Source organism: Phaethon aethereus (genome assembly GCF_964289735.1).
Source record: "Phaethon aethereus genome assembly, chromosome: 2".
Classification (NCBI taxonomy): Eukaryota; Metazoa; Chordata; class Aves; order Phaethontiformes; family Phaethontidae; genus Phaethon; species Phaethon aethereus.
The window spans coordinates 43,964,336-44,108,514 of record NC_138582.1 but is presented as its reverse complement, the minus strand read 5'-3'; the positions used below and the strand labels follow the sequence as shown (position 1 = coordinate 44,108,514).

General features: G+C 41.3%; 5 protein-coding genes across 7 annotated transcripts; 1 reads left to right on the top strand and 4 right to left on the bottom strand.

The window, feature by feature from the left end:
• Window positions 1-40,450: 40,450 nt before the first annotated feature.
• Window positions 40,451-74,035, top strand: LYN (LYN proto-oncogene, Src family tyrosine kinase; the record flags this gene model as incomplete). 3 transcript variants are annotated; one of them, XM_081996274.1, is made up of 12 exons in its annotated part: window positions 40,451-40,519; window positions 41,784-41,832; window positions 41,925-42,030; window positions 42,381-42,479; window positions 42,586-42,689; window positions 44,175-44,324; window positions 45,604-45,756; window positions 54,621-54,803; window positions 55,748-55,824; window positions 66,607-66,760; window positions 68,534-68,665; window positions 73,833-74,035. In XM_081996274.1, the coding sequence occupies 12 exons, from the start codon at window positions 40,451-40,453 to the stop codon at window positions 74,033-74,035; spliced, it is 1,479 nt and encodes a 492-aa protein (XP_081852400.1). The 3 variants fall into 3 exon arrangements, with proteins under 3 accessions (XP_081852400.1, XP_081852398.1, XP_081852399.1); XM_081996272.1 differs by having other exon boundaries at window positions 40,451-40,582; XM_081996273.1 differs by having other exon boundaries at window positions 40,451-40,586; window positions 41,794-41,832.
• Window positions 74,036-77,481: 3,446 nt separating this feature from the next.
• On the bottom strand, window positions 77,482-103,415 carry LOC309417135 (kinesin-like protein KIF20A; the record flags this gene model as incomplete). Its single annotated transcript, XM_082014580.1, has 18 exons — window positions 102,794-103,415; window positions 101,620-101,694; window positions 98,826-98,945; window positions 97,744-97,882; window positions 97,461-97,645; window positions 93,927-94,023; window positions 93,249-93,446; window positions 93,056-93,167; window positions 91,553-91,624; window positions 89,385-89,531; window positions 88,608-88,773; window positions 84,796-84,966; window positions 83,997-84,136; window positions 82,606-82,771; window positions 80,873-80,990; window positions 80,722-80,789; window positions 78,951-79,070; window positions 77,482-77,757 (listed from the first exon to the last, which is right to left on the bottom strand). The coding sequence occupies exons 1-18, from the start codon at window positions 102,968-102,970 to the stop codon at window positions 77,482-77,484; spliced, it is 2,547 nt and encodes an 848-aa protein (XP_081870706.1). The 5' UTR covers window positions 102,971-103,415.
• A 2,531-nt stretch (window positions 103,416-105,946) lies between these two features.
• RPS20 (ribosomal protein S20) lies at window positions 105,947-109,506 on the bottom strand. Its single transcript, XM_082014845.1, has 4 exons — window positions 108,644-109,506; window positions 107,424-107,523; window positions 106,590-106,663; window positions 105,947-106,170 (listed from the first exon to the last, which is right to left on the bottom strand). The coding sequence occupies exons 1-4, from the start codon at window positions 108,644-108,646 to the stop codon at window positions 105,988-105,990; spliced, it is 360 nt and encodes a 119-aa protein (XP_081870971.1). The 5' UTR covers window positions 108,647-109,506; the 3' UTR covers window positions 105,947-105,987.
• Window positions 109,507-126,449: 16,943 nt separating this feature from the next.
• Window positions 126,450-128,202, bottom strand: MOS (MOS proto-oncogene, serine/threonine kinase). Its single transcript, XM_081996892.1, has one exon. It carries the CDS (start codon window positions 127,519-127,521, stop codon window positions 126,472-126,474), a length of 1,050 nt encoding a protein of 349 aa, XP_081853018.1. The 5' UTR covers window positions 127,522-128,202; the 3' UTR covers window positions 126,450-126,471.
• A 12,434-nt stretch (window positions 128,203-140,636) lies between these two features.
• PLAG1 (PLAG1 zinc finger) lies at window positions 140,637-143,314 on the bottom strand. Its single transcript, XM_082014510.1, has 2 exons — window positions 142,828-143,314; window positions 140,637-142,237 (listed from the first exon to the last, which is right to left on the bottom strand). The coding sequence occupies exons 1-2, from the start codon at window positions 143,067-143,069 to the stop codon at window positions 140,974-140,976; spliced, it is 1,506 nt and encodes a 501-aa protein (XP_081870636.1). The 5' UTR covers window positions 143,070-143,314; the 3' UTR covers window positions 140,637-140,973.
• Window positions 143,315-144,179: the final 865 nt, after the last annotated feature.

Below are 144,179 nucleotides of genomic sequence, written 5' to 3'. Positions count from 1 at the left end.
AGGGTGGTGAAACACTGGCACAGGTTGCCCAGAGAAGTGGTAGATGCCCCATCCCTGGAAACATTCCAGGTCAGGTTGGACGGGGCTCTGAGCAACCTGATCTAGTTGAAGCTGTCTCTGCTCATTATGGGGGGGGTTGGACTAGATGATCTTTAAAGGACCTTTCCAACCTAAACTATTCTATGATTCTATGAAAACCATCTGGTGGTTGTTCAGACCCTTTATTCACTTCTCCTGGGTTAACATGCCTAAAGTCTCTTGGCTGCTTCTTAGATGTGACCACACAAAAAAATGGTTCCTAGTGAAATAACCCTTGACAGTCTTTGCTCTTAACACGAATCAGACACCTTTATATTTTTTTTTCTCTTTACAGGTGCAAAAGTGTCTGCTGATAATGAGCCTACAGCAATGTGTGTTGGATGTTCTCACAGTTTACACATGGCTTGTTCTGTCTGCACCTTCAATAAAGGGCTCGTAGGTTCTTCTCGCAGACTTCCTACATGGCTTTGGGAAAGTCACCATAACAGATACTCCATTTTTTCTGTGTGAAATGAGGATAATCGTATTTCCTTTCCTGGTCTGTTTCGGACTGCAGACTCTTTGGACAGATAATTTCTTAGCACGGGTATGTACAGTGCCATGCACAACCAGGCTTTATATCTTTGCCTTCTTTGTAGGGCCCTTGGAGCAGGGACTGGGATTCAGGTTTCCCCCCTCCCAGGTTGGTCCAGAGGAGATGTGACAAAGGGAGGAAGCAGGCACCAAGCATCCCCACAGCTGTGCACCGGCCACATGCCAGTGATTTACAGCCTGGACATTCATAGGTGGGTAACCTCACATTTGGGTTCCATAAAACACAAAATGGGAACAGTTTAAGGTTGTTAATGCTGGTGTGAATTGTGGCTAGCATGACTAACCATTCATGAACATCTCTTTATTTTAAAAAAATATCAGGATAATAAATTCAGTATATTGAATGGCAACGAATATGCTCTGCGCAGGATTTTTTCTAGTGATCTGGATGATACCGCTTGCTTTCTTGTAACACAGCTTTCAGAGATGGGCAGACACATTTTTGTCACATGATTTTTTCTGGACTATGATAAGCTTTCAAAGACAAACTCAGTTTCCTTATTCTTTCCTTGAATCGAAATAGCTTTAAGATGTCGCCTTTAACCATGTTTCAGAGTTTGAATGCTTGATATTTTCAGGAAGAAATGTGAGAAAGAAAGAAAAACATACTAGTTTCCGATCATCAAATATTTTGGGTGAGTCATTCGCCTGCATCGCTAGATAAATGCAACAGGACATCCTGTAACCGTTGTGCAGTTTCTTTAATTTCTACTTTTTTTTCCCTACAACATAAATAGTGAAGTAGGGAAGAAAGTGGCAGCGGAGTCCTGTCCAGGCACTCCTCTGCGCTTGGATCCTCACCCGCATCAGGAGAGGGAAATCACAAGTCACCTCTTGGGGTGACTACCCGCCTCAGTACCAAGATACACAGACAGATTGTGATCTCCTCCTGGCCAGCAGCAGGGCATTCAACGGCAAAGCCTCCTGAGGGAGCTTAGAGAAGCTGATGTTATTTTTCTGAGCCTTTTGCCTCATGGAGGAGTTTCAGGAGTCACTAGCATCAGAGGGAGAGCGTAGCTATGAGTCTTCACCGGAGCTGTCCTGCGAAAGACCTGGAAGGGGGGTTTCTGTGCCAGCAGTCCTTTCTCTCACCCAGAGTTTAGAGACTACTCTCCCCCAACCATTTTTTTTAGCTCTTGCGTGACAGTAGATGAATTTCTAAGAGATTTCTCTTCTTTCTTTTGGGTGCTGATAAAGGGATACAGCTGACCAAAATACCAGTAAGAGTGGCATAACTGAAGTCAAACAAATCCTGCTCTTAACAAAAGAAAACAATAAGTCAGAACACAATCATTCTGTTCATAGCATATTTAAAGGTAACAGAGAAAGAAGGAAAAGTTGAAAAACTGGCAAAAAAAATGCTTTCCTCTTTCTACTGTATCTGCAAGAACAAACAGAGTTTTGAACCTTATATCTATCAAAAGTCAATCTGATCTTACCCAAAGGCCTTGGAAGAAAATATCTGACAGCAGGTAGATTAACTTCTAGTCAGAAATCTTAGAGTAAGCCTGAGAGACAGTTTGTGCCTCTGTATACATACATAATCATCAAAAATTAAATGGACAGCTTTATGATGACAGACCGAGTGAAAGGGAATTAGTGGAGAGATAACAAATGAATAAAGTATAACTTTCAGTAATAATTCCTGACAGAATTTTGGAGGCATGACTTCACATAAAATAACAGGAATCTCTTGAAATTCATCTTCATCCTCAAAATCCCTTTTCAAGACTTGTCCCTACTATGACACTCAGAAGCAGTTAGCCGATGAAACTTGAATGGTCATGTGTTACTGAGGTACAGAGGATGTTATTTCATTTTTCATTGCCACTTATTATTATTATTATTATTATTATTATTATTATTATTATTATTATTATTACCCTTTACTTAGTGTCAGGAAATGCCTTTCTGTGTTTACACAGTATGTAGCACAGTGGTCTTCAGTTGTGGTGGTGGTTTCAATAAACCCCATTAATAATTACCAGGAACCAAATCTGTCAATAAATAAGTATCATAACTTCATGATCTGACAGTGAAATGAGGAAAAGTCAGTGTCTAACTGCTGTCATGCATGTTTAATTCTGGCACTGTTCTTCCTCTCTCTCCTGTGCACACACAGACTTAGGAGGCAGGACAAAAAAGGTGATGCTCCTTGGTTTTGTTTGCTATTTGCATCAACATTTTCTCCAGGGTGAGAAGCTCCCGGCAGTTCTTTTACACACCTCTCATTTGCACTTCTCCCACTCCCTCATTCTTTGAGTCTTTTCCTGATCTGGTCACAGGTGTATTAGCAGCAGGCATTTTTTTCTTTCTATTGGCAAACTTTTTTTTCTACTTTTCAATCACTGATTCTCCTGTCCTCTTTCAGTGCCATCTATTTCACAACTGTTTTTGTCAACAAAAAGTCTCCCACTCCCTATCTGCTTTCCACATCAGGATTCATGCCTTAAGTCTAGACTGGGAAGTCTCTGGGGCAGGAACTGTCTTTGGGTTGACATGTATGCATGTTTACTTATCCTCAAAAAGCCCCAGCTCCAAACCTATTACAGTAACTAATGCTGATGTGGGTGAAAAAATCTTTAACCTCTTAATTCCAGGAACCACTACTTTCTAGCCTTGACCAAAAGGTAAAGGTTACTATCAATTTCCTCATGGCCCTCCTCAGCCCTTGAGCTCTTTGTTCATGCAGCTTCAGGCTCTGCAGCCTCTGCTGAGGCTGTTCAACACTATTAGTGTAGAGCCTTTTTCTCCCTTTTAATTGCTATAGCCTTCCTGAATAACTTGGTTATTCCCTGCTTTTCTTCAAATATTACCTGAACCTTATCTTCCTCTCCTAATTGTTCTCACACAATTGCTTTCTAAAACCTTTGATGTAGTTGCCTTAGTAAAACATGCTCTGAAAAATGACACAGGAAAGAAAGTGGTGCTTTGTTCCAGATGGAGTTTTTATTTCTGTAATTTCTGGGAACTCTCGTAGTTTACCCACTAACGTGCTTTCACTGTTTGTTGTTGGTGATTGCAGTATCAATTTTCTATTATGTTCTCATCACCTAGTATGGTGTAATCACTGTAATCCTTTCCTTCTCTTTGTACATCAGAGCATGCCTAATACACCAGTTTAGGGTTGTACTTGTTTCCCTTGATGACTGACACAGTTGAGCCAGTTCACAAAATTAGTGAGTATTTTCAGAGTAGTTAATTGAAAAGCTTTTTTAAATTGTCACAGAAGATAAATGGTGAAGTGGGGAACACAAAGAGAGTTTGTGTTATGCTGCTGTTAGTTTTTACATTCATCATTGCATTTGTTTATTTTTGTAAAGTCTGTTTCAACGTAACCCATGTACTGGATAAGGTCAAGAAGTGTAATACTCACCAAGCCTACGCAGCAGCATGTTCAGAAGCGGCATGCTGGTTTTTGCGTGGGAGAGTGCGTAATTCTCCACCCGCTGTCCATACCTAAGCCTACTTCAGCCCAGCCAAAATGCATCACTGTCAGAGAACCTGCGGCTGGCTTGTATGGAGGTCACCACTGTCCCCTTCTTTAAATACAGCACAAACCATCCTCAGGGTTCACATCATTGTTTACAGGCTAAGTAGGAGAATGATAAGGTAACGAAGGAAATTGTCCTTTCGTGGCTTGGGTTCACCCCAGTCTCCTGGGGTTGGACAGTCCCGGTGAGGGAGCCTGGAGCTGCAGAGCAGTCGTATTTAGGGAGGTGGTACGGTGTTGCCTCCCAGCAGCCATGACCCGTGCTTGCAGTTGCACAAGGCTCTGGCAGACGCTGCACGACTGACTCCTCTGCACAGGATTTTGATCCTGGCTGATGCGCTCAGCCTGATGCTCAGGCTGCAGGCAGCTGCTGGCAGAGGTAGGTGCACACTGTGGCTGTCCTCTGCAGATGCTTCCTGACCGCCTGGGAGCTGAGGCCAGGTCGAACACCCCTCCTCTGCATAGCCTTTCCTTCACCCGCACAGCTGGCTGAGCGATAATCGCCTGGCTGTCCCACAGGCGGCTGCGAGCCTCACGACCATCTGCCTCCGCCTGCCTTTGCCTTCACATCCTGCCACAGCACAGTGTGGCAGACATACTGCCCCTCATGAGTGTGACACCCAGAAAAGCGGTCCTGGGAACCTGGCTGAAGCTTCCCCCCACAGCTGAGAGCTCTGGCTTCTCCCCAGATCTCATCACATTCACATGCTCCCATGCACATTGGGAGCTCCTTGTCAGCTCCTTCCTGGCACGTGCCTCCAAAGTGTGGCTGCCTGCTGGAGGAGGGCTCTACATCAGAGTCCCTCTTTTCTCCAGCTGTCTCATTCAACCAGAGAGTTTCTTTGAGCAGTAGGAGTCCCATGGGACTCCTTCACAGAGATTTTTGGTGTTTCTCTTTTAAAGAAGCAGCCCATAGTCCATGCTGGTTCCTGTTTATCTTCATTCATATTCTCTACATAGATGAGGGGGAAGCCACGAGGTCAAAAGTAAATGGGCTACTTAGTCCTTGAAGACTTTATCTGCCATGTCCAAGGGAATCTGTCTGGCCAATGACATTTCTAAGTGCTAGAATCTAGTATTTTTATTATTCTAAGCACTTTCTATTCTGGGTTAATTCTTTCAGGAAGCATCAGTTTGTTAGGTTTTTCCTTGTGCCTACAATTAGCAAGTAGCCTTAACTTTGCCTTGTGTGCCATAATAGCAAGTTAATATCGTTGCTGTTAGTCAAAACCAGACTCTTGCCAAAACTGCTATTCAACTCACCTTTCAAGAAACAACTTACTGCTGACTGCAGCTGCCATGCAGTTGTCAGAGACTTGCTACCTCAATTTTTAAATGCCATTCAGTCTGTAAGTGGAGCACAAAAGTTTTGCTTTGGCAGGCAAGGTTAAACCTATACAGTGAATAGTCCTTTTTTTCATACGCTTTGCCTTAGCAATATACTTGGATGAGAACAAATGTGTCTTAATATTTTTGTTACGTTTTTATGTTTTTTCATGATGATTTTGCTGTTCTTGTCGTTATACTAAACTGGATGTTGACTCCTATTTCTAAAGCTGGCTTTCAAATATCAAGCAGTGAAATAGCTGCACACAGTGTAAGACAGTGCTGTCCTAATCAAACACTGGATACAGCATCTGGATGCAACCACGATGGGTGGGCTCAACCTCGTATGCAACAAGCTGGATGTGACTCTCAGGTTTTTTATTGTTCAATAGATTTCTTCCAGCTGCTACCTGCAGAGCAGCTAAGAGCTAAAGTATCTTTTACCAGTCCAAAGACAACCGAGTATGGGAGAACATGATGAAAAATTGCAGAGAGGAAAGTGTGCACATGAATCAAAAGCATGGTCTCACTTTGGGGTCAGTGTTGCTGATGGCTGACCAGGTAGAGAAGAAGGCTTGAGTGGTATGGATTAAAGGGAAGCTTATTTGAGAAGGCCATAAGAAAATAAGTTTGGCAGACCAAAGAGATTTGACGATAGAATCACAGAATGGTTTATGTTGGAGTTCAACTTCCCACTCAAATAGGGGCTAGCTTCAAAATTAGATCAGGTTGCCGAGGGCCTGTCTAGTAGTTCTGAGTATCTCCAAGCATGGAGATCCTACAGGCTCTCTAGGCACCTGTTGCAGGTTTAACCACTCTCAAGGAGAAAATATTTTTCCTTAGATCCCTCTGGAATTTTTATTGCTGTAACTCTGGCCATTGCCTCTTGTCATTTCACCCTACACCTCCAAGAATCTGTCACCTTCTTCTCTATAACACATCTTTAAGTAGCTGAAGACTACGATTAGACCTTCACTGAACAACCTCTTCTCCATGATGAACACAAGTCTCTGTTTCTCCTCATACATCATGCAATCCAGTTCTCTCATCATCTTTGTGGCCCTCTGCTGAACCTGCTCCAGTTTGCAAATTAATCGCTGATGAGAAAGAGGTAAAAGATAATAGGATAGGAGAAAAGGTAGGAGACAAAAGAGAACCTTGTGGAGGAAAACCTTCAAAAAGCAAAGCCCAGAGCAATTAGGACACTGTATCCAAAAGAAAATGGAAGATGGGAGGGCAAAAAAATATCACGTGGAAAGTGGCCACATAGTTAGAGCTGTGCCCTGGAGTAGCTGTTACTAGAACATCTCAGGAATTTAGCCCAAAAAGCTTTTATCTGAAGCAGCTGTTGTTTCACTGATTCATTTTAAAGGTTAGCGTTGACATGGATTTCTTTCAAAAATGTCTTACTAAAATCTAATTAATTTTGCAGTAGTGTGTATAAATTATGGAGACTACGAAATGGGAGGTTATTCACATAAGATGGTTACCAAGAAAAGTGAGTGATACTAGGTTTTGCATTAGACTTATTCTCCCATGAACACAGATGTCTAAGACAGACAACTCTGAGACAGAGATGCGGGGGTGGCCGATAGTGATGCTCAGGCTCTGATTCCTTGATTTTCTTTATTGCAGCAGGTGTGGCCAAGAGCTTGCTGTGCAGCCACATCACCACTTGTTTTGAAGCATCCTCATCTTTTACAAGCCGCTGTCCAGCTTGGTGGCGTAAGAGCCACTTGGCAGTTTTTGCTCAAAATGGTCATCAGGTAGAAATGTCTTCTACTGCTTTGGGACTGCTGTGAACCGTTCCTCTGATCATAAGCTTGACAGATGTACTGGCTGTTGCTCAATGACCCCATCACCATAGCTGCCAGACATTGATTTGACACATCAGGGCAGGCAGCTACTTTGGAGGCCTGGTAACGTCAGTCCCTGACAATGCATGACATTCGTCCAGAGATGATGGCAAAGCAGAGCAGCATTTTGAGTAATGACACCAAGCAATGGGACGACAGCTACCATGTTTTAAAATGTGTGCATATTATTCATTCTAAAAAAGTACATTTGGCTTTTTAGAGAAAACATTTTTGTAATTATCTACAAATCTAATCTGGTATAGGGTTTTAGGGATTGTCTGATAGTTTTTTTCTCATTTAGTGTATTACCTGGTCAAGTAGATATTTTATCTTTTCAGTTATGCCTTCAAATTATGAAACATATACCCATCTTTGCTGTGGGTGGGGTTTTTTTTCACTTTAAAAATCTTTTTTATGACTAATCAATCTGCTTAGTCATCTAAATAAATGTCATTTGTTGTTCAAAACTGTGAGTTATACTGAAATAATAATGTTATCAATAAAAACTTTAGAAAATTTACAGAAAGAGCTAAAATCTTCATGGCTCTATATACTCTAAATGCCAAATTGAAGAGGAAATCAGAAGTCAGAGAAGTAGGAGAACATGCAGAGTCAGATGTGGTCAGCTGTGTCCCATCTGAGTCCATTTAAGAGCCTGAAAGAGATGGAATCCAGCTGAGCTCTTTTGGTGATGATACCCAAGGTGCTGGGAGTCCCTTAGTTCCAGATGGTTCTGATACCCTCTGCTCTCCTTGTAGCTCCCTATTTGGTGGCCTTCCTGGGAGGTGAAAGACTTGGAAAAGATGTATCATCCTTTTTATTTCTCAGACACAAAATAATATTTTTTTCTATCTACTTTCACCATCTTTATTTAGCACAAATAGTAAGGTTGGAAAAACTGTCTCTAGGGTAATTTAGGTAGTAGATTACAATTAGATTAGAATCTACACTGCATCACATATTTTAATTAAGAGTGTTAAAGATTGGGTTCGTTCAGTTTATCTCTGAGCTTGCACATTTCACAAGCACCCTCACAGCTGGACCTGAAGAAATGCTGATATATACACACAAATAGCAAACTAGCCACACTTACCATTAGGCAATTTGCATGCCTAATGTCATGTATGCATTTCTATCCATTGGGGGACTACAGAGTGCACCTGTTTCTTTTTGTGAGCAAACTTGATATAATTTGGAGTACCACGTTGCTTAAATTTAACCCTTTATGTGCAAGAGGGCTGCCTTAGTGACAGCAGTGTGTGCACAAGAGTGGATTCTAGTTGCAGGTTGCACTAATAACCTCGTGTTAGTAGTGTGAACTGTTTGACTTGTTCATGGAAGCTGTTTAATAAAATTTTATGTGACAGTACAGACCACAGAAAAAAAATGTCCATACGCTTGCCATTTTACTTCATACAGATGAAAATTAACTTAGATAATCAGACATCTCTTAATGTGCATGCCGTCTACAAGATTAGGCTAATCCCCCCAGAGCTCAGTCTTAAATCGCTTTTGACATTTGAGTTGTATTTATACTGCCATATTTGCCTCTAAGGCTGTGGTTCAATACAACAGTAAACCTCATTTTAAATACTACTGGACCAAAATTGCAGTGGCCATCTAATACAAAGCATTGCCCTGATACATATAGTAGAAAATTTTGATGGATTAAATTTGTATCTATGAATTTTAAGCTGGCTTTGCTGTGGTATAAATGCAGTGGCTCTCTCACAGCTAGTACCATCTCAAGAGCCTGCCTCAATGCCCTCTTGTCTCTGCTCTGCTCATTCTGTTCAAAGCTAATGATCCTTGGATGTCACCTGCAAGCTTGCAGTCTTACATGTGTTGGCCATGTCTAATGGACACTCACCAGTCAGGCTGCTTTGTCATAGATCTTGTCCTAGATTGCTGCCTTGCATCAGATCTCTTCATCAGATCTTTTCCTTAACCCTTGCCTTTGCCTCAGTGTTTGCACACACCGGCTGCCAATACAGCACCATCACTGACTCACAGCCAGGCTAACTGAAGTCAAGCCATAAATCTGTGCAAGCCATAAATATAGCTGATGTTCCTCAGAAACCACCCCTTATGCTGCACAATGCTGCAGATCTTTGTGGGCAATACAAATCAAGATACAGTTCACCATTTCCCACAGATGCTTTAGTGGGGACATCAAAGGGTCGTGGGAAAGTTCAGGGCAAAAGACATGACTCAAGTTCTGCAAGGTGGTTAGGTGGTTAGGGGCAACAGTGGAAAGGAAAGGACGGGTGAGATGGTGGTGACACATTTACCGATGTTACAGTGACACATTTACTGATGTTACAGTGGTGGACCACATACTTTCACAGGCCAAAGGGAACTGCATGGCAAAGAAATCTAGGGTTTCCCTTTGTTATAGTAGAGGTCACTTTGTGTAAGGCAGAGGACAAGTCTAAGCACAAAAACCTGCCCACATGGAAAAGACAGCCAAGGAGAAATTAAATACTCTTTGTAGCCAAAAGCGCTGTCTATCCCAAATGCTCCAAGAAGGCTTTTTTTAAAGTATCCTAGAACATCCAAAAAGTGGAGCCAGGTGACAAACACAGCTGCTGTTGAGTTCACAGTTGCTAGCAGAGACTCAGAGGAGGTTGGTACTGACCATAATGAGCATCAGTAATTCCTACTCCCTCAGAAGCTCTGGTACCTCAGACTTAGCCTTCCTGATCACTTCATGTCCTATCCTAAACACCTCCACACTAGATAACCTACCCAAGGTTCAGCAGCTGCTAAGGAACAACTCCTAATAGAGCAGGCGTTGCCTGCAGGAGACACTGTACAAGACTCTTGCTACAACCTGATCCCAGACAAGAACTTGGGCAGTGTCCATCTTCCACACTTCAAGAATGTCTGGAAATAGCTGCTGTGTCCAGTTTTATTCAAGATGTGTTTTTTCTTTTTGCCTTTGTTTCTCAATTACTTGCTACTTCTCATTTGTTTCCAGCTGAGAGCATTATTTGGGGGGCTTTCACAGCAGGGCTGGATGGCATCAGAGATGTTAAGGGCTGAAATTTCACACACTTCAAAGCCTGGGGCAAAGAGCTACAACGGATGGGCCGGCACAGCTGGGATTTCAAAGCCTGTAGGGCCTGGGTCCAAGAATGGGATACAAAGGGCTTCAGGGGGAAACAGCAACTGGGAACAGGAAAGTCAGAGAAAAGCTGATTTACTGCTCATGTCCAGCATATGCGTGATTTCAAGTTACAGCAAACAGCTGTCAACCACTCAGCAGAAAACAATTAGTTAGGTTGTCCCCAAAAATGTGACCCTCCCAGTTTTCACAGGAAATGAGCAAGCTGCAGCTGGTGGAGGGACTGGCTGTAGTTCCACTTGTCACACTCCTACCCTGCCACCATCTGCTCTTCTGGCTCTCCGAGTTTTTGTGAAGGACACAGCATGCAAACAGGAGCCTGGCTCAGAAGGGCAGGTCAGTAGCCCTCCAGCATCCTTTTAGGCAGATTGCCATTCTGAAGCCCTGCCTGAGGTGGTAATGCAAGAGGTTCTAGCAACAGCTAGGTTGCTGCTAAATGCAAGAAGAGGTCATAGAGGTAGGATGATTCAACAGCTCCATTGCTCCAGATGGGCTCACCAGCAGGTTTGTACTTGGCATGGCTGCACAGCATCAGATGGGCAGGAGATATGAAAGGTGTGAGTGCCATATGCCATGCCAGACCAGCCAGCCTGAGCTGACAGAAGTAAAGTATCTGTAATGGTCCACAATGGCTCCTTTCAGCGTTCCTGCTGATAGAAAATTTTGCCAGGTCAGGAGGCAGGGAATAAAGAGATCTCCCTACCATGTTGCCATTACAGGTAGCACAGCCTTCCAACATGTCCTCCATATCAACAGAGGGTGCAGGCTAAGAACTTTATGGGTGGCAGGTGTCACCTCCTAACTCACACAGGTAGCTGTCACCTTCCCAAGCCCACGCTGATGGGTAGCACACCAGCAAAAGTTAAGTGTTTCCAGATTTCACATAACCAAGCCAACCTTCTTCTTGATGCTCAGTGGCACCCTGGTGATAACTATCTTCTCTCACAGATAAGAGTTACTTCTCACAAACCCTGTGCAACAAGGGGAGGGGGTTGATAACTTTAATTAGTACCAAATATTTCCATCAATGCTAACAGCTCTGACTTCATCAACTCAATGTCCACATATGTCCACAACAACCCCATGCAATGCTACAGGCTTGGGGAGGAGTGGCTGGAGAGCAGCCCGGCGGAAGGGGACCTGGGGGTGCTGGTTGACGGCCGGCTGAATGTGAGCCGGCAGTGTGCCCAGGTGGCCAAGAAGGCCAACAGCGTCCTGGCCTGTATCAGGAATAGTGTGGCCAGCAGGAGCAGGGAAGTGATTGTGCCCCTGTACTCGGCACTGGTGAGGCCGCACCTTGAATACTGTGTTCAGTTTTGGGCCCCTCACTACAAGAAGGATGTTGAGGTGCTGGAGCGTGTCCAGAGAAGGGCAACGAAGCTGGTGAGGGGTCTGGAGCACATGTCATATGAGGAGCGGCTGAGGGAACTGGGGTTGTTTAGTCTGGAGAAGAGGAGGCTGAGGGGAGACCTTATCGCTCTCTACAACTACCTGAAAGGGGGTTGTGGCGATGAGGGTGTTGGTCTCTTCTCCCAAGTAACTAGTGATAGGACAAGAGGAAATGGCCTCAAGTTGCGCCAGGGGAGGTTTAGATTGGATATTAGGAAAAATTTCTTCACTGAGAGGGTGGTCAGGCATTGGAACAGGCTGCCCAGGGAGGTGGTGGAGTCGCCATCCCTGGAAGTGTTCAAAAAACGTGTGGATGTGGCGCTTCAGGACATGGTTTAGGGGACATGGTGGTTCTGGATTAATGGTTGGACTTGATGATCTTAAAGGTCCTTTCCAACCTAGTGATTCTGTGATTCTGTGATTCTGTGATATGTTGCCTGATGCTCTGTGCTGTCCCAGAGGAAAATGAAAGCTGCACTTGGTGTTGCTGTACAGCTGTGACCAGGAACAGGGCTGCCTTCCTATTGCTACAGCTGCTCAAGAGCAGCTTGAGCACTGCGTTGCTCTTGCACAGTGGAGATGCTAATGATGGTCTAGTGCCTCTCCGTGAGGAAATTTTCCGCAGCGGCTGGCTGATCTTGGAAAGGGAAAGCTACACCTCTGCAGCAGCTCACACTGGAAGCTGCCTCCAGAAACACCACATTGCTTCTGAACTAATGACTGCTGGACGTGACACCCAGGCTGGTGACACTAGGCGTAATGCCCAGAGCACAAGGCAGCAAATGAACAAACAAAACTATCACCACTGTGTAACCTTGCTAACTTGAGATGATCATACACCTGCTCCTGAATTAGCTCAAATCTGTTCTTTCAGGCAATTAAATATTAGTGATCACAGAGCATAAATTAAACACATTCTTTAATAGTGTGGGCAGACTCTTCAGACCAATAAGAATATCTGCAAATGGCCACAAATCTTTGAAAGCAAAGGGCTCCTGGAACCACTTGTTGTCAGCTTACCCTTACTACTGCCTACCTGAATGAGCTGTGAAAAGCCCATCGGTCCAGCTGCTTATCTTGGCTCTGTGAGTAAGATGATATTCATGAGAACCAAGGCGACCCTTTATTTGAGTTGTCATTTCTACAGAAAGGCAGTCGGGATGTTCTGTAGAGCACATGTAGGCCATTTGCGATCTCCATCAGGATACACACCAGTGCTGTGCCACCAAGGCAACCTAGCTCATTGCAACCGGTTCTCACACTGTCTTCCAGTGTTGGACACGTTTTGATTCGCTAACTAACAATTTTTCTGCTCACAGCCATGAAACAAGTGGAAACAAAATGGGAAGGATTCCTGTGTATACAAACAGATAATGGCAGGTGAATAAAATACTTAAAATCAACAAAGACACAGAAGCAGCAGCTTTTTCTTAACTTTCAGAATTATAGTATCTCAAGGCAAACACTTTTTCTAAGCGCTGTATTATTGTGCTTATTCATGGGAATTAGAATTAACAAGATGAAATAAAAAAGGGTGAATTTAGGATTTATGGCCAGCAAATATCAGTGTAATAAAATATAAGCAACTGTGCATTAGGCAGACCAGTGTCTACAGGAAAGATGCCAGCTCTTCCTCATTTAACCTACTGAGTATGTGTAGTGTTAGTCTAAATGACAGGTCAAATGCAAGTCGAGTCAATATAGGGATCTGTGCATTATCCCCCAAAGTGTTTTTAAATAATTTCCAAAATTTTAGCCATAAAATTAGTCAAGACTGTAAATTAATGTGTGATACATTGCAAATAATCCCAATGGAACTACAATTAACAATTAAGATTTTTTTGTTTTCATTTCTCTTTAGTGTTGCAAAACTTATTTTCCCAGGCTCCAAACTGCAAACAAGAACAGGAATTGATCAATATCCACACATAAGAGTGCATTAACTTGTTCCTTCATACTTTAAAGTAACATTTCTTTCCTATAGTTGCTTTCTTTGAACAAACAAAAGCAAACCATCTTTATCACATGAAAAGCACATTTCTTAAAATAACATTCGTAAATATTCTTCTTACATAGGTCAATATGGCTTTCTCTAAAATCGTAGGTTACAATAAGAAAGGAAGTGATGCAATATGAATGCCAAAACATACTGCTTTTATTTTCTGGGGGCTTGGGTGGTTTTTTTTTTCTCCAAGAACATTGTATGAAGAACAAGCATATGACTTGGATATCTTTTTTTTTACAATCTACCCTTCACTGCTTATTTAAAAATCGCTACATTATTACAAAGCAGGTTAACAATTTGGACTTTAACTACCTAATGATAATCCCTAGAGGAAGAAATAAAATACAGAAGAACAGTGCAAGCAGTGACCATGTAAATGTCTTCTAGAGAAGAGACATTTTACTGTGTCAACAAATTGAGAACGAGTTTCCAAAACACTGGCTCATTCAAAAAAGCCAGATGTCTTAATGTTTTACATGTATCTTTGCTCCCTCTTTCCCTGTTCTTCTATGAAGATTTTAAATCCTTGTAAACCTATTTTGAACAAAGTGATCTTTTCCCTGCTTTTTTTTTGTTTTTAATTGAATGAACCCAAGTGTTCCTTGGGATCTCTCTCAAATTACTGCTTTGGCTGTGCCACTTAACGTTTTCATGACTGACTAGTGTCCTTCTATTACTGCTCTGCTTTTGGGTTCAAGCATACTGCAGAAAGTGCTCAGCAGCGATGAGATTAAAGAATATATGAAAACACAGAGTGAAGTCTGCTGCCCGTTTCCATTGCCCGTGACAAAGTTTGATTAACTGCCCAGAGCCGCTGTCCCTTGCAGTTCGTGCCACTTCATACTCCCCGGACGCAATCCAGTGATCAGCAGCTATCTACACGGCTGCGTAGCTGCATTGCTCTGGAGTCTATAGGGTTACGTATAGGCCAGTAATTAATAGTGCCCAAGGAAACTTTCCTGGACATTCCTCTGAGTTTACTGACAAATTGCTGGATTGATCCCAGGCCCAGGCCACTTACCATTCTCCAAAAATTTTCAGAGCTGATCTGGAAGTTAACCTGGGTCAGGGACTACCCACACACCGGTTTGGTGCAGTCCCCGTATTCTGGACGCCAAGAGAATTTAGCAGCACAGACGTGGACTCTTACAGCAGCGGTCAGCCTTAGTACCGGAGCACTGTCTTGCAGCCGTACTTAATTCAGAAGTAGAGACATCGTCTGGGAGCCAAGCTGGCCCAAAGTGGAAAATCAGTTGCTGAGCATGAACACTAGCTGGCTAACGTGGCTCGCAGTCCTTCGTACATGGATTTCCACTTCAGTGGCAGGCTTGAAGCTTCTTTCTTGATCTGTACACAAAGACATTTAAAACGTGACTACCGGTAGATCTAGTGACATAGGGAGGCCAGAATCATCTTTTTTTTTCCTTCTTGGTGAATACATGAAAGAGAGTTCCTTTCCTGCTTACACTTACTAGGGTAGATTTTGTACGTAATCCTTTTATCAGTGGGAATGAGGATGCATAAAACTGACTTATTTCAAATGATACTAACAACCTGTATTTGTTTTTTCTTTTTATAAAGCACAGTGTATTTATTCTACTCCAACTCTTCTTCATATTAGTTCTTTTGGGGCAGACCTGATGAGTTTCTGCTATGCCTGCTCAATTTAATATTGCACAATAGCCTATTAAGCATAATTCAGCACTATTTTTATTTTTCCAAATTATTTACATTATAGGCAAGATTGTATTTTACTAGACTGCTAGACTCTATTATGCATTTATAAAACTAAATTTTGGGTTATTTACACTAATGCTTTGATACGAGAAGGTGAATTTTAAACCCAGGGGAATACTTGATAATGGAAAGAAGAAACAGGGAGGAAAGGAGGGAGGCCAGGACAGATGTGGGATTGGTCTGCTGTTTCTCCTCTCCAAGAAGGAAAATATAAGATGGAGGTACTTATCTCATAGAGGAAAGTGGAAACATGAGGCATCACCAGTACATTCTCTTGACCCTCTGTGATAGCACTTCCAAAGAGAAATAGCTCATTTTGCACAAACTTTTGTAATCCAAACTTCCAACAACAAAAAAAAAAAATCCCCAAACACAAAGACAGTGTAAATTAAAGCAGATGTTTCATTTTTGTATACACTTTTCATAGGGGAAAATGTTGTTTTGTGGGGGTTTTTCTTTCTTTTTAAACACCTTTAAATAAATTGGGGGAAGGGAGGAAACATTTATCAAATTTTATTAATAGAACTTGAAGGAATTCCTTACTGTCTCACCTTACAATATTTTGAGAGACTGGTCTTATACTGGGCATCTACAAGACATTATCTGAATCATCGATGATATAATTCAAGGAAGAATTTAGACTAGATATTAGGAAAAATTTCTTTATGGAGAGAGTGGTCAAACATTGCAACAGTCTGCCCAGGGAGGTGGTGGAGTCACCATCGCAGGAAGTGTTCAAAAAACGTGTGGACGTGGCACTTCAGGACATGGTTTAGTGGGCGTGGTGGTGTTGGGTTGATGGTTGGACTTGATGATCTTAAAGGTCTTTTCCAACTTTAATGATTCTGTGATTCTGTGAAGACAAGCAACTATTGCCCTCTGCTTTTCGGAGCTCTACAGATGCCCAGGGACATCTAGGACTGATTTAGAAGCGTGGCAGATTATGGTCTGGCTGCTCCTACAGACTGAGTGTGCTGCAGGATCAAGGCAGTGGCCTGTGTGTTGGAGTCACAGCCTCGAGACAGGACTGCTGCTCACACTACAGTGACGTGATTGTGCCAGCTGCTCGTGACCATGTGTGGCAGGCCTTCACCTTGGTGCCAAAGATCTGGAAGTCCTACTGACATGAATCAGGTTCTTCTGTTAAACCCATAGGGTGTAAGCTGCATTAAGCATTTCCAGCTATTTGGATGGTCTGCTGGAACTCCTCGCCAGCTCCTCAGCCTGCTGCAGCTCAGAGTTTGTTAGGCCTTGTTGGTGGACTTCAAGAAAGGGTACAGAGGTACCCTTGAACATCTTGTACCACTCTGACTGTTCCCCAAACTTGTTCCACTGTCTTCAACAACTTATGTGGAAAGCTTAAATGTACTTTTTTTTTTAACTCTGCCTTTGAAATCTCCATGACCCGAACTCTTCCAGGCGGCCTGGCAGTACAACACACACCTGTGACGACACTTTGACACCGGTTCTCGTAGAGCTTTTCAGCTGCATCCTCTGGGTGTTATGTCCACACATTCACATTTCCTGTTTTGCTGACCTGTGAGATCTTATCTCACTTTTCAACAGGCTAGTAAAAAACTCCTTAAAAAAAAAACACAAAGAAAAGATAAGCTTACTTGTTCTTTGTTCTCTTCCCACCTAGCCTCCAATGGACCTTAGAAGCTGCTATAGCTGCGCTTTGGAGAGGCTCATGAGGGTTTTTAAGACTGTTGGTGGCACAACACAGCCTTTTCTATTTCGCCTCTTAGACTAACACGGGTTTATTTAGCCCTAACTTTCAATGGAGGCTAGCTCGCCCCACCAAGTTTTCTCTAGGGCGCAGGGGCACTCCCGTCCCGAGCGCAGCAGCCCCGAGGCAGCCGGACAGCGGCATCGCCCCCTTGCCCTTACACGCCCTTCCACAGCTCCTGCCCCACCTCGCCCCTCTCTCGCAGCCTCCCACCGCTCAGCGCTGCCCGGCTCAGCCGGCGAGGCTGCGCCCTGCCCCCGTCCCTCGCCCCGCTCTCTCCGCTCGCCGCCCGGCCCGCAGCTCGAACCCGGCACCAGGAAGTAGCGCCGGGCGCGCCGAGCCAACCGCCGCCGGCCGCGGCCAGGTTCCTCCGCCGGCTGACCCCCCCCCTCCGCGGGCCGGCGGGGCGGCAGCGCCGCGCCCCGCACGCACAACCGAGGCCGGCCCCGCCGCCGCCGCCCCCCCACCCTCCCCGGGACACCCCTCTCGGCTCCCCGGCGGTAAACGTGGAGTTCGCTCGCTGCCGTTCAACTTTCGCACCCGGGAAAGTAAGTGCATTCGCCCCGCCGGGAGCGGCCGGCGGCGGGAGGCAGCCCCAGCTCTCCCGGCTTCTCCCGCGGGGGCTGCCCGGCCGCGCTGCCTCCGTGCCCCCGGTACGGCAGGGCGGGTACAAGGTGCTTTCCCGGGCGACTTGCCTTCGCTTCTACCTCCCGGAGGAGGTGCTGCTGCCGCCTGACCTTCCCGGTAGGACTGGATGGGGTCTTAAAGGAAATACGGCGTTGGGGGGGGGGGGGGGGGCGTTGAGGGGTGGCGGAATCATAGTTATCTTCAAAAGCATGATTTACCTCTCGCCGCTTTGCCCGGCTTCTGCTGTGATCTTGAGGGCTCGGGTGCCTTTCGTGCCGGAAAGTGTGTGCAATTAGCTGATCAAAGTCTGCAGTGGGTGTTTGAAGCCAAGGCGATAGCCTTGACTGAGGAGGGGGGGTCTGGCCGCCGGGTATTCCTTCTCAGGCGGCTTTTTTCTAGGAGCGTAGTCCCTGGAGCGTTTTGCAAGTTCAAGCTGCTTCCCCTTAACTGGATGTTCAAATGTGCTTTAGCTTAAAAGAAAGACGAGAAAGTGGTATTGTGATGTTTGGTGCTTGGTGGTTCTTGCCGACTTGCTATGGTAACGGTACTCTGTGCCTGGGGAGTGGTCTTGAGGGGCTTTCTCCTTCCAGTTTTAATTAAAGATCTGAAAGTCAAGCTAGATCTCCCAAGTTGCTGCCGTACCTTCAGTAGAGCAGTTAAGAGTTTCTGCTGAAATTGCCTATTTTATGTGTTTGCAGTGAATGGGTTTGCAAGAACTCACCTTGCTGCTTCGCTCCCCGCTGTTGGCACTAAAGATCACACAGATTAACACTTAAAACTTGTTTAGCCAGATCATGTTACTGTGGTTATACATAGGGAGCACAAAGGTTCAGTTAGTATTCTGTTGTTTCATCTGAAACCCCGAGTCAGTATCCCATATCTTGCCTTTCATTCCCACCTTTGAAAAAAAGAAACAGTCTGACCAATCTTAACGTATATTATTAGCACATCGTAATACAAATTGGAAATTACCTCTTTTAGCTTGGCCCCATAAAGTACCTGGAAGACTTTTGTCATTCAGAAACTTCATTGTTGGTTGCAAGTATCTGTAAAGTATGAGTGCCAGGTAGATAAGTTTGCACTCCCGGTAGTATCATATCACTAAGGAGTTATTTAAAAAAAAAAAAATTGTTGGGAAATTGCAAAGCTATGTTGGGAAAACGTAGCTCAGTTTTACCGAAGTGATAGTCAAATTGTGTGTGAATTGTTTCCAACGCGGTATTGAATGCAGAGTAGGTGTTGCTTATCTTTTATGTGTTGGGACTTCGTATCTTTATAACAGGTACCGTCAACAGCACTGAAAGCATGGTGAGAAAAAATCAAATAGTTTTCTCTGAAATAGTAGCGACAGGCTAGAAATCAGTTAGATACTGTTAATAGGACGTTACGAAATCTCAGGCAAGGATTAAAATTAATGAACTCTGAGATCAACAGAAGTCTCAGTCTATGGATCTCTTCTGAGATTTATAGCTTTTTTCTTTCTCCATTTCAGTTTTCTGAGCTACGTACTAGTTAGAAAACAATTCTTGATTTAGTAACATAAAGGTCTGTTTTAATTTTGTGCTGTTAGATATGTATTTTTTAACCATGATGATGTAGAACAATCATCTTTCTTTGTACAGTATCTGGCTGACTTGAAGTTATTCTGCTTTTGTCCTGTAGTTTTTTTGAGTAAATAAGGGTGGGTTTTTTCCTATAGAAATATACGGAGGATAAGGTAAGGCTTAGGCCTTTCCTTATAAGTTCCTTGGCCAGTAGAGTTGCACAATGACTTTTCCTGACAATGCAGTGAATTACGAAACTTTTGCATGTGAAGTTAAACCCCATTGCCTTTAAGATGTTTAATATTCTGGTTTTTAATGTTACCCTTTCAGAAGAGTTTCCATAAATGTGAAATTCTTTCTTGCATGTGTTTATGAATATATAAGTATTTATGAATGTATAAGTAACTCTTTCGTAATACTTTTCCCCACCATTTTATCTATGTAATTGAGGTGAGCTGTCTTCCTATGGCCTTGTCGGCTCTTGTAAGATAAACGGTATTACAGAACAGCAAGTGTTGCGGGAAGCAGTTCCTAAAACGGGCAATGAAAAAGGTCCAAGGTCCTCCTGGCTCAGCTTAGTAGCTGATCTTCAGTGGGGTGGCTCACAAGACCAGAGACCCTACATCTGACCCTTCTTGTGCTGCACATCAGAGAGCAGAGTTTGACCTCTCTATACGTATTAAGAAAAGTTTAAGAACTGTGGTATTTAATCTCAGATGTGATTCCGTTTCTGTCACAAAAAGGAGATGTTTTCCCATCTGTACTTAGCATGTTATTTGGAATCTTAATGGGCACCTTTGAGGCTTTTGCATGGAAACATGTTGACCGTGAAGCAACTTTTATTTTTTCCAAAGGGCTAGGTGACCTGGGGAGGGGTGGGGTCTTTCCTCCTTCCAATATATGCGTATTTGGAGTGACTGGGTGACTTTATTTCTTGTGTCCAGGGAACTGTAGGGCCGGTTTTACTCTTGGGGTTTAGGGAGTGCTTTGCAAAACTGAAAGCGAGCAGATGAGGAATAAATAAATAAATAGATAAAGGCATGGGGTGGGCATTAGGTGTAGACTAGGATTCTTAGCACTCTGCTCTATTAGCATGGCTGTACACAGGTGTATTTCTGCAGCACCAGTGATCCCTGAAGGATGTGAGCTGTCACGTGCTAATGCAAGGGATGGGAGGAGAATCTGTTGGCTGGCGATCCTGAAGGTTGTGTGAGCGTTGTGTGCAGTAGGTGATACTTCCTTCTGAAGCTATGGAGCTGAGCGTGTAAAGAATTGCACCAAAACACGAGATTCTGTTAAGTAGTATTTATTGTTATTTTACCCCGTAGTATTTACATCTATATGAAGAACAGCTTGATTCTGTAGAAGAACCAGTTGCCCAGCGGAGAATTAGCATTTTTCTCCTGCTGGTCATATTCCTACTTCCTATTTCTGCCATTATTTGCGTTCCCTCTTTCATGAGAGTGCTAGAGATGGTAGAGAGAGAAAGGCTTCCAAACTTGCCAAGCCATGCCACAGGAAACTATGTAGATAAAAAATGTAATTTTACAGTTGTATGAAAACAGTCTTTAGTGAAGCATACAAGGAGAAGGAGACTGCCATACTGTAAACAGCAATGACACCTTCTCAGAGAAATCAGCTTCTATTAATAAAAGGCAAATACAATGTAACTGTCCTTAGTGTGACTGTTGCCAGTTTAAACTTAATTGTCCTTCAGGGAGGGATGGAAAGGTCTGTTATATATTTATTTTTTGCCTGATTCAAATACGTTTCCTGTTGACATTGTCATTAAATGCTGTAATTTCCGAGGCTGAATCGTTCACAGTCGTGTTCGGCATCTTTCCTGAAAATGTGGGTTCATGGAACAAAATGCAAAGGCAGAGTTTGTCTTGTGTTGGAAGCATTTCCTCCAAATATTTATGAGATACTTGTGTTTCTTGTGTGCCCTAAAGAACTTCTCATAGAGGTAAATAGATTAGTTATTTTTGTCAGCTGAACGTCAGAAGACAGGCGGTATTTTGACGGTAACGCTTTGCTGGGGAGAGAAGGAGGAGGAGACCAGAGAAGGGTGAAGGGGGAAATGGGTAGATCTCATTTCTCTGGGGGAAAAAGGGTAGACTAGCACCATTCAGGCCAGTATTTGCTATCCCTTAGGTCAGCATTGTCTATCTTTTTTGAACTGCTGGCATCTTAAGTATCTACAATTGGTTCCTGTGTTTGCGCAGCAAACTATCTTACTTCTTCAGTTCAAAGGACTCAAACGATAAACAGTCTGAACAATGTGTCCTTCTTCTTCTATGGTCTCTGTTCCGTGTAGCGTGAGGCTACTTCTTCCTGTCTAAATTGTGGTTGATATGTGGTAGAATTTGCTACTTTAATTTGCAAAAGCCTGCTTTTTACTGTGCATGTTCTTGTGATCAAGCCATTTCTTGAAAGTTCCTGTGATAGCCAATTGTGTGATCTTAAACTGGAAAATGTGATAGCTCACCACAGGGGTTGAAGTATGGGATGCAGCTACTCTTCTGGAATGGCGTTTTCTGCAGTTTTCTCTATTTTAGAGGGCTACTGGAAGTCTAGACATGATAAACGTCTGGAGGGAATGGACTCCCTCTGGGATGTGTTCTTAACTACTCTTTTGTTGGTTTAACAGAAAGCCATTTCGGGAATTTCGTCAACAAAAACATAGTCTGTTAAGTGGCCTTTCTGATGTGGCATCTATAGTACATTGCTTTACTTTTCATGTTTCCATCATTAGTTTGTACAGATAGGTGTATACAAACCTGTTTGATCAATTTTTTGATGAAATCTTACTCAAGCTTTTTCTTGGGCATAAAGTGACACAATATGGTATTGCAGGAGTTAGTGCATGAAGTATGCTGGGCTGCTAAACAGGTTTGTTCTTTCCATGTATGATTGTAGTAGGATCTTAGAACAAAATTAATACTAAAAGGTGAAGAGTATGTTTGAGTGAATTCCTACATAATAAGAACGTATTTATAAATCAGTAGGTCTGACCTGTGACTAAGTTTTACTCTATTCAGACAAAGAAAATATGTCCCAGTAGTATCAACTGAGTAGGAAAAGATCTGGATATTAGTGCATCTGTTGCATTTATTGAAATTGCCTGCTTGAGTATCCCTTGCCAGTATCATGAGACTTACATTCATTAGATCTAGTGGACAGAAAATGGTTTTCTCCAGGGCAATCCCAGCCTTACTGTGTGCCTTGACGGGATTTCTGAAACCCATGCAGTAAGTGCTGCATGCCCGAGGGTAGCTGTGATTCAGGTGTGAGCAGACGGGAGCTGGAGAACAGGGTTAAGCGAGTGCCAGAGCTGGTGTCAGTGCCACTGAGGAAGTGAAAGTTTTTGGTAAACACACAGGAAGGGGATGGGCAGGAGAAAGAGGAAATCCTATGTTGGATGTTCTGGGTTCAACTTGTTCAAAATACACTGCAAGAGTCATTTGAATGTGCCGTTATGGCGTGGCAGAGCATGCAAATAGGATTCAAAGGACATTTTTGTAACTACAGACCTCCCATTGCAAAAGATCTGCTAATCTACGCAAAGGCGAGAGAGAAGCATTGCAGCCTGTGAGGGGTGTAGGAAAACTTGCCTTTTAAGCAACTTTCGCGCTGTATTGCTGGCGTGGCACTTTGTCTTCCCTTTTCTGTCTTGCGAGGTCTTTGCTCCGTCACCGATTTCCAGCTGTACTTGCGCTGGCTGCGAGAGGTTGAGGCAGCTCTCCCGGCACCAGTGGAGCAGCAGCGGGCCGTGCTGAGGTGAATGCAAAGCCAGTTTCTCTTGGGATGTAGATGGCCTGATGGATGGTTTCTGCTAGGCAGGTGGTGGACAGCAGTACTGCCGCTAGGCCTGCCCAGGAGAGCTTGCCTCTCCTGAAAATCTCCCACTAAATTTCCTTGGTAGCAGTTCCCATCCCTCTGCCGTGATGCTTACCAGTGTGTCTGAAAAAGTCTTAGAGCCGCACTGCTTCAAATGTCTTTGTTAGTAATAATGTGCTGTTTGTTTGGGGCTTTTTCTCCCCATTTTCCTGGAAAAAGCCATGTTCCAGTCTTTATCATGCTGTAGCAGTACTCCCTTCCTACTGCTGTTTTCTTTTTCCTTCTCCCATCGTTCTTTTATTTCCCCAGCATCATTCTGTTGTTTCTTTCTCTCCAGCTTTGCCTTCAGGACTGTCAGTGGTATAAGCTGTTTATTTAATCTCCTGATTTAGATCTCTGCACAGCAACTTTTCTTTTTCTCCTTCCAGAAAAATGAGTCTCAGCACCTTTCATAATCTAATCATCGTTTGTAATCTACTTGTGCTGCCTTATCAGGGAATATGTGCCCAGAAATGTACCCCTAGCCTCTTGAAGACCTGTGAAGTCCAATGGAGCAACAACTTGGCAGTACTGACATGGTCTTCGCAGTGTTTTAAGAAGCCTGTGCCTCCTTAAAGGGCAGCTTTGTGCTTCCATAGATGGCCAGCAAGATTCTTCTAACTGGAGCATGTGTTATAAGTAGGTGTGATCTATCTTTAGAGGAACCTACCAATGTTTACCACATCTGATTTGAAATGACCTCAACCTGACTTGAAACAAGCTAGTTTCTATCTTGAATATGGTCAGTGTGGATTGTCTGCTGTGCTGCGATGGTGCTTTGAACTTTTCTGGTCAAGTTTCAGTTCTGTTGTATGCAGGAGGTTTTTCCTGTGCTGTGTAGTGGCACATATGAAAAGTTTTTGAGCCGGTGTTGACTCTTCTTGTAAATCCACCTGGTTCAGGGAAGCAGAGCGTGGATTTATTGGCACGTGTGCTGGCCTGTGAAGAAGGAACCAAGGCTTGGTATTGTGGGGGTGTGGTGCTAAGGCAACAGCTCTTGTTCCAGGATTTCCATGTTGTGCTCCTTGATGTCGACATGCCCCATATGCTCTTTCCCCACACAAAATGAAACTTAAGACTTTAAAGTCTTAAAGTTAAAAGACTTAAGGACTTAAAGTCTTAAAAAAACTTCGCTTTAGGAAAGCAGTGCAAATTTTGAAGAACCAATTTCAGCAGACCCGGCATCATCAGAAAGGAGATTTGGCTGGTTGAGTGAACAAGTGGGAAAAAGGTGCTTCAGGTGAGATGTTTCTGCTCTCGATGGAGCATTTGAACAAGTCTGAGGGCATTGGATACAAGGGTCAGAAAATGCAAAATTCAGCATTAGAATAGCTTATTTGAATCAGAGATCAGCACAGTATTCTCTTCTGTATTGTATTTGACTATGTGCAATGGCAGTCTTCTCCTGCTAGGTTTAGACAGGTAAAAAACCCTTTTCCTTGCTCCTGCCATTAAAGCAAAAATATCAAGATGCTTGGTATGGTATGATACAGGAAGGTAATTTCTTCTTTGAGCACAGAATACAGTGATGTGACTATACTATGTTTATTACATGTTCTGTATCTTGTCATACTTACTGAGATTATGTGCTTTCCTAGGGAATTGTCTCTACCCCATTAATTATCATCCTTTGCATTCTTATTTGATTGTTTTTTCTCCTTTATCTCTCTGCTCCTGCAGTCTTCCCTCTTCATTTATTTCTCAGCATCAATCCCAATTCTGACTTCTCAGGGATTTCAGCCTCCTCTCCTATACCTCTTCTCAGATGGTTGTCCTGAGAACTTCCCGTGCATGCCTAACAGTGAAACAGTCTCACTGGGTTTTAAAGCATCTTCTTTGCACAACACTTAATGGAATTCAGATGTAAGTTCATTGTGGACTCATTACAGCTCTCCTGAAACAAACTCAGGTAGCCATTGTGAACACTGATTTATTCTTACTTCTTGCTTGGAAAGTTATCTGCACAGGCCGTGAGTGCTGAAGTCGCATATAAACAATGGGACTTGCACACAGTCTTAAGATCTCCTTGTTGTGTGTAATCACGTGGCCTGACTGTGAGCTATATATTTGATATTTGAAGTTACAAACATTATAAACTTTAATGAGTGGCCAGTATGGTCGTAATAAGAATGCTGTAAAATTCTTGCAGTCTGCAGTATGAATGTGAAAATAATTCTTGTCATGGACCTCCAGTTGACCGTCAGTCTAAATCTACCAAAATTATCATGCATGCTGTCCTACTCATTAAGCTCTGTGTCCTGCACTTTACTTAGAAAGTCCTGGCCTGAGTCTCCCAAAGTTTGTAGAGTTCCTTTAAGTTGTGTGCAGTCACTTACAGGATCAGAGCCTGGTTCAGTGGAACTGGCTATGGTTGTAACTGCTAGGTCTTCATCTGCTATCAATTACAAGGCTCTTGACCACTAAGCAGGACAAGAAACAACAGAAAATACTAAATGCTGTGCAATCCAGTAATGATATGTTGTGAATACAGCAATGTCGGTTGTTTTCAGAGAGAGAAAACAAGAAATGTCAAGGCAAAGTCAAAATAGTAGCAGCAAAGTATTAATCGGTTTCTGAAAATGAAATTAATTAGCATGCTGAACGAATACAACATGTTTCTTCAAGTCAGTCCTCCACTCAGAACTTCTATTTAGAACTTCTCTCAAATATAAAAGAGCTTTAATCAAGTTACTATTCCTGCATAGCTGCTGTCCCGGTGATTTGGGAAACTGTGTTCGTTCTTGCCCTTGAGAAAGGTATCTGCAAAGACCTATATGTGTTTAAAATCCAAGGTCTCCAATTCTTCCTTGGAATATTTGAAGCAGGAGCAATTAAATGAACTGTCACACCAGTGATTCATAACCTTCCTTCAAAGGAGAGTTTCCAGATTCCCACTCAAAGTCCTCTATGAAAATGGAAAGAATGTAAAATATTTTTAATTTTGGTTAACTTTAGAGAAACTTCTTATTCATGCTCATGTATTCAACAAATGTGAAAAGCATGCTTAGAAACTTGAATGTGAATTCTTACTGCATGTTCAGTCAGTGACCTCTTTCCTTTTATACTCTTACTGTCACCCCAGCTTGAGCATGGAGTTTCACAAGACTTTGGTTAAAGTGTGCTTCTGTCTTTACATGGCAGGCTTTTAGACCTGAATCAGTGGCAATTTGCAGTCCTTCAGGATATGTTTGGTAGGCTCATGCAGTGTGTACTTGTATCTATTAAAAAACCCCCTCATCTCAAAGACTTAATCAAAAAACCTCCAAAAATTGTTCATGGTATAGCTCTTTTAGTTCCATTTATCATATTTGCAGAAAACTGTTGGTTCAGACAATATCCTTTGGTGCACCTGCATGTATCCCAAATTGCATTAATTGCTTAGAACAGTTTACTGAATTGGGCAAGAAATCAACTGGCACATGCCTATTTTAGATTCATGCCCTTAAAGGAATATAATTATCGCAGAGTTTAAAAGTAAGTAAAATAAACGAGTTATAAATAGACCTCTGTGAAGTGCCAGAACCTGGAGTACAATCTTACACCCTTGAAGTTAAGGGAGGTTGTGCTACTTACATCAGTGAGAACAAGATGAGGTGGTTCCTCACAGGAATACTTACAGTTAGTGCTGAATGTTTTTCTAGCATCCCTGTAAAGATTAAATAGCATAAAACTTCATTTCTGCTAGTGGAATTTACTGACACCGGATTTGACACTGTCTGATTTTTTTCGAGAACTCTTGCAACTTCCTCTTGCGACTTAAGAAAACTTGTCCAAGGTTTGCAAACTTCCAGGAGGAACTGGACTCTGAGTAAGAGTGTTAGCCCACATCAGCATGAATGATTTAACCCCAAATTTTCATCTAAGCTTAGAGTTCATTCTTAAATACGTACTACATACCCCAATACAATGGCCTGTGTTTTAGGAAGGTTCCTCTGTGTATAGAGGTTCCTCCTCTAATTCCCTATGACTAATAAAACAGTCTGCTGGGGAAGTGACTTTTTTTTTTTGCAAGTAGACTATATGCTGGTGTTTGAAGAGGGTGAAAAAATAATTTGTTTTTCTTTTGTGAAGTTCAGTGCTTTAGACAAGTGCCCAAGGCATAATATGATGTTACTATAACAAGAAAGCTATGTTTAAGTTGCAAATTTGGTCATGAGTACATGTCAGCATTTACATGTGGAGGTGACAGCAGATGAAGAAGCCCTCTGACCAATGGAGCAGGATGGTAAATGCAGCTTGGTGCAATGTAAAGAGAGTTACAAAATGACCAGGCTAGTACAGAGTTAGGATCCATTGACACAGAAATCATTCTGCACTAATTTAGTCATATCTGTCTTAATGCATGTTGAAAGCAGATTATAGAATGCATAAAACCAGGTAATGTTTATAATAATTGATTTATTCTATGGGGTAGGGTTACCTGAATTTGAGAGGACAAAAGCTAATATGCACTAATGATCTGCTCTCCCTTCCCCCCTTTTATTAAACACACTGAAAACAGAAGATAAACCCAAAGGAGAAGTGGTATACTTTCTATGAGGTCACCCTCAAAACCTTCATCAAGGGCTTGCTGGCTGTGAATTTGCTGTCCTCCATCGTGTTTTCATTGACGTGTTGTGCTAATGTCATGATCTTGGAGTTCTGTTTACAGTATAGCAATGGGTTTGAATTACAGGCACATCTCAAAGCAAGAGATCACGTCTGCAAAAGACTCTTTATTGCCAACTTCTTTAACTAGTTGAAGGCCATGTTTGTAAACAACCATCTTCTCCTCTTAGTCATAGGAGCTGTTAATGATTCTCCTTAACAAATGTCCTGTCAATACATTCATCCAGGCATGTGGAGGTTGAGCATTAGGCTTCCTTACTTGAATGAGGTGAAGGTTTCAGGTACCAGCTGCTACCTGCAAATATACCTTCCCATGTGCCTTCTGGAGGGGGCGGACAGAGTGACAAATTTCAGATGAAGAGCTAGTTGGGGTACGGCCTGGTGATGACATTAAAGAGACACCTTTGTTTTCCCCAAACTCACTAAATGTTAGCAAGCTGCCCACTTCATCCCATGTTGTCTTCTGAGGCTCAATGAAACAGGGAGAAGCTAACTCTTATTTCTCTTTCATGTATTCTGTACTAAATGCAGACACTGGGTACTGCACAGTAGCTCGTGCAGGGCCACTTGTTGCTGTGTCACTTGTTTGTGTGGCTGTGCCTTTGGTTTCAAGTACATTGATGGGTCTGTTGAAATCAACACCCGAGTAAAGCCACCATATGTATGAATTAGGCCTTTTGCACTAACATAGAAACCCTTGTTGTGTGCCTCTCAACTGCACCTTGTTTTGGAAGGCAAAGCATATGCGTGTGAAGGCAAAGGGGACAGCGAGGAGCTAGGTAAGTACTGTTGGGAGTGAGGAAGGATAGGTCCCAGATCTGTGTTCCTAAAATAAACTGTGTGAAGCTTGTCCTTCTGCCCTTCTGTCATGTTACTTGTTATGAGGATGATGACATTTGGGCTACTCCTGGACCTCACTCCAACACCTTGTTGGGTTTTTTGGGTAGTTTCTCATTTTCCTATGCCACAGTGATTGCTCTAGTCATTAAAAGGAGAGGGGAGAAGGATCCTTGTACTACTGGTAGACATGGACATCTATAAAGCTCAGGGCCAACATTAGACTACTGAAAGTTTAGCACACTGCCTTTATTGGCCAAACTCATCAATTTCAAGCTGAAAAAATTGTATGTGAATCATAGATACACTGAGCTTGAAATGTAGACGTAGTCCTTGGGATTTGCTAGCTGGAGTGGGACACTTTCTAATACTTAGGAAAAATGTCGATCCTCATCAGTGTAGTGGTTTGGCCAAATTTTCATCTGGAAATGGAGATTTGGTTATATGGAGCTGCTGTTTGTCATTACTGAGGTTTTTTTACCAGTAAAGGAAATGACATTTTTACTTATAGTTTGCATGACACTTTTAAGTCTGTGAAGTACTTTGAGAACCTTCCCTTTAATGTTAACACATTGGTATAGTTTTTCTCCGTTCCATTTCATATGATCCTTTTGAAGAATTTGATAGAAGTATTTATTCTGTTTTGACAAATTAAGATGTTATTTGACTTCTTCTCTTATCTTCAAAAGATATAGTACAGTGGAAAAAAGTTGAGGAAATGGAAGATGTGGTTGCCTGAGGGCTGGCAAAGTGAATTAATTCATTGTTGATAATGATTCAAAATTCTGGAGGATGCAGTTGAGGCAAATGATTGTAATAAAGTGAAGCGAGTGTTATAAGGTCAGAAAACAGATGTTAGCTTCATGTAATACTTAGTTTAAAATTAGTGCCAAAAACACTGACTACATGAGTCTGGAACATTTTCATAATATATAAAGTCTGTTATGCAATGTTAACAAAATTACAATCTTGTGTGGATTAACTTTCTTGTGTTTGGTATTTTTCTTCAGTTGAATAAACAAGGATCAGTAGTTTGTATAAATTATATTCCACTTAATTTCAATGTAATGTTTTGTTTCAGAATTTTACTTTCAGCCTTTTGCAAGCAATATAACATTATTATACTACCATGATGACATTAGTTATTTTCAGTGTTTCTTTTTGAATTTTTTTTTTTTTTTTTTTTTTTTACCACTGCCAAAATTCCTGCATGAAACCAAGGCAAAAACTGTGGTGGATTTATAGAAAAACAGAAGACACTTCCTTCTTGGTCAAGGCACCCTCCCCCCACCCCCCACCCCAACCCCCCCCTTAGAGCTACCTTTCATGTCATCAATGATGATGATATTCATTATATATGTTATGCTATCATTTATGAGTTCCAACAAAGGTCGTGTATCATTTAGCACTGAGTAAACTTATCCTCTCCCCAGAGACTTAAAGGCAAGAAAGGCAAAGGTTGGATTGGAGATTAGTATAATTTGAAAATATAGAAAACTGATTACCTGAACTGATACAATTAGTTTTACCAAAGCACTCCTATTTCAAAGGCAGTGGAGGGTGGTACATAATTCTCAAACCTCGCCTGACCACACCTGATTTCTATATAACTGTATTGGATCACTTCATACTTGGAAGTTCGAGATGTGGTAACTTAATCACTTATTTGCCATTTAGTATAGCAATGTGTTAATTAATGTTGGTTATTGCATACCTAAAATGCCTGGCCTAGTAAGTAAAAAAAAAAAAAGGAAATTAAAAAATGAGGGCAGTATAGGAGAAAAAGTTTCTCCTCATATGGTGCAATTGTGCTGCTCAGAACAGGTCTGCCTTTCCCAGAAACACATCAATACAGCATCAGTACAGCAACTCCAGGTATTTTATCTCACCACAAGTTTCCTGTTCTTATGTCAGCTGTTGGGGGATTTTTGCTGTATGATGTAATACGCAGTCCACTTCTACTGTAGTCAGATGGCAGCACACCTTTTTTTCCTGTTCTAATTTGAATTTTGATCTAAAAAATGTTTAAATTAGGAAGTGGGCTTGAGTTATGAATGTTGCAGAGCCCTACCCCTGATTTCAACATGCAGGCCCATGTGCGAAAGGAAAACAGGACACCAAAGGGTAGAAGAATGGGTGTCGAGAATGTCTGTGAGAACAGTAGTCACCCTGGTAATTAGTTCAAGAAAGGTTTCTGCCAACCCAGATTGGTGTAGTTGAACTGAGATATTTGTGCGCTGACATCGGGAATCTGGGCTCTGAGGAGGAAGAGCAGAAATGCTGGTGCAGGGCTTAAAACTGAATGTTGCAGAGGAAGTAGAAATGTGACGGGTTTATAACTGTAGTAGGAATGCAAGTGCTGGAGAGCATTAAGGTGACAGGGTGGTACTTTCTGTAACTGATACAGGAAAACCGTAAAAAATAATCTGAGATAGCATGAATAAAGTAGAATTTGTCTTGGTTGCAATTGCTAAGGAAGGAATTGTGAAAGAAGCTGAACAGGGTAGTGGTGCCTGTCTGCTGCGCTTCCCCAAACTCTTGGCAAGACCACTCTCTGTTGCCTAATGTTACATTAGCATTACATTGAGACTTTTTTTTTTTTTTTTTTTAATGCTTTCATTTGCAATGACCAAATAGGAGTCCCCTTGTGATATTAGGAGGCATTAGAAGCACCATGTGGCTGAGAATATCTTGCAGAAAGAATGGTCTGACAAAATAATGGGGAGAAATTTAATATCAGGGTGTAAGGTCATGCCACTGGAGATATGAAAATCTGCTGTGACAACGGTTTGTCATTATGAAAAATGAAACAAACTTCGATGTCTTAACGGATCGCAAGATCATTTTAAAAGGCTAGTGTGATTTCAGTGTGAAAATAATAAATTAATTTCTGGAATTTATTGGGCGACATATTTCTGTAGATGGAAGAAATATTAATACTATTTGCTGCAAGGCATTGCTGAAAGTCATCTTGCAACACCTGACCAACTCTAGCCTCCTGTCCTTAAGAGGGATGAGTTCAAACTGAGACAGATGTGGAGAAGGGCTCCTAGGATGACCAGTGGAAATGGAAAAGACCAAGAGGGCTTGGTCTTTAAAACCTAGAAAAGAGGCTGAAAGAGATGTGACTTCTTCCTAATCTCCAGAGAGGATGAAGAGCTAAGTGCCATTACTCCAAAAGGTGCTTAAGACTGGGAATTAGGAGACTGCCTCTAAGCCAAGTGGACTGAGGTTCTGAAGCCTTTCAGCAGTAATATTTTGTTCTTCCCCACCACCACCCATTAATGTCTCTGAAAATGGAGCGTGGCAAGCTGGCTTCTGAGCTTGTACAGTGTGATTCTGCTGCTCAGAATGGGTCTGCCTTTCCCAGAAAGTAACTTCTAGTCCTCCGCTCTAATCATGGGTGATAAACTAGATAGCTCTGTTATCTTGCTCTGATAGAAGTACAACCGGGGAAAATTTGAGGGTTTGACTTAAATGGGAATAAGTTTGAGGAAATCTCACAGTAACGTGCTTGTTGCATACTTTTCCACTACAGTAATATTTGGGTTTTGATGGTTACACTGGGGATTAACTTGCTTCTCTTCTTTGCTTGTTTATATAGACATGTATGTCAAAATACTATTTCAGCTTTGTCTCACCTTTCCCCCCCCCAAAAAAGATTTAGGAAATTCTTTAGCTTCTTCCATTTTCTCCTTTTTTAAAAATGCTGGCAGCTGGACTACTGCTTCTCACATCACAGGAACAACAGGAGTCTACACTGGGCAAGTCTATAACAGTTAAACACTGAGTAGATTTAGGCTATCCATGCTCCTTTTTATATGCAGTACAGGGAGCACATGGTGGTTTTTGCCCCTGTGAGTGTGTGTATATATATATATACACACACGCCCATGTATATGTGTATCATATAAGGGATAAATTCAGTTCGGGGGGGCATAGAGATTATGTAATCTGGACCTGTAGAAATAAACTAAATTAAAAAAGAGATTAAAATACATGAGGTGTGGAGTGACTGAGACATACGTAACCATTGCATCAGAAAGGCAAGGGAAGAACAAGCTGCTTAAGTTCCCCTAGTTGGTCTCCAGTGCAAAAACAAGATGTAGGAAGTGAAACAAGCCCAAGATGAAAGCTGACCCAGGATTTCTGTGTTTGCAGGAGTCCAGTTTGATGAAAGTTACCAGGCAGTCAGGACTTACTGTCTGTAGTAATATAATATAATATACATACATATTTTATATCTTTTATAGATATGTGTGATTAATTGCAGGTGTAGGAACAAGGCTCAATAAAACCAAAACTGACCATTTTTGAGACAGGCAAGGAATAGGAATTCACTTCAGTTGCTCTCTAGTTTAGTTCTTTCTCATTACTCCCAACCACAGATCATTTATTTTTGTCACTTATTCTCACTGTGGTGTAGTAGCACATCTTCACTGGCACAAATATGTATACAGCAGTACTGAAAAGGCTTTGCTGAGCATAACCACCTCAAATTAAACTCCCCCTCTGTGTTCCTTGGAGGTTGCTTTGCCATTCTGCACCATGCGATGATGGGTCAGAAATGAACCCACGTTTCCCAGGCCCCTCAGAGATGGTCCTCCTCATAGTCCCAATAACAGAGGTGTAGAAGATCGTTGCAACACTCAGGTACCACAGATGATGTGGAAGCAGATCAACATAGAGTAGAAGTCAGCAATAAAGGTTAAGATAACTTAGTTCTTTAAATTTAAGATTTTTCCTATTTTTTTCATGGAATGGGAAACTTGAGCAGTTGATTGAAGTGATGTACAAAGTTGGATGGGGTACTGAGAAAACAGGTGTTTGTGTCCTTGGGCAGAGTGGGCTTATGATTCTTTTTCCCCAGCAGCTTTAGATCTAAGTTGATCACTGTGAGTTTGTTTGTTTTTGGAGATGCTTCTGCCTTGGCCTTGAGGGTAATGCAGAGAAGTCTCACGTTCTCAATTATTCAGGAGATCTGGTTAAGGCATCAGTGTGTTACCTCTGGCTTTATAACTTGTGAGGTAGCAGCAAACCAGCCGGCATTAAAGGCCAGAATGAAATGTCTAAAACAGAGGAAGGAAAAGATACTCATTTCAATTTTTGAACGAGGTGTTAAAAAATAAATATTTTTATCTCTCTGCTCTCTAAGCTACTTTAAAGCTCCAGGTTTAAAACCAATTGGTTTTCTTTATATATAGGTATAAAAAATTGCTTCCTGTTCTTTGATTTGGAAACTTAAGTATAGAGCAATGTTCAAGACTCAGAATAATTTGGGGGTCTTGATTTTTTTAAACTTTTTTTTTCTTTATATTTCTTAATGCATTGTCTCTCTTTTATTTGTACTGCTAAGGAACATCTCATATATATGCATAAGATGTTTTGTGGCTTAAATGAAAAGTTTATATATAAACCTTGTAAATGAATACAACTTTATTTTATTTATGTATCTGTTAAAATACATATGTATATAACTGATAAAAGCCTAAGCCACGTACAGAATTGGTGTTTATATACATGATTACTGACTTTTTGAACAGCAGATCTATTTGATAAAATAGAGTTGCTTGTATGCTCAATATTCTAAGTTCTAATCCTTCAAAAAGTTACTTGATTATTGGAAAAAACAAAGTATAATCTATTTTGGTTGGTTTTTAAAAGTTGCAAAGATTAAGATGAAGCCATTCTAAACTCTTGAAAAGTCTGTGAGGATTTGAGAATCATTTTCCTGCAGACATGACTTCGATCAAGAAAAGCCCAGACATGTCGGGTGGATTTTTAGGAAACAGTACCTAATGTGCACTGTAACTACTGTATGTAACAGAGTCACAAGGAGAAGAAGAGTTGTGACCAGGAGCAAAAGAAAAAATGAGATTGACTTTGTAGATAATGCAAAGGATAAGTGCTGGGAGGAAATGAAACCTCAAATGCTGCTGATGGTGGATGGATAGGATAGGCGATGGTCACATGAACCTTGACTGCGTAGGAGCCTTGAGAGTAGGAGTTATTGTGGCTTTAGAGACATTACTCTGCTGGTAATATCAAAGAATGGTTTGGGTCTGAAGGGACCTTAAAGATCATCTAGTTCCAACTCCCCTGCCATGGGCAAGGATACCTTCCACTGGACCAGGTTGCTCAAAGCCCCATCCAGCCTGGCCTTGAACACTTCCAGGGATGGCATGTCCACAACTTCTCTGTTCCAGTGCCTCACCACCCTCATAGTGAAGAATTTCTTCCTTATATCTAATCTAAACCTACCCTCTTTCAGTTTAAAGCCATTACCCCTTGTCCTATCACTACATGCACTTGTAAAAAGTCCCTCTCCAGCATTTTTGTAGGCCCCCTTCAGGTACTGGAAGGATGCTATAAGGTCTCCCCGGAGCTGCCTCTTCTCCAGGCTGAACAACCCCAACTCTCTCAGCCTGTCTTCATAGGAGAGATGTTCCATGATCCCACTGATCATTTTTGTGGCCCTCCTCTGGACCCTCTTCAACAAGTCCATGTCTTTCCTGTGCTGAGGGCTCCAGAGCTGGACGCAGGACTCCAGGTGGGGTCTCGCCAGAGCAGAGGAGAGGGGCAGGATCATCTCCCTTGACCTGCTGGCCACGCTGCTTTGGATGCAGCCCAGGATGTGAGCACACATTGCCGGCTCATGTCCAGCTTTTCACCCACCAGGACTCCCAAGTCCTTTGCGGCAGGGCTGCTCTCAATCCATTCTCCACCCAGCTGGTATTTGTGCTTGGGATTTCCCCAAGCCATGTGCAGGACCCTGCATTTGGCCTTGTTGAACCTCGTGAGGTTCACACGGGCCCATTCCACGAGCTTGTCCAGGTCCCTCTGGATGGCATCCCATCCCTCAGGCGTGTCAACTCACCACACAGCTTGGTGTGATCGGCAAACTTGCTGAGGGTGCACTCGATCCCACTGTCTGTGTCACCGACAAAGATGTTAAATATAAAAAAAAGCAGGTAAAGCAACAGTGTTTTGGGGATAGACAGCAGCTTTTAACCCTGGAAACATGTTGCACTAGCCCCCATAATCTGTTTTGAAATTAAGACCCAAGTGCTGCTGTAGCAAGAGAAATGGAGGATTCAGAGGGAAAATTCAAGTCAAATGCCTCTAGACATCGAAATTGGTGTCTGTGGAACAACCTCCTCCTCCTGCAGAGGCTCTGTGGGATTGTTCTTATGGATACTCCTGTGGCTTTTCGAAGGGTGCCTGAACTTAGATTCCTGTCACCGCGCTGCAGGTGTGGTGCCTGTCTTTACCTTTTAGCCATGAAATACAATATGCTCTTTGTTAAAAGAGAAGCTGATGCTTTTTTAGATGCCTGCTTATAAGAGTCAGCAGCAATATATAGAGTTTCTTTTATTTAAGTGTTTATCTTTCATGTCTAGAGGTGTGGACAGGACAAGAAATGAAAAGCATGGATGAAAAGTAGTGTCTCCTCTATTGTAAATCTGTTGGCATGGGAAACGTCTGAGGGGAGACTGGCAGCATCTCCTCTAATGTCTGAATTATTTTTATCTCTGACGAACAATAACATAGTTTCATTTGTAACAATGCTGCACTCTCTGGGTTGCTCTTTGCTTACCATATTCTCTTTCTCTTAATATCTGCACAAAACGCTTCCTTGATGCTCCTTGCGATACGGCAACAGAGCACTATGCAAATAAACATTTTACACCGAGTGAAATATTTTATTTATGCATGAATGAACTTCCCCCCCTTCAGATTTTCCTTATGACTACTGTATAAACTAAGAAAGAGTACACTGAATAGACATTTTGTATTTCAAAGCTTCTTTTTTGTATGGGTGATTTGCTAGGGTCGAATGTTTGTGAAGTGAACTTTGGTAATGATACGGCATTTTGTATTTTGAAATCCATTACAATGTGTGTTGACTGAAACTCTCCTGTCAGTGCCTGCTGTTTATCCTAGTCCTGTGAATCACAGAATCGTTAAGGTTGGAAAAGACCTTTAAGAACATCAAGTCCAACCATCAACCCAACACCACCATGCCCAATAAACCATGTCCCCAAGTGCCACATTTTTGGAACACTTCCAGTGATGGTGACTCCACCACCTCCCTGGGCAGCCTGTGCCAATGCTTGACCGCTCTCTCAGTAAAGACATTTTTCCTAATATCTAGTCTAAAATCTTTAGTTTGATACTACTCTCAAAACCTTGGGAAAGACCCAGATCAGATTTCAGTTAAAATGTATAATACTATGCTGGAAACAAATACATCTGGCATTGCAGATGAACTGAGCAGTCACTGAGCAGAAGCTTTTGAAACCAAGACTGTTATATTTCCGTTGGGAATAGGACTGATCTTATGGAATTTTAAATGTGCAGTCTGGAACCCAGTGCACACAGCTACACAGAGAGCTGGCACGTACAGAAATATAAGATCTTGTGGCCTTTCAAGGGTTCAAAAATCTTTCGTTTCGCAGTATCAAAAGAGCATGTGCTCATTGATCCAGTTTCTACTGGATAGAAAAATAGAAAAAAAACTATTTTTCTACCTTTTTTAATGCTTTATCTCCATTGTCAACCTATAATTGTTTAGAAATAACACAAGGTCAGAAAATTAACTATTAAATTATATATCATATACTTAACTATAATGGTATAGATAAAGTGCTAAATGTTTACGTTATTGTATATTTTTCATATGTTTCTTTCGCAAGATTTAAGAGGCTTGCTTTATAAAGAAGCTAAAAGTCTCAGGATGTGTCTACATTAGTATTTTAGTTAGATTGGGGTCCCACTCCTGAAGCAGTTGCCCCCACTTGCTAGGCTGTAGATTGTGTTGTGGACCAGAGTTGGAGTGCAAGAACGTGACTGCTTTGGGAAGATGCAGTGCAGGGCTTACCTTTAGGTAAGGGCTTACCCTTGCTATGGTCTTGCTCCTACTGAATGTTTAGTCTTTGGGGCTATACTGGAGTGAATGGGGCAATAACCTCCCTTGAAGCAGGTATGGGCTTCAGCACCAACTGTTGGGGCTTTTTGCTAATGTCAACTCAGCTAAGTCCTGTGAGGACCATGGGCTTTCATCCCCATGAGGAAAAAAACAAAAACCCGTGCTTCATGATGAGGCTCAGGATCTTCTCTTTGTTTGGTGCGATCACATGCGTGTTATCTCACATTCTGTATTTGTGTGATTTCACACAACATCGAGTAGACTTCTGTGGGATTACGGAGCACCTGCACACTGTCATTACTGATCCGTTGTTGTTACTGTCACAAACAAATCCTCACAGCAGGCTTAACTTAGAGCTGTTCACGTGCTTTTAGCTGCAGAAAAAATCTGAGTAAAAATGCTTTTTGCTGAGTTTACACCAGCACTGGGCAAGCTGCAGTCTCTAAAGATACCTTCAATTTTCTTACAGCAATAGGGAAAGGGATTTTTGGCTGACGATTTAGATCAAATTACCTTATGTCCTCCACTTTAGCTGTTTGTTCTGCTTCTGCAGAACTATTCAAGAGCAAAAAGGTTAACACTTAGGTGGCTAAATACCTGATCTTGCAGATACAGCAGGTAATTAAACACTGGGCTTCCTGATGTCTGGGGTGAGCGTGCAAACACCAGCCTGCCTGTGGGTGTACAGAAATTGGCTATGAACCATTAACTACAAAGTAAGTGTCATCTATATATCCACAATTATAAATAATTTTTTAAAAATCATTCTTAGTATTTCAAAACAACTAGTGTGTAGCCCATGTAGTGCTGAGAATTTGTAAGAATCTCCCAATGGGTGTTCTGACAAACTAAAATTAATCATTAAAGGTGTTTGCTTCTAAGTGAAGGTTCTGGCTGAAGGTGTCTCCCAGGGCCTTCACACGAGTATGGGAACACTGAAACGTTGACACACAAGAAGAGGAAACCGTATTCTCTGCCTCTGTGGGATAATGATGCCTGGTCAGTGCCTATTGATTTTCTGTATGATTCCTTTTATTTTTATTTCAAGAGAAGATGAGAAGGGGAGCAATGAGTTCTCATGCTGTTTTTGAACCAGTATCAGAGTTTACTGCATCACTGCTGAAACCTTACGGACAGCCAAGATTTGTTGGCAATAGGTGACAGATAATTTGCAGAAAAGGTAGGAGAGGAGGTACCCTCCTCTCATGTTTAGAAGAAAACATTCAGCCTGTGGATAGGACAGTGCATCTGGCATTATGTGGTGCTTCCTTGATGGCGGGATGGGAGATTAAATGAAGGTGCTGTGGGAAGTTGAGACCTCCCACCTGGGAGTGCTTGTGGCCTTGGTTTGTTGTTATTGTCAGTCAGGATTATGATTATTATCAGCATTGTTACAAGTGTACAAGTCTTAATATGGACCCAGACCAAACTGGCTAGTTCTCCTACTTACGGAGGTAGGGCGTGTAAGGCCCCATTGCGTTGAAACGGTTGCGTCTGCAAGTGGAGACCTCTACTACTTCAGCTATTTACTTTGAGGACCTTTTCGATCCTAGAGGTGAGGGTAAAAGTGAGGTGTAGTGTAGGCTGTTAACAATCTGCTTTAGCTTCTCCAGCTGTGCTTTACCCAGTGCTGTTTTACTTGAGCCCGTATATGCACTGAGCTCTTATTTTAGGTTTTACATTATTCTTCAAAGAACTGCCTTTAAAGATTAATTAGGGCAGGGAGGAAGTGAGAGTGTGTGTGCCTGCAAGGGAAAATGTGAGTGTGATCCTAGCATTAGAGCACTGACCTGAAAGGAGGGAGAGAGGAAGAAAGGAGAGGTTTGAGAAGCATTCATAGTGGATTCTTTGAAGAGTAAGTATAATTCCTCTGAGAGAGGAATACAGATACAATGTTGTATATGTGCCTGCTGAAGTACTGTGTAATTACATCATGGGATTAGCAGTCAGGTTCCAGTCATGTAGATGCTAACAGCTGTATCTCATCTGATTTAGCATGGATGCACATCCTGAGCCTTATAAATTGTATTGAAGAAGAAGTACTTGTGTGGTGATTTGTCATCACCGATACATGCATCGGCTATTTTAGACTGCTGTAACAGGCCTGTTTGAACGAGGAGATTCATTACTGAAGGTCATGGTAGCACCATATCTGCCATGGAGCTGGGGCTGCACCAGTCATCAGCCTCATGTGAGACAGGGATTTGAATCAAACTGAGCTCCCTGTTAGACTGGCATATGCAAGATGAAGTGGGGAGATACAGGCTTTGCTAAATCTAGCTGCAGTTCTCATCATTTGGACTGGAATTTATTCCTACAACTTCCAGAGCAGCCTTTTCTCTAAAACATACAGAAATAAGTTGTCACTACAGTAATTATATTTTTTCTTATATCTATTCTGAAGCTCACAGAGGTATCAGAAAGATGTAAGGGATTTGAGGGGTGGCAGATTGGGGAGAAAAGATGATAAATCCGAAAATGTTGAAATGGTAAATAACTATTTTGAAGTATTTTCTTCATGTGTGGATTGAGACAAGAAGTAATTTCTTTCCTTTGCAAGCAGAAAAGAGCTTTCAGCATGTGTTCCTAACCTTCAGTTGTTCTCCACGTGAACTATTGTGTATGAAAAGGAAGCACGTTTTTGCTGCGTAGCCCAGATGATTGCATGGGAAACAGCTTGGTTTATGGCCTAATGTTCTTGTGTAATACCTTTTTTATTCCAACAGGAAATATGGGATGTATAAAATCAAAAAGGAAAGAGAATCTGCATGGAGATGGGCTAGATTTGAAGAATCAACCAGTACGTAAAACTGAACGAACTATTTATGTGAGGGATCCAACGTCCAATAAACAGCAAAGGCCAGTAAGTAGATAGTCTCAGGGGAGAATTCCAGTAGCAAGATCAAAGCATGACTGGCATAACTTAAATTTCAATCCAAAGCGCATGCATGAAGAAATTCAAATGATCATTAGTCCACAAATGGTCTTCTAGTGTTGTGCAGTTCACCCTCAACGAATAATTACTTAAAGAAATAAAAAATAAAAATTGGCGGTTTGTTACTTAATTGCTTTATGTTTGTCGTAGTTTTCTGCATGAAAACAGTAATGCTCGGCAAGGCGTGACCTAGATATAGCTACGCCTGCAGAAGAATGCTAGGCGACTTCAGAAAACCTGAAGTAGTTTAGAACCATTTTTAATAGCTATGGGATCCAGGTGTCGATTATTCTATTTAAAACGGCTGAAGTAGTCATGGGCGATTCCTTACCAGCTCTAGTCAACTTCCCTTTTACGCGCTGAAGGCCCCCACTCGACCTTGCACCAGGTGCGTCGGTACGGGCGGGAGGGGAGCGGCGGGTGAAGGGAGCCGCGCCGTGCCGTGCCGCGCCGCAGGAGGAGCAACCTAATGGCGGTTCCTGCGGTGGAGCACGAGGCGAGTCCTGCCCGGCATTAGAAAGGAAGGGTGCTGGGCGGGGGAATCCCGTCGCGTACCAGGTGGGTTTGCTCTTTTGCAGATCGACTGGTACCTTTTTCCCCCGCCACCCCCCGCGCTGTGCTGAGGAAGCCGTATTTCCTGACTGCCCTAGCCCGGGGCCGTGCTCTCTGCGGGTGTGAATGACACCCTTGCCCCCCCGCTCACCAGCGGACTCTGCGTGCTCGCCGTCAACATACACACGTCACAAACTGCCATTATTTTCATTTTAATTACTCTCTTTTTTCCCTTGCACACTCTTGGCAACATAACCCTGCTTGTTGTTCTTTAGCGTGACAGCTACGTGTTAATAACTGTCCCGTTAAAGAGCCCTGCCTAAAGCCTCTTCAGGAGAAGTCACAAAGCTGTGACATTCCTCCCCACAGCCTGTGTCATACCTTCCCTGAGGCTCAGTTGAAGCTGCTCAATTCGAAATCTAGCGGGGACTTACTATTGAAGAGCGGTGGGAAAAGGTTGGAGCATTTCCTTTTAACTTACGACATATAAGATGATACCAAAGCAACTGAATAATACGTAATGTAAGATTGTCACAAAGATCTAAAACTGCTTAATTAAGGACATATTTTGTTGTAGGCAAATCCAGAAGCACAGCTCTTACCAGGACAGAGGTTTGTCAGCGAAGGTACGTTCTCATAGGAATCTCACTACTGTGTGCTATGCTCACGTCAGCCTGTGAAATAACGCAAACGTGCCTTTGGCTTTCTACCTTTGTAGACACAGAGGAGCATGGAGTCATTGTGGTAGCTTTGTATCCCTATGATGGCATTCATGAAGATGACTTGTCCTTCAAAAAAGGAGAAAAATTGAAAGTTATTGAGGAGTAAGTATGACAATACTGATCGTGTTGGAGTTTTTCTTTAGACTCATCTAATTCCCTTTATAATTTTTTGAAATCCTACTCATAACATGAGCGTATTAATGGTGAGACAGCTCCCTTATATGCAAAAATACAAATGTATGTGGAGCTGTTGGTAGGACTTGGCAGCTGCCCTTGGTAACAGCGACCAAACATTGATCCAGTGGAGCCAGTGGTTTCTCAGGGGGCCTGAGTTCAGAGAAGAGATGATGCTTCTCTCACCAGCATGGGCAAATCTCTCAGCACAGTAGAACCCAAGTAACACTTTATAATTTTCCTTTCCTGTGGGTACTACTGTTGTTCCTGTTTTTCAGGCTGGGAGAATGGTGGAGAGCAAAATCTCTCACAACAAGGAAGGAAGGCTTCATTCCCAGCAACTACGTAGCAAAAGTAAACACCTTGGAAACAGAAGAGTAAGTTCTCCCAGGCTCTAAGTTCTGGAAAACTTCTTCACTCTGGTCGTGTATCCTTTGTGGGTGGGGGAGAGAAAGGGTTCTAACTCTTTGAAGTATTTTTCAGATGGTTCTTCAAAGACATAACCCGAAAAGATGCCGAAAGACAACTCCTGGCTCCTGGAAATAGCCCTGGAGCTTTCCTTATCAGGGAAAGTGAAACATTAAAAGGTAGGCTTTGGGGCAGGTTACTTTGGAATTGATAGTAGAGTTAAAAACATACAGTCTGTCTTCACAAAAGTTGGCACCAGGTGGCACTGGGTGTGGAATAGTCCTAGTGTGTCCTATTGTGTGGATTTTCTGCAGTTCTGCAGGAGTGAGAAGGATGAGAAAATCACCAGAAAAAGAGAGAAGAGAGTTACAGATTAACACCCAAAGTTGAGACAGGAAAAAAAATGTGTGTGTGATTACACTGACAAGAAGCAGGAATGAATGGAGAGATCTTTTCCCTGCCTAACATTTGCAATTCCTTTACTGAAGGACACTTTTCATTGTAAACAGTAGATGCTGCATTTTATAGTCTTCCATTATGGGGTCTGTATCCATTGCTACAAGTTTTAAAATATAGTTAGTGCATAATGAGGGTTTACACTTCTGCACTGTAGTGTGATTTTTTTTTTTTTTTCCCCAAAAAAAGCTTTTTGTAAAGGTTTCTGCTGTAGACAGAGCTCTTTTGTGTTGAAAAGCTTAGTGAAGTCTCCAGGGTCTTTGGCTGGGACCTTCAGAAAATCATAGGAGGTTCTGCCCCAGCATCTGGACACTGACAGCAGCCTGAATTGGATTCTCCACCTGGATACTTTAACATTGCATCCTCCGGAGGAAGGTGCATGAATCTCTTCAGTGGATTGTATGTCTATCCTCTCCTTGGGGGTACTTTTCCTGGCCCTAAGACTGCAGATTCTTGATTAGGTAGCTCACTGTAATGGGCCCATATCGCTGTTTCTGTGCTCTGCAATGAAGAGAGAGATCTAAATTCAACATAGGCTGCTGGCAGTAAGGCAAAGTACCCCCAAAATCTTTCTGTCATTGCATCTGTGTGTGAGGACAGAGAAGGGGCTGGGGTGGTTTCTTAGCCTTGAAAATGGACAACAAGAGTTGCCTAAGTGGAAGAATTGGAAAGCTCTGTAGCTTAGTATAGATACTCTGCTGCCCCATCTTAAATCCCAGCTGGTGTTAGGCTCCCCAGGACTACCAGATCTCCCCTCCCTCCCGTGTGCCTGAAGCCATCTCCAAGCTATCCTTTTGCTAGTTGGCCTGTGACATCCAGCGTGTTCCTTTTCCGAAATGCTGATCTCTGAATTTCAGCTTCTGCCCGTGGGATGTGACAGCCCTGGCCCTGCTTTCCCAGCCGGTCCCACTCCAGCCGGGGGGACTTTCTGCAGAAGTGGGTGTTGGACATGGGCTGTCTGGCTTACGGAACTCCTAACTTTGTTGAGTAAGATTGAAAAAGAAAGTGTGACTGTAAGCATTTTGGTGACCAGTTCAGGACCAGCTATTGGCTAACTTCCTCATGTTGATTGCAAAATACTTTTTGAGGAAATAAGGGAGCAAAGAGAAGAACAGACAAAAAAGGTGATTTTGTTAGGCTCAACTATGTATGCTTGGACACTGTAGACTTTTGCTGTCTGTTAATGACCATTCTTTCTTTATCCACAGGCAGCTATTCTCTCTCCATAAGAGACTATGACCCACAGCATGGCGATGTTATTAAGCACTACAAAATTAGGAGTCTAGACAATGGAGGATTTTACATCTCTCCAAGAATAACTTTTCCCAACATCAATGATATGATCAAACATTATCAAAGTAAGTTAAATCAGTTAGTGGATTACTTAATAGAATACAGCCATTATTTCCTGTGAAGGAAAATAAATGCTTTCTTGTTTTGTTTCAAACCTTTTCATCTTTTTTTTTTTTCTTCCCCTAAATAACCCAGGCATGCATGTTATCAAAGATAAAGTAAAACTGGTTGGAACTCAAGTAATGTTGTTATCAAACTCAGACCTAATGCTGCTTGCTCTGTGGCATACCATTGTGAAATAAAGAATAGCTTTATAAAACACCACATCAAAGTTATGGTCATGTGAAACTACAGTAAAGATTGACTGCATTGTAAATAAATAAATGCTGTATTTGAGAATAAATTTGTATTCACAATTAGCAGAAATATGTATAGACTTGTGAATGTCATCCTGAGGTGTTGAGTGTGGGGTTTTTTCCCCTTTAAAATAATTTGTTTGTTTGTTTTTTTGTTTACCGTGAATGGCATTTTGAAGGAAGTAAAAGTCCATTGACTTCAAAGAAAGAAAATTGCACCCACATGGAATGTATACAGTTATTATTAAAAAAAAAAAAATGGGGGGAATGGACAAGTTTCTACCTATGTTTTAGCTACAAAGTGACTTTTCATTCTTCAAAACCTCCTGGTCAAAATATGTGGGTTTTGGTCTCGTAACTGGGAAGACAAAGAAGATGAAAAATGTAGGACAGAAAATCACATTGTGATTTTTCAAAGCCACACTCAGGATTTGGCCATGAGATTTCTCTGGGTTGTTAGACATGTATGGTAATTCTTTGACACAGCTGGAAAACCTGAAAATTATTTTACATTTTTATTAAAATTGTAGCTGGTCAGTGTCTGGAGAAAAGAAATAATGGTGACCTACTTATGCTTGCATGCACATGTATCTGAAACAATCCTACAAGAAAATTTAATGACAAATTCCAGAATACAGGTTCCAAGCCCAACTCCTGTGTGCATTTTCATCAACATACTGTCAGTAAGCGGATCTTATATTATATTTAGGTGGTATGAATTGTACTAAAAAAACTTAATAATCTGATGGTAACTAGATGCATGTGACACTTCTTTATTAAATTTGTATCTGAATACCCAGTTTTAGTTCAGAGGTGCTTAAAGTTACATGAAAACACCAGAAAGGTTAATTTTCATAAAAACACCTGATTATTTTGAAAAGTATTTTGAGCTGGTTAGTGCACACCTGTAATTGAGTAATGTTTGTCTCAAGTCGTGAGGCACAGAAGTGTAATGGATTTTGTATTTTGTTTTTCCTTTGAAAACCAGAGCAATCAGATGGCTTATGCAGAAAGTTGGAAAAAGCTTGTATTAGTCCCAAGCCTCAAAAACCATGGGATAAAGATGCATGGGAAATTCCACGGGAATCAATTAAATTAGTGAAGAAACTTGGAGCTGGTCAGTTTGGAGAAGTCTGGATGGGTAAGTTTATTCCTTTGGAAAGTGTGTTTACATCTGCTGAAAGAAATGTCATTTCAGGGTCATTCAGAATAATAGTGGACATGAACCTGATCCAATATACTTGTAAAACAGCACAGTCAGGCCCAGAATATACCTTCTTGTGAGGAGAGAGGATTTGCAAGGGGGAAGATATCAGATAACATGGAATAAATCCTTTGGTGTCTTTTAACGGAAAAAAAAAAAAGTAGTGAGTAAGCACTGTAATTTAGAGGATTGAAGACAATAAGGGGTTTTTTTGATCATGTTTTGTGGGGGAAGTAGAAGCTTATACGAAGATGTGACTCTTGGTCCTCAAAATCAGTGAGCATCTCAGAAGTTTGCTTCGAATGAGCAAGTGGTAAAGAACCTGAAATAGAAAGAAATCGTGTCTTTTAGTGAATTATGTATAGAGTTTTCATTGTCTCTTGGTAAAGAAACTGCAATATAATGCATGGGACTGCCTTACAGGGTGAAAATCAGGGACACTTAATCCAAGATTGTTGCCTGCTGCTGAGAAAGTAGGTGACTTATGTAGTAAGATTAGAGATTGATCACCCCCTACCTTGAACTATTGTGCAGGTCCCCAGTAATGAAAGTGTCATAAGACTTACAAGTTGTAAATGTTAATATATACCCAGAAAAAAATGATAGTATTCAGTATTATAACCATAATTAGCTTTGTTTGCTTGTAAACAATCTTATTTTCTCAGCCGCAGTGACTTCCTGTGGTGAGGGGCTATGACCACTATCTAATCACATTCTGCAAAAATATTTAATGCTCTTGCTTTTGAAATGCTGTCTATTCAGGGATCTGAGTATTCTTTTGGGCTACATATTGCATGTTCTGTGTGCTGTCCATTACTTATTAAAAACAAATAAGTTTTTACTTATGTGAGGTAAACTATACCTTTTTCCCAAAGTCTTCATTACAGTGTTTTTTCAGGCCAGATCATTATCTAAACCATTCCCTGAATCTCCTTTTTGGTTGTTTTTATATAGTTATATTTAAATAGTAATATATTTAGGTTATATTTGTATTTAATAGTTATAAAATTATTATAATAATAGAACATTGGGAGTTTTGTTTGTTGTTCTTTTTTTTAACAAGATTCTATATGCAGGGCATTTCTGAGCAACTTAAAAGTGTATGCCAAAACTTATTAGAAGACACAAAGCTATGAAGGGGTCTCTGATGACTCACGGGAGCGTGGCAGGCTAAGGGGAATGTCATTGCTTTGAAGAGATGCTCTTATTTGGAAAGTAAAGCACAGAGTGGTGCTGTGTGAGGGGCAAATTCCACACACAACTACAGTCTCAATCAGAAAGCTCTAATTCAGCCATAGGTGCAATCTTTTGATGTAAATCGTGTAAAAAAAAAAAAAAAAATGCAAGCAACGCATCTCTATAATATAATATGGCCAAATCCAGCCTTTCACAGGTCTTCACGAGAAAAGGCTTAAGAAACCCTCTAACTATGATATGTGTGAGTGACAATTTACATTCTAGTTAAGGCAAACGTCAGCCATTGTGCAGGTTTTTTTTGTCTAATAAACCAGGGCAAGAAATGTTTAACTGACACTGAAACGCTATGAGAGACTTTGTGGCAGAAGGTCATCACCTGCTTGAAAATGTAGATCATTTTGGGAAGCGACTACTTCTGCACACAGACACACAAAGGCATAAAACTTTAAAAGGGTGTTTCTGGTTCAAGAGGTTTCCTCTTGTTTGTGTCATTATTTTAACATCTAAATTGGGTCTAAGCCCTGCATCTGAATTGCTGCACTGTGAGAAAAATTAACGTACTGTGAAAGCGCTCGCTGCGTTTCCTCTTCTGCGCTTCCTTTCTGAAGAGAAGCTGATTTGCATGGGGTAGGTCCTCTCGAATCAGGAGCGTGGTTAAGCTTAGAACCAAGGAAGCTCAGGCTGGAAAAGACGTATTAGGTCAGCCGTGCAGCGCGGGATATCAACAAACACCGTGCGTTGTAATGATCAACCAGGGGCATCAGGAGTTATGTAGAGGTGCTGAGAAATAACCTAGTTGTTACGCTTTCCTGATTAGAGAGCTAGTTGTTACGCTCTGTCCTTGTCTAGAACAAAATTATTTTTCAGCCATAGTGTGAATTAGAGAGAAATATTGTTCCACGGTTTAATTACTAAATAAGTTTCTTCTTGATAAAGGGTACTCAGAATTGTGGTTTCAGAGGGAACAGTGTCCCACTCAGAGGAACTGGGCTCCCCAGTAAGCAGAGATACAGAGCTACTGGAGAGAGTCCAGCGAAGGGCCACAAAGATGATTAAGGGACTGGAGCATCTCTCCTGTGAGGGCAGGCTGAGAGAGCTGGGACGGGGGATCTCGTCAACGTATGTAAATACCTGAAGGGAGGGTGCAAAGAGGACAGAGCCAGGTGCTTCCCGGTGGTGCCTAGTGACAGGACCAGAGGCAATGGGCGCACACTGAAACACAGGAGGTTCCCTCTGAACATCAGGAAACTCTCTTTCACTCTGTGAGTGACCGAGCACTGGCACAGGTTGCCCAGAGAGGTTTTGGAGTCTTCATCCTTGGAGATATTCAAAAGCCAACTGGATACAGTCCTGGACAACTGGCTCTAGGTGGCCCTGCTTGATCAAGGGGGTTGGACCAGATACCCTCCAGAGGTCACTTCCAACCTCAACCCTTCTGTCGTTCTGTGCTATATGGGAAGATAGAGATAATCCTGTTGCTGCAATGTGAAGATATGCCAGCGTATCTTTTATAGTATTTTCTTTTTAGTTTGTCCATTAAGTACTCTTTGGGCTTCCAAGTTGACATCTTCCTCTTGCACATTTTTGAGGGAGTTAGCTTATGTTAGGGGAGGACTAAGAAAACCCTAAGAACAAAAAGCAGACCCCCATATCCCCTTGGCTGTGGGGGTTTGCTTTTTGTGCAGACCCCCATATCCCACACTTGGCTGTGCTCATGTGTGACCTGTGCAGAATTTCTTTGTCACTTATGAAGCTGGCAGGTGAATCTTCTCCAACTCTGAAGAGTTTCTTTTACACGGAGAAAACTTGCTATAAAGGACCATCAATTTCCCAGTTTTGTCTATCACTGCAAGTGCATTTAATTTCTTTCTTCATTGCTGGGTCTCAGGGAAAAGAGGAGAGTTTATCACCTTTGGAAGAAAGGGAAGGCAACTAAAGAAGAGTACAAGGATCTTGTTAGGTCAACCAGAGATAAAATTAGAAAGGCAAAAGCCCAGCTAGAACTCAATTTGGCCACGGTCATAAAGGATAACAAAAAATGCTTTTACAAATATATTAACAACAAAAAGAGAGGCAAGGAGAATCTCCATCCCTTACTGGATATGAGGGGGAACATTGTCACCAAGGGTGAGGACAAGGCTGAGGTACTCAATGCCTTCTTTGCCTCAGTCTTTAATAGCCAGACCAGCTATCCTCAGGGTCTTCAGCCCCCTGAGCTGGAAGACGGTGATGGAGAGCACAATAAACTTCCCATAATCCAGTTATGCAGTTAAGGACCTGCTAAGCCACCTTGATACCCACAGATCTATGGGGCCACATAGGATCCACCCAAGAGTACTGAGGGAGCTGGCGGAGGAGCTTGCCAAGCCACTCTCCATCATTTATCAGCAGTCCTCGTTAACAGGGGAGGTCCCAGGTGGCTGGAGGCTTGCCAATGTGACACCCATCTACAGGAAGGGCCGGAAGGAGGATCCCGGGAGCTACAGGCCTGCCAGCCTGACATCCGTGCCGGGAAAGATCATGGACCGATTCATCTTGAGGGCACTCACATGGCATGTGCAGGACAACCAAGGGATTAGACCCAGCCAGCATGGGTTCATGAAGGTCCTGCTTGACCAACCTGATCTCCTTCTATGATCAGGTGACGTGCCTAGTGGATGAGGGAAAGGCTGTGGACGTTGTCTACCTGGACTTCAGTAAAGCCTTTGACAGCGTCTCCCACAGCATTCTCCTGGAGAAACCAGCGGCTCGTGGCTTAGACAGGTTTACTCTTCTTTGGGTAAAGACCTGGCTGGATGGCCGAGCCCAGAGAGTTGTGGTGAATGGCGTTAAATCCAGCTGGCAGCCGGTCACAAGTGGTGTTCCCCAGGGCTTGGTTCTGGGGCCGGTCTTGTTCAATATCTTTATCGATGACCTGGATGAGGGGATCGAGAGCTCCTTCAGTAAATTTGCAGATGACACCAAGCTGGGTGGGAGTGTTGATCTGCTGGAGGGTAGGAGGGCTCTGCAGAGGGATCAGGACAGGCTGGATCGATGGGCTGAGGTCAACTGTATGAGGTTTAATAAGGCCAAGTGCCGGGTCCTGCGCTTGGGTCACAACAACCCCATGCAACGCTACAGGCTTGGGGAGGAGTGGCTGGAGAGCAGCCCAGCGGAAAGGGACCTGGGGGTGCTGGTTGACAGCCGGCTGAATATGAGCCAGCAGTGTGCCCAGGTGGCCAAGAAGGCCAACAGCGTCCTGGCCTGTATCAGGAATAGTGTGGCCAGCAGGAGTAGGGAAGTGATAGTGGCCCTGTACTTGGCACTGGTGAGTCCGCAGCTTGAATCCTGTGTTCAGTTTTGGGCCCCTTGTTACAAGAAGGACGTTGAGGTGCCTTGAGCATGTCCAAAGAAGGGCAACGAAGATGATGAGGGGTCTGGAGAATAAGTCTTACGAGGAGTGGCTGAGGGAGCTGGGGTTGTTCAGTCTGGAGAAGAGGAGGCTGGGGAGGACCTTATCACTCTCTGCAACTACCTGAAAGGGGGTTGTGGTGAGGTGGATGTTGGTCTCTTCTCCCAAGTAACTAGTGATAGGACGAGAAGAAATGGCCTTGAGTTGCACCAAAGGAGGTTTAGATTAGATATTAGGAAAAATTTCTTCATCCAGAGAGTGGTCAAGCATTGGCACAGGCTGCCCAGGGAGGTGGTGGAGTCGTCATCACTGGAAGCGTTCAAATAACATGTAGACGTGGCACTTTGGGACATGTTTTAGTGGGCATGGTGGTGTTGGGTTGATGGTTGGACTTGATCTTGAAGGTCGTCTTCAATCTTAATGATTCTGTGATTACAGCTGAGTGTAACTTTATACCTTTTTATAAAGACTTCCCGCTTTTAGGCTACCAAGTTAGTGTTTATGTGTGTGTTTTGGGCATCAGCTGTACTGACATGATAGATGAAAACAGCATGGCAGGGCTGTGTTCACATTTTATGCACCACACTATGGAAGCGGTTAGAAAGCTGCAGCCTGTGCATCCTGCCTTTACATTTAATGGGCTGTAAGGAGATGAGCTAGAGATGGAGCTATGGTTGCATTCCTCTGCTCTTCAGCTGAGTGATGGCTGTAGTTGGTGAAGGAGGAGGGATGTGCTTGACATGCAGTAGGATGCCGAGAAGCTGCTGCCCCTCATTCTCTTCCCCTTTACCTCCTGCAATCGTAACAGCCTGAGACTTTATCTGGCTTCTAACAGTAGCCTCATACCTCCATAGCTCAAAGAGTTGTTCCCACTATAACCTTGCAGGGAATTACTGTGAAAACAGAGGAAGGAGAAAACGGTATCTCATAGGCTTGTTCACAGTTTTTTGCCTTCAGCCCTGGAGGTCTGGTCAGAAATTGTAGGCTCAACCTTCTTATTGTCTGTTATAAATTCATATCACAGCTTGGCCTGATTAAGCCCATGCAAGAATCTGGGGGCAACCTGGCTGTCCGAGATACTACTCTCTCAAACTAATCATAATCAACTCCAAAATAAATACCTGAAACACTAACAATTTTTGGAGGATTCTATTCTAACATGTAGAGAAGAACATAGCGCTCTGTGTAGGACATCATCATGTTCCTCAAACTTGCATACTATTGCTTGCATCACATTTAATTTTTAACAGAAATCTAAGCTGCAGAGAGACTTGCTTCCTGCCATGGTATGAAAGGTGTTTTGACCGTGGAGTTCAGTGCATCTGGGCAGCTTCTTTAGTGATGCCATGAACCAGAGCAGCACTGCAAGAGCAGGGTCTATGTTTTATGCATTTTTGTTCCTAGTGTGCACTGATATGATGTGAACCATAATGCTCTGTGGTATTAATAATCCATGAAGAGAATTCTCAAGCAGGGCTAAGAGAAAAGTTAACAAGCCAAGTGGAGCCATTATAGTGTATTTTATTAATGAGACACATTTTGCTTGCATCTCAGGTGTAAAAAATTCTCTCATTTGGTAACCCCCAAATTAGAATATAAGTAATACACATTTGGGATGGGTATTTTCTTATGCAGCTGTTACAAAAATCAGACTAAATCATACCACAGAAGTACTGTTATTAAAATAAAAGAAAACTTGCTGGTACATCTCATCAGTATCAGAAATGGGTTTTTACAGTATATACATGAGCTGAACGTTAGTTGCAAAGAATCTGAATTTTATGTCAGGTGTTCTAGATGTAAGCAAGAATTTCATTGCTTACCTGTCTTTTTGAATTCGTGTTTAGGCAGCAGACTGACCATATGTTCATTCGTATCACATGGCAGGGAATACCGTGACACAGCACGTGCTGGGGTTACGCCTGGAGCCAGGGTCAGGTCAGCCAAGGCAGACGTTAGCGAAGGGTCCAGAGCTGCGGGTACCGTATGAGGCAGGGGTGATGCAGTGCCGTCACCGCCCCTTCCCACAGCTCCCTGTGCGCCACTGGAATCCTTCTGTGATGCAGAGTGAACGTTAGATGTTGCTGTCACCAGCTGAAGTACTTTGAGGTCACCGGTTTTCCCTCCGCCTGCGCAAAGGCTGCAGTTTCTTACCTGTACGGTAAGAGCGTGCCTGCAAAGCAGGCGATCTTTATGGAAACCACCACAGAGGTTCTCACAGTAACGGTAAGTGACCTGACGTGAGGACTAGGACTTTGATGAAATGGCGTGGCACAGACACATGCTAAAAAGATGCTGCCTGCTCCAGGTGTGATGCGGTCCTCAGCTCAAATCAAGCCAACGCTGGTTTGCTGGTAATGGGTGGGCAAGAGAAGTGACAAATTCCAGTTTTGCCAAACTGTCGAGGGTCCATTTTTTAGAGACGCCGTTGTGTGTGCTGGTAGAGTTCATGACCACCTTTCCTCAGTGTTCTGGTGTCCCATTCCTCCCAATACCTGATGAAATAAATGAATGTGAGAGAGATCAGGATCAATTATCACTAGTGCTCTCATCAGCTAATTTGCTTTGTGTGTTACCACCATATGGTCAGGGCAGACCATTTTCCTGCAGAAAACATCAGTATGGGTGAGGTGGTGTAGTAACGTAAACTTTCTGTAAATAGAACCCTAGTTTGGTGGATCTCTTTAGTGAACGTAAAATACTATTACATCGTTAAGTGTGTTGGTCACAATTGCTTCACAGAAATAATGTTAATTAGTACATTCAGTAAAGGATTCAACAGATGGGGAGTGGAACTAGTGCTCTGCTTTACGAGATGGGATGGAGTAGTAGAAACGATACAAATAAGCTTACTGCTTAAGCAGAACGAAATATATTTAGCATCTGTTTTTCCGATAGATAAAAATTGTATACCTGAGCTTTAACAGCAGGTATGACTTGTAGCTGTAATTTCTTATTATTAGATCATTTAGAGGCATATCTTTATTATGCTTTGACCTGACCATGTTTGGAAATATATATTTAATAATCATGCAGTGAATAATTTCTTATAGACATAGTGGCTTTTCTCAGGTGATGATCCTTCTTTAAAAAAAGGTGATGCAAGATGCAGTGATTAGAGCAACCCCTTAAGATCTGGAAACTAGTTCCTTGCTTTGCCACTGATTTCTTATGTTAGGATGATAAATAGTATAAGAAAATTGTGGACTCCAATTCAGAGGTGTATCCGTTGTGGTAATACTGTCTGGATTGTTGCTGAATAAGGAAATGAGTCTATTTCATTCAGTCATGAAAGTTTTACCTCTTCTGAGAAATATTTTTGCAGTGTTGAAATGGGTATGGTAGGAGACAAGAGTTGCATTTATATCCCTCTCTCTCTCTTTTCTTTTATTTCTTTTATTTTTCAGATTAAATGACTTCACAAAATAAACTTTAGGATCAGTGCTTGCTACTCTATTTTTTATTTAATGTTTGGAAAACATTAAAGCAGAAAATAATTCACTACTTTTCTCTTTACTGATAGTTGCTTTTTATATAATTAGAATATTACATTAGAAGGCTTGATAAACAGAGAAATGAAACAACCACATTCTGTTCCACTCTTGGCATGGGTTATGGGATAGGAAGTTATCACATTTTAAATCTTGCTCTGAACGCTGGAGGATTGGGATCCTGGCAGCATATCTTTGTTGGTCATGAGAATCCTCATTTGATTGCACTTCCCTGTAATGCTCTGTTTTGAGCACTCACTGAGGGTTACAGAAAGGATTATAAGCACAAGACTGGCATGCATAAAATGGTTATATTCATGGTATTTAATGATGCTTGAGAATCTTGCAAGCAATCCATGATCTCTATTAGATTCTGAGACAATTTATGTGGACATTCATTAAAACACCTCTTGACTGACTATTTTATGGGCTACTTGTAAATGAAAACTTGGTATGAAGTAAGATAATTTGCTTGCTTTATTTTTTTTTCAGATAACTTGATTTCTAAAAATAGGGAATGGACTATTTTTCACTGCAAGGTTGTATCAGTTGCAAAATAAAAGGAATTCTAGCATAAATATTTGTGCTACATCTGGCACTTGCTCTCGGGCTCTTAGCTATTACTGGAATCCGACCTCACCTGCTTTACAAATTCCTACTAGTTGAGGCGCTGTGCGATGCAGAGTGACTTCAAGTGCACTGATCGTATTCCCTCTTTTTAGGTTACTATCATAATAGTACGAAAGTGGCTGTGAAAACTCTGAAGCCTGGAACGATGTCTGTGCAAGCCTTCCTGGAGGAAGCCAACCTCATGAAAACACTTCAGCATGATAAGCTCGTTAGGCTTTATGCTGTAGTGACCAAAGAAGAACCTATTTATATTATAACAGAATTCATGGCAAAAGGTGAGAATAACATAGAATCTGCAAGCAATGTTTTAGTAAACTCTTCTGCTTCTCGTAAATCAGACCCCTTTCTTTAAAAAGGAAGGAATAAAAAAAAGGAAATCTGGGGATTTTAGCATTATTCATTTGAATGCTCTGATATAAAGTGAAGGAGCACCTATCTTAGAGGAAGATTGAGGATTTAATTTTACGAATCATTGTTGCATTTGTGAAATGAACTATTTTTACAGTTTTCATAATGTAGCATTTTTTAATTGTTTCGGATGCAGAGCATAACCCCCAAAATAACCCTGGTTCCCTTGGGTTCCCTACCTAACTTTTGTGCCTGGTGTCATAGCAAAGCAATTAAAACAAACCTTAGAAGTTGCCTTACGTGGCCCTTGAATTGATAAATACATGTGTAACAAGGTGAGTGATGAGTGGTCCTGGAAGGATGGCTGCACTACTAGAAAAGGACAACCTTTATTGGAGCATCACTACACAAAATAAGTGAGGTTTCCCTCTCAGATTGTCTTGGGTGGTAGTTTTTCTTAGTTTGTTATGTTTTCAAGCAGTTTTGCTGATAACTTCATAAACAACAGCTACTGTTGAGCCGTTTATTCTTTATGACTTGGAAAGGATTGATAAGTGTCATTCTCCTAGACAGCTTTCCTGATAGCCCACAGAATAGGGTAATTATCAAATTCAGTGCCACTGAATTAAGTTATGGCCTGATGGGAGTTTTCTACACTCACAAAAATGGAAAAACTTGGATACCTGACATGCTGACTTGGATGTTTTACTGCTGTTAGATCATGTAAAGAGACTGGCTTACTGTAGTCAACTTGAAAATACATCAAAACCCTTCACTGCAAAAAATGTTGTGATCCAGAAAATTGGGGACCTGGCATGAACTTTATTTTGCTAATAAGCTGCACTGACTTAATCTTTCTTTGTTGTCACAGGAAGCTTGCTGGATTTTCTGAAGAGTGACGAAGGAAGTAAATTGTTGCTTCCAAAGCTAATCGACTTCTCTGCTCAGGTAAGTGTTAAGAAATATGCTTAAAATTATTTCTCTCTGAGTCTGAAACTCATGCTGGGTGACTTTATCCTAAATTTTTTTTGCATTAAAAAAGAATTTAATTTTTCAATATGGTTTGAGTAAATAAGGTTACTTGAAAGGAGGGAGTAGATAAAAGATGTTTCAAAGGGAACGTGAAGTTAGGCTTAGCTCATAGATACTGCTGATGACCTGCATAGATGGCAGTGCTGTCCGGCTTAGATGGAGTGGTATGCAGCCACTTTCCTTCGTGGGAAGGCTGTTTTTACCTCAAGCAGCTGTGAGTTGAAAGTGTAAGTACAAGTCTGTGAGTTTGTGCTTATGAGATTCCTTCAGCGTTAATGTCACATTTTTACTTCTTAAGCTGGCTTCATTTGTCAGACTTCTCTGTTAACCTCAACAGACTGTTACCGGTTTCAAATTCTTATGTAAATTACAGTGAAATAAATGAAATCCAATCAAAGGATGTTTCAGGTACTACTATCTGATTTATGAACAGAGATGATTGTTTCAAAAGTATTATACAAGTTATCCTATGCCATAAACGAAATCTGTAGAGGGAGACCCGAGGGTGATTTGTGTGTCAAAGCTTGGATCAAAGGTGCCTGGAGCCCAATGTTTCGCCTCGGACAGTTGCCAGCATCAGATGTCCAGGGAGGCATATAAGAAAACAGACTAGAGAACTGTGCTTTTGCAAGTTGCAGTTCACGTCACTAATAGGTAATGAAGGCATTTTTGGTAGATTATTGTTTCACCAACCTTTTTGGGTTTTTATTATGCATTAGAGTTTACAGACTGTTGTACCCTATTACAATAACTTGTTACAATTCATGAGAAAAGATGAGAAAACTTTCAAAAGACATAATAAAACATTAGGGGTTTATACCAAAGATTCACTATCAGAATATTATATAACTGTTCTATATAACTATTACCATATAAATAAATATAGGATTAGCTATTAGGAGGCATTTCTTTACTGAGAGGGTCAAACACTGGAACAGGCTTCCTAGAGAGGTGGTCGGCGCCCCAAGCCTGTCGGTGTTTGAGAGACATTTCGACAATGCCCTTAATAATGTGCTTTAACTTTTGGTTAAAGTGGCCTGAAGTGGTCAAGCAGTTGGACTAGATGATCATCGGAGGTTCTTTCCAACTGGAACTATTCTATTCTATGGTATATTATATATCACATATTGTTATACAGTTGTTCAGTATATCAAATATAGATTTCTATGTAACATAGTTTCAATGCAGGAGCTGATTTTGCTCTAAGTGTTGGTTCAGTGTAGCTATAGGCTTTCTAAGTTTTCTGAACTCTTTGGGTAACGTGCCCTTGAGAATTTAGTGGGGCAAAAGCTTTGTGAACGTGGAAAATGGTCTGGAGAAAAACAGTGGGCAGAAGAAACACGTACCTTTTAAAATAGCGTGTAAAATTCAAGGGAGAGAAGAACATCTGTGAGCAGTGATATGAAAGGAGACCCGTGAGGTGGAAAGGAAAGCACATGTGGTTTTATAGCAGACCTTTTTATTGGAGTTAGGGATGTTGTGTTCATTTTAAATGAATATTGTATGTTCAGAAATTTAAGGCTTAAAAAACTTAATGAACTGGAGAGCAACTCTAACTGTGTACCACTTGGGTAAGTCACTTCCAAGATGACAAGAGCCAGTGGTGGTCCTTTACAAAGCTTTGAAGGTCAGGTCACTTGAAATGGACATCGCTTGTCGCCCCGATGGGACAGCAACCTCTCAGAGCCAGTTCCTGCGCTTGGCCTCAGCAGCCAGGACCTCATGCGGCATAGGTGATATGAGAAGTCCCTCTCTTCACCTAAGATGTGGGCTGTCAACGAAATTCCTGAGAGCAAGCCATGCATTGGGTTGCAGAGTGATCTTAAGGGGATGTTCAGGAAGGCATCTCAGGATTTCTAGCTGCAGCCCCAACAAAACTTTGGAACAGAAATACTGTGATTTTTCTTACCGAAAGAATTTGTAGGTTTTTTGAGCACATTTGTAAAGAGCCCTTAATGCCACTGGGTAGTAATAGGACTGTGTGGAATAGACTTGCAGGCTGCATGTGGTTCTCAGACCAGAGATTTTCCTCTGACCAACACACTTGGTGCACTGGTCTTTTGTAATTCTGACAGTCTGAATGTTAATTGATGGGTCTTTAGGGCAAAAGACAGACAAAAGTATTTTCAAACTCTGTTGGCCTGCTACTAAGGTAATGGTAATTTTACTGCAGACCTGTGGATCACACTTTTCCAGAACGTAGGCTGTATATAAAGGAGAACAAAAGATATGTCTAGTATTTTTGGTGCAACTCTGCTTTGTGCAAATGGGACACTAATTTATTCTTACAGCAGTGATGTTAACCTCTCTGTACAGTCTAAGAGGAAGGAAATTTGGACAGCTATGTTAAAAAAAAAGTTAAAAAAAAAAAGGCATGGAAGGAAGCTCATGGAGAGCTACTTAAATAAGATCAGGCATATTTTTTTGCTTTGGTGGCCACATGCATGAGCTCTTCATGATTGTCTAATAACACTGTTCTGGCAAGGCAGTTCACCAGACTATCCCAGCTTCTCAGACTGAAAATGCAAGAAACGGTAGCTGAGGATTGGCTTACTTTTCCCCTCGTACATCTGTGATGCTGCACAAGGCTGACCTGCTCCCAGCCATGCTACACAGCTGGCTTGCTCACATCCACATGTCTGCACACAAGATGTCTGTTGCAACAAAAATTGCTGAAGGAACCCGACGCATTGCAGAAGGGTCCATCACCAATGGGCTTGTGCTACAGCAGGACGAAAATGGGCAAGAAGTGGTTCCACTTAGCACGTTGCCTCTTTATCCAGAGGAATGGCCTTTGCCACCTTATAATGGTCTTGTCGGATAAGGAAGGACTGGGAATGGGAGAAAGGGTGGGGAGGAGATAGTCTCTGTGACTCTTAGGTAGCTGAAGAACATAGTGCAGACAGTTGAACATGAACCCCCAGCTGAAGCCAATTTCCCAGCTGGTCTTGAAGAGTGCTGTGGGTTGGTGTTCCATTGCCAGACTGCTGTTAGTGCTCCACTTGCTGACTTCATGACACCTTTTCCTTGAACAGTCTTGAAAGATGCATTTACAAGGGGTGAAACATTCTGATTTTGCAAAAAGAAAAGTAAGGACTGCTCCCCTAGGTGAAATAAACACCTTCTTAAAAGATAGCATTTTTCAAGCAAGTAATCAAATACACTCCTACTCTGTTATGCTGATTTTGCTGTTTTGTTAGCTTAACATCCACACTCACTGATTGCCATTTTGACAGCAATAGCTGAGTACTGGGGACAGACTTTTTAGCAGGGCCTGTTGCCATAGGACAAAGGGTAATGGTTTTAAACTAAAAGAGGGTAGATTTCAACTAGATATAAGGAAGAAAGTTTCCACACTGAGGGTGGTAAAACACTGGCAGAGGTTGCCCAGAGAGGTGATAGATGTCCCATCCCTGGAAACATTCCAGGTCAGGTTGGACGGGGCTCTGAGCAACCTGATCTAGTTGAAGGTGTCCCTGCTCACTGCAGGGAGTTGGGCTAGATGGCCTTGAAGGTCCCTTCCAGCCCAAACTATTCTATGACCCTGTGATTCTTAGTTACACTTACATCTAGTGACTACTCTAGTGTACAGCTGTGGATTCAGGATTTTTATGGGTTTTTTTGCTGTACTAACAATCACAATTTATGAGATTAGGCTCGTGGAAAACATGGCGAGAAAATGCTTGCTAGGAAGGTGGTCCAGCTCAGTTTCTAAAGCAATCTGCCCTCTGAAAGAGCTCAAGTTTCTCTTTTGTGTTTTAATTAGTGGGTATGAGTAGGGGCTGCGGAAATGTAGTGTTAGCTCCGCACTGGCAAAGATGATTTTGGCCACTAGAGATGAATGCTGGAAGTCTCTGAAAGGTGTGTGTTTTAAAGGAAGCTGAGTTTTGCAAACGTCTCTTCGAGCACATACTACCTGCTTCAGGACAGAGCAGAGCTGTGGCATCGCCCATAGAAGTCAGCCAAACCATCAGTAAGTCACACATGCCAGAAACAGCCAGAAATACAGACAAGGCAAAACCTGAGCCCACTTCCCTGCCTGCGTGACTGCTGCCGGAGCGTGGGTCAGCAGCACGGCAGCCTCATCGGCTGGTGTGGCAGCTGCCCTGCATCTGGCAGGGTTGGCTGCCACGATTGACAGGCGCTTCCCCTCCCTGGGGCTTCTGCCTGTCGGCTCAGGGAGCCCAAAGGTGCTGTTAACTGTTGGCTCCCAGTTACGAGTTGGAGTGGAAACGAATTTCATTGCTTTATCCATGAGCTACGCTGCCAAATCTTGCCAGTGCCGAAACAGTCCATGTGCAGGCTGCCTGTCTTCCTTCCCCTTGGTCACCTACAGGCAACAGCCTTGCTCCTTCAGCACTGAAGCCACTGGCAAACTCTGGATTTTACTAGCTGGTTTTTGTCTTGCCCCAGAGGTAATTTACCCAAAAAGCACCTGATCCTTTGTTTCACAGTACTTGCTTCTGTCTGATGAGATTTGCTGAAAATGTATGATGCAAATTCGATGAACCTTTTGCATGTGTAAGCTCTTCCAGATTCTTATGCAAATCCGATGTCTACCGTGTAGCATGCACAGGCATGGTGGCTGTGGTTGGGAAAATGAAAAAATCAGTTGTTACCGAGCAGACTCACGCCATAACTTTCAAACTGGTCAAAGCTTTGTTATAAAAAGTGTCTTTCATCTTTCCCGTGCAGTGCTGATACTTTCATTAATTCTTCTATGATCTACAACTGGCAACTCTTCTTTCTGCCTTCTAAGGCTACAATGCCATTAAAATAATAATAAACTTACAATAAAATTAATAGAGATTTTTGATGCAGTGTTTTAATCCCTGTCTCCCCTCTTTTTTAAGGGGAGGGGGGAAGGTCCTAAACCAGAATTAATTTTAACTCTTATTTGGCATTGAGAGATTTCCACTGCAGTCTCACCGTATTCTTTTTCAGGTTCCTTTCATTTTTAATGATACCCTCTAACATTCCAGGGCATAATTACATACCTTACTTTAATAATCTTTTTTTTCCTTCTGGGTCTGCTTTGACTACATAGCTGCTTGACTGGAGCAAGAGCAGTATGTTTTTGCAGCCTTTCCTGACTTTACCTTTAGGATAAGCACTGCTGCAAACTGAAAATTTATATTACACTAATATATCAGTTGAAGATTAAAATGTGACTTTTTCTCAACAATTTTCAGTTGCCTGATATACAGGCTTTACACCCTCTTCACAGACAAATAGTCATGTGAAGATGAACTCTTTTTGAGATCTCTGTGATCGTGAAGTGTATTTTCTTTTATATTTTATTTTCTTTTATATTTTATTTTCTTTTATATTTTATTTTATATTTTATATTTTATTTTATATTTTATATTTTATTTTATATTTTATATTTTATATTTTATTTTATATTTTATTTTATATTTTATTTTATTTTATATTTTATTTTATATTTTATTTTATGTCTAGACGTTATTGAAAGGAACCTGGTTTTGCTTAATCCCAGACCAAAGACAGCCTTGTCCAGATCAATAACATGTGTCTGCTTCAAACCTTTCAAAACTGCACAGTGTTTTTGGTGAGGCTTTTCCCCAGCCTCTCTCTCCCCAGAACTGAGAATAACAAAATTTAAGGCAGTGTGAACCTCAGGATATGCTCCGTTATTTCCTCTGCTTAAACTTCACCAGCAGGATGCTCCCTCCTACCCTAAGTGCTTTGCACTCATTTCCAGTCTGGTTTTTGGGCTGCTGTACCTGCTTTGGCAGGATCATCCCGCCGAGCCCTGGGCCTGAGCTGGTGGGCGGCCGAGAGCATCTCTGAGGTCACTGTCCCCAACCCGCCGAGCAAAGGATGAGGGATGCAGCCGAGATGGTCATGGCTGGACCCTCAGGGGCAGTATCCCAGCCCCAAGGAGTGAGCGCAGCCATTCAGCCCCACTTGTCTCGCAGACAGCGGCGATACAGACGGAATTTTGAAGCTGCTTTTATGAACAAATCCCTGCCTTTACTGTCTGCGGTTTCATGTGTAGTTTTATAGTATGGATCCTGAAAAGAGTAAAAAGCCACATCTGCCAACACAAAGGGAAGCCTTTTAAAAGCATACCTAAACCATCTCTAAGTAACCACTTCTACATGAATCTCATTTAAAATATAGATAAAATAGGGCTGGAGAGGATTAGGGAAGTTCTTAGCCTGGTTGTTTCTCAATATCGTGGAAATTGAAGGTCATGTCCTTTTGGGTTTTTTCCCCCGAGTTGACTTCATTTGTAACTAAATAAAAACTGGGCTTGACTTTGAATACTGATTCATCACATGCATTTTTTTCCCCATTTTGCTTGCCTGCTTTGCAGGTGAGTGAGGATGTGTGAGTTTGGATCTACTGATAGTTTTCAGGTGTCTCATAAGCCACCCATGAAAACTGTCCTAACCCAGTTCTTTCCCTTTTCCATCCTGTGTTCTTACCCCTTTGTCATTCACGTTAACCACATGTGCATCACTGGCCCTTTCAGTCAAGACTGAAGCAAAGGCAGGCATTTAAAAAGTTCTGTGTAGTACCTGCATGTAGTCTTCTCCATCATTTAATTTAATCATTAATTTAATGTGAATGTTTTCCTTGGTCTTGTCCTGTTGCTAATGGACCTCTGGTTTCCCCGCTTATACTTATTATTTGTAGCACTTTTTGTGGGTGGGCTCTTCTGCTTTTTGTCACATTGGGGTATTTTTTTATACTTTGTAATTTGACTTTATCATTTTTGGGTGTTTCTGACCATGTAAGATTTGGCCAAATTTTTCTCATCAGACACTGTCTTTACAATACGTGTGGTTTGCACTTGCGCTTGTAATTGCTGGTGTTTTTGATGGTGTGGTTATTCCTGAGACTTTTTTTCCCACGAGGTTGCACCTGTCGGCACTCTAAGTTGTTTAAAATTTGCTTTCCTGAAAAAGATATAAATCATCATATTTGGCCATTCTTTCATTCCCTTTCATTTTTATTCCACTTTGTTTCTTGATCCCTGTCACTTAGTTTTCCTTCTCAACATGATACAATGCATTCTCAGCATGACATAAAAACAACCTATCAGGCTGACCCTAAGCAAACCCATCTGGCCTCTTTAGTATTCCACATTTTTATGTATAGCCTAGAAATGCACAAGCGGAATCCATTACACGTGTTGCTGTAACCCCCGCTGCCCCGCATGAAGAAACAGCATTGCAACCTGTGTGTAAAAGATGGCTTGTTTGAAATAACTGTTGCAAAAGAGGATCACAGACCTTGAAATGGAAGTTGAAATTAAGCATGTCTGAGTTCAAAAACAGAGCTATGAAGGAATCCAGAACTTCTCCTGCTTGGGTTTTTTTTGCGGGGAATGGGGAGGGGGGGAAGCTGAATTTCACCTTTTGGAAAAAAGCACAGAACTGCCCATCCCTCTACGTGCTGTTTCATGTCAGCTGTGATGTTTCACCAACGAAGCCTGTGAGTTGTGACCAAGTGACCTTTTCAGAAGGTGTAGCTCTTCTGTGACAGTAGTGTCCCCTCCTGAAACGCTGGTTTATTAGGTTTTCCCTCCCTGCTTCAAAGTCCTCTGCTGCTTTGGCCGCTTTCTCCAAACACCTTCAGAAGCTGGGAAAAAAAAAAGGGGGGGGGGGTCAGAAAGTAGGGAACACATGTTTTCAAAGTAACACTGTTTGCTCCATGCTTTTGTTACCATTTTCTTTCAGGATTTTGAAAGAATTTTATACCTATTTGTGAAATGACCCACAAGTGTTCCAGACAGTTAAGTAATTACCCTGTTTTATGGGTAGAAAGAGCAGAAACGGAGAGGACAGAGCACTGCCAGCTGAAATCACACCCTAAATGGGTTGACAGAGCTGTCTGCAGAACTGTGGCTCCAAGTCATTCATTTATTGCGTGACTTTCAGCTGAAGCTTTACAGTATGGAGGCTGTCTTGTAGAGTGATTTATTTCTTCCAGGAGCTAATGAGTTACTCATCATTCTCAGCCTGGACACATAATTCCTAGTATTCAGAGGTTGGTTGGTTTTAAAAGGATTTAACTTGGATATTTCTAGAAGCATGTCAGTAGTTCATTAAACGTGAAGGGGAAACTGCTCCCTTCTTGGTGGTAACAGTTGTATAGGCAGAATCCTCTCTTAAAGGCCACAAAACATATTCCAGAAGCCCAAATTATCTTTCCCAGCCTGCTCCTGAGTAGTAGTTACAAGTAGCCGAACAGTCTTGACAGGTAACAATGATCATTAAAAGAGACGGAAAAAGGCTTTAATTTTCTTTTGTTCCCATGATTTTCTCTACAGTTAACATATCATTTGGCAATGAAAAGCCTGCAATTATAATAAAGAGTTATCATGTGGGCTCTGGCACCCATTCCCTTGATAAAAAAATCCTCCTTTTTATTTTTCTTTTTCCACAAGCAAAGGTTTAATGTGACCAGATGTGTGAATTCAGTTGTCCAGTTGCTGTGTTTCCCCTCCCTCTACCATTCAAAATTCCTTGCCCATTATTCTTTTCCTAGTTGGGAATTTTTTGTGTGCCCAAATGGTTGTACATACATGGCTTCTTTGAATTTCTCCGATTCAACACAGTCTAAACCATTGTCTAGGAATTTCACGGAAATGTAGTTTGTATTTGCTGAAAACAGTGGATTGTTTGATGTCACATTCTTCGTTTGTGACTAAGCAGATGATGACTTCAGTGAGTCTGGCACAAATAAGAGGAAATAAAATGGTCTTTCCAATGGCTTTGCTTGGTTGGGTTTGGAAACGAAATATCGCCATCATGAATGTCTCTGTTGTGAAGTGGTGGTTCTTTTCCCAGCCAGCAGTTTGCCCAAATGTTAAATCTGTGCAGGGAAGTAGGAGGGAAGTTGATTCCTTTGTGATGGTTGATGTATTTTTAGTGACGTTAGCAGACCTGTCTGCATTTTGGTCGTATCTGCCAAGCTGGCCAGTCCAATCTCAGCATTGATCTTACAGCAAAAACTTTCCTTTCATCTCTTATTCCTCCCCAAACCCAAGTAATGGCATGGGGAGGAGAGGCAGAGCCAGCTCGGAATCAAATACTACTCTTCTATTTTGTCTGGAAGTAAGTCTCTAATAAGACACTCTGTGGCAATTACTCACTGGTAGCTGCTTCCTTTATTATGAAACGTCTTACTGATTTCTAGAAAATGTGAAATGCAGGTGTTCTTCATTCTCTTCATCACTGGAGTTTCTTTCTGGTTTAGGGTGAGAACCCCCCTGCGTTGTGCAAAGGCAATGTAACACTCTGCTCTGAAGAATAATATATCTGTATGTAAGAAGAGGTTTGCAGTGGAAGGAGGTGGGAGGGCAAGTGGCTCTATTTTTCCACTGCCTAAACTCAAAAAGAGGAACAAAAGACCGTGTGGTTTTGTGTTGTAAGTGGTAGCAGTGTGTGCCTTCGCAGTACCCCTCCGGGACTTTTTAAAAATGGATAAGCAGAAGTGATGATGTTGTCTTTAAAATTTGGTCAGGTGCTCCTGCCTGCTTTACTGCACCTCTGCCGCTGCGAAGGGATCCGTGCACTTGTCTTCTCCTGACCAGCACAGGAGAAGGACCCTTACTGCTTTGCTGCTGCTTCGTTAGCAAATGCGAGAGGTCGTGCGTTCCTCGAACCCTGTGGCCGAGAGTGAGCTGCCTGTCACCCACCCACAGACATCCTGGAGAGGTCCCTGCGGCGCAGGCTGGACTGTGGGCCTGGCCTGGGGATGATCCATCACTAGAGTCTCACAAAGAAGAGAAAAACTGATGGCTTGCAAGCACCGGGTTTATTTTTTTTTTCCTAGCTCCTCTTAAACTTTTGGACAGAATAAAATCTACACGTTTTATTGCTCTGAGTTTAGAAACTATTCTTTCAGTTTCTTTTTTTTTTTTCTGAAAAGTAAAATGTTTTTCTGGGCAAATACTGAAAAAATCATCCCCAGTGCATATTTTGAGGACATTAATCATCTTTAATTTGGTTTGGAAATTAATTTGGGCTGCTGAAATACAAATTAAATTTACTTATGATAGTATCTGAGAGATGGCTGTTGCCAAACACTCCTCATGTATGAACAAGTACATGTTTTTATAGAAGAAAATAAAGTTGTTTGCCCCCTCTTAATAATTGTTTCCTGATTGTCCAGGCCTATACTGGGTAAATAGAAAGTTGTTGTGTTTTGTTTTTTTTTTAACTCTATCAGCACTGTTGCTTCATCAATCCTTAAAAGAACATCTGTATCTTGTTTAACTTACCAATTCTTTCCATTTTCTTAGTATTTGGAAAATAAACTGGTTAATTCTTTCCATTTTCTTAGTATTTGGAAAATAAACTGGTTAATAATTTGGGGAGGAGGATGTTTTAGGAGAAATCTTAGGAACATTTGAATTAAGATTTTGTTTCAGGAAATGTTTCTAATACATATCTCTAATCCTGACAGCTGTTATTCACCCAAACAATTCTTTTGAAGCTACTACTGTAAGTATAGTTTTGCAGGACTGGATCTACACATAGGTTTTCCATGGCAATCACCCTTTCCTTGCTTCCATCTAAAAAAATGCTCCAAAGATACTGGTAATGAATAAATGGATGCGGCTTTGCTGATAACCTTGAAAGAACAGAGAGGTCAGACCTGCTGATGGTGTTGTGTGGTGCTGAAATATCAAAATAGTTGTTGTTGCTTTGGTTACAGATTGCAGAAGGGATGGCATACATAGAAAGAAAAAATTATATCCATCGAGATTTGAGAGCAGCGAATGTTCTGGTTTCGGACTTACTGATGTGCAAAATTGCTGATTTTGGACTAGCGAGAGTCATTGAAGACAACGAATATACAGCAAGGGAAGGTATGTATTTTTATTTTTGTCTTTAAAACTTCAGCCTCTGGGAGGCAGTGAGGCTGTATCTAACAGGAATATGGTCAGCAAGGACAGAAAATGCCATGATAACTTCCTAGAGGCAGCATTCTAATGCCAACAACTTCAAAAAAGAATAAGGAAACAAATAACCTTTGTGTGCTCCCCAGGCTTTTTGAAAAGTTTGTTTTAAATAAATGTGAAGAACAAAGAAAATTGAGAGTACTTAACTGCACAGGTTTTCTGAATTGAACAAGTTAATTGCACAGCCACAGCTTCCATCCCACTGAATTAAATGCCAAGAAAATATGTTCTTATTTTCTCTTCACATCTTTCAATGCCATATGCACCTCCTTTCACTTAGGGAAAGGAAGGAGCCCTGGGGCTTGTAGTTGCTGGTAACAAGAAAACTTTTAGCAGAACTTGTCATCTTTTGAAGCTGCTTTAGAAGCTGCAGCCTTGATTTGCATGTTCAGCAGCATTGCTGCTACGTGCAGGGACGTTGGAGGGCTGGGTCATGGCTCTGTGCAGTACAGGGGCGGAAGGTAACATCACAGCAGGGTCAGGACCAGCAAGAGGAGAAATCATACCATGAAAGATGTTTGTCTGGGCCACATGTGTGTTGCTAATGTTGTCAATGATCTTTTCAAGAAGTGTGTAGTCAGTTTGCTGCAGTGAAAGGTTTTTATTTATGCTTCCGTGCAGAGATTGCATTAGGATAACTTTTCTGAGCAGGGTTGTTGGCTGGCTTTCCCCCTCTTGTTTTAAAGACAGCATGTCATATTTTCACACAGCCTGGATGGAAACTGTGGTAATGTAGGACAAGAGTGGAAGAAGTAAGATATGAGGAGGAAAGAGAACAATGCGCTACAGTTGAGATTAAAGGAAGATGAGCTATTCAGCAGTCCCTGGGTAACAGTAATTCAATAGATCAGAGGCAAGGGTCTGATTAAGCGGTTTTCAGAGGTACAGAACCTGTATCTGTGTTTTTTAGCTCGCTCTGGACATTGTATATTGATTAAATGAGTGTTTCAGGTATAAATTCTTTATGCTGAGTTTCTTTGATGTGTTTTCTGCCATTCAGAAAAGTTCCCTAGTTTACCTGGTGTTTTGTGCCAGAATGATAGAGCAGGCTAAAAAGGGCATAGAGAGAAGCTGCTTGTATTACTCTTTGTTGTCCGAAGAGCTCATGTAATATTCCCCAACAAAGGCTGCTTGAACTTTTCTTATTTAACTGGAAGGAGTTTGCTTTTATATGGGGTTTTCTGGATTCAGTTAATTAGACAGGAAAGACGGTATTTTAAGATATGACTTTTTAAGATGTGACTTGCTGCTGCTTTTGCATCTATGGCTGAATGTGAAATGCGTTGAAGTGTATGTTGAAACTAGACCTACTTTCTTTAAAACAGGAAAAGTCAGTTAAAGACTTGAGAAGTTCTGGATGATGGGAATTGTAGGATTGTTGCCTGACCACTAGGCAGAAGGGAAAATAGTGACTGTAATTTTAGCAAAAATTCACCATAGCTAGGAATCAAAAGGCACTATCTAACTTTCGGCATCTTATTTGCACCTCTGACATAGGACATGCAGTGCGACAACATGCATATTGCAGCACATATCTGCTGATAACTCTTGGAGAGGGGGAGCTGCTGGTAACTTTCCTAATTTAGGGGTATCGTAGGCAAATTGTTAAAGACTTTTTAATGACTTAATATCGAGTGTTTAAATTTGCCTTTGACTGATTGAGACTGTACTTTTTTTCAGGTGCAAAATTCCCTATTAAATGGACAGCACCAGAGGCAATTAACTATGGATCTTTCACCATTAAATCCGATGTATGGTCATTCGGGATTCTCCTGTATGAAATCGTTACATATGGAAAGATTCCTTATCCAGGTATGGTCGTCTGTTTGTACCGTTCCTCTCTACTTATTCTTCGGTGTTAAAAAGCAAAGAAAATATGCAGGGAAAGAGCTGGCATCTGACAGTAGCGACAGTGATTTGGAAAACGTCTTGCAGGTAATGTTACTGCTTTGAAAGCTTACAGTCACCGTATGTGTAAAGCATCTCTGGGGAAAATTTTTGCAAACCATGAACACGTAGTCATTTTTATATACACAAAAGGTGTTACAGCTGCAGCAAATGCTGCATCGTTGCAGAGCCCGGCTTTGCAGTCAGCAGCACAGTCCCATAGCGAGGATGCAGTGCTACAAGTTCTAACGGTGCAGTGTAAGCTACTGGGGTTTTCAATATCATAATATGTGAAAGTACCAAGAAAGCCTGTTTTCACAAGCAAATAGGCTGTAATAATTTGTCAGTGTTAGCTAACCTAAACAAATATGAAAGCAGACCCTAAAGCAGTGTTGACGTACTGCTAGGAATATCTACTCTTCGTTGTTCCATATGGTTCAGGTACGAGACTATGGAGGAGTACATCAATTGTGGCTGCATTAAGTAACTGTGAAACGGTTATGTGCTTCATGTTTCATTTTTCTTTCTGTTAAACAAAATGCATATTAACATTTCCAGCACACAGAGACAGCTTGTATGAAGGCTATTTTTATGCACACAAAATTGTCACATCTTAGGCATAGCTGATTAACTCTGAGCAGCAGACTGCATTCATTTAAGCTTACTGAGGTTATGGAAAATTGACTTAAATTCTCTTATCTTGTGGGCAAATGGGGGAAGTACAGCCATATTCACCTGTACTGCACATCTCATAGATGGAGTAACTTCTGAGAAGAACCCTTAGGATCCTGCAGTTTACAGGCAGAAAAGGAAGAGCAGATATTTCATCCAAGCAAAGCTTTCCCAGCACTTCCAGTGCAGCAGTTCTTGCTGTTTAAACAGTGAAAACATTTTCACCACCACTTTGTGAGCAGCTGGAATTCAGTGTCCTGAACTGCCAGAGGCAGCAAAGGGGCAGACCCGAGTTCCTGAAATGACAGTAGGCTCAACACCTCTGGGCACAGGGAGACCAGATCTCCCGTGAGACTTGGGCAGTGGGGAAGGGGTGATGGTGACCGACGTCACACTATGTTCTGGAAGACCGTATCAGCTTTCTGTACAAGAGGTAGAGCCAAACCAGGCATTCTCATTGCTTGGTAAGGCTCCAGTCCAGGAAAGCACTTAACCACAAGAGCAGCCCCCTTAAACTTCTAAAGGTGATAAAGCTGCTTGCACAGGAGCTAAGTGTTTAAACATATGCTTTGGGTTGGTTTTTAGGTAAGGACTATAAAATATGTGACTGAGTAGCAGGTCCTCCCAAAGCTATTCTAAACACTGCTCATGTCCCCAGGAAGGATCAGAGGGGAGTTGTATGCAGCCGAGTAACGCATGGTTCTTCCAACAGTCGGGATACCTTTTTTCCCGTTAGCACATGCCTGTGTACGCAGACAGTTCCCTACACTGAGCTGGGCTCACAAGGTTATTTCTGGATGCCTTGAAAATTGTCCTCCCCTGAGCAAGCCTACGAGCTCACCTGGAAAGTAGCACTACAAAAATACAAAACCAATCCAATACTTAATTCTGCAGCTAAGTCTGCTCTCTCTCTTTACCTCTGTAAAACATATAATCTTTTCATTTTAAGAACAAAATCAATCTGTACAGCAGACACGGTACTGCTGTGGGAAAATACCTCTTCTAGGGGAAGTCTGGGCAATATTTTTTTTTTAATATGGGAGCATTTTTATGAGCACCATGAATAGGCCATACACTGTGGGTTCATTTGTCAACCAGCAATTAGAAGTGGAAGCCTCTTGACTGGAAGATTTTAATAGTTTGCAGGCATTGCTTGCATTAAAGTGGAAGAGGGATATATGTCTATTTTAAATAGAAGCATAAATTGAAATAGCCTATTAGACTGAAAGTTGATACTGAAGAATCAGAAGGACAGCAAAATAAATGGGTGACCAATTTACTTTACATGAAGAGATGCGACAGGTTTGGGCAAGTTACCCCAGCATGGCAAGAGTAACCTGGTGATACGTTGTAACCAGCAGCCACTGAAAAGAAACAGTAAATTGATTTTTCAGTTCTAATAGGAATGCTTCAAAATACTATTTTCAATTATTAACCAGCTCCAGCAACTAGAGAGTATTCAGCATAAAGCTGCATATAAAACAGTTTGAGTTTAAACTGGCAAGTAGTTAATAACTGAAGAAAATCTAGGCGAGCAACTTGGTAGGAAGCATTTCCAGATGAGAAACCTGGAGCTTTTGTGATCTTTGTTTTTAAATTCCAACAGCTGTTTCTGTTGCTGAGAAACTCAAAGCAGTTAGGGGGATTATAGTTTCAGGAACTACCTCTGAAATATGAAACAAATATCTGATTCTCTGGGCAAATACATTGAACTGGTTGTTAAAACTAATTTTCAGGTGATTATATAGTATGTCAAATACTGGCAACATCCATACTTGCGTTCCAATTATGTCTGCTGCTCTTCACAAGATATGCCACTTTCTGTACCATGAGTTTCTTCCTCCGTACCACTGTGCTCACATCATTTCCCTGGGCTCTAATGTGAGGAAATATGTCTCTATCTGTGAAGCTGAACAGGTACCACAGCATAAATTAACAGACATTTATCAAACCTTTAGAGCTAATGTCGTTTGCTAGCATTTAAGAAGATATAAGTGTAACAAATATGCATGTGCGATATATATCTTTTACTGCTCAGGATGTAGTTTTGATGAGACAGGTAATTCTCTAGCCACACAAAAAATAAAAATAATTTAAAAAAAAAGGAAGAGTTAAACAAGTAGCTATTTTGAGAATACTACTTGGACTGTGGTATAGACAGGTGAGCCTTTTTATTTTAAATAAACCCTGAAACATATGCAAGTATGTTCATGACATATTTACTATAGAATACTGATAGAAGTCTTTCCATTTTTGTCTTGTGAACTTAAGTGGTTGTTTAACAGATAGATTTCCTGCAGGTTAGCTGAAGCACGGGCTTTTTCCTTGATGTTCAGAATGTAGCAATCAGTCTTGCAGAGAGCAGGTCCAAACACAATCCTATAAAATACTTAAACGCACAGGATGAGCCCTGTTCTGCACAAAAGCCCAGCAGCAGCAGTCCTTATGTAGCAGCACACAACTAAGACTTGGCATAGTATGAATAACTATTTTACTGCATACATTATATACAATCCATTTCTTTAAGTTCAAGCAGTCAGATCACTGTTCTCTAAAAAATGCTTTATTGCCTTCCTATATTTATTTTGTCTTTATATAACAGCAATTCCTTACTCTATGACAACATGCCATTCCACTGCTACCTTCAAAATACTTTTTTTCTACACGCGAATGCAGTATTAGCTCAGGAAAACTTCACTCCTCCTTCCAAAGAGGAACTGAAAATACAGAAGATGTGCCCAAAGTAAGCACTCTGATCCAGACTCAGATTACATGGCTGATGGCATTTCTAGAATAGGTTAAAGCCAAAAGGCTTGAACTGAAGTCAACTATATGATCTCTAGTCATCCTGAATGATCAAAGTAGTTACAGCGGATAAAGTTGTCATTTGGTTGTAATTTAAATGTGTTCTTGCCTGCCAAGTGGCTTAAATCATAACTTTAGTAGTCAGATAACATGTACAAAGATCTGCACAGTCTGCAGCAACAGAGCTGCAACAGTCACCAAGTACCGGGGGAGCACCACATCTGCATCTCTGCTGCTGACCTTGCTTGGAGCTGGACCCATCCTGCCTCCTCTCAGGAGAGTGTAGCTGCTCTCCCCTCACCTCTGGGGAACTGGTGTACGCAGGAGCAGTGAATGTCACACATGCACCTGACCAGAGGCCAACTTGCCTGAGAAAACCATGAGCAACTGTAGTCTGAGGCAGAACTATGCCATGTGGAGCATTTAGCCTGAGGAGTGGACAGCGGCTGTGGGGTCTGGAATACTCTTCTCAAAAGAGAAAGTCTTCACTGGTGGTAGCAAATCTCTAGGCTGAAGCACAGGTGCTTCTGGCATGCCCAGTCATCGGAAGAAACAGCATTCACTGGAGTACAGAAAGATTAGAGTCTGTGTCCTGGAGAAGGTAATCCTGGCACAATTACTCCACTGGGTTGCATAAGATTTGCAGAAGAAGGGACAAGCCAAAAGGCGAATTTTTGGGTAGGAAGTGGTGAGCCTTTTTGTTATCCCTGGCATAGCTGACCTTCTGAGAGTAGGTGTCAAAATCATTCTGTGAACCAATCTCTCGAGGATTTTAAAAAGGGCGGTGAGGGGATGGGTTAAAAAAAGAGAGGAGGAGGACGGAGTCCAAGGCAGGACCCTCTCACATGATGTTAGTTGGCATGTGAGGCTCAGGATGCACTGCTGGTAGTTGCAGTTCTTATCCTCTGAAGAAAAACTGTAACAGGGAAACAAAGTAAAGCTCAGGACAGCTGGCTGGGTGGTTTTGCACAACAGGAATAGGACAAGGAAGAGGAAGGGGAAGTTGCCAGTTACAAGTAATGATATCATGAGTAACTGTGTCCAGTATCTTGCAATCAATCAGCAGCAATTACGCAAAAGCTGACGTGGAAGAAAATCTGAAAGTGTGTTACTACATTGGGCAGGGTGACTGCCAGCATGCTCTAACAGGTAGGCTGCTCTCCATCTCAGCATGGATGGGGTCTACAGCAAGCAGGTTAGAAGCTCTGCAGCTAGAGACAAAGGCTGATGTCAGAGTGGGCTTTTGCTGTGAGTCTCACCACTGCTGGAAGTGGAACAAACAGTGGCTGGACTGGTCAGAGGAACAGAATGGAGCTGGTTCTGGAGACAAGAATTATGCTCTCTCCTACAGCCTTGTTAGACTTGGCACTAAAGGGATTGCTACGCTCACCTGGGGAAAAAGAAGTCTTCCCCCCAGCATTTTCAGAGCAAGTCTCTTGGTACTGATGCACACCTCGACTTTGTTTATTGAAATCATATTAGTAGCTACCATTAATAAGTAGCAATAGTCTTGTGTTATTGGGTGAAGATCTTTAGAGTGACGTAAATAAAAAAGAAAATATAATTTCTTTAGGAATTGTGATAATTTCATTAAAACTTTCTTTTTTTGTCGAAGGTATGAGCAATTCAGATGTGATGGTTGCTCTTCAGCGCGGGTACCGAATGCCACGCATGGAAACCTGTCCAGCTGAGCTTTACGATATCATGAAAACATGCTGGAAAGACAAAGCAGAAGAGAGGCCAACATTTGATTATCTACAGAGCGTGCTTGATGACTTCTACACAGCAACAGAAGGGCAGTATCAACAACAGCCATAGAACAAAGAACACTTTTTCTATTGACATGGATCATTGGCACAGACTGTTATTTGGACAGACTGCTCTAATTACTTCATGAGTTTGGATGTCTTAACTGAGTGTGGAAGCTGAAATGCTGAAGGAAAGAGTAATTCTGCAGAGAAATAATAATGTTTTTGTTTCACTAAGACAATTGAAGTTCTCTAAAGCTTGAAGTTCTCCTTAAATGCTCTGTGTTTTGCATCTGCAGAAACATTCCAAAGCAAGCAGGCTTTTTGAGGTGGGTAGGGAGAAGGAAGGAAAACGATCATGCACTGGTGCAGTTTGACAGCTTCTTAGGATCTCAATCATGCAATACATGAAAAGGATACCTTTGTAAAAGGGGCAAGAAGATGCATAAACAGCTGTTTTCAAAAGAATAAGTCATGAAGGAGAACTTAGATTTAAGATATAGTGATGTTCTTAACTCATCTTTTTTGAAATACAGCATATTGTGAAAATTATTTTTATATCCTTGTTATTTCACATTAGTATCTGGAGTACTGCTATTTCTAAATGGTGTCATGGTTTCCTTTAAGGAAGGGTTATGTATGTAATTCTTTACACTGAAGATGATTCTGTTTTACTGCTGTATTACTCATACTAAATTTAAAATCATTTTCAAAGCATTGCACAGCCATCACAGATGCAGAAGTGCAGTAGGAACACACATGCAGAAGCAGCAGCACACCTAGCTCTATGTTCAATCTTCGGTTTCCCATGAGGCCAAAGTCATCTGAAGTCCATGGGAAAGCACAGGAGTTTGAAGGAGGTTAATACTTTCATTGCAGTTGCTGAGACTGTTACCAGTGAAAATATTTTAATCTTAATTTTTAATCCTCTGTGATTATTCAAGAATATTCCTTATGGTTTTGCTGCTTTAATCAACTAACCTAAAACCTGTTTTAAAGCTAAAACTATCTCTAGCACTATCAAAAACAATTTGTGGAAATATGCAGTAAGAAAGATATCAATTACCTTGCAGTGACACTATATGTTTATTGCTCAGTATTTAATTCATAAAAGTGAATGCAGTTTGCTAAGCTCTACATATTGAATGGTTCTATCAATCAAATTACTTACCAAAATAGCTGAGCTAGTGCAATTGCAATGTAACTACAGTGTAGATCACTTTTCTTTTTCCCCAGAGTGACACTGGTTCTTAAACCTGAAACCCAGTAGATCTTTGCTACCCCTCAGCCCAATTATTTAGGCAGATGGTACTTTGCAGAAGCTTAAAACCCTTTTGGCAAAGCCTCAGTGTGCCTGCAGTTGAAGTTCAGTAGCATGAATATTCATTGCTTTTCTTTTCCATTGGCTTCCTTCAGTCAAACTGTGCAGTTTAAGCAGGCTATCAGTTAAATATGTAAATAGTTTCTATTGTATGGTGATTTTTAATTTTAATAAACACTTAATCTGAAGCAAGTTGTATGGTAGTAATTTGAGACAGAACAAATAGCTGATGTTCTATCCAGAGTGGTAGCTTCATGTGGAACAGGGGAACATCTGTTCATCACCACTAATAAGATTAATGGATTCTGCTTTCCTTATATCCATTCAGCTTTCAGAAGATGAAAGGGACCAAACTAGCCATTTCTGCATCCTTGTTAGGGTTTCTTTTTGGGCTGGAGGGCAGAAAGAGAAGTCATCACTCCTCAGCTGACTTTACAGCAGCTTCTCAAAAGTCTTTAATGTAATAGCACCACAGTCCATTTGGAAAACATTAGTTAAGAATTGATCAGTGCTTCACTACAGGCTTCATTTTACTTTGCAAGGGGGAAGGAAAAAAGCTTAAGATAATGTAACCTTGTCTTTCAAATGATTTCTTGTAGCCATCCAAAGAGCTCTGGGAAGTAGGGCAGAACACAGAAACAGCACTTGCTCAGGAAATAAGAGGTCATAGTTAGTGTTCCATGAACTTGCTAACATACACACTCAGACAAGTGACAGACTGTCAAGGTGTAGCACTAGATCCATTTGAAATGGTGTTACAGAAAGTTTCCAGGACTCCCCTGTTCTGTTTGAATATTGCTGTTCTTAAAGCAACTTGTGCATAACAGCTTTCTTGTTCAAAACTCAGTGTATTGTAACACTACACCAAAATATTTAATAGCCAGAATAGTTTGTGTGGGAGTAGAATAGTATTTTAGAAATTCTACCCTGGAGGGATTATAGGCCTTTAGAACTACTGGAGCCAGATAACCTATATTTAACAGAAGCAGTTCAAAACATGAGAACAGCTCTGGCTCAAGTGTTACATCTCCAGCCTGGCTAAAGACGTGTCAGAGCAATTACTTATCATTGCATTTGCACAGCCCTACCCAAAACTCGAAAGACCTGGCAAGAACAGTCACACCAGAGAAGGGCTGTTCTCAGTGTCATGCAGGAAGGCTGCACCACCTAGTGTCTCTACTGGCAGGGCAAGGTTCTTGCTCTGAACTGGGTCCCCTTTCACTACAGGAAACAGCATGACAGGGACTGATCCATTTACTTACAGATTCTGCCTTGTTCTGAAGCAATCCTCCAGCACTTACAGGCATGGTACTTTCACAGTAGTTAAAAAAACCTCTCACCCTCACTGACTGAAATGGATCTAAGAAAGCTATTCCAAGTTTTATCACACTCTAGTCTTCCTTCTGTGAGTTCCTAGATAAAGGTAAGTAATATAATCAGGGCTATGATTCTTTCAACCCAAGATCATCATATGTCAATCACTATGGTCATTTGGCCTTTGAAAGTTTATGATCTTTCTTTGTCTTGATTTCACTGATTTTCTCACCTTCATAAAATGAAGTCAGAGCTTAATTTAGCAATTGAAAAATTTATTAGAAACCAATTTTTCAAAGTTTAATGCATATTCTTAGTGTAAATTCAAATTATATTAAAACAAGTTCCTTTACAAAGCCAAGTTAGCTGAAAAACAGCAAGGGGCCAGATGAGAGACCTCATTTTGTTGCCACTTTTAGCAATTTGCTCAGTTTCATCCCAAAATGGCAGTCTCCAGGTAAAAGCCAGAATATTAACTGAAGAACCAGGTTATTTTAACTACTTGAGATGAAGCTTACATGCCATCTGATTTCTAAGAGTCAACTAAATACTTAATTTTAAAAGGTAATGGGCAGCAGATGAGGAACACCCCACTTTGCATGAATCACACATTTGTCAGTATAGAAAACCATGATAGCAGTTACTCAAGAATTAAAATCATACATATTTCTCAAATCACATCCCTGTATCAATAGTAAAAGCACAAGTTTAGACCTAAACTTACATAGCTCTAAATTCAACCCTGATTCAATTTAAGAAGTTTTGTATTAAACATTTTTGTCAGTTAACATGACAGTGAAAATGACAGAGTGAGAAAAATCTACCAACACTTTAAGATTGATAAAGACGCCCAGTAATTGCACCCTTTGATTAATCAAATATTATTCTTTTGCTTTATGAGCCAACAGTACTTGTTTTCTTGAAGAGGCTGAAGCATCTTCACACTTCCCCCAGCCTTTACCAAGAGGTGTAGTAGCAGTGGCTGCTACTGTGGATTTCAGGTTAGCCAAGAAACCTCTCCTGGGTTTTTCTTGTTTTGGCTCCTCTATAGAGAAATGCTTTTTCCGTTCGTGAAGTTCTTTTTGCAGGGAAGACACTGTTTCTTCAAGCTCAAGAACACGTTTAGCCCAGTTCTGAAGACTATTCATTTCTTGATCCTGGGAAGATAAGGCTGTGTTAGGCATGTGAACACTCCAAGGTCATGTAGTTAATTTTCTGGTTTAGAATATTTTACTATACCAGTAAACACCCTTGTTGTTACTATGCCAAATAAATAGCTATTCAGTACTCATCTCTTCTGGATTACTTCCATATTATTTAGAGAACAGCAAACTACAGGGCCATCAGATCTAGTTAGAGACCAAAGTCTGACTTAAGCAGCTGATGCTAGAATGCTTAGCCACACTATGCTAAGAATTACTGTTGTTCTAGGAACCTAAACCTAAAAGAAGGCTTTTCTGTCTTAACCTGCAATTACTGAAAACAAGACTGGTCAAATCAAAACTCTTATTATAGTCGTAAGTCTGCTAACCAGGACCGAATAAATGCTTTGAGTGGGCAGAATACAGAGTCTTAAAGATGCTCTTTAATCCTTGTGGTTAACAAAAAGTCACCTATGTCTTAGAACCAATGAAGAAACAAAGCTCAAGATGAATAATTTTCAGTCTCAGACTTTGACTAAAAACCATGCAGAAGGTAATTTAATGCTCAAAGAAAAACATCACTAAGCAGTCTTATACCTGTCTTGCTTTATTTGCAGATTACAAATGAGACATACATGCAAAGTGCCAAGAGTTCAACATTTTATTTTTTTTTTATTTAGAAATCTAGTTGTTATCTGAGGTCAGATGCTGTGAACTTTCTGAAGAACCTGCTTTTGAGGGAAAGACTCCTTCTATTTCAGTATTAAGTAGTTTACATGCCCTTCTCTCTTCTCTAGCTTGGCCACCTCTGCACAAGGTCAGTATACCTTTAAAGCCATAGATCCTTAGGTCTTGTTGCACTAGCATTTGTGCACTGACACCTTGCTTGCCCTCAGAACTCTAGTCATGAGGTGTTTTGAGTAGTATTTTCTTTGCTTGACAATCATTTGTGGCATCTTTGGATAGCAAGATTTGTCAGCGCAGAGTTACCCTATTGACCAAGTCTATCGTTTAAGTTGGAAAAATGAGATACGAAGTGAAACATAAGGGCTCTGAGCTAATTCAGGAAGTTAGGGATGGAAAAAGTACTAACATCAACAGAAATAAGTAAGACTGAACAGTGTTTTTACGTGTACAAAGATGCAGAAACACCCAGTACAACTATAGATACAAGCCATATTATAGTTGCTTTTAAATTGTTCACAAACCTTGAGCATGATTGTATGCTTCAGTTGACTGTTCTCTTCTGCCGTTTTTCTGTAGCCTTCATTAGCTTCTAGCAGGGTTTCATTTAATTTCTGTATTTTAAACTTCAGAGATTTTATAAGCTGAAAATAAAACCCATACACACCAAAGTTCAAGACAGCATGTTTTATATTACGTTAATTTTATGACTGGAATTCATATAGACACTGTAACCATTTCTGATTAATATTGAACAGTGCAAAGTGCAAGATCACAGCAATGAAGATGAAGTCTTCTTCTCTCAACCTCCTATCATTTCTAGTGCTAGAATACAGCTGAAGTATTCAAGGGCTATTGTGCTGAAGCTCCTAGATTTACACAGACCTGTCAATCAAAGAACAGCAGCACAGACTAAGCTATTTCTGGAACAGTCTGCTCCTTTCCAGTAAGAGTAGTTAAAAGAACACTCTCATCTCATTAACACTATTCATATAATGAATTGAAGCACAGTTACAACAGAAGACCTCACCTTTCTGATGGGAATATTGATGAATTAAGTCCTGAGAAAAGAAACTCTGAACCAGCAAAACTAATGTTGTATCAGTAATTTACTTCTGCAAGGTTGAAGGGAAAATATCTAGATTGCTTAAAAAAAACCTATTTGCCCAGGTTTAATGGCTGAATGGGAAGGGGAAAAAAAAGTAGTGAATTACTCATGACACATGCACAGATATGAGAGGCAAAGCAGCAGAAGGACACTGATGGAACCAAATGCTTTAAACAGCTCTCACTTTTTGAGTTATTGCCAGGCAATCCCATCATTCTAACACTTTCTAGACACACTAAACAATTAATACTGTATCCCCATATCAAGCATAATAGCCAAATTTTCATCAAAACTTAAAATTGACACAGGAAATTGAAAACTATGTAAAGCTTTAAAGAACAGGAGGGGAAAACAAATGACAGGGCCATAACACAAGACATTAAAATTGGTACAGAAAAAAGTTATTTTTGAAGTACACTTTCTCAATAGAAAGGGATTTAAGTTCACTTTCCATTTACATGGTTTATTAGAACCAGCTGGAACTATTTCTCCACCCCCTACTCCTATTTGCTATTAGTGAAAGGAGCAAGGCTTGTCTCTTCCCTCCTCCCCATCCTCTTTAAGCATGGGAAACTAACAAAGTTCACTCAAGGCATAGACTAAAAAATGCATACCTAAAAATAATTAATATTTGTTTTCCACAACACAGCCTGAAGATCATAATTTCCACCTCTACATGCTATTCAGTTCACAGGGATGTTGTCTCTGTTCTTTGAACAGACATTACCCTTTACTAAAGGTTAAGGGGATAGTGGAGTTCAGTACTTACAGAAAGGATGGGTTTAAGGCACTATATTGGGTCCAGATCTCAACTGTTACCAAATTCTGTAACTGTTCACCTGTGCATGAGCAGGCAGTGTTTCAGGAACGAAAGCACTGAGGCCCGGGCAGCAATGTTTACAACAAATTCCAATGCAAGGCTATATACTCCTCTACTTCCAACTCGCATCATGTTCACCATGTGACTTGTTACAGTAGTAGATGCCTTTACAAACTAGAGTAAAGCCAGAACACAACCAATCTCTGGCAAAAGTCATCCACAGCTGAGCAAGGGCTTTTTTGCAAACTTGATGCCCATTTGCAGAACTCTTCATACTTTTGGCTACAGTGCAGATCTTTAAGCATTGAACCATGCCACAGCTTAGGACAGTTATCCTCAGATTTGTTAAGTACTAAGCAAGAGCTACCTCTTCTTTTTCTTTGCATCGTTTCTGCAATTCTTCATTGGCTCTCTTCATAGTCTTGTTTGTAAGATCTATAGGCAAAAGAAAAGTTTACTTTTGGTTTTGTGTATAAAACAAGCAAATAGAACTTTGAATATCCCAGTTAGATTCCTACCTAGTTCCATGTTATTTTCAGTAGTCAGTATATCTGAATTCAGACTTCCCAGAGCCAACAGCCTCACTGACTGTTCATCAAGTTGCCTTTGCAATTGCAGTATTTTACATTCTCTATCCTGAAAAAAGAAGGGAACGTGGTAGAATTTGTCTAAATTTCTGTGTAACCTGATGCACGTCCTTCAATTATACTAGACGTGTATGCAGTTTTAAAACTATTTCACAGGCGGAAGTTGTGATGGTTATGGTTGAGAAATCACAGTAAGGAACAACACTCAGATCACAAGACATTCCAGGAGGAAGTTACTTTACACAGGAATCAACTCTTCCAGTCTGAAGACTTCCAAACTGTATTAAAAGTAACCATATGGCAGAAAGGAAACTTTAGTGCATCTGTGTTAACCCCTATTGCCAGTTAGCTTGCTAAATACTGAAGAACACATTTCATAGAACTAAGTTTTAATCTCCACCTCTTTTTCAGTACCTGTCAGACTGGTAGGTTGGTATTTCAGAGTAAAAAAATCAAAAAAGCATCACCATCAAGAAAAGTTATTCATCTAATTCTGGTTGTTTGAAGTTGCCCACTCAGATTTCATATTGTGCTTTCCTTTGTCAATTAAGAATTTTACATCTTTGGGATTTCCTCAGTTTAACTGACTTGCTACCAAGACCATCTTGCTCTTTGAATCTTCCCTTATGCAGCCTTGTGGCCACTGTAAGAGGCAGATATAAATACAGAGAGCACTATTAAAACTCTTTTCCTCCACCCATCATGGTGTATAGCTAGGGCTTAAGTGAACATAAAAACAGAGTCTAAGTAGGGGAAAAAAAGACAAGTGTGAAGGAGCTGGAAAAACGGAGGCCATTACACAATACAATGTTGCTTGTCAGCATCTGAATGGAGAGCTGTAAAAGCAGAACTGTTTATATATCACAGTCTACAACAGCAACCCACTTCCCTCATGTCTTGAAAGGAACCTGCCTACCCGTGGAGTGAGACATCTTAACAGAAGGTGAGAAAGCACCTCTGGTGTACACCACAGTTGTTCCATTCTTCCACTATAGACCTCCTGAAAAGACTGACATGTGCAGGTCTCATCTGTTGCCTGGATACACTTAGCCATCTATGCAGAGGCTAGAAGTAAAGACTGATAGAGCTGCACATGGCTAACGTGGCTCAGCTGCAAAAGGAATAGCAACTTACTGATGCCAACTCTGAGCAGTTCCAGGTATAAGTACATTCAGGAGATTAAGTTCTCTCCTGTATAAAATTTTATTTCCCATCACAGTTTCCTATCCCACAAGACTCCCTCTAGACTTTCAGAGCAGAGATCAATTATAATTAAAATACCTATCCTGTACTAAATTCCCCACTACCCTTTCAGACTAACTTTTTACTCTACATTCTACAATCCCAAGGACCTCCACAAAGCCAGACTGCTGTATACACCATCCCTCTAGGTGTTCCAATCATTGCATCACAGAGATAAAGATGGCTTGGATTTAATTTAACTGTGCCCTGAAAGATCAGGAAGTTTAGGTATACAGTACAGGTAGTGTTAGACAGAAGACATTTCTTTCCTTATGGTTAGGCATTGGACACCAGAACAGCTAGGTGGAACTGCTAGTTATTTTGACTGTTCAGTGTTACATTCCCAAATGATTCCATTAAATGTAAATTTTGCTTTTCCTTAAGAGGCTAGCATGCATTCTTTAGCAGCAGTCAAGTCATACCTCAACTTTCTCTTGTTCAGCTAGAAATTCTTCTATGAGAACATAATGGTCTTCAATTTGTTCCATTGCACACATATATGCATGTTTCTTGATGGCTTCTTTATACATTTCAAATTTGCTTTCCAGTTTTTCTTCATAACTGTCTTTCATATCTTCCAAGCGGTTGCTGAGGAGAACATATTAGTTTTATTTAACATATTAGCATTCCAGCTATTACAATTTGACTACATGTGTTCAACTGGCAATATCAAAGTTATTCATCTAATCATAAATAGTGAAGTTAAGAGACCAAGAAGTACTTTTCTCCCTTTTCTCCTTTTTATTCTCAATGATCCTATAGATGTGCACCAAGGCATAACTTCTACTTGGCATATACCAAGAGAATTGCTACAAAATAACACATACTTAAAATTTGTCAGACAAAAGGTTTATAAAAAAATCCAGCAACATGTAACAATAGATATGACTATATCCAATTAGACCTGATATTTGAAGTATATTTCCAAGGGGGGGTGTCTTTCATATTGGGTTTTGTTGTTGGTGGTGGTTTTTTTGTTTTGTTGGATTTTTTTCCATTAAAGATAAATACCAAATTCATTTTGCCTTACTATTTCAATACATTACACATTACTCCTGTTACAATTTTAAAAAGTGTCCCAGCAGTGACATGGAACATCACCTCAACAGAGAAAAAGCATCACTGCCCTTTCATGTGTTTAGCCAAAGGCACCCAAACATTTTTAAAGTCAGTGCAGGTGTTAAACCATAGCATGTTCAGCTGGCAACTTGGAGTTAGTATCTGTTAGCAATTCAAACAGCAGGAAACTGATGTCAAGAAGAGAAGAGTTAAGAGGAAGTGAATTCAGCTTGAGCAATGTGGACACACTTTAAAAAAATCCCCAAATTAGTAACATCAGTGCAGGCAGCCACAGTAATTTATAAGATAGTAAGCTAACAATGGCTCCTAAGTCATCCAGGAGAGCTCAGAGATACAATTCAAACTACCTTAAGCACAGGCATGCATGTTAACATGATCAAGTGTAAGTTTTGGAACAACCACAACCCTTAGTGGGGTACCTGTAATAATCTTCCACATCTGCTAAATACTAACAACAAGTCATGACAATCTCCAGTAATCACAAATTAAACAGACAAAAGTTCAACAGAAAGAAGCATTATTTTTTCATTGTACATGGGAAGAGGCTGATCTGTACATGTTCCTTCTTCTCTTTTCATCAGAAGCTTTGAAACTGTCCAGCCCTAGCTTCTCTAAATAACATGAGTATGCATGTATATACATGTATACACATATGTGTGTATATATATATAAATGTATCCATTCATATATGTGTAATCCTTTCAGTCTTGAAGAGGACTGCAATATGACTTGCCTCCAGGCTTCCTCTGTTTCCAACAGCTGTCGGAACATTGCTTCTGCCATTTCTCTACGGATCTTCACCTCCAGAAGGAGTTTACTTTGCCTTTCTGCAACTAGCTTCTCCTTCAGGGTCTCCGTAGTTTTCAAGAGATCCTAAATTTAACATACTTCAGTTCAGAAAACAAGCTAGAAACACATATTGATATGCATGTCAAATCAAGTATTCACAGACAGCCATCCACAGAGGGCATTTCTACAAGCCTGTATCTTCAGGAGGGCTGCACCAAAGGTTAAATATTTTCAAACTTTAATTTCTACTGCAAAGACAACCTTTCTCCATCTTGATGGTTTCTGCTATCAAAAAGTATACTACTGTTCTGGCATTTAAATATTAATTTGTACAACCGTTTAGCATAAATCCTACTTGCTTTTTACAGCTTATTGCTATTAGATTGTATAGCTTTGTTTTTAAAAAGCTGCACCTTAACTTGTTCCTGCTGTTCCCAGAAGAGCTCAAATGACTAAATAATGTTGTTTTAAACACACACACTGCTTCCTTACTCTTCTTGTCAAGCAGTTGAATTCCAAATTTAGCACTTGACCTAACTAGAAAGCTGCAGGCAGCCTTCCACAACTACACTTGTTCCCTCAGAACTAGACCACTTTAAGCCATGGTCTGCCTGATACTGAGCAGAAGCTTGCAGTTCTCATTTGATAAAGGTTCCGGCACATCTCTTATGGTAAAAGATTCTAATATTAGAACTAATAGCAATAGCTTTCTTTGGTACCATTTTGAGTAGATGTGTATCTACCTCATGACTCAGAATGGTGATGTCCACTTCCTCTTCTGCAGAGGTTTCAGTACTGTCAGGAAAGTCATCTACAGATGTGTTAGCATCAAAGTGCATGATAGGTTTGCCATCACCTCCAACTAGCTTGGGTGGAAAATAACCAAAAGTTTTGGGTAGGATTGTCTGGATTACCTGGAAAATCCAGAGTTGAATGCATTGATTTATCAATGCTGTCAATATAGCAAATAATCAGAATACTAGGAAGAAGTGGCAGGAATGCATTGTTGTAATCATTAAACATAGTGTAAACACAAGAACATTATAAAAATTTTACATGTCTTTTCACAGACAAAAACATCTATCAATACAAATATAAGACTTTGGAACTCTAACAAAGTGAAAATGGGAAAGATTATCTACTTACAAACAGTATGCTTGTCTAGGAAGGTGTTTTCTCTCCCCCTAAAATATAAGGTTTTAGTGTAGTTTCCTGAAAAGTTAATGAAAAGCAGCAAATATCTAGAACATTTGCTCCTTCCTGAAATACTGTGACCAAGATTCAGCAATTCATGCTAGTTACATAAAGATTGTATGTATGTAAAGACAAGTATATATGCCATAGGACAACATATCAGAGAAGTTTGTCTCCTCAGCGCACGCTTATCTTATGATGAAAGTTGCAGCTTGTCCTGGTTTCAGCCAGGATAGAGCTGGTTTTCTTCACAGAAGCTAGTGTGAGACTATGTTTTGGATTTGGGATGAGAAACTGTTGATAATGTGCTGATGTTTTGGGTTGTCGCTAAGTAGTCAAGGACAGTCCAGCTTCTTGTGCTGGCCTGCTAGCAAGGAGGCTGGGGGTGCACAGGGAGCTGGGAGGGGACACAGCCAGGACAGCTGACCCAGGCTGGCCAAAGAGATATTCCCTACCATACGAAGTCATGCCCAGTACATAAACTGGAGTTAGCCAGGGGGCAGGAATCACTGCTCGGGGACAGGCTATCGATCACCAGGTGGTGAGCAATTGCCATATTTGGCATCACTTGTTCTTTTCTTGTACATTCCTTTGTTTGTATTATTATTGTTATCATTGTTGTTTCTTTCTCTCTGTCCTATTAAACTGTGTTTATCTCAACCCATGAGTTTTTCTAATTCTCTCCCCCACCCCACTGGGGTAGGGGGAGTGGGTGAGCAGCTGCATGGTACTTAGTTGCCAGCTGGGGCTAAACCACAACAGTCCTTTTTGGCGCCCAACATGGGGCTCGAGGCTTGCGATAATAATGATTGCAGGTCAGAATATCAGTTTATTTTATTTGCATGATGCTCTCTCTTTGCCGTACATGTTAAGGATCACTGTTGGTTTCTGCGGGCTGCTGTACTCTGCGATGATTAGTAATGTCTCACCTGCGAGATTTGTTTTTAAGCTCAAGGTCAGTGCTCTAATGTGGTATCATCTGAGCTCTGTACTAAAGCTGTTACTGTATTTTGGCTACTATCTTGTGGAGACAATTAGCAATTATACTTCTGCCTCCGAAAGGCTTTTTATGGAGGAAATGCAGAATGGCACCTTTGCTACCCTTTATCATAATGTTTTCTCCTTCATCACAATATTTTTTCAGCATTTTGAACACCCTTGGGTAGTTAAAATACCCCTATTGCTACTTCGGGGAACACTGTTCCGGTTTTGTCTAAGGTCAGCAAGCAATTTAAGAATATCATCCAGAGATCTACCCCAAGGCTGGATAGTTATGAATGGCAGGATGTGTGGAACAGCATGGGCAAATGCCTCGGGCGGTGGGCACCTCTAGTGTTTTGGAACTTTACTCTTGAACAAGTGCAGAATCCTGATAAACTAGCAGAATATTTGGAAGAAGTATGCTGTCGGCCTGGCAGCTCCAAGGAGACACAAATCATTGCAATGTGCTGGGGCCTGGCCCATGCCTACCGAGCTCTATTTAACACTGTGCAAAGGGGAGAGAGGCTCTCTGGATCTGATGACAATGTGACTACTCCAACCCCTGTGGCAGGCACTGTAACTACTTCAACACCTGTGGCAGGCACTGCCACTACTCCAACACCTGCAACATGCAGCTGAACCAGAGAACCAGCCCGTCCCAGTATCAGTTGCCCCTGTACAAAAGAAGAAATCTTGGAAGCGGACGTCAGCTTGTTTAGTAAGGGACAAGGAAGATTCTTCTAAGAAGGAGCCAGAGTGCTCTGAAGCAGGGCCATCACAAGGACAGAAGAGGGAAGAGAACGGGTCATCGCTTGAAGAGGAGGAAGAGGAAGAACTCATAAAAGAGAAAGTAACTACCCGATCTCTATCTCTGAGTGAATTGCGAGATATGTGAAAGGATTTCAGCCGTCATGCAGGTGAGAACATTGTCACCTGGCTGCTCCGATGCATGGATAATGGGGCCAGTAGCCTGGAATTAGAGGGTAGGGAAGCCAAGCAGCAGGGATCCCTTTCTAGGGAAGGGGGCATTGACAAAGCAATTGGAAAAGGTGCACGAGTCCTCAGCCTCTGGAGACGACTCCTGTCAGGTGTGAAGGAAAGGTGTCCCTTCAAGGAAGATGTTCTATGTCACCCAGGCAAGTGGACCACCATGGAGAAAGGTATCCAGTACCTGAGGGAGCTAGCTGTGCTGGAGGTGATTTATGGTGACTTGGACAATGGACAATCATCCAAAGACCCAGATGAAGTCAATTGCACGCGACCTATGTGGCAGAAGTTTGTATGGAGTGCACCACCATCATATGCCAACTCATTAGCGGTAATGGCCTGGAAAGACAGAGAGAGACCAACGGTGGATGAATTGGCTGGCCAACTCCAGCAATACGAAGAAAGTCCCTCTTCATCCCTACAGGCCTGCGTCTCTGCTGTAGAGAAACTGTCCTGGGAGTTCCAGCAATTCAAAGACGATATGCCCTACCCTCCACCCGTACGGACCAGTATCTCAGCCATTAGGAGTAAGCGCCTAGAATTAGAAGAGAATTAGAAAAATCTTTCTCTGACATCACATTAGACATGCCATTACAGACTTGGAACATGTCAGAACTAATCCATGGTTCCAGACTAGAAAAGGACTTTAGTTCTGCCATGAAACACAATATAGCCCACCATCCTACTCGCTGCAAGAAGCAGCTTCCAGGGAAGCTGAATGAACTTAAGACCAAACATCAACTCCAAGTCCTGAATTTAACAGAAGGATGACAAGCAGAGCTAGCAGAAAAAGCATGAAAGCACATAGATTTAGTAGAGGGGTTTTTGCCTTCAGAGGAGCACACTACCTTCAAGCATTAACTTACCAATAAAAAGTCTTCCCTTTTTGTTTGTTATTAATTACTTGCACTTGGCCAAACAGGAGCAATGCAGGCACAAGAGATCTCATTTAGACTACAAAATAAGAAAAAGGCTACTACTTTTACTAGCTGTTCAAGAAAGTTTTGAACAATTGTTATCTCATGCAACAGATGATTAACTGCACACAGGTTAAAGAATTCATCAAAAGCCTGAATCAAAATCTTGCATTTGCTCAGATATATGGTACAACCAGTCATATCTGAAAGTGCCCTGACTATTTTTTTTTTTAACAGAATGTCAGTGGTGTAGAACTGAACAAGCCAGACAGCTGCAACTATCTTTACTTCTTACCACAAATAGATTTGAGGATGGGCAAGATTATTAGAAGCCTTTTAGAGGGAAACCACGTGCAGAAGAATTAATATAATGCATCAAATGTCCAAATCGCACTCAGGTCCATACAACCTGATCATTTCACAAACCAACAGTAACAAAGAATGCAGAATAGCAGAGAAAGTAGATGCACTCTTACCTCTTTGGCTATAGCTGAAAATTTCATTACATGTAGTGTTTCATCATATGTGGAAGCATGCTGATTAATGTTTACAATCATACAAGCTTTGCCTTTTCCACAAAAGAATGGCTGAAACAGACGAGTCAATTTACTCTCTCTGAAGGGAATATAGCTTGGCTTCATCCTCATGGAGAAAGGAATAATACAATTGTGAAACAAAAAAATTTGTGATACTGTAACTTAGCTTAATTCTATTTCTCTCTTACAGGAAAGAGATCCAGAAGGATGCTCGTATTTAAGCCCAAGCTATTCCATATCAAAGAGCAAGGTCTTTCCTGGATTTCTCAAGCTCTCCAACAAATTGAATTATTTAAAAGTAGTATAGTGTCTGCATCACAGTTCCCTAGTGTTACAAAGCAGATACTGGAACAAGCCAAAAGCTAAGTACAGGACATCTGCCAGATATCAGCTAAATCTACCTGTATAATTTGGAGGTGGAATGGAAGATGACAAAACAGCATCTCTGTACATGAAGTGTACTGCTCATACACACACGCGCTCTAAAAAAAGCTTGGTATTTTGCTATTAATTGCACTTTTTTATTCTCCACAAACAACAGTTTTAGAGAAAGAATGTTCATTTTGGGTATTCCAGTGACATCTGTAATAAAGAAGGTTTACAAGATTTTGTAGATTTCCATTGTCCTCTGACCATGCAAACCCCTCACAGAAACATAAAGAGATGCTTAGGATTTCAACCTAAAATTTGGCATGCTGTTTATAACTTGTCACTTACTTTGGATTTTGATTTTGTTTCAATGCTGCAATGCATTTTCCAAGGATATGAAGAGAATTATTAATATTTCCTGCTTCTTTTAGTCTATCTCCAAAGGCTTGTGTTTTATTACACCTCTCTGATCCAGCCAAGTCACAGAAAGACAACCTGCATGAAAGAATTATCCAGAACACACATAATCTTGTTTCTAAAAAGCATGAAAATCAAACTGCATGTCTTTTTATTTGTGTCTAAAGTGTAAATAAGTGACTCATTTCAGCCTACCTAGATCACAGAATAAGTTGTACTTTAATGTTGACATTTTGTCGAGGAGGCACTTACACAAGGTAATTAGGATAACAGCACTAACCTATCTATCTTCCCATTGTATATAAAGACACTTGAACAAGGTTGCTGCTCCTAAAGATAGTCTATTCTGCACATTCAAAGAAGTCTGCTTGTAGCGTTCATCTAAAACTTTGTAGGCATTCTTATGTAAAGAATTCAGTTTAGGAACCCAAATTTTGTTGCAATTCTAAAGTACTTCCAGACAAGATAAGAGGAATTTCTGAAACAGTTTTGCATAGTGGGGGTATACTACAGAAGCACTTTGACAGTCACCTTCACCAGTTCCAGCACTGAGAGGATTGAAGCATACTACTATCCTGCCATACACTGCAGTCTGCCTCTTTTGGCTACATAACCATTTGTTCACTATTGCAAATAAGGCCAGAAGTTCTTCCCAGATCACCTTAGAGCCCTTTGTTTGGCTATAGCAATTACATGCTACTAAACTCAGGCCACTGAATTGTCCCTCATGGTACAGTATGTTACAGTCAATTATCCTGGATAATCAAGGAATTTCACCACTTTTACTTTATATTAAGAAAGCCCTTGAAGTACAGGAAGCTCTGTAAGTTAGACAATTTGTGTAACCCAATTATTACTCACTTATACATACATATATTTACATAAAATAATACCTTTGTAAGATCATAGCCTCACACAGCTGAAATAAGTACATATTAACACCATACATATTAATAAGGCACATATTTCAACTGTGTGAAAGGCTATGATCTTATGATCTTTATCCTTCCCAATAAGAGATGAAGAGCTTTTTTCTTCCTTGAGCAACATACAAACTCTGTCATTCATCTAACAGCTGCCACAAGCTTTGCCAGGAGAATACGCCAAGGCAGGGAATATCAAGGAATACAGATGCAGTCATTTCCTCAAGTTATCTTTTCTTAGAGTATTTATCACTATAACATCTGACATTAAAAGGTGTTATCTCAGTGAGGTATATTTATTACCATCTCTGCTCAGCAGAGACAAGAGAGAAATCAGTAGAAGCTAGGACTGAACTAAAACATTGTGTTACAGGTTGTCCTCATTTTTCCATATCAAGCTAAATGGACAATTAATCAGAAAAAAACCCCCAAAAAGCTATCTAAATGGCTTCAAGCCAAAAGATTAGGTAACTTCCTCTAAACCACAAAAGAAGAGATGTGTAGGAACTTAGCACTTCTCTCACAGGGTGCACCTACAGTAGCATTTCAGATTAGGAGAGCAGTTTTTAAGCAAATCACTTGATGATTCTCTCTTACTGTAGGCTGTACCATGGAGCAGTTCCAAAGCATGTCACCTGCATTCTTTTCAGATGCTAGACTTGAATTTGTCTTCCAGGAGCAGAATAAATGTGCAGCCACAAATATTCAACCCGTAAACTCTAGTGTGGTCCCAAACTAGAAAGATACACTCACATAGCTTGCACCTTGGGTCTTCAGCACCAACTGCTGCACTCCAGCGTTAGAGACTATCAGCCAGCCATTTGAATTCTGCTTACTGCAATATATAGTGTGGTATTACCTAGTACTACTCTGTCCCCACATCCCCATTACGTAAGACTATAAATATATATTTCCCTCAATTTGTGTACTACTGACAGAGTTTTAACAGGTTCCTTCAGCCAAACCTTAACAGACTAAGGGGAGACAGGGAAACACTTTACACCTATTCCTATTGGGTTTCCAGTCAGTTTTATGCAGCCAGTGGAGTTCTGATTTCCTTCTCAGCTCTCAGAGGATTTATTTATTAAAAGAAAGCTCAGCAGTTTAGCATGCTTACACCTTATCAACTTCTTTAAAATATTTACATTCTGGTAATCAGCTGAAGCATTCACTTACTCTGAAACTCCAAGAACACGTGGCTGGTGGTCATCAGTTAGCTTTAGTAGTCTGATTGAAAATATACTGTGACTGGAATGGAAAGAAGTCCTTTTTAATAACCACAATATGAAAATTAAGCAGTCACTGAAGCAAAATAAAATTTGTATGCTACAGAAAGTTCAGTGCTGAAGAAAGAACAAGAATTTATTCGCTAATCTACATTAGTTACCCCCACAATGCATTCATTCAGCAGCAAAAAGCAGCAATAAAAGTTGTATTTGGCAATAAACAGGTGTGGGGAGGAAGGGAATAAGTTAAAGTTCAAAAGTCCTGTAATTTTGCCTATTTCAACATACAGTTATTTGTTCAGTTTTGAAATTATGCTGTTTTCTAGAAAGGTTGAATTTCTAACCCTTGAAAAGCCAGTTATTCTGTTTTAGACATCAAGCTACAAAAGGCAGTGGGCATGCTGCCTGAAACGAAAGAAAAAAAATCCTAGAATCAGTACTGCCCTGTCCCCAGTTTATCCAGAAAATCAGGAAACACAGAAGACCCTTCTCTAGTATATATTTAAAGCAGTGCTTTACTCCTCAGCATGAACCCACAATTTAAGAATAACATTTCTAAAAAAAAAACCACCCAAACAAAACCACAAATCAAACAAAAAAAAACAGTTTAGAAACAAGCTAGGTGGAAGTCTGCATATTCTCTGGAGCAAAAAAGAGGACATTCTAAGCACAAAACTCTGCCAGAAAAGCACACAATTCTTTTCTGCACTACTTTAGACTTGAGTGAAATTCAGGTGGAATCACAGAATGAAATTTAATGGCATAACTCTTGCTTTTTAGAGAAAAAGGAGGCCCTTCCACACTTAAAGGCCAAATTAATAAGAGAACATTAAAATCAAGTAAGAAAGCATTTTCAGAGTATACCACCTTCTCTATTTCTTCCCATTCCATCAAGCCAGATTCCCCCTGATCCCTCTCCAGAGCTGGGTAAGAGCTAGGAGCTTAATTCTTAACATACCAAGTAAGCTCAGCTAGAACACAGTAATCTAAAAGCATCTAGATAATCTAGTAGCACTGCAAAGTACTGCACAACTCACTCCTTCCTACAACCTCTACTGACAGGCTCCAGCTTCCAAGAATTATACTGCCAGTGATGAAGAATTATCCAGCTTTTCTTTCAACAACCTCGCACAGCCATTCCCACTCAGCACTATTAGCATTTGCCAAGATGTATAGCCCTGTTGGCACTCAAAAATGAATGTGATCTGATCTTTTCAGTTTCCCAAAGCCATGAATAGCAACCCAAATCCAGCTACTATTAAAGTCATAGGGCCTCTCCCAACTTTCTTCCAGGAAGAACTTCATAATAAAACCAGAATAATCAAGGAAAGTCTTAAACTATTATTGAAGAATGATTCATTTCAAACATATTCTAAAGTATTCTCCTCCCTTTCCCTCCTCCCTCCCCTTAAAAGAAAAGAGACCAAGTATGTTTAGAATTAGAGGAACAAACCTCCTACTTGATTGCTCATTCATTCTAGTACAAGCAAAGGTTCGGTTCTTGTTTCCTATTTTTAGTATTTTGCAGGCTTCTTCAGTGCTCTGAATGTTGATCCACTTTAAGTCTGTGAAAAGAAACCTTTTACATACACTTCTGATCAATGAAATTATGTGAAACTGACAAGGTCATAAAACAGTATTATTACCTTTAATATAAGAATTTCCTCCTTGATCCTCACAAATTCTTAAGACTCTCCGCTTCTGAGTTTTTGATGTAGATAATACATTTAATAGGTCATACACATATTCATTATAAATTTCACAAAAGGAAATCCACACAGATGCTTGTGTTCTTTGGTGTATATTAGTCCTATATATGTCAAGTGGAATACAGTTGTTCTCTGCTAACCCAAAACAGAGAAAGAGTTCAACGATCAAAGTCATTGATAAACTTTAAATTGCAGTATATAGAACCTTCTATAAAAGCAGGACACTTGTAAAGATCTGTGTTATATAATTAGATATACAGTACTGCATAACTTTGAATTTACCCAAGAACATTCAAACTTCTCAGTAGTTACCTGGAACTGGAATATGCCCAAGCTCTAAGCTATTGTCCCCCTCTACCACAAGTTCCCAGCAGTTTATACATTAGCTTTGCAGAACTAAGCCTCCCTCTTCCCCCAAAAGGAGCAAAGCCATCAAAATATTTTTATATAGTTACTCTTTCTCCAGAGTTGAGCCACTAATATTTGGTTAAAAATGATAAATATTTACTTTGTAGTATTGTATAGAGATTTTTTTAACCTACCAATAGTTACCCACTTATATTCCAAAATTTCTGTTCTTTTTTTTTTCCACAAAATTTTTCCACTTTATTTTACCTAGTGAATCAGAAGGAAGACTTTTTGAAGTACAGTTGGAAGAATTCGACTCCACATCACACATATTTGTAACAGTATTTGAGATGCTTTCTGTCTCCTTAAGAAAATAAGAGACCATTACATCCACATGAACAAACTATGAGAATAGCAGAAGTTAAAAGTGACAGTAATTCCAGTATTTAATATTTAAATATTGAAGTAGTATTAAGTGTTAAGCCATCCTTACTCTGGCTGCAAATGAAGCATTTTTAACAATACTGAACTAAAATCAGTAAATGCTCTTTCCCTCACAAAGTTATTGCTCTCTGCTACTCCCAGCAACCTGTTTTGGAGGCCAATTGCTGCTAACACAGGAGACTTACGTTACAGTTCTGGGAGAAACAAGATCCTCTGCAACAGCCTAGGCTGCCTTTGTGAACTACTGGACAAATCTGAACACTACTTCAGTCAACCAAAAGAACTGGAGAAGTAAGTTTCTTTCAGGGGCAGATGGCAGGGTGGTGGGCAATGGAGAGACTAAACCAGCAGAGATTCCCAATTTGCTTGTTGCAAATCACAGGCTTGTGCCAGGTCTGCGAGAGTATGAGTCAAACAAAGATCTCAGAATGAAACTATAGCTTCATAAAGGACTTAAAGATCTGATAAACCCATGTTGGTTTAATTCAGACTGGCCATTAAAAATCCTGTACAGATAACAGCACAGTTTAAATACACACATTTGATTAATTTCTTTACATCAACAAAATTATTTAAAAACCTGCCAAGACTTGCCAAAGCATAGGCTTCAAACTACCCCCAGGAAAACTAGTGTAACAAAGTAGCAACTCCCACTGTTTAGAAATTCCAACCTCTCCACATACTACCTTCCTCCCCATATTTTATGCATGGATATAAATTTTCATGAGGACATTCACCCTGATTTCCCAAAGCCCAATCCTGATAGAGGGTCATCCTACAGTAGGAGATGGGAACAGATTTAAAGACATAAACCTTAATGTTCTAGCTATTCAAATGCAGAGCTAAGCTCATTATAGATCATCTACTGATGCTTATACATTACTCACTTGGTACATCCGAAACAGAATTTTTACAAACAGAGAAGTATGAAGCTATACTTTCAGATCTTCCCTTTTAAAGATAAACAGCATATGATTTCATTGTCATTTATTTTATAAGTGACGATTTTGCAATGACTGCACTGTCTATACATTGACATTTCTTGAGTAGTTACAAGTATAACCACAAGCATGGATTCTATTTGTTCTGTTTGTGAAGTACAAAACAGAATTCTAAAACAGGGTATAGGACTGACATGCATGGCACATCTGTGCCTGTCAAAAACATAATGGAACATAAAAAAGCCAGTACCACAGTACTTGTGCCTGTGATAAGTTTTTGTAAAGGTATTTCAACAAAACTGAGTGAATTAGCTATGTTGCTATACTGTTCTTCAAATCATAAGACCAAATATAGAAAAGAGCATGAAGATGACTGCCTGAAAACAAGTGGGAACAAGCACTGAAATTGTTTGCCAGTGACAGAAGCTGACGTTTAATAGCAAATATGAGGACAGGTGGGAATAGGAATGCAAGTAAAGCATCTTTTAATCCAGTAAAAAACAGTATTTAATCCCATGAGTAGAACAAGTAAAAGGAAGGGAAGAGAGAGTGCGAATCATGTCAGGCAAGAGTTTTTGCAGCAGTACTGTACAGAGAACAAACGGTAGAACATTAAATACAAGGGTATTGCAGTAACTCAGAGCAGTTTAAACAGAGAGAATGAAAGGAACAGCAAGCTCTTTCTGCATGACATGTAAACTGAGCCTGGGAAAAGGGCCTACAGAAATCCACATAAACCAAAACCAAGCCCACCAAACCGTATCTGCTCTCAGATTACAAGCTTGAGTGAGCATCCGAACAGTGACGCTATTCATTCACAAACTATCAAGCAGCATGGTGTCAGTAGTGGAGATAGCTGAGTGATCACTATGGAAGCATTGTAACACATAAGCAAGGTCTTGTCACGTATTATTTCCTAGAAGTATTTTTTCCTTTCCTTCCTGATGGTGGAGTCTTGCTTTTCACTGTAGTGCATCTAGATCACCTACTGCAACATTCCATAACTAAACTATCAATAAAGTCAGAGTGTGATTTAACAGCAAGGAATATTTGTGAAGTACAAAGTTATCTTCAAAATAAGATATTTTACCTCCTGTTCTTGACCTTGAGCTCCTACTTGTTCCTTCTTGCAAGCTTGTAGGTTCCATAAAGTTTTTTAAAACATTTACCTACTATCCCCCTGACCATCTCAATCTTTCTTGAAGATCCCCACCCCCACACATACACACACAGTGCCAGTGAGGTTTTAAGACAGTCTCAAAATAAATACGCAATCTTTAGCATCTTTCAGATTTTTTTTCATCTGAGATTTTTCCTCAAAAGTTAACCAGACTCAGACTAAACAAAGTTTGGTTTGCAGAGTTTAAATTAAGCAAGATAATTTAGAGTGGAACTGTACATATGAATTTGATTCATTTAAATGTGTTTTTTCAGAGCTAACTGGAGTACTTTAACAATGTTGGTATTAAAGACTACAGAAAAAAGAAAATCCAGTCAATCATTACTTCTATACTTTCCAGAATTCAGAGTTGCTTTGAATGATAATCAGCTGAGCCTACTGCATTTTGAGATTAAATGCACAGAATCACAGTTCAAGTTAAAAATATTCTGAATAAAAGGAAAGACAGACAGACGTCTTGTGACAATTTGCAACTGGACTTAGAAGTATAGAACAGTCACACGCACAAGGGTGCCCATTTTCTGGTGAGACCCATTTCTTACACTGGAAGCAGAAATTACTAGATAATGAGAACAGAAAGCCGCGACAGTAAAGACTCCTCTATTCTACCTACAATCTTCAGAGACCAATACATACAATCCTCTAAAGCAGGCTGTAATACTTTTAGGAAATAATTTTGTGGCATCTCACTTCACTTGCTGTATCAGAAAAGTTTCTTTATGAAGTTACATAAATCACAGTTTTACAAACTTTTTAATCTGCCTTAAGACTGTCTTCCACCAAAAGGGACTCTTCTGCCACCTCTGCCGTCCCTGCTAAGACATTGCCATCATCACTCCTTAGCTAATACTGGAATTTGAGCAGCTGCCCTGAGATCCAGCCTGGGAACTGGACGCAAAAGAAAATGCACTTAACAAGAAGCAGGTTAAGATAGGTCAGCTCTCAGACACTTTACAAGGGCTAGCGTCACCACAGTGTCAGAACTGCTCCTCTCTAGAAATCCAGGCTTTGGCTTTGCAATGAAAGTTTCCTTTGCCTGCTGCAGAAAGTTTCTTCCCGTTTACCCTGAGCTCCAAAACCAGCTAGTTGCCTTATTATTCCAAGGTCCACTAAGTATCCATACTGTAGAGTTAGATAAATCTAAAGAATCAACAGTGCAACATATTAGACAGTCTGTTAAGACAGGAAGCTTTTAAGAAGCTTCATTCAGTAACAAGGAAGTATTTTGTCACTAACCTCTTTCAGTGATGCAAGAATAGCAGTTTTTATGGCTTCTTCTTGCCTAATTTGTGCATCTTCTAGTTTCTTAACATCGTTGCTCAAATATGGTTTGAAGTTCATCTTCAGATAATGTCTTCCCCTTATGTGGTTAAAAATCACATCAAGTGAGCGAGGTAAAATACCAAAATCTTTTGAAGTCCCTTAAAAATAACAAAAGATAAAATGTAGACATTCATATAAACTTCTCATTGGATTTTTACTTGGTTGTTATACATGCTTTTTGGCAAATATTTTATACCTTGGATAGTGAATGTCTTGCCTGCATTTGTAACCCCATAAGTAAACACCAGTCCATTCACTCCATTAATATACGCTCTTACGATCTCTTTCACTGAGCCTTCAAAAAATTCACTCTGAGTAGTTTCTGGTCCAAAGACCTTGGAGAAAGTAAAAAAAAAAAGACAAAGAAAAAAAGGAGTGATAAATGTCACATAGAAGTTTAATATATCAAAATATTAAGCACCGATTAATAGTGACAACTTTTTCAGAGCAAGCTGAATAAGAGATACCAGCTTAGTTTTCTGTCTTGCCTGAACTCCTTCTGATTCAGTGTTTTCTGTTGGGTTCTCCTAAGATGCCTACTTAATTCTGAGAGGCACTCAGGCTTGCACTTATTTTTGAGTATTTTCCTACTCCTAAAATAAACTGCTCAGAATGCTACTGAGCACAGATTGTTTAGTGGATACATTCAAGAGCTCTGCTGGTGATGCGCAACTCCCTCCTCACTCTGCACGATTACCCACAATTGATGGGAAGATCAGCATTACAATGGTCTAAATGACTGAACGCCTGCAGCTGTTTATCTTTTGATACCATAAGAACATAAGTTCTAGCAGTAGGTAACAGAGTTAAGAAACTTACTTCTCGTATAGAGGGTTTAAGCCGTTAGGCTACTATTCTTTCAAAAGTCAGTCCCTAAGCACGTTTGCGCAAGTCCCTTTAAACATGTGATTTCCTGTAACACTTCCCAGATGAGGGCATCTGCAGAACAGCAGAACCACAGTAAGTTTGTGTCTATAAGAAGCTTCTGTGGCATCTTTAAAGGTCCCTTCCAACCCAAAATATTCTATGATTCTATGATCTAATCAAACAGAGCTGCCAAAGAAGCTTCCTGGTCTCATCTAATAGGCACCTCCATTGTAATACAGATTTCTTGACAGACCAACAGTAAATAATAAGCAGTCTGGCTTTAAGGCAAGTACCACCACATGTAATTCAAAGAAGAAAAATTGCATTGCATGATATAATAGAAAACTCCATTTTTATCATTACAGTGGAAAAAACAAACTATAACTAAAAATTAGGAAAGAGTTTCCCTACCTGAGAAAAGGTGAACCTCTGCACAGAATGACCAATCCCTCTTTCACTGTTTTTCATTGCAGAAGACTCTTTGGGTGCATTAAGAATTACTGTCTGGGAATCTTCAATAGTTACACAACCCTTAAAAAACATGACAAGGTAAACCAAAAGACCACACAAAATTATTTAGGAAGAAAGTTATCTGAAAAAAAAAAAAAAAGAAACCCAAAACAAACTAGTGTTTTCATCCATTTACCAGAGCTACAAACAGTTGCAAAATTTACATGTCATCTCTCTTGAGTGTGTAACAACTACAGACATAGCCACTTCACATGAAAGCCAGAATGTAGACAAAGTTAAGGCAACCGTCTGGAGTTTTCTAAAAGGTTTAAAAACTTTCTAGGATTCCTTCCAGCAACTTTTTTTTTTTTTTAACTTTCTAAACCCTGGCATTTTGTGATGTGGCTCACAGTACCCTATACAGGTATGAAAACAAAGCTGTATAGAAATGTACTGGTTTTGGACTTTAATCATTTTCAGTGTGAAACAAGCTACAACCAGCATAAATAAAGTAAAAAAAAGTTTGAAGCATTACCCTTTGATTGATAGATGGTGTTATCAGCAATAGCAGAAACTGAATTAGTTTCAAGACTAATTTGATTGCTACTTCTCAATTAAGCAAAGGTGAAATACAGTTACCTAGCATTCACTAACTAGATAAATGTGGAATGCAGCATCACAGGAAGATTTATTTTACACCAGACAGGCTACCAAAAATAAAAACTGAACTATGAGTACGGCTTATGTGCCTTGAAGCATCAGCCACAGGGATTGATTATATCTGACATTTATGTTCAGAGGATGGCCAGAGTTGGTAAAACTAATAATCCATGTCTAGCACGTACATAGGAAGTACTGCTCTTCCTACGAGTCTCAATTAACATGTCTGTTTATCAATTAGTACAGAAGCTCTAACAAGCCAAGTACTGAATTTAGACCAATCACTTGCTCACTGTGCCAGGCTCTAAACCCATATACTCTTTAACATTCCTCCCACATTGCCTGGAAGAGGAATACTGGTCAGATACACTAAATCCTAGAGAGCTACAGAAGAATCCAACATCTGCAGCACATGCCATAAGCTGCCCTTGGCCTCATAAAAGCTCATGAGTAGAGGTCTTGAAGTCGTCAGATCTGCAGAGCTGGAATCCAGCTGGTGACATGTCGCTCTCACCGCCCGCCCCAGATAAGCCTGCAGGTAAGTTGGCAGGAGTTGGACCATTTCTGGCATCATTTATATCCAAAGAACACAACTTCCTGCTCCCAGCAGGTGACTCCAGAGAATCACTAACAGTTCTATCAAGGGTACAGAATTTCATCCAGAGCTCTTAAGCTTTACTTGCATAAATAGTTGTTGATTGTTTCTATTTAAAGCATCAGTCTACAGCTATAACAAACAGGGCTGGGGTTCTACTTTTTTCTTTTCTTGTTACGTATTTGGAACAAAGATGCTTTCCTGAAAGTTATGCATGGCAGGGAGGAAAAAAGAGACCTAAAAATTAAGTTGACCTCTCATTGATTATAGAGATGGGAAGAGTTTTTTGGTTCATTGGGGTTTTTTTTCCATTTGTTACCAAGCATCTTCCTCATGGGATTCAGGTGATAGTTAAGAGAGTAGAAAACATTGAAGACACTGAAGATCTTTCAAGCATTCATAGTTTTTGGAGGCTGAGGAAAAAGCCTCCATACCATGCAAAACAGGTTATACAGCTAATATGTTGGAAGATCAACTACTTAATCATGAACTACATGAAGATAAGAGCTTTAAAAAAAATTAGTACAAATTCAACACTTTTTTCCTCCCTCCTTGTTTTTAAGAACAAGTAGTTTCGATAATGGTTAGGTAGTCAGAAATTTCCCATTCCAAAGAGGAATGGGATAAACAACTTGTAAACCAATTTGATTTTGTAAATCAATTTACCCTTATAGCCAGCTCAGTTTGCTAAATGATACCAACCTGGAAGCACTGCGGCAGTGCACACTACTCAACAAGAACTGCCAAAGGAAAGGTGAATGGAAGTTGAGGGGTGGGGGGAATCCAAGTGAAAAAATACAAAGTCTCCAACTCTAGCAGATTAAATGCAAGAATACATTTTAAAAAAGCAAATTGCAAGAAGCAAATCAGAACTAATATTAAATCCTTCTCCAAACTGGTCAGGAACAAGTGGTCTATAAGGGAGCCTGTGAGGCCCTGCAAAGACAAGAGCTGAGAGAGAGGCTGCAGAGACCTTGTCCTCCAAGGACAGCTTAATGAATTCTTTGCATCAGTGTTCACAATGGGGATAGGGAGTATTTCTGTGTGTTCGCATGTGCATGTGTGTACGTGTGTAAAACACTGAAGCATCTGAATCTGACAGTATAAACTGTATCGGTTATAGAAAAATTTGACAGGATGAGAAGCAAGTCACCAGGACAAGGTAGTAGACTATTCAGGCATTCCAAAGAAACTCAAGGGTCAGACACCTGAAGCATAATCTCTTCCATGAAACCCCTTCATTTCTTGAGCACTGTACAGAGTCAAGAGTGACACCAATTTTTAAATAACATACCCAGCGGAATTTTGCAGAACTGACAGTGTGCATGTCTGTACCATGCAAATTAGTAAAAGTTGTGATAATAAAAGTCACACTTAACCAGGTGTCCACTAATTCTATTTGTAAGCAGCACATGGCTTTTATAAAAGAAAGTCCTGGCTTACAATACTAGGTGTTCTTTGGGGGAGAAGAAAAACTTATTTCTTAATTCTGCAACTAACCTGAGATTCGTGGTTTTCAAGCTCTGCTATAGAAAAGGGTCTCACTCTCAAGAAGACTTTCAAAGGTTGATATGCCTAGTCGTTAAAAAAACAAAACAAAACCAAACACAGTTATAATGGCCACTTTTAAACAGAACATGTCAGCATACGTCTCTGATGCAGTATTTCCCATTTTATCAGACTCCAAGTTTTCATTTGCTTCTTTACCTCCTGATGTCCTTAAGTAACCCCTTTTTTATCCTGCCCCCCCCTTAGGGTTCTTTTATGACAAAGCCAATATTTTGATTTAAAAAGAGCACACTATCTGAGGCATAAACTACACTGCTCCCACCTTCTGGACTCTCTCTGTATTGAGCTCCAGCTGTATTTTCTAACAGCTGCTCTACAATATTGCACTTCCATTTCGTATGGAGCATGTTCAGTTAACACATTCTTAGCCTCAAGAGACTGCTTCATTGCCATCATCCAGGTACTAGCGCCTCATCTTCAGTTCTCAGAAGAGAACAGAAGCAGTTCTCGGTTGCTAAGATGGGTTTTTCCATCCTGTACCGTTACACAAAGGTTTCCCCGTCCAGGTGAAGTGATAATAGCAGGGAGATTTTTTGAGGGATCCCAGCATTCCTTCCTTTCTCACAGAGCTTCAAAGTCACTACTTTGGCAACTTGTTCATTCAGATGGATTTACCAGAGCTCTCCACAGCCCTCCCATGACCAGTACTCCATTAATCAGTCATTCAGGAATTAAGTGAAATTAAGTCACCTGAGGGAAAACCTACAATGCTTAAAAAAGCAGAGATGGCTATACTGTGTTCAAAATTGTATTGTAGCACAGTATTATAAGTTTTTATTTCCAAGCACCTAGCAAGCTTTCAACAAGGATCTATAGCCTTTTTTAGTTAAAAAAGAACAATACCATCATATTACATTCAAAGTGCAACTACTGAAGTCCTTTACTTCCTCCTCAAAAGCTTGGCACAACAGGTCACACAGCATTGACCATCTGCATTTGCTACTGGCTATGATCTATTTGTAAACAATGAGAAGTAAGCAGAAGAATCAAACACATCTTGGGGGCAGGGGAATACAGCAGTTAAGGAAGAAATATTTGACAGACTTAAAGCTTTTTTTTTTAAAAAAAGCATAATCAGAAGACATATTACAAAACCAGTCCACACCTCCTGTTCCTCTGTGTTAGGCAATACTGTTGATTCCATAGGTGATGGTCTACCTGCTACATTCAGAAAAGAAACCGATTCCAACACGTCAGATACTTCTGCAGAAACATAGTTTTTCCCCTCGTTATCCATTGCTCTGTGCAAAGGAACTTGTAGGAAAAAAAAAAAATTCATCATTTTCTCACAGAACAAGCAAAAATACACAGGGAGCAAAACAGAGATCAGAGTAGCTTGTAAACAAACAAGCACTTCTTAAGAAAATAACGTCCTCGGAAGAAGTTTGGGAGAATGAAAGAGCTTTAAAAAAATAACTGTCAGTTTGGCTGTACTAAGAAACACGCCAGTGCAAGCATATTAACGGCCTCTGTTGGGCACTGCTCTCATCCACCTGGAGGTGCTGGGCCACAGCCTGTAACCCCGGCACCTGAAAGGCTCAACTCTCTCCAGGCGTCAGGGACTCGGCCCTCAGGCGCAGGCCCGCACTCCCGCCCCTCAGCCCCGAGGTCACCGTTCCCTGCCCCAACAAACCGCCGGCTCAAGCAAGGCCCCGTTCATGCACGGGAAAGGGACAGCCCCGGGGGGACCGGGCAGCCATCGCCAGGCGGCCGCACCACAGCGAAGGGGCGGCGGCACCCACCCTGGCTCCGCGCCGGGCGAGCGCTCGCGCGACACCAACCGCCGCTACCTTGCCGCGCGCGGGAACCCGCGAAACACCACCCGCGCAGGCGGTGGCGGGAGCATTTGGGCGGGGGAAGGCGGGCGCTGATTGGCCGAACGGGAGGGGGCGGGGGGGCGGGGCGTAGCGCGGCAGTGACGGACAGACCCGTGCAGGCACAGGCGCGGTTCCCGCTGCCCGGCAGGGGGCGCCGCCGCACAGCACAAGGAATCAGCGGCGCCGCCAGCCCGCGAGCCACGGCCGCCGGTAGCAGCGGGGGGGGGACACAGGGACAGGGACAGCGTCTGCAGCGTGTGCTCGTGACGCAGGCTGTATTTATCGGTTTTAACACGGCACGGGGGAAAGACGACGTTGGAACGGTGAAGTAAGGCGGTGCCGGCAGCGGCAGCTTAGCGGCTAAAGGAGGGGCGTCTTGCCTGACTGAGAGCGTGCTTGGCGGGGGGGGGGGAAACGCCAATACCTAAAGAATTTCCATCAAAACAGTTATATAAAGTTATTGCGGGTGTTATGTAACCGTTTCGACACCACACGGTATTGTCGTAAACGAAGTAGAAAACAAACAAACGACAAAATGCTCCGGTTACACAAAGCTAGAACAGCAGGGACGGGCTGCGCGACCAGCGTAGCACGGGGCGGCAGGATGAAGAAGTCCGGAGGCCCATCACCTTCGACAAGCAAATGACCCGCTTTTCTGGTAAAGAGTGGAAAACCCTTCACGTACGAGCCCGTCTGTTCAGGGAGCAGGGAGATGGTTTTACTTCTGTGAGGTACAAGACCCAGATGCAAAGGCAAAGTTGTCTTTTGTCCTTCTTTTTAAAAGTAAGTTGGAGGCAGGTGAAAAAAAGAAACATGCTCAGAAGACCACAGAAAGCACGTTTTTTAAAGAGCCACAGCTGCTTAAAACATATAGATGGGATGTTAGGTCATTTACATATACTTAAGGAGCACCCTGTTAAGTCAGAGGCACAGTCAACTGTAAGCTGATAAAAAGCTATTATGTTTCGACCAATAGTACAGACCAAAGACACAAATGATGTCAAAGCTAGCCAGCCCTGCCGAGATCCCTCCAAGTGCTTTCAATCAGAGGGCCATTGGGTTAAGCAGAGGGAAGACACCTTGGGTAAAAGTTAACAGCTAATCATACACAAAGGTCAGTCAGTCAGCCTCGGCTAGGAACGATTCTGGTCTGTTACTTGTCCACTGCAGTTTATCCCCTTTTAATGACTGGTGTCATAGTCCTCACCATGCTTTTTAGACTATCCCATAAAATACAAATAATTTTAAAACTAAGGCTAGAAGTATTTGTCAGGCAGCACATATTACCAGAATCCAACCTTTAGAAAGTCACAGGGTTTTTTTTTCTCTGCTCACAGTTCTTTGAGATACTTAAGGAAGCAGGCTTGGCACAATCTGTGTGTGTAAATGCAACGAAGTTTCTCACCGATCTCTTTTAGCAAAGCTCTTAAGCCTGCTAGCTAGCGGGACAGAATCCTTCTAAAGCTTTACATTGAATGAAATGAAGGCAAGTGGGCAGGTGAGGGATGCTTGAATCCCTTGAGTAAGAAAGCTCAAGCTCTAGCCACTATTTTACATCTTGGCAAGTACAAATGGGACCTCAAGGTCCACACAACCACCATTGTTTCCTCACTTCTGCTTGTTTAATTGGAATTCAAGTTCTCTCCTATTCTTGAAGCAGAAGTGGCAACCTGATCTTAAATGGATGAAATGAAACAGTATTCTTTCACTTAACTCTGGGCTTTATGTCTTGTTAGTTTAAGAATTAATCATAGTTCCTTTAAGGACTAGTCTGCAGAAGAAAAAAACCCACCACCAAACTTGAGAGGCCTAAGTAGCAGCAATAAAAATAGCTGTTTTATTGCTTTACATACAAATCTTACCCTGAATATTACCTTTAACCTTCATATCTATGGAAATATAAACCTAGAAAGACAACTAGAGAGTTCCACCGCTTAGTTTTGTGACTCTACATGCACATGTAAAGAAAGAACTTGCTAAATTCAACATATTCACCACAAATTATGAAGTTTTATAACTAGCATCCTCAGGAGCCATTAACTGTGAAAAGCATGGGGCGGAAAAAAAAAAGGTCAAGTAAGCTAAGTGTTAGTTCAGCCTTGCAGAGCAAAAACCTAGAATTCAAAACTTGGTAATGTACCTGAACAGCAACTCTGATGCTACTGCTTGTCTGGGCATAGACAAAGATTTCAGCCAAAGTTAAATCCTTTATGGAAAATACATTTTTAATAATTGAAGTGCTGCATGTCCAGTCACCATCCTCCAATGAAACTATGATGCCCAAGTTTCATTTTCCTGAGATGTTTACAACTGGCATGTTCTTCCTTAAATATCATACAATCCTCTCACACAGCATTTTGATTATGATCTTTGTTGTCCTTCATGAAAATCATCACAGGGCTACCCAAGACTCTTGGCACGCATATGAAAACAAACAGTGATGAAAATTTGTAAACCGACTTTATTCAACGATGACCATCATTTAGGCATCAGCAATAGTAACTTCAACTTCTACACCTGGTTCAATGCTGATGGAAGTGATCTGCTTCACAATCTCAGAAGGGCTGTGTAAGTCAATGAGCCGCTTATGGATACGCATTTGGAAACGATCCCAGGTCTTGGAACCTTCACCACAAGGCGTCTTCCTGGTAGTGATTCGCAGAGTCTGAAGAAAAAATCATAAGCACAGAGTGTTTAGTTGATGCATACAGAAGACTAATCTACAATCAAATCAATCCACCTGAAAATACTGTATGGTATCTATGTCATTGGAAACTTACTTCCTAAGTTACATTCTATTGATGTTAACACTCCTTCCCTACATTCAATTTAATTTAGAAAAAAGTAATTTTCACGATTAAAATAAATTTAAGGACAAAAAAGCCCTTTCCACATTCAACATGTTTTGCACTAAACAGTTACCCCAAATATCAAAGCAACTTGTGAAGTCATTATCTCTTTACACTGGGTCACCCTCAGTTTAGTAGTACTGCTTTTCATCGCAACTTTTTTTTTAAAAAAAGTTTTAAGTGCACATTTGCAGAAAACCCCAAACTTCTAAGGCAGCAAAGCAGTGTTAAGTACCTTAGTGGGCATGCGAACAGGTCCTTTCACCTTTAGGTTTTTTTCCTTAGCACCTCTGATCAAGTCAGCACAGACTGAAAAAAAACCACAAAATAGCTCAGGTTTGGTGTTTGGTTTTTTTTTTTTTTTTGCGTTCCTAAGTGAAGATTTCATACAGGAAGCTGGCTCAGAATAGCGTATGAAATGATCATTTCTATTCATTTGAAGGGTTATCCTCATAGCCAACCACACAGAAGTGGAAGCGTTATGCCACAGTTAGAAAAATCATGTTATAACAGTAGGCAAAAACCATTACTAAAAGCTTAAGCTGTATTTAAGCTGTTATCAGTCTGAAGATCCTGCACCAAACAGTAATTCTACAACATTTACATTATATGGTTAAAACACTAGCAAACCCAGTTCCTAAACAAGATTAAATAATTCCTTAAGGAACGTTTAACTTCTAAACTCTTTGTAACCAGACTGACAAAGTATCAATCAAGAAAGTGGTGCCTTTCAGTTCTTAAACATCTAATAGTGACAACTAAAACCCCCACGATAACTAACAGGAAGAAGCTGCACTCATCTTAAGTTTGTCATTATGACATGAAGTTTTCAGCATGACGAAAAACCCCTAACACTAGCTTCCATTAAAAATTGAATTAGAATCTACTTGTCAGCGTATGAAGCATTTTGGGTTGATGTTGTTAGCCAAGTCACACAAAAACAGGCAAACGCCAACATCTTTAATTAGAGCTGCTTTGAATACATTGTATTTTGCAATATCTTCTATCGTATATAGCATTACTTAATAAGCTACCCCAGCTAAACAAGGAAAAAAAAAAAATCACTCACCCTTCTCAAGTGATTTTACATTGCGACTCGTCAAAGTAATTCTAATGCGATGAATTGCTACCTCTTGTTCCACAGGTGCTTTGCCAGTATCTTTAAACGCCTAAAATGTTAGAAGGTACAAATATCAGCCACTACGGTCAACTCCAACTAAGGCTGTCCTCAGCCTCTTCAAAACAGACTTCTAGAGCGTAAAGAAGAATTTTGCTATGAGACCATTTTATTCTACTGACTGGATGATGTATCCAAAGGGTAGGGTGGCACAGAAGAAATGGTGGGAACAGAACGGAAGGGCAAAGTCCTAACTGCTTTGAGGAAGACAGGGGGAAACTGCAAGCACATCCCCTCCCTGGTTTGCTGATATACAGCAGGTTGTCCGGTCACTAACCTTCCTCGTCCTCAAAAATAAACGCATTTCAGATTTTACATATATTGCAGCTTAAGCCCACTATAAATCAAGTAACAAGTATCTCAACAGAACAGCAACAACTTAAAACAGCAAGAACACAGAGAGGCATCTGGCCAGAAGGACTAATTCGGCCACTCAGGAGACCGATTTGAAGAGCTCATGCAATTAAACGCTTGCAATTAACTTGGTAGTAATGTGGACCAAGAGGATTGATTTAAGAAAATAAAAGTGAAAATACGGAGGGAGAAAGGTCGTAAAAAACGTGGCTAAAACACGGCGTTTCTCTGACTGACGAGATATTACTACCTGTCGTATTAACTGACGCGCGTTGCTTTAATAAAAGCTGTTTTTAAGGGCAGATGCACGAGGCCTTGCCACCACCGCTCCGGCCAGGCTGAGGTCGCCTCCTCTCCTCCAGCGCTTCCCGGCGGGCAGCGGCCGTCACAGGCGCTGCTCCCGAAAGGAAGCTCCGCGAGGAGGGAGCGCTACGGCCGCCGCGGTCTGCTGCGTCCCGGCCTGACCGACAGCCTTCCCCGCAGGCCGGCTTTGGTGGCGGGGGGAGCCGGCGCAAGGCCTCGGCCCGAGGGGCACCTCCGCCGCGCCCTGACTGATAGGGGCTGAGGGAAGGGGCTCCGGGAGCCGCCCCAGCAGCAGGGGATCCTTCACGTCCCTCCCCCCCCGCGGCCGAAGGGCAGGCGGCGGCTGAGGGCCGGCACCAGCAGGGCGCACGCGGCCGTCCGGGCCTGGCGGCCACGCGGCGCTACCGGCGGCCCCTCTGCCCGCCCGCCTCCTCCCCCGGCGCCCTCCGCCTCACCATGGCGGCAGCGGAGCCTTCCTGACCGACTTATTCCCGGGCGAGGGGCGGCGCAGGGCCCAGCGAACAGCGGTGAGCCAGGAAACGGCAGCGGCGAGAGGAGGGCGCGGTGGCAGCGGGGCGCTTATATAGCGAGCGGCACCGCCTCCATCCGGGCACTGCGGGACCTTTCACCCGGCGAGCTGTGGCCCGGAAGCGCTGGGGCGGGGATGCTGGGTTGCCCGGGCCTGCTCTGGGTACTTGCAGGGCTGGTGCCGAGTGGTAATCGACGAGTAGAGGGGGATGAGGGCTCGGCGGCGGTGAGGTGCAGGGGCGGCCACCGCCGCGTACCTGGCAGGGCTGAGCCCCGGGGCCCGCTCCGGGACGGACCGAGGGAGCGCGTCGGTCTCCGCAGCGAGAGGGGTTTGTGGGGCTGCCGTGGGGCCCAGCGCCGTTCCCCCTCGGGCTCCGGGGGCACGTAGCGCTCCTAGTTGCCGTCACCAGCAGACCTCGGCTTTCTGTTTTGGGGCGTACCGGGGTTTGCTACACAGCGAGCCCATTCCCATCCGAACCTTTTTTTTTTTTTCTCTTTAGTCATCAAGAAGTGGAAGGTGTGAGAACAGAAGCATTAAGTAAAAAAGCTGGTTTAATTCCTTCGTTCTTAAATTTAAGAACTTAAATTCATTTTAGTTATTGAAGTTCCTTTATTTATTCAGATTGGGCATTGGAGGGATGTTTTTTAATGAGAACAGTCTTTGATTTAGCCTGGGCACTGATAACTGAGAGTCCCAAAACAAGCATTTTGCTGAGAGCATGCCTGTTTCTAGTTACATCACTACTTGATGCATTTATGGAACTGGAGAAGCAGATGTTATATGTTATGAAATGATGGCCCATATGAAGGTTGCTGTGATTATCTTTAAAAAATAATATTTTAATTCTAGTTTGGAGTTTTGTCCAGTAATCATAGGCAGATGTAATGTTAGCAAAACTACTGCTACCTTTGGAAGCTTAGTAATTACTACAGTTATTCAAAAAAGCCTGCTTGGTGTATTAATATGAACTTACTTTTGGCTATCACGGTTCATTTAATACAACTCTTCCCCTGCCAAATGCTTTATGGGTCCTTAAACCTCATGTGATGGAGTTAACTTTTGTATGCCAATTATTCCATTGCGATGCTCAATTTTAGACTTGTTTTGCACTTGGATCATTTGTACTTAGTCTTTGAAATCTCTGGTGTACTAATAACTTCTTTTGACTAGATGCTGTGTTCTGATAGAGCAGTTCCAATAAACATTGATACGTAATTTTTCATCCTGTAGCTGCTTCCTGAAATTCAGCAATGTGTTTTGCCAATGGAGATCAGTATCTGAAAAATCTGTTTTGATGATAGTCCTGTTTTTCTGGCCTCTTACTCCTTGAAATGAAAGCGGCATTTGGTTCTGGTGGTTTGTTTTCTGAGATGTTTAACAATTCCATTAAAAATTTTGAACTCACTTTATGTGTAAGGAACCCATGTTTACTCTGTTATCAGCTGTTCCAACTACTTCCTGAGGAAGTTTTCCATCTATAAGTATTTTATATTCATCCTCTTAAATACATGACCTCACACTGATCATGCTGAAACACTTAATTTTCCAGTAATCCAGATGGTTCCCCATCAGCAATTTTGCTACATTATTTACTTAAAGCTTTTGTGAATATTCTTAGTAAACTTTATTTCCAGATAAAATTTTGAGTAACTTGCTGCCAAGAATTAATTCCTGTGGGATTCAGTTAGAAATATCTGACGGATTCCACTGATGACACCTGAGTTGTAATTTACTTGCTATGAACTAAATGTGCACAACTATGCCAGTTTCTCTGTTGAACAAGTCAATATACAAATGTGTTACATCAACACTGTTCCTGTTGTCTACCAAACATATGCTGTAATCGCATGAGGAAAAAAGTCAGTCTGGAAAGATAGATTTTTCCATACATTTCCATGCATTTAAGCTGTGTAATTTGAGTAGAATTTCCTCATTCATTTCTTCTTTCTATATCAAGAAGTGGGTTGTTTGTTTTGGGGATGTTTGTTTTTAAACTGGGATTAAGGCAAGGTTGACAGTAGGTTCCTGAATTTGTTCCTGTCTTCCCCCCCCCCCCCCCCCCAGTATTGGCACTGCCTCAGCTTTCTTTGAGATTTTTCTTTTTTCTGAGCTTCCCCAGATTTCTCAAAGCTTATGGAAAATCCACATTAACAGCACACAGGTCTCCTTTGCCAGCTCTTAAAATTCTTGGATGCAAGCTATCTGGAGCTGCTGATTTAAAAACCGCCTTACTTCTGTTCCTATGTTTAAGGCTTTCCTTAGCTATTGTTAGAATTTTCTGATACATGTTTTTCTCCACAAATGTAGAACAGAAATTTATCTGAATGTTCTGCTTTCTCTGAAATACGGTATCAGAAAAATACTCCTTCATGCTATTCACATGAGTGCATACCCATTGTAAATACAACTTTTTGCTTACCTTCTGAATATTTTGTCATTCTTAGCTTCTAATTCATATTTTGTATTACGCCTGTTTTTCCTTTGGTTACATATTGGTTTTAATGTAGGTTTTTCTCCCCAGTAATGCTAGTTTTAGTTTTTAGATTGCGAGTTTGGACTTAGAATATGCTGTTGGCGTATGCTTTTTAGATGAAGCTTCCAGGAGTGTTTTCTTCATATCATGTAATTAAGAAGATAAATGATTAAGAAGCAAGACATGCTTTTAACATAACTTAGTAGTTTGTAGCTGAAACAATTTAATACCTAATTTCATGATTTGTCATGCAGAATACTGTCCCATGTGCGTTCATGACCCTTTCTGGCTTTATTTTGTTTTTTGTATTTTGTTTTTTGTGGATTACTGGGGTTTTTTTTCTCCGTTCCTTTGACCAGTTTGTCCTTCAGAAACAAACCTGAGTAATGAACTGAATATTTTCTTACCCATATATTTTCCACTAGCTTATAGCAAAACCAATTAGATTAAATTTATGCTTCCAAATTAGTAATTCAGCTCCTGTTAATTAAATATGTATGTGTAGGGAGTTAGGTTCTCGTCAGGTTTTTCGTCGTTTGCTTAATTTTAGCCTGATCATCTTTGTGCTAAATGAATGGTTACCTGATTCTTTACCTCCTTAATGCCATTGCATTTAATCTTGCTAAGTTTTGCCTGGGAAGGACTGTGGGTTTTTTTCCTCTGTGACAGGCTAAATTATACATTTATTTTTTTTATCGAGAAAAGATTCCAATGTTCTACAAATCTAAATCCATTTAGTCTAGATGTTGATTAACCTTCTGTCTTCCTATGTTCATGTGACAAAAAGGATCTTTGAGGAGATCTCCTAGATGTTCTTGTAGTGCTAGAGTGGTCATAATTAAGAGTAGATCCTGGTATGAGTCTACCCATGCGACTGAAGAGTTAACTGAACAAACATGTGCCTGCTGTCACTCAGCATCTTCTAAAGTATTGTAACAACTTCTCGAAATGAAGCCTTGTGCTGTCTTCTGGTGAATGCTGAGCTCCGATGGACCTTTGGGTGGTTCAAAGGCCAGACACATTCCCCAGGCTTTGCAAATTGGTTTGTGAACACCATTTGTTCTTTTGAGTAGATTTAGTCTACTTATTTCACACAGGTGGCCTGTGGATGGTTTTAGCAGGCTTCACAGTAGCTTCTTTAAACCTGCTTTATCATTTTTCATAGTGACTGTTAGATGTGGGCAGCTCCCTAGAAGCTACCTGGGTGATGCCAGCCTGATGCCTCTAGCCTTTACTTTCAGTGGTGATTAACATATTGCCAAAATATATTCCTGTTTACTTATAAATCGCTTCCTTCTCCAAGGTCTTTGAGATCTGAACACACTTTTAAAGATTTTGTTTGAACTTCTGGTCATAAAATACCTGTGAAGCAGGATCATACTTGAGGCTTCTCAGGAAATCATCAGTAGGTGGTGGAGTCTAAACCAGTCAGCAGCAATCCAATGAAAGCTATTTTCAAGCCTTTTAAGAAAGGCTTCAGCATCTGCTTGGTCTTAATTGTAGGTATGTGCCGATCCTCTTAGCTTGAAGTTACTCAGTTGTATCACATCTTCTCCTGCAAGTTCTTCACTAAGCAGTTAGGTATTGTTAATATCCCTTTGTCCTCTCTAGGTTTTAATCATCTGTATTTCCTGTGTCCACAGGTGCTTCAGCTATTGAAACTTCCAGAAAACCCACTGGAAGTGAAAATATCGCCCTTTTTTAAGATTGATTTGTATAGCTGGGTAGTTGCTAACTGGCAGCTGATCTTCTCTGCAGGTAGCAGACGGACAGAATGTGCAGTGCACAAGCACCAGTCTGCAGCTGGAGTTCTCATATTGCACCTAGCCTGTCCATTTAAAATTTTCTAATTTTCATGCCAATTCTAGCATAAAGCTCACCATATAAAAATGCACCCCCTCTGAAAATACTAGGCTCTCTTTACCTTAAAAATTTCTCATGTAACCATGGGAAAACATGAACTAGGTCCATGACTCAGAAGAAGAGCCATTGTGCATTGATGGAGTTTGTTGACAAATGTTGCTGCAAATACTGATTGTTAAGAGACTTTTTCAAGTTGTCAGCATGAACTTCATAGTTGTCACCACAAGCTCTTTCCTTCTAAATATGTACTTTACTCCTGACAGATAATACACTTGGCTTCTAATATCGTTGATCTGGTTAGAGCAGAACTTCATTGTCAGCCTATTTTGCCTTGTTCTTCTTACACAAATCAGTGTGACAAAAAATGCATAGCTGCTAGTATCCTAGAGCATTTCTAGTGACACCGCATCTGTGATACGTCACTGCAATATGTCTTTGAACAGTCAGCATTGAAACAGGATTGTACATCTGGGCTGCTTTCAGGAGGATATTATTTGAATTTGTCCTGCTCTAGTTCAGTCTTCACATTTTTTTTCAAATGGATGAATTATGTCTTCTCTGCTTCTCTGGAAGAATGTTTGTTACCTCTCCACTCCTTGCTCTGCAGATGTGACACTTCTGTCAAACTTATAATATAAACCAGCAACTTTTTGCAGAGAATAACTGCAACTCACATAGTCTTGACAGCACCAAGGTGGTTTATTGATTAGCAACTTGTAATTTGCCAGTAATCAGTGCACTATATATTGTGGATCAGTATTGGCAATACAACAGAAGTCACAATACTAGATGCTTACAATATGTTAATAAGCACCTACAAATTTCTTACATAGCCTTCTACAACTGATCCTGCTTATGTATTCACACAGCTCTATAGGCACATCCCTGCTCTTGTAAGAACTGTGGGTTACAAATGCACACTCCCACTTCCAGGAGCACAGATTCCCCTGTTTCTAAATCCTTGTTGGAGATGTGGGCACATCCACCTGTGCAGCTAACGCACATGCTGGTGAAAGTGTACCCTGCGAGTTCCCACAAACGCCCCTGAGAGGTGGGTCCCTACTGCTATGCCTCATCTGGTCGGTCCCCAGCCTGTGTTGGGTGGGAGTAGGGTGTCAGCTACTTAGCATGTCCGACAGGGAGGATGCTGTCAGGCCTTAGGAGTAATAACGCGTGCTGCTGTAGCACTGCTTTCCCACCCCAAGGTTTCTTTTAACAATTGCAAATTCTTATGATGCTTTTCAATCTAAATTCTCAAAAGGCTCTCGGTAATCTAACTCCCTTGTTACTGTTTAATCTAGGTGATCATTGTCTTAAGCAAGCTTTGTTATTGTTAATTTCCTCTCAGCGTTACCAGGTTTTGGGCAGACATCCTCTCAGAACATGCCGATTTGGGTATTCTGTTTGCATATACTATTTACACTCACATTCCTACTGTATCATCTGTTGTTATCCAGGCCACATTACCAAGAAGGGGGCATGCAGTTCCTGTACAAAAAATCCCCAGCATCAGTGCAGTAAAAGAACTACTAGTGGACGCACAAACAAAACCGGTGTTTTTTGCATCCAGTTTTCATTTTGGAAATCACCTTGGAAGACTTCATGTGTGGAAAGGTCAATCAAGTATAAAAAAAAATATATTCTGAACTGCACCAATCTCTCCAATCCACATGTGGCCACTTAAGGCAGCACTGCTTGGCAGTGCTTGTCATGATCCATTTTACTTTGAAAACGTATACAGTTCAAGAAGACCGCAGTAGTTTGTAGCACATGTTGAAAAGCTGCATCTATTCAAATAATATCCATGGGACTCTTCGAACATAGCAAGCTGTTTTAACAACTGAGTTAGTTTGCTACGCTTACCTTGCTGGCTTCTCTACAGACGCTTTGTGCTCAGAGTGTTTAGGAACTAGCAGTGTGTGCTGGCACGTACGAACTCTTGCAATACTGTGCTAATAAAGACTCTGGAGTTGTCTTTCCTCTGTCTTTCCTCTTGTATCTGCCTCCTGCAAAGACTTTGTAGGAAGCTATCAGCAGCAGGGTGTTTGCATTGTTGGATGTCTGTCCTTGAGGAAGAAAAAGTTGATTCATTTTACAGCAATTATGTTTACCAATATATGCAGTCCACGTATATTTTTGCCCATGACCCTCTGTCTATTGTTTTAGAGCCTAGTTATGAAGTCACTGGTAACATTTTTTTTTCTTCCAAAGACCAGTTTAATCTAATCTAATTCTTTGGCGAGACAGAGTAGGAGGGAATTGTTTCACGGTGCTTGTGCTGCCTCTCAATCATGGAGCAGGGATAATTTAAGGAATGATCCTGACCTCACAGTGCCTTATGACTGGAGGAAAAACTTCTCTTGATATAGAATGTATCACTGCATCATGGTTTGTTTTTTTTTTCCTGAGAAGTTTTTCCTCATCCCTTTAAGATTAGTTTCCTCCTCAAGATATTCTTGATTGAACTGTTACTCAGATGATGAATGTTTGCAAGCACAAAGTATAGCAAATGCTTGCTATAGATGATGAGGAGATTTAAAGCCAGGGGGAATCACCATCTTGATGGTACAGGACTATTAGAGCAAGATATTAGTTGCATCTTACAATTTTAGCTAGATTACATCCAGGTGTCAGACTGACTCCTGTGGGACTTGTGAAGAGGTGCCCTTCCCAACCCTGGAGTCTGTGAAGAAAGACGAAAGGCAATTCAGTAATGCTCCTCCTGTTGTGACCTGACCCTGTGTGAACTAGCCAAGTTAAATTACTCAAAACCTGACAGAAACAGGAATAATAACATAAAACTTAGGACCTGGAACTAAAGGAGATACTGTGGTGTTAAAGATGTGCTTTAGAAACAGGAATTATTAGCCACTGAGGAAATCATTACACTGTGATTGTTCAGAACAGCTGGTCGGATCCACAAAGTAACATGAAAGTGATCCAAGAGGCATCAAATATTAAGAAGTTTTGGTTTCAAAGGGCTTGCTAACTTCTCTAAAAAGCTAATGTGGCAAAGCGTCAGCTGCAGCCTACTACGTAGAAATTATGAGGTTGTGGCAGGGGGGCAGGAAAAACCACCATAGAGTCTGTAATGCTATTTCATAGAAGATCCAGCAGTTCTGTTTGAGAGAAAACTTACAGCAGAGTAATGCAAGTCTATTAAATTTGTCTTTCACCTAAACATGCGGCAGAAGTTCCTACTTCATTTGTAATGAAAACAGGGCTTATACATGTCCTTTCACACCAGTCTATGAGACATCGTTGTTACAAATAGAGAATATGGTTTGGTTAGTCTCCCAGGAAATACTATAAAATAGAAAAGTCTTTTTCCCCTGCAACAATCACTTTAATGTTGTAAGAGCAACCATATGTAGATGCACACAGTTGCACTTCCAACATTCCTACCTCTGCACAGTGAAAACTAGCAACAGGTTTTCCAGATGCAGATCAAGGGGATCAGTATTGTCTACTGGTTTAAAACTGAGGAAAAGATAGTATTAGCGCATAAGAGGGTTATGGTCAAGCATTTGATTTTTAGGCAAATAAATTAATTATTGGGATATACAGAGAAGGTACTTTTGAGTATGGTAGCCATGTTTCCTGCAAAAAAATCAAGAAAAATTAATACTTGTAATTTTTTCAGCATTATGATCTCATGTTTTTTTTCATTTACATACAAAATACGTATATTACAAAATAATCTTTCCATAATTATGACTGTCGGACTATGTTTCTGAGACTACCCAGCAGGTACTTTCTTCTGTCAATGGCCCCCTTCCCTCACTGTTGCGGCAGGTGTATTTCCTTTCTGAGAGTCCCTTACATGTTCAGAGGAAGAACTGCTTCTCATATATTCTTGTGAAATGTTCTTGATGTGAGGTAAGACCCAATCCCTTTTTTCTGGTAGGCACAAATCCTTATGCTAATGCCCAGGAATTGATTCTCCTCTTTCCTGAAAATAACCAAACCAAACCAAACCAAACCACACACCTTTGATATAGAAAACTGAGCTTTTTACTCTTAAAATGTTCTGTATATAAAAGAAATTTATTTTCCAACAAAGAATCCACAATTACTCGTGTACTAGGATACATTGCTGAATCATTTGTGTTATTAAAGTATAGCACTAACTAATCATCATCATAATTAGCACATAGTGCAATCATCGAGAAAAGAAAGAAAAAACCTCACAGACAGTTTTGGGGGCTGGTAATGGTTTGCAGAGCATTTAAAAATTAGCCACTTTTTCATTTTGATGGGCTGGGACAGTTGGGTTTTTGGGGGGCTGGGAGTAAGGGGAAGGCTATGCTGCTTTTAACTAAACAAGAGACTCCTGCGACCTGGTGGTAATGGGTGACTGCTCTGAACGGAATCAGTGGCTGCATCTAATTGTAAGCACTAGTTCAAGACCTTAGTTTAAGTCATATGGGGTCCAGACAGCCCAGTGGGCAGGTAGCTCTAGCATACAACACACAAGTTCACGTGCCAGCATGAACTTATTTTTCAATGAGACCTTCTCTGATTGAAAGGCTTGTAGCAAATAGGTTTGGTTTTGTGGGTGTCTCCCCTCTCCCTGTTCTGGCTTGTCTCATTGCCTCCTCCAGGCACCTCCCTTGTCTCCCTGTGCAAGTGGCTCTTTCATACTACCCCCACTATGATTTGTGAGGTAGGGCTAATTTTTATGGTTAGGACACTTTTTCAAATGCTGTTTGCAATTCAATACACAACTTTTTAAACAAACTAAGCATTTTAAAAAAATTTAAAGAAATTTATTTCCTCTGAAAGTCAGCTGTTGACAGGAATGATTAATTAAATTTTAAGAATATCCTTTTTCTCCCTTTTAAATTCGAAAGCATCTAATAGCAATAATTTCATTCCCAAAAGCTGTACAAGGATTGACAGCTTTAAGGGAGGTCTGGAGAAGTCCTGTCACTCTCTATACAAAGAGAAATTCAGGTGACATTCATCTACTGGCATGTCAGTGCAATGGTACACTGCTTCAGAAGCTTTCTGTGTGGCTTTTGTGTTATCTGCAAAACATCTTAATGGAACTGTTAGAGAAACAAGGATATGTCCAAAGTATACGATATCTCTCAAAACTTACTGTATTATATAATATATACTATTAAAAAAAAAATCCAGCCTATCAATTCCCATATTTGCAGTCAGCTTTTTTACTATCTCTGTTCATGTGCAACTTTCTATTCTTGTCTCGGGGGCCAACTTCACTTGTGCCATATCTGAATCAAAACCCTTTCACCATTTTTGAAGTGATTGAGAAAAATACATGGCTTGAAAGTAAAACTGGTTTTCCTTCCGCCCTTTTGAGGGGGAGTAACTGAAAAAGAGTTGGACATTTACGTTTCCAATTTGCAGCCTACTTTGGTCTTTGTAGCCTGGCACATGTGCAGTAGAATATTTATTAAGTTATGAATTACCCTGTTATCCCAGGTGCCCTGCAAAGGCAAATGTAATCACCTCCCTGCTCTGCTGAACACTCAGGCTATTGAACCTCAGGCTGGGTAGGGAGCGTAACTCGGCCTCGTGCTCGAAGTCCAGGGGCGGATGGTGCCTCTACTATCAAATTGTCCCATGGCATCCTTAGCTGATGGCAGACTGGGATAGACGCCAGTAGACTTTTTTGTTCCATTTGCTTTCTTTAACTGGTTTTAAGGCTTTTCGTTTGACAGGCAGACAAATATTTGGCAGCTGGGTTAACTGAAGCATAGAAAGAGGCTCTTTGAGCACTGCATTAAGGTATTTGCAGTGGATAAATGGCTAAAATAAAGTATAAGTAAAATGTTCAAAGTATAGTTAATTTTAAAAATAACCATTAATTTTCTACTCCTATTTTCATGTTTGTTCTAGTGGGTGAATTTATAAAGACAGATGCTAATGCTGCAAAAACTGATATACAAGTCAAATACTAAGCATCTACTTAAGTCCCATTGAATTTACAAATATTTGTGGTATATTCGGTAAAACATTGTTTTGTTTTCTTTGCTGCAGATATATCTTACCACAGAATACAGAAGCAACCCATACATCTTCATGCTTATGTCTCCATGCTTCCCATCATACCTTCTGTATTAAGGATGTGCCCACCTCCAAGTTATATAGTATTCTTATCATTTGAAGATAGTGTTGTTACCACTTACTTTCTTAAAGCATGACATAAAAAAAAAAAGGGGTGAAAAAACCCAAAAGAATATGAAGTGGGCACAGAAGAAGCCTCCAAGCTTCTTGGAGAAGCAAGCCTCCAAGAAAGAGAAGCGAACAACAGAACAAGCCAGGAGCAGGGTTACAGAGGCTCCTTGTTGATGGGAAGCCAGAAGTTATATCAAAGAGACACAGTTCCCCACTTAATTATCAAATATGTTTAACTGTAGTACTGTAGCTTATGCATACTTTTTTTGAGACTGATTTTAAGTATCTGTTGATATTTCTTTTTGGGAACCAAAGATATTAAACCTTCAGTAATAGCTATAGTCAGTGAAAAGTAATACAGAATGATAAAATTACACTTGCGTGCTTTTTCTTTTCCTTCTTTCTCACTTCCTAGAAACTATTACAACTTCATGCTTCTCATGCTTCTAGCCATCTTTTCTTGTCTTTCTTATAATCACTTAACTGCTAAAGTAATTGTTGAACTTCACGGAACTCAAGAGAGCACATGGAAGTTGCTTTTCATCACGAACAAAAGCATGAAAAAATGTAATTTTGACCTAAAACCATTTCAGCACTAGCTAGTATTTGAGGCTCTTATTTGGGGATTCAGTTTGAATTAGATAAGATTACATAAAATCTCTTTCTTAACTGCGTCCTGTCAAGTTTTGCACATGTGCCCATTTGAGGGAAAAGAGGAGAGAGACGTGGGGCAGGTTGCGGGTTGTGGATGCCATTAGTTATAGAAAGAGAAAAAAAGGCCAGAATTAGAATTTTTAATTCATGCTTTCCCTTGGTAGAAAATGTTATCTGTATAACCAAGAAAGCACAAAACATAGCACTCTAATATGCTTAACATGTCCAGAGCTACTGCTGTTGATGTCTAGACATGAGAACGCAAGCACTTTACAGTATCTTCTTTCTGAAATTAGTAAATGCAGCCAGACTTGGTAGTTAGGTACTGGGAGATTGATGAGAACTAGCTGAAGTTTCCATGCAGGCTGTGGTTACCCCAGGCTGCAATGAGGCAGGTGCTAACCCACATGGTTTTAAATAGTTAGCCCTCAGTGCTGCAGAGCTGGAAGTTTGAAAGGCAGCTTGTGCTACTTAGGAACAGAGGAACGTAAAACAAAACAAAAAAAAACATCTCACCTTGAGAAAATGGCCATTGTGACGTGGCATCCCAGGGTCCCAGAAATGGCACTTCAGTTGGTGCTATCAGAAAAACCAAACCTAAAACCAATAATAGTTTAGTTTCCAAGGAAAATAATTATATCAAGCTGTTGATGATAAGGCGTGAGAGACCTGACATTTACCAGTTGGGACAAATGAGGCTTTGTTCCTTCCTAAGAGCACAAAGATGCATAGTTGCTCTTATTTGAGGAGGTCCAGCCTGTTCTTGGCATCAGATAATTCAGTGCCCTGAATAGAGCATACCTGGCTGGCAGAGGGCTGGAGGGCACAGTCCAAAAATATATTGCAGTACCACTGTGCTCAGACTTACACTAATGCTGCATCATCTGAATCTCTGCAATACTGTATCCCATACTGCCGAATTCGCTAGACCCTACAGAGCCAACCAGGACAAGAATGCTAGTCCAGCCTTTCAAACTGCTTTTATATATACCCTGCCAAGGCATTTGGTCCACAGAAGGAAAAAGTGATGTCCTTTTTATATTTGGTCGGCTGGATGATTGGGGCAGCCATACAAAGGATCCTCAGCACTGGCTTCACAAGTGTTTCATGCTCAGAAAGCATAGCAAGATGTTGATAAACTGCAATTACCTGGTCGTAGTGCTTTCTTCAGGCCTTCAATAAATCTTCTGTTTAGGCTGATCAAGCTGCCGGTGATCAGTGCCAGGAATTAAGAGAATAAATAAACTAGGTACAAATAACCCTTAAGGTCTATCCTGACTTGTAACTATGTCTTGTGAACCATCTGGAATTGTATTGCATACATATGTACGGGGAAGGAGAGATAAAGAACAAAACCAGCTTCTAGAAAGACTTAAGGAAAAATTTGGATGAACAGAATCCCATAGGAGTTGTAATGCAATTGTCTGCAACTGCTCTGCTAGCATCATGTGCCTTCTGCTAACACTTTATATGGAGGTATGCAAGTGTGACGAAGTTAAAGAGCACTGTACAGCTACACTCACTAGCTTTTATGCCAGCTTTAGAAGCAAGAAGGCATCTTTTAAAAACCTGAAGCCATGTCCAGATGAAGAAAATGGAAAGGATAAAACTCTGGTGGATCCACTGTAAAAATAGATGGAAAAAAACTTCAAGGAACTAACATAAACCACATAATTTATAATTTTCAGAATATCAAGAACAAGAAACCTGTCAAGCTTCTCTGGTAGATCTACTGCTGTCAAGTTATTAAAAGGGAAAAAAACCCAAACCCCCCTAATCATTGAAACCTGATTCCACCCCCAAGACGACAAAGCCATAGCAAAGAATCAAAGTGTGTTCCTTGCATGTGTGTTATCCCGGGAGGAAACAAAAAATATGCTCATGCTAGAAACTTTTTTGTAGAACTCAGGAGCTGTCTGAAATTCAAGCATCTATAAATGTATAACTTTTGTGGTTGGAAGGGACCTCTGGAGATTGTCTAGTCCAACCCCGTGTTCAGAGCAGGGTCAACTAGAGCAGTTTGCTCAATACCATGTCAGTTGGGTTTTGAATATCTCCAAGAAGGAAGACTCCTCAACCTTTCTGGGCAACCCGTTACAATGTTTGGCCATCCACAGTAAAGAAGTTTTCTCTTGCATTTAAATGGCGTTTCCTCTCCTTCAGTTTGTATCCATTGCGTCTCGTCCTGTCACTGGGCACGGCTGAGAAGGGTCTGGCTCCATCTTTACTGCCTCCCATCAGTATTTATACAACCTGATAAGAGCTCCATGAACCTTCTTTTTCCAGGCTGAACAGTCCCATCTCTCAGCCTCTCCTTACAGGACAGAGGTTCCAGTCCCCTACTCAGCTTAAAGACCCTTGGCTGCACTCTTTTTGCTACATCCATGACTTTCTTGTTCCAACAAAATCCTGAGCTGGCCACAGCACTCCAGATGTGTCTCACCAGGGCTGAGCAGAAGGGAATAATCTCTTCTGGCAATGGTTTAGAAGAGATGGCAACACCCTTTGTAGTGCATCCCCAGGTGCCACTGGCCTTCTTTACCACAAGGGTGCATTGCTGGCTCATGTTCAACTTGCTGCCTGCCAGGAGCCTCAGGTCCTTTCCTGCAAAGCTGCTTTCCAGCCTGTACTGGTGCCTGGGGTTATCCCCCACCAGGTGCTGGACTTTGTAGTTCCCTGCATTGAATTCCATCGGCGGATATGGTTGACTTGATGATCTTAGAGGTCTTTTCCAACCCTAATGATTCTATGATTCTTTATCTCCAGCTTGGTAAGGTCTCTCTGAATACCAGCACAGCCACCTGGCATATCAACCATTCCACCTAATTCCATATCATCTGCAAACTTGCTGAGGGTGCTCTCTGTCCCATCATCTAGGTCATTAATGGAGATCTTAACCTGTACTAGCCCCAATATTGATCCCTGGGGTACACCACTAGTGACTGGTCTCCTGCTGGACTTCATGCCACTGATCACAACCCTTTAAGCCCAGCAGCTCAGCGAGTTTTTGGTTTTCACTGTCTATCTAGCCTGTAGTTCATCAGTTCCTTTATAAGGATGTAATGGGGAACAGTGCCAAAAGCCTCACTGATGTCAAGATAAACAACCAGCACTGCAAACAACCCCTCATCCAGCAAGCCAGTAATCTCATCATAAAAGGCTACAAGCTTTGTCAAGCATGATTTCCTCTTCATAAATCCGTGTCCCAGTCACTTTCTTGTCCGTCATATAATTGGCAATGGTTTCCAGAATGATTTGTTCCACCACTTTCCCAGGGATTTAGGTGATGTTGACTGACCTGTAGCTTTCAAGATCCTCCTTTTTGACCATCTTGCAGATAGGAGTGACATTTGCTTTCTTTCAGTCCTCAGGAATCTCTCCTGACCACCACAGCCTTCCAAAGATAATCAAGAGTAGCCTCACAATGACATCAGCCAGCTCCCTCAGCATTTGTGGGGGCATTCCATCAGGTCCCACAAACTTGCATATGTCTTGTTTGTTTGAATGTTACCTAACCTGATCCTTCTCTACCAACAGTAAGTCTTCCTTGCTCCAGACTTCCCATTGGGCTCTCACCTCTTGTATGTTTATTTTTCATGTTTGAGCTTAATCAGGAGCTCTTTGTTTATCCTTGCAGGCATCCTGCCACCTTTACTTGATTTTCTGCTCAGTGCTTATGGACCAGTCTTGAGCTCAGAGAAGGCAATCCTTAAAAATCAACCAGGATTCCCAGGCCTCTCTTCTCTACAAGACCATAACCCATGGCATTCTTTAAGAAGTAACTTTCTTAATTATGTGATTGACATCTGTACAAGATACATTAGCAGATACTATATTAAAGGAATTGGCAGACACAGAGACATAGGATTTGTTTAGAAGAAGCCAAAACCGCTTTGATTAAAAGGAGTTGTGCTTCACAATTGTGGTGAATGGTATTGGAACTCTTTAGGAATGCCAACAGCACGCAGATAAGGAGCTGGTTGATATGTTCCCCTTGGGTTTCCAAAGGCATTTGAAAAAATCCTTCACTGCAAACTTTTTAAAGGTACTAAGCAGCTGTGTTTAAAGCTGTGTTTAAGAGAGAAAATCCAGGGCTGGGCAAGTCAAAAGATATGAACAGAGGGTAAAAGTAAAGTGTCAGTTCTCTCATCCAGAGAAAGTCCCCAGTGGTGTTTCACAGGGTTCTGCACTGCTCAGCACGTTCATAAACAGAGTGCAAGAAAGTGAGCCATAAGATAAACAAATTTGCTGATGGTGGAGTTATTTACGGCAGTGAGTGCAAGGGCCAGCTACAAACTAGCAGAAGAAAATTCAAGGTAGATTGATGTAAGATGAGGCAAATAGTCAAAATAATCCTCATCACATAGAACCGTGGATTCTGAGCTATCAGACCCAAGATGTTTCTTGAGTAGTATTAACTCAATGCTCATGAGCAATCAAAAAGAAGCAAATCAAATCTTACAAGTTACTAAAAAAAGAGAACATCATTATGACAGCCAGTTATGATGGGCCTACATCTTGAGTGCTGTGCCGAGTTCTCGTTCCCTTTCGAAAGAGAATTCAGTAAAATTGACAGACGTCTGCAGAGCTGATTACGCTTCAAGAGTAGGTCTTGGCCATCCAGTGTTCTTCTGTCAAGTATAACAAAGAATTTGAAGGGTGCTTGATTTTTCAGAGATTCAAGTAGCACTTATTGATGCTAAAGTATCATTAAGCACAAAATATCAAGTTTCTAGCAGTTTAAGCACAAAGCTACCTAGATTGGCAAAATAAATACAACACATAAGCACCTAGAAACTACTAAAAAACTTTAACTCCATTTTTCACTGTGTTCTTTCGAACACTGGAGAAACGTTTTTATGTAAGACTTGATGTTAAGGTGAGGCATGCCAATGGCTTTATCTGACATTTTATCTTACGTGCCCTCAGCTAACCATTTTGAAAAGGTAACTGGCTGATTATGATAACTTATACAAGATATTTCTTGTTTATTAAAAGAAGTTATGCAACACAAAAACACATAAGTTCTGTATATAGCATAATTATTTTGATGGAGGAAACAGAGAAAATTATTCCAGAATTTACCTTAGGTTTTTTGATTCCAGCCAGCATTTTACAGTTCCACTTAAGGGGGACAGAAGAGCAAGAAATAGTTAAGCTTAGATACGCTTTATAAACCATTAATTTCAATGACCAACCCAAATACCATAAAGACCTACAGAATCATCTCAAATTCACATAGTTGCTCATTTCCAGGATTTCACGGGGCTAAGAACAGATGCGTGTCAGAAATCAGGAAACTGGCTCGATTCCTTTGAGATTTTTTTCCAGAGTGGAAGCAAGGGGGAGGAAGGGGAAAGAAGAAAAACAATTTGACTGAAACATCACTCTTTCTCCTGTCTTGCAAAGAAGCGGAGTTTTTCAGCAGAATGGCAATATCAGCTACAGCAGTCAGCTCTTCATAGCTCCAGATAAGCTTGAGATCGACAGATCTATAATTATCAGTTCTGATAAATCAAGGATCAGAGCTCCTCATCTTCAGCATCGCCTACAGCACTTCCTCTCCCAGACATGTTACAACCAGATTAGGAAAGATAGTAGATAAGACATCAGCAGCGCAGAGGATAGTTCAATAGTGTATGCTTTGAGCACCGGCAGAATATCATTATTACTGCTTTAAGCAGTTTTTCAGTACTTCCAGTATCTTATCTAATACTGACCCACGCATTACAAAGGGCAAGTAGTCCCTCTCTTACCCTGATTTATGAGGTTTTTTGTGTCTATACATCTCCCTTCATCTTTTCCCAATTATTTTTTTAAACTCTCCCTGTACCTCCAAAACGTGATTCCACACAAGATGCTCTTATAATGCTTCAGATACTAAAGTTTACAATATACCAACTAGCAAGTGGCAACTAAGATACCTGGTAGCGTGGAGATTTTATAAAAGCACAAGTTGTTAATACATCTTCTTATTCTTAATAGCCTTAGACTGAAAAAAGGCTCCTTATTTCAATGGAGAGATTGGGTAGTTCACATTTTCCATTTCAGAAACAGCATATAAAGTGAAATTAAGTACATCCAAGAACAAGAAAAAAACCCCGCTGACACTCTGTATTTATTTTTCTGCATTCATTGATTTGTGATGCATACTTATTCCTTGGTAAGTGAAGAGGAAAAGCTTAAATGCACAAACCCAGCTAGTCTAAAGAACTACTCATATCTGACATTTCAAAAATACCAAAAGGTATTATGTACAAAGAACCTTCTAGAAGCAGCCCTTTTTTGTACTTCACTTATTTGAAAACAACTATTTTTCTGCATATCACATTCCCCAGTTTCTCCCTGCGCAAGGCAGCACGCAGCAGATCAACCAGAAAAAGTCACATTTGCCAACATCTTGATCCTCGCCTCTATACCTTCCCATGCTTAAAACCCACAGTTTCGTTAAATCTCTTTATTTATAATCTTCCTATAAACAAAGCAGTTTCTTTTTTTAGTATAAAAAAACAGCACAGCCTTTAGATAACACTGGGGCTGAATTCGTTCTGTTCGGAGGAGAGACGGAGGGAAAGAAAAGTGGGCGACCAAAGGAAGGGCAAGAGCCCCGAGCTGCCCTAGAGGCTCCCTCCGAGGGCCCGCAGGCGGGGGAGCAGCTGGGCTGCGCTCAGGCGCTCCTCTGCCTCAGCCTTCCAGCAGCAGCTAATGATGCCCCGGAGCCTCTGGCCCGCCGGAGACTCGTGGAAGACGGCGGCGGCCAGCGAGGGGCGTAAGTTATAGGCTACCACAGCGTAGAGCACGTACTGCCGCTCACCCAGGTAGGGCTGCTCTCGCATGACGATCTGCCAGAGGGTGACAGCGAACGAGTAGATGTCTGCTTTGGCAGTGACCCTCTCCCCCTTGAGGAGCTCGGGGGCACGGTGTGTGTACGTCCCCCCTTGCTGGCAAACATGGGGGCTCTGGGAGAAGCCCTCCTCCAGTTTCTGGGAGCACCCAAAGTCTCCAATCTTGCACGTTCCCTGCTCGGTGATGAAGATGTTCGCAGGCTTCAGGTCCAAGTGCACAATGCCCTGGGAGTGAAGAAAGGCTAAGCCAGTCACAATGTCACAAGAATAGCACACAGTCTCTTCCATGCTCAGGGCCTGCCTTCCACATCCTCCGTCGTCATCCTCGCCCTGTCTCCACACAGCCCCAGTGCCATAAATCACATGGTGCAGGGTGATGTTGCCCACATACTCCATAATGATGGTGCCCAGGCTGTTCTGGCTGGCAGGGGCGCACGTGCTGGCAGCCACCACGCGTACCACGTTATCGTGCTGTAGCTGGGCTACGTTCAGCTCAGCCCAAAAGCTCTGTCGTGACGCCAGCCGGTTTTTGCTGCTCTTCTTCACCTGCTTCACAGCCACAGTTGCACCATGGTAGGTGGCTTTGTAGACAGAACCGAAGCCCCCAGAGCCCAAGGGCTGCAGGAGGCAGAGCTGATCCCAGTCAATGGAGCACCAGGCCAGGCGTGGAGGCAAGCGGCGAGTCCTGGCTGAAGGAGCCCCCCCCAGGAAGCTTTTGCTGTCTTTGCCAGGGATAACTAAGGGGCTGCTACAGGGTCGCAAATCTGCAGATGGGGAAAACTCAAAAGGAAGAAAACAATTAAAAGGAATGGGTGATGGCATAATAAGATGGAAAAAACAAGAGGCAGTTACTAAGACAGAAGACTAGAAAGTTTCCCTGACAGAAAGGACTCTACAGTGGCTTCCCAAGCCTTTTATCCTCTCTTCACCATTCTCCCTCCCACACCCAAATGAACTGCATCTGCCACAACTAGCTGAACCCGATCAGGCTCACCTGGAAACATTCTGCTCCAACCCTGAAGTAAATCTCTAGAAAGTCAAGGCTAATGGATTTAAAGCTAAAAAAAAAAATAAATTCACAAGTATTTCACAAAATTTCTAATCTCAAGAGAAAAGAAAGATGTTCTGCCCATTGAATGCCTCTACCAAAAAGACCCATGAGTAAATAAAGCAGTGATTGGTGAATGTGTTTCACCATGGCTCCAGGCAGGCATGATCATCATCAGATGCATTAGACAGCTCAAAGTTATTGTCAGGGAAGCAGCTGAAATGGTGAGTGCGAGCGTTTGATGTGGCTATGGCAGGCATAGCTACATATAAAAGTGCGATTGTAGAAACCTGCCACTTAAACATGACTGAGACAAGGAGACTGGTCTGGCTGCTCAACTCTGCCCATGCAGGACAGCAACCTTAATGGCAGCATAGAGACAAATGATTGCTCTCTATCGTCTGTTGGATATAGTAACTAGAATTATACATAAATATTTGGTCACCTTCCCATCACACCCCACGCAGTTACTACAGGTGTGTATTTTATGTCTGAATCCTCCTTAGTAAACTTACTGCTAAATTTACAGAGCTGTTCTGGCAGAAATCAAACAAACATAATTTTGCCTTGCTGGTCCCAGTGTTTTTTCAGAGGGTCTCTTGCTCTTTTGATCCTGCTTTCACATATTCACAGTGCTCCTGTCTTAGTGTTTGGTACCTGCTGTACTACCCATGCATCAGAGCACCCATATGGGACCTGTACAGCTAAGTGCTTTTGAATATTCCAGCAAGTATCTTTCTGCACACGTTGACAAATATCTTGGAAAGCTTGGTCCCCATTTCCCACCTCCTCGCCTCTCAGAACCTTCCTCTGGATGTCAGCTTTGCCAATACAGGTCCTGCCATGGGACTTCGAAGATTGGTGGTGCCTGTTTCTCCAGAGTTTACCTCTGGGCAGCACTGGCTCCACAGGCAGTTCCTGCAGAGTTTTCCTGGTGTTTTCTGTTGTTTTTCTTGTGCTAAAGAAGCATGAGTAAGATGCAGCACAGATGCGCTGAGGAAGGTTTCAGAATATGCACAAGCAGAACTGGAGCATTCTCCACCTTGAGATGGGTTCGGTTGTTCACCTCAACAGACAAACCTAATGTCCCAAAGGCATCTTCTGACGCTACTTGAACTCTAGATCAGCTCAGCCAGAGGGTTTCAAAGGCATCACTCTGTAGCAAATCAGCCGTGGAGATCTTCCCTCCTACTGAGACTTCAGACTATCAGGAGAAATTTGTCACCGCATTTCACAGGGAAGCGAACTTGGACCAGAGATGAATGAGAATGGGGAATTTGGGTTATCACCTGCCAGCGTGAAACGGATAGGCTGGGGGAAGAACTAGATAAATAGGTGCTAATACGCACTATAGGAGTTGTTAACAAGTGAGAGTGCAAAGAGTTGGGGATGCCAGAGGGGCCACTCAATGGCCCTGGGTGGGATGGTCCCTGCAGGCAGATGGGACTGCCCGACAACACAAGGCTCCTCTTTCCTAGCGACTGGAATAGTACAGGAGGCCGCTGGACTCCTCTGGTGCCGTCCCTCCCTGCGAGCTTTCTGTTTGTAAAGCAGAATCCAGCCAGGTAATACCCTGCTGCTCCCCCTCCCCGGGCAGCTGCCTGGCTTGAGGCACCGCTCAGCGTCAGGGATGCTTTGGGGGCCAGGGAAAGGCCGAAGGAGCTTTAGTGTAGTTTTAAATATGCAGTGAAGTAAGCCGTGGAGACGAGAAATATCTTACCCTCCTCTTCTGAGCAGCAGTGTGATTTTATGCTTGTATGCAAAAGTCTTCACTTCCCATTTTCGCAGAGAATGTTTTCGAGGCAGGCGAGTTGTGATGGAAATGAAAAGCTGCAGTAAGCAGATGAATCTGTACTGGAGAGAGAAAGGATTTTTTATGCCTATTTTCTGAGTGCTGTTAGGGCCCTAATTCTTGCATGGACTTCTGTGCCTTATTGTATATAAAAGCAGCAGAGAGAGACATCTCTGCTGTGAATTCTCCAAGAACTTCAGCCTTCTCAGGGGAGAAACGCACTTGTTACAACCCATTTTCACCAGGTTAAGGAGGCAAGAGAAGATTCAGAGGGGAAGTTGGCTGAGGGAGAGGAGTAGTTGGAAGGATGTGTGCGTGAAGGGCCTCGGAGTGGACCTGTTAAGCTGACAACTATAGGAGCATACATAGAGATTTTGGATGCTGTAGAACACAGCAGTAAAATCTATGTTCATAAAACAGAGGGTCAAGATTAGGGCTGTTCCCAAATTTCTTTGGTTGAAGTCTCATCCAGAAGGATATACCAGACCTTTGTTACTAATTTTTGTTCAAACTCTGTGCCCCACCCCGCCTTCCAGTTGTCCCTTTTTTGGTAATTTTCTTTTTACCCTTTTCTGCTAGAAACCTTTCCGATTTGCCCCGTCATGGCAGGGATGTCGCATTGTTCTTGGGGAATACACTGAAATTTTGAATAGGAAGAGGGGCATATTTTGGGACCTACACAGATTTAACATAATTACTGTCCTGTCTTAAGCTGACTGCTGAGGAGTGGAGCAGGGGGACATCCAATGCCTTTCAATGTGAACACGCTTAAAGCAGATTTAAAAGCAACCAGGCTTTTATTCGTAATGAACATTATTTTCCTGTAATCCATTGATGACAGAGCCCAGCGGCTTCCCACGAGACCCAGCCGCTGTGCGACGTCCTTGCCGCACTTGGCAGCCTCGTTCAGCTCCGGCGTTGCCAGAGGAGGGGGCCACAGCATGGCCCAGGGAGCCATTTTCGGAGCGGAGCCCAGCTGCGGGGGACAAGCTGCCCCTTCCCTCCCGGCCGCCCTTCCCCCGGGGAACCACAGCAGCCTCCAGCCGCGCTGCTCCCGTTTCGCTGCCCTTTCCTGGAGCGAGGTGGAAGCTGCACGAACCCAGAAGTCCTCGGCAGAGAACGCAACAGGAACTTCTACAAGCGGCAGGAGGGAAACACACGGTCTGTGTCCCGAGGGCTGTGATACGTCACAGCTACGCAATACGTCGCAGCCACCGTAACCTGCAGCAGCGATGGTTTTGTTCCGAGCTTGTGTGTCGTATTTCTACAGGTAACTCATGCCTGTGCATCCCATGCTGCAACAGCTGCCCAACCTAATCTGCGCTTCCAGCCGAGAAGGAACACGGAATCGGTCTTGCTTGGTTCAGCCGTTTGTATTTCACTTGTGCATCAGCAATATAGAAACTCGTCGTCTGCCATCACTGTTGGTTACTGCTGCTGTCCGTTGAGTTGCTGGACAGAAGAAGTGACCCCCGATACTGAGGGTCCTTAAAGGACTGTAACCCACCACAACAGAGGACACGTACCAAACACCAGAGTTCCATTTCAATCAAGGTGCATCAACCGTTGTGCTTCTTAACAGCCAAGTTTTGTCTAAAACAGGACAGAACTGGGGATTGGAACAGATTTCACAGAATCAGAATCACAGAATCACTAGGTTGGAAAGGACCTTCAAGATCATCAAGTCCATCAGAGAGTTTAAGAGTGTACCGTTATATTCTTCTCCACAATCATTACATTATTTCTCTGTACATTTGGTTGGTGTACCACGTAACAAACCCTTGAAGGCTTGGCTGTCCGGTGTAACTGCTTTACAATATAGAGGTAGCATTGTGTTTCTACCACATTACTTTATTATCTTGCTAAAGGAGTCAGTTTATCTCTTAAGTACATAAATTACAGTCCTACTCTCAAAACAACACAGTACCTTAGCCTGTCCCTTAGTGACTTCTGAGAGGTGTTCTTCACAGATTCAAATCAAAGTTTTCTTTTTTCTCCATTTACTGTCAGTCCCTGTGATCTCAGTTCAGGACTTGAGGATGAACCTACATTCTTCCTTACGCCTATAGTGTTTCATGGTCCAAAAAATCTTGCTTCCAGTCACAGAGACCTCAAATGATATTCAGAGTTGCCTGAAAGCAGTTCTGGTATGATCCATCACACAGGTGTAAGCACTATCATTATTTGAAGCCAGTCCACACACAGGCTTGCTCTTGAAGACAGGCCACTGAATTAACAGGTTTTTTTACCACAAGCACAAGCCAGAAAAGAATCCTGTTCGCGCTTTAGAGTTTGTTTTGGTGAGAGAAATGGCACCTTGGAATAGCAAACACAGGCAAGTTTTCATTAAAGCAGTCAGAGGTAAACCCAAATGCAAAGAATAAATATTTCTGCAAGAGTTGTGATGCTGTTTTACAGCTGATCTTTGGAACAGAGACATAATAATAAACATTCTAAAAGGTTAAACCCTAATTTATAAATAATAAGATCAAGTTTCAAACATACATTGCCGAACAGTTGCATGATGCTTTTTTCCTTCCCAGTAAGGCTACTCCGCGTGTCCAAGGCTCTCCTTATCTGAACACGCTGAGGCTTTAACTGGAGGCACGAGCGTGGCAGGTGAGGTTTCACAGCTGATTTACCGGGGCCTCGCTGACCGCTAGTGGACCAGGGATAACAATCTGGGACGTGCTGCTGTGGATTAACATCACAGTTGGAAAAAAGCACCCTGAAACACGCTAAGAGAATCTAAACGTAGGGATAAAAATGATGAAGTGTGTAGTATGGGTGCTGACCCATGGCGATGCTCCCTGGCCACGCAGACGGGTGCCTATCCGGGAAGGTTTACTGCTGTCACAGGGCAGGCACCCCATGCCGTATTTTCGGCCAGACGGTCCAAGAGTGGTTTTGCAGTCTTGCCCCTGGAGCAAAGCTGACTTCGCTGGGTCACGGATTGATGACGAAAAGCAATGGTGGAATTTGAGACTTGTAGCTTAAGGGCTAGAAAACAGCCCCAATGCTTTAACGAGAAAAACGCATCCCCTACAGCAAGGGGCTCAGGGGGTAGCGTTAGTGCTATTCCACCGCCTGGGGACAGCCGCTTTCCCAGGATCGCAGGTTTAATGCCGACGCCTTGGACTGAAGGTTAAAAGGGTCGGTCTCTGCCAGCAGCTCGCGCAATCCCACTGCCACCGGTGACGCCCAGCCCCGCGGCAGGGCGGACGCGGCAGGTCCCCACCACACCACACCTCCAGAGAGCCACAGGGAGGGGAAGGGGCAAGAGGGCCAGCTAAATTCCGTGGCTCTGAAGCGGTGGCCCGGGCACTATGGTGGAGCGCTGCAAATTATCAGGAGCGCTGCAAATTATCAGAAGTTATAAAGCGTTAAACCTGCCCGATTAAAATGGGTCACCCAGTTCAAGTACATTGTTAGATGGGTTGCACTGGGGAGGAAGAAGCAGCTGCTTGTAAAAATACTGCTGAAGTAAAAATATGCCTAATCTGAACAGAGCATGTAAATTATTGGCGAATCCCATGGCTTAGTGGCCTAAGGAGCCAGGCACTGACAAAGTAAGAGGAGACAATTTTTAGGTGAGGCCAGACTTCAGTGAGTTTGGGGGTTTAGTCTGCGTTTATTTGTCATTAATGTTTGATATTTGATATTCCTATGATAGAGCTTGGGTGTTGCTCACTTATGGCATGCCCCCTTAACCGTATAGAGTCTGCATTTTAGTTTCATCTTCAGTGTAAGTATTTGGGAGGGAAACTAAGGATTTACCCATGACCATGTGTGTAACAATTTAACACAAAGGCAGTAAGCCAGAGTCGAGCTTAATTTCAGAGGCGCAGCCTATGGAACTTTTCTGTTGAAATTGTATCTAATACTACACAAGGACAGCTGACAAACACCTTCCTCGCAGGAGTCTGTGCGCCCCATAGATAAATTGCTGTCTCTCATAGATTAATCAAGTATTTGGAAGAAACTCTTCCAACTTGCCTGGGAAACCACAAACTGCATGATTCATTTTGGACTTGACACAAAAACTTCAGGCTTAAACTTTCAGAAGTAGAATAAAATAAAACTCATTTCTCCACTTTTCCAGATTTGATTGCCACCCCCCCATGCATACAGACAAGTACACATACGTATCTGCATGTACACACAGAGGCACATATGTATATACGTATGCATACATATACAAATGTTTAACCAATGTACTGATCTTCAGAAACTGCAACTATTCAGGTTCTCTGCATTATTTTACACACGTCAAGCAGAAATCCGAGTGATTTATATGAAAATGACACTAAACCGTTCTTCTTTGTACACTCCAGCTCAGTGCAACAGTCAGTGACAATCAGTGCCGTGGGCAAACCATCAGGGATCAATTCAAGTGACTTCCAGCCCAGCCACTGTGTGCATTACTATAGTGCTGCGGAAGTGTGTGTGTGTCCCCCCAAAGGTGACAATGTTGTGGGATGATGATGACATCGAAGAACACAACTGTTAATTAAGTTAATTAATACTTCTCTGAAAATGGTAGTTTCTTGAAGACACACAGGTACTACAACAAATAAATGTAATTATATAAAAATACTGGGCAAGATGTTACACCTTTATTAGGAGTAGAGAAAGTTTATAGTGAATTACCTGGGATACAGCACACGAGCAGGAACTTGAAACTTCACGCTACTACTGGGGCGTGTCATTTTCAACACCACTATTTCCACTGTTGTTCAAAACACAAATAACAGCATTGCTGTTTATTGCGAACAGCCCCAGCTAATTTTAATAAGCAGCTGTTAATCCTCCAACACACTTCTCAAACTTTTAAGCATAGACTTAATTTTGTAATAGCGCTTATCTTGCTGACCTACTTGCCCGTTTGTGATCGCCAACCCTTGCTGTGCCAACCACAGCAACTGCCACTTTGGAAAACTTAATTTCTATCCGATTTTATACATTGCTTTGATTTGCAAAGCGGGGAAGCCAACTGCGTGTAGCTGCTCCGTTCTTGCTAGTCCAGCAGCAGCTCTGTATCACAGTTCTGGATTTCTCTGTCAAAAAAAAATTGTTTATCCTAGGGCATGCTTGTACATGGGAAGGAAAAGAAGGAGAGTGAAGGGGGAAACCGGAATAGTCCTCTTGCACTCCTGGAGGACAGCAAGATCAGGTATAGAGGATACCGAAGGACACTTTTTCTGTACTTTCTTACCAAGTTTGGGAAAGGGGGGGTTACAGGAGAGAGAGAAGATGCCCGTGGCTCTGAATTTAACCAGGAATGCTCTGGAGGGACTGCGCCAAGACATCTCTGGATATAACATAGGTACCGTCCACGCAATCATATTCCACGTAACAGAGGCTGTTGGAGTTCCTAGAGGGTGTCTGTTTGGAAGGAGGACATGTTAATTCAGTAACGGTGGTTGAGACCAGCTATGATAGCGAGATAATAGGGTGGTTTTCTCTCGTGGTGAGGGATAAACGGTTTTGTAGAGTATTTAATATTGTAGAGCATCTGTAGAGCTTCTGACTCTCGATATAACAAGGCCAACCCTATCAAGCAAGTTAGAAACCTGTGACACAGAAGTGGTAAGTCAGGTCAGAGGAAAAGGGTAGGGATCACAAGAAAGGAAACGTACACGTTCTCTGTGTACGGAGAAGGCGAAAGCCAACAACTGTCTGTAACAATCATTTCTCTCAGGCTATGTTACAGCAAGAAATCTGAAAAGTCAAGGCTTGGAAAAGAGCCTAAAAGGAACCTAAAAGCAGGAAAACACAGACAATGCTGAGGATGTTAATAAAATATGTTCCGAAAAGCAATGAAATGTGAAATGCTGGTCTTTTACTTTCCTGGCAAACAGTCTACGCTAGGGAGCAACTGTGTGGAACCAGCAGAGAGGCAAATTTCTGCAGTTGCAAGCAGGCTGCTCGTCTGGCTGCGTAGCACCTCTCCCTCCAGTGCATCAGTCAGACTTCTTCGGCAGTCTCACAGGCAGATGGGAGGTCTATGGGATCAACGCAACTGACTTTCTCCTGGAAATATTTCAGAGAGAGAACCTACGTACTGCATCTAGCACATGCCACACCCTTGCAGTTTATCCTGCAAGCTATAGTAATCGATGTGAACGACTTGCATTAACCTGAAGTGATGGAGAATCACTCACCTACATCTCCTGAACGATCGGTCCCACCATGGAAACCCCAAACTTACCTTCCAGTGTCTCACAGTGTTTCAAAGTGCAAACTCAATTGCTTCCATCAGTTCAGATCTGCCTTGTCACAGTCACAGTAGCATCATCCAATTTGTTCCTTGGTGAAATAATGAAACGCAGATACTTATGCTTTAAGATTTTCTGAAAAACTGACATTTTACCAGTCAAATTAGAAAGACAATTATACCTTTGCAAACTCAGAATCTACACCCAGCAAAACTGGATGTACTCTGTACATACTTATTATAATCCCAAACATGCAGATCAAGATTATCTATTGAAATGCCAGGCATAAGTTATTCATTAACTAAAACCATTCTGTAATTTTATTGATATATTTTGTGGAGTTCACATATTTTTGTACAGCAAACATAACACTGTAGGCCACAAGAAGCTGCAGCACTATTGTTTAATAGCAGCAAGGTATATTTTATAATCAGGGTATGTGGACAATAAATAGTCTGTTTCTTTGGATGTGAATGTTTAAAATGAAGTTCTGCTGCAGCTTCATAATGTGATTGCTATTTTACAGAGCTTATACACAAAAATATATATGCAATCTTTTTGTCTATATTTTATACAAATACAACAGTAGTTTGTGAATACATTTTAAAGTACATATACATGATAAGCAACTTGATTTCCCATATCACAGGATAGCAAATTTTAAATGCAAGAAACATATACAAATCCGGTCTGGAATGCAGGGTTTTCTGTGTTCTTTTTTTCCCTCTATTTTTGACTCAAAACATTTATCATTAAAAGATTTTAGCATACACGTTTTCAAACAATTTTTCCACTAGCTAAAAATATAATTTCAGCAATCCGAGTCATGTTTGGGTGTGTCATCATTCCCCAATATACTTTTCCCAGTTTTTGTCTGAATTCAAAGGCTTTTAGTAATATACAGTATGTTCTTCACTCCACACCATATAAAAAGCCCACATTTAATTTTAACTAGCAGTCACCTATTTTTGTGAACAAGAGCTGGGCTTGTCAGCGTTTAAATTTGCATGTTCAAAATTTTACTTTTGCAAGTGCATATGAATACATTGTGGTGTTGCACAAAGTTCATTAATGACAAATTAAGTCACAGTATAAAAATATATCATACAACTATAGGTCTAGTATAGTCCTTTTTTCTATGGGTAAAAATACATCTGAATGAGACAGGGAGGTTTGTAGCACCATGAGAGGAGTTGTATCCCAAGTTACATTAGCAGCATGATCCAATATAACAATATTGCAGGAGTGTTTCTGAGGAGATAAACATTCACTCTGGTTCAACTGTACCACTGAAGCTTATACTGAAAAGTGTTTACATATGATTAGCAATAGTTCTGTGTCACTTCCAGGGCTAGATAACTGTTATCAAAAGACACTGCCTTCCAACAAAAGTAAGACACCCTTTTTGCATAAAAGCTTTGGGACTATCCAAACACATTTTGAACTACTGTGGCATTATTTGGCGTTATTTGAGTGTGATCCTAAGTAGGCTCTGGTTTTAACTGTACACTGGGACGATGCAGGATGGGCAGCTAAGCCTATATGGTTTACTACACACCAGATAAGTACATTTATTTCAGAGGCTTATCTCTAGACTGAGAAGACAGGATGAGCTGCTAAACCAGTGTATGAGACAGACATAACGAAGGATGCAATCCTGCTCCCCTCGACCTTTACGGATGCAGGATCAGGCCCTACGTTAACTTCAGACAGCAGCATAGCGATGATAGGATATGACCAAAAAAATCTGTATCAAATACTGCATGTTAAACATTTTTGCCATAGTTTACCATCCAGAACTCCAGAGGACACAGTTTGCAATTGGTGACAACAAACTCCTAATTTTTTTTGACTGGTATTCAAAATGGCAGTAGAAGACAGTGTAGTTTGAAACATGTAAACCTAGTAAAAACCATTGTAAAACCCTTAAGAAAGACACACTGGTTCTGTGCAATATAGCAAATTGATAAGAAAACACTGTAAAAATGTACCTGTTTAAAATTACAATGTCTACCATTTTGTACACAAAGCATTATACCAAAGGCCTACATATATGTAATCTAATGGCACTTGAAACAAATTATAATAAAAGGTTTTATAATAAAAAGCATAACCTGTAAGAAATTTTCTTAAAAGGTTTAGGTTTTCTTTTTGAAAGTGCTATATCTTTTAATATGTGTAACATAGAGGTTGACCAAGCTTTATTTTAAAAAATATTGGCCTATAATACATGTTTAGCTCACTAGGCAAATGATCCTGAAAATATGTACTCTTAACATTCATTATTAGCTTAATAAAGCAATCAGCTCTGGCTCATGTTTCAGTCAGTATATGGTTTTTAAAAACCGCTACTGCCAAATTAACAATAAATCACTCTATTCCACAATTTACTACTAAATAAAGCACAAGCAACAAGTACACAAAAATATATATATTTAAAAAAAAAAACCAAACAAACCTTACTAGAAGTTTAGAAGTTGCACAAAGAGTGGTGCATGATCAGCCAGCCCTCCCCCCCCCCGCCGAGAATCCATCTGAAATCGAGAAAACAGGGTTTAAAAACTGACATTTTAGTAGTGGCCAATATCAACCCTGCCTAAGTGATATTCAAAAGCACTCCGGTGGTGGTAGTATTGCTTACAGTGTCAGTCTGCTTCCACGTTACCATACATCCTAGTTCAGTGGCAAACGCACTCGGCGCAGCCACCCACTGAAACCCTGACTGAATGAGGTTCAATATCTTGTCTGAGGTCCCTATTTCTCAAGTGAAATGTACGTCTAACTCCGAAGTGAAATATCAATCCCTTTTCAGGAAGCTAAGGCACGAACAAAGTAGTAAGGATTCTGGCTACGCACTAAGAAATGGGTGTTGGCAAAGTGTCTGTTGGGTTTTGTTTTTTTAATCAAGCCTAATCGGCAACTGAGACTGATAGAACAGTCACTACAGATTGGAAATTTGTGTGCCAGAGGCTGCCCAGGACAGGCAGTGCTGCTGGGCCGGCCGCGGGACGCCGAGCGCTCGCAACTTTCCTCTGCTGCAGGGGGGAGTTGCAGATGCTCGGCTCCACGAGGGACACGGCCCACTGCAGGTATTAAGTCCATTTATCTTCATCTCAGATTGATTTAAAGGATTGAGGATAAACCCGAGTTCTTCTTAGATGCGTTATGGTTGCTGATTTAAACTAGAGTTACATTCGGCTGCATTCGCCTTGTGCTCTGTTCATCTGTGTTTTAATTTCCTTTAGAAAGGTGACGAGAAAAAAAGCAATATTGAACAAATCATTCAACTAAAGATGTAAGTAAGCGAGCAATCTGTTTCACAGAAACCAGAGGAAGCAGTCATGAAGCAGAGCTAAAAGCCCACTTTGAGATAACATGCTCCTAAACCCAAAATCTAGGAGTAGTTTGCAGAATTTCAAAAGGTATTTTCCTTATTAATACATCCTTATTTTAATGCCTTTGGAACACAAACACATTTATAAAAATGTTATCTTTCAGTAATAAAATTTAAATACACATATGTATAAAATAGTAAAACTACACCTGCATATTGCTCCTAGAATTAAAAAAAAAAAGTAGGAGCTACTGATAAAACATCTGGAGCATGAGCTCCTTAAATGGGAGCAACTTTTGTTTCTGTGAAGTATATTTAGTTTAACCACTTAAAACCTTGTATAAAGCCTCATTATTGCTCAAGAGATATTAATGTATGTGATTTCTATTTTTTAATTCCTTGTACAAAAATGACAAGGAAAAGAGTGTTATTGTTGAATTACAGCAAATCTAGTTTGCTTTCATGCATCACAGGGGTGGTGGTTTTTTTTTTTCCTCTTTTGGTTATTAGGGGTTGGGGAATAGAATATATTGCATTAGGTAAAAGTGGTGTAAGCAATATGCTTTTACTTCACTCCTAAGAGTCCTGTCTTTAAATCTTGGCAATGGGCAAAAAGTCCCTAACCAAGTACCCAGGTGTAGAAAGTGTGATTAACATCTAACTTTTTGCTTAGGAGGACATAACACACCATGTAACACAACTGAAAAGATCATTCCAATAAAAACGAAACAAAACAAAAACTAGTATTTGCAAATTTACATTCACACTCTGACTGCACACTAGTTTTGAACCGAAAATAGATACACACTTTCTGGCTGGACTTGATCCACCCTTTGGCGGTGGCAGCTGGGAGAAGACTGATGCCTACAAATGTGAATACACTACTGGAAGATTCCTATGCAGTACTCTTTCTATGCTACTAAAGAGAAAAAACAGCAAGTTAAGAATTAAAACAAAAACTGCGACAAAATATTCTGCATTACTAAATTACAACACTTTTATATTTCAAGATCAGCTATTAATTTTGCCTGTTTCCCTCTACCAGAGTCATGAAAGCACAACAACACAGTTCCAAATTCAACTTGAAACATGTCATTTAGGCAAGCAGAGATTCTCTGTTGAAAATCCTGTTCAGCCATGGTTTTAGAGAATTAAACTAAATTTTTTTCTTCCATTATCCGTAACAGGCCAGAAAAATTTAAGCCAGAAAATGGCAAAATCCTTAACATCTTTTATAATGACTTCAATACAAGTCAAAATGCTATATATATGTACATGTGTATATATGGGCTTCTATATACACACACACAAGTTTTCAGAAAAATCTGAATTCTACGTTTATTTAAAAAAAATTTAGATTTGTCATTATAGAACAGATCAGATGTGTCACCATTTGGGAAGAGGATTTGTTTGGAAAGGGACTGGAGAATTTTTTTCCCAAATCTTCAGGAACTTTGTGATACGTATTTTAACTGGATTCTTTGCAAATACTAAAATATATTAAAAGGTACAAGTGGTAATTCTACCACTGACATCAATAAACCAGGATAGCTGGTATGGTTGAACAAGTTTTAAAAAAGGGATGAATGTTGAGAGTTTGCTTGGGATGACTTTCTACTGAACACTTTAAATGTGTCAATTGGCAGTGAAAATGAAAACAATACAATGAGACTTTAAAAAAAAAAACAACAAAGTAAACACAGCTGAGAATAAACACTTTCAAAACATTTTTAAAAAGTTAATTTAAATTTCTTACTGGCTTCATGAGATTGGTACTGTACAAAAGCAGAGAATTTATAATGTCTTATAGTAGGCACTAAGTTAAAAATGGTCACCTAAGGCATTTCTACAAATAGACAGTAACAAGCCAGCTTTGTACATCCTATTGGAAAGCTTGATGAAATCGTGGTAGGGTGGTGGTTGTGCTTAGACTGCTTGTGAAAGCTGCTGACAACGAGTGCAGAGACCCAAGACCTATACTATTGCTAGGATCTTGTGGATCCTGGGTTTGTGGTGGAAGTTGAGTCATAGAAGAATGTGCCTCCTCTTGCGTATAACTCATTCCAAGGTTTCCCACTGAAACAGAAGGATTATAGGGAGGGCCATTTACAGGTATGAAGTTGAACAGCTGAGAAAAGTCCAACGATGGGGTGTTTAGAGGTTCACTAATAGGAACAGAGCCCTTGGAAAGGGAAACCTCCCCAGACCCATCATCTAGTGGCCCTACTTGTGGATCCAGCCCTAGTTTTGATGAAGAAGCTTGAGAATCCTGGGATGAAGAAGGCATACCACTTTGCAACTCCATTAAGTAACTTTCGATTTCCCCTTTCAATGGCTGTTCTTTTTCAGGCATAGAAATTGCGTATGAGGTAGTACCAAGCGGATATTTCAACGATAGCTGGTGAGAAGGGTGGACAGACTCCATATCTATCGGACAAGGCATTCCCAATGGTAAAGATGTGGCAACCATTTGGTGTGCAGATGCAGAACTCTGCATGGACTGAATCTGAGTGTTGTAGAGATTTAATTGCAAAGTGTTTGTAAATGGCTTTGATGTCAGTTCACTGGAAGGTAAAGACATCACTGGAAGCAGCTCATCCTTAATAGGCACAGAAACATTGCAGGTAAAGGGATCTAGAAGGTCCATTGGCTCTGTTTTGACCTTCAAAAGTTCTTGGTTGTGACTTTTCTTCATGTGGCGCGTGAGGTGATCCTTCCGCCCAAATCTCTGTGCACAGTACTGACAGAGGAAGTCCTTTCTTCCAGTGTGCACTACCATGTGTCTACGGACATCCTTTCGGGTGTAGAACCGACGATCACAGTGTTCACACTGGTGTTTTTTCTCCTTCACTCCACCCGATGACTTGCCTGCGTGAGTTTTTAGGTGCTCCAACAGCACTCCTGTGCTTTCAAAAGTCTGCAAACATACCTTACAGGTGAGGTCACCACTTGTTGCAGCATGCAAAGCCAGGTGACGCTTGAACCCAAGCTTGGTATTGTAGTTCTTTCCACATTCTTCACACTTAAAGGCCTCTTTGTTGGGATTGTGTGTATGTAGGTGATTCTTTAGGTGATCTTTTCGGTGAAACATTTTCTCACAATAATTACACTTGTGGGTTTTCTCAGGAGAATGAGTAGCCATATGCCTTTAAACACAGATATATTCTGTAAGTAATTATTTTGATCAAAAAAACACACGTGCTCATTTTTTAATGGCAGCTAAATACTACACTAAAGGCTGCTTTGCAACAGAACCTTTTAACTGAAAGCATGACACTACAAAGACAGTTCGACAAATTTAAATATAGCAAAACGCGAGCCATTTCTCTTAAATTGACACTTTAGTTTTGGTAGGTTTTAGCTACTGTAACAGGGGTATATGGGCAAGTATGAAAGTACTCATGTAAAAGTCCATAGCCAAAAAATTTTCAGTCCATACTCTTTTTTTTCTTGTGACAATTCCTTATACAAATGAAAATTCTACGCTCATTAAAAAAAAACAAAACAACAAACAAACAGAAAACAAAAGCAGAAAACAAATTAAGAAACAAAATCAAAGACATTAGCTTGCAAACTTAGGTAATTTAGAATTCTAGAAACAATCCAATGGCTACTTTAATTAACACATCCTCTCTGCAATCAGCTGAAGGCGTACACAAATATATACTTTTACACGGCTTAACACAGCCAACATAAAATAGATAATATAATCTGAAAGATAAATAGAGTTTAATACCTTAGTAATTTGTACTTAGAAACAAAGGCCTTGGTGCAGTCTTGTTGTGTGCACTTGTAGGGCCTCTCTCCTGTGTGAGAGTATGAGTGAACCTTTAATTTCTCAACACTGTTAAAGGCCTTGTCACACAGTTGGCAAGGAAAGTTTTTTCTTGGTTTGGTTTCACCACGCTTACGTTTCCCTGAAGGGACTTTCTGGGTATCTCTTACTTCTGACAAATCACCAGGAATGACAGTGGCCATCGCAGCCTAAACCAGGCCTTCTTGTTGGACACTTGGGAATTGCCCAACTCCACTAAATGATTTAGCTTTAGATGGCTTCTCAAGTTTCATGTGGTCGTAAAAGAAAGCAAAAGGGGACTGGAAAAAAAAAATAAGAAACAACTAGTTTGTAACTAAACTTAGATTTTGATGTTTACTTGCTATGTGATGCTTCTGAATAAAACTTAAAAATAAAATTAGGTTCAGCTGGTCTAATGTAATACCTGTAGGTTTCTTTACACTATTTGCTGCAACTCGTTAAAATGCATTGCTCAGGATGAACAGATCCACATATGCCCTGATATCACACCTCACAACTTTTCCCTCAAGCACTGACGGAGAACAGCAAAGTTTCTGTCAGATTACGGGAGGTATCAGGCAAAGAGCCTACCTACCCAGACGGCTTTTGGCAGCTTTGGATTTCAAAGGAATTAAAGCCATGCCTGTGGTGTTTGCACAGACACACGCACACATGCACGCACACATGCACACACACAGTTATCAAAGTGGAAATCTGTAAGCCTCGAAATGTTTGAAAACCTGCGTGAAAAGCAGCAATACCCATGCTGACAGTCTGGGGGGGCAAAGCTCGTGTTCTTGGACACACCTCCTCGTTTTGATTACTGCACATCTATGCACCTACTCTAGTAAAATGTACGCGTTGCCAGTGATTGCTAACGCCAGGTGAAATTCTCCTGTAAACTTACTCTCTGCTAACAGAGACTTGACGTATTAACAACAGAAATCCCACAGATTAGGGACAGATTAGATAGATTAGGATTTTAACAGCCCAGTGCTGGAGACCCCCACCCTCCTCATGCTATCCTACAGGATGCAGAGACTGTAAGCATTGAGATTTAGGCAAGCTCGGGATGGACGCTCTTAGTCCTGCTGGGGCATCACGAACCCTGAACTAAACCAGAGACTTTCAGCTAATGGAGGTGCATGATGCCCGCATCTGTCTTGCAGGCCAGCAGTTTTAAATTCATCGTCTGGTAATGTACAGTAGCAACTGGGCGCCTGCCATTACAGGGCACTCAACAGCCCTCCTTTGTCAGGGGTAGCTGACAGCTTTTTTTCATCATTGGAGCA

What these genes read in the sequence shown, in the direction of transcription:
- RPS20 (XM_082014845.1), bottom strand. An exon ending in TGTAAAATCACTTGAGAAGG is followed by an intron (nt 106,664 to 107,423) that starts GTGAGTGATTTT and finishes GTTTTTTTTCAG; the next exon opens with TCTGTGCTGACTTGATCAGA. An exon ending in CTGTTCGCATGCCCACTAAG is followed by an intron (nt 106,171 to 106,589) that starts GTACTTAACACT and finishes TTTTTTCTTCAG; the next exon opens with ACTCTGCGAATCACTACCAG.
- MOS (XM_081996892.1), bottom strand. Translation starts at nt 127,521, where the DNA reads ATGCCATCACCCATTCCTTTTAATTGTTTTCTTCCTTTTGAGTTTTCC.
- PLAG1 (XM_082014510.1), bottom strand. Translation starts at nt 143,069, where the DNA reads ATGGCCACTGTCATTCCTGGTGATTTGTCAGAAGTAAGAGATACCCAG. An exon ending in TCTAAGTACAAATTACTAAG is followed by an intron (nt 142,238 to 142,827) that starts GTATTAAACTCT and finishes CTGTGTTTAAAG; the next exon opens with GCATATGGCTACTCATTCTC.